The sequence below is a fragment of the Cucumis melo genome, chromosome 6 (genome assembly GCF_025177605.1).
Source record: "Cucumis melo cultivar AY chromosome 6, USDA_Cmelo_AY_1.0, whole genome shotgun sequence".
Taxonomy (NCBI): Eukaryota; Viridiplantae; Streptophyta; class Magnoliopsida; order Cucurbitales; family Cucurbitaceae; genus Cucumis; species Cucumis melo.
The window spans coordinates 6,687,507-6,828,396 of NC_066862.1; the positions used below are offsets into that span (position 1 = coordinate 6,687,507).

General features: G+C 31.6%; 21 protein-coding genes across 22 annotated transcripts; 11 read left to right on the top strand and 10 right to left on the bottom strand.

The window, feature by feature from the left end:
* Nucleotides 1-2,846: 2,846 nt before the first annotated feature.
* LOC103484000 (uncharacterized) lies at nt 2,847-4,345 on the bottom strand. The gene is made up of 2 exons (XM_008440888.3): nt 3,926-4,345; nt 2,847-3,736 (listed from the first exon to the last, which is right to left on the bottom strand). Exons 1-2 carry the CDS (start codon nt 3,980-3,982, stop codon nt 3,098-3,100), a joined length of 696 nt encoding a protein of 231 aa, XP_008439110.2. The 5' UTR covers nt 3,983-4,345; the 3' UTR covers nt 2,847-3,097.
* Nucleotides 4,346-13,266: 8,921 nt separating this feature from the next.
* LOC103484001 (hypersensitive-induced response protein 4) lies at nt 13,267-16,385 on the top strand. The gene is made up of 5 exons (XM_008440889.3): nt 13,267-13,583; nt 14,052-14,172; nt 14,281-14,372; nt 15,257-15,353; nt 15,653-16,385. Exons 1-5 carry the CDS (start codon nt 13,389-13,391, stop codon nt 16,054-16,056), a joined length of 909 nt encoding a protein of 302 aa, XP_008439111.1. The 5' UTR covers nt 13,267-13,388; the 3' UTR covers nt 16,057-16,385.
* Nucleotides 16,386-17,464: 1,079 nt separating this feature from the next.
* On the top strand, nt 17,465-23,074 carry LOC103484002 (peptidyl-prolyl cis-trans isomerase FKBP53). Its single transcript, XM_008440890.3, has 11 exons — nt 17,465-17,633; nt 17,980-18,053; nt 18,288-18,523; nt 18,669-18,814; nt 19,652-20,000; nt 20,309-20,473; nt 20,723-21,008; nt 21,366-21,450; nt 21,564-21,605; nt 21,690-21,738; nt 22,733-23,074. Exons 1-11 carry the CDS (start codon nt 17,621-17,623, stop codon nt 22,809-22,811), a joined length of 1,524 nt encoding a protein of 507 aa, XP_008439112.1. The 5' UTR covers nt 17,465-17,620; the 3' UTR covers nt 22,812-23,074.
* A 2,509-nt stretch (nt 23,075-25,583) lies between these two features.
* On the bottom strand, nt 25,584-30,238 carry LOC103484004 (AT-hook motif nuclear-localized protein 4). Its single transcript, XM_008440891.3, has 5 exons — nt 29,353-30,238; nt 27,935-28,002; nt 27,205-27,336; nt 26,491-26,652; nt 25,584-26,367 (listed from the first exon to the last, which is right to left on the bottom strand). Exons 1-5 carry the CDS (start codon nt 29,744-29,746, stop codon nt 26,071-26,073), a joined length of 1,053 nt encoding a protein of 350 aa, XP_008439113.1. The 5' UTR covers nt 29,747-30,238; the 3' UTR covers nt 25,584-26,070.
* An 829-nt stretch (nt 30,239-31,067) lies between these two features.
* Nucleotides 31,068-35,712, bottom strand: LOC103484005 (65-kDa microtubule-associated protein 3-like). Its single transcript, XM_008440892.2, has 13 exons — nt 35,439-35,712; nt 34,927-35,073; nt 34,570-34,776; nt 34,175-34,423; nt 33,862-34,071; nt 33,630-33,785; nt 33,350-33,509; nt 33,088-33,239; nt 32,851-32,938; nt 32,436-32,509; nt 32,260-32,334; nt 31,869-32,160; nt 31,068-31,674 (listed from the first exon to the last, which is right to left on the bottom strand). The coding sequence occupies exons 2-13, from the start codon at nt 34,996-34,998 to the stop codon at nt 31,214-31,216; spliced, it is 2,196 nt and encodes a 731-aa protein (XP_008439114.1). The 5' UTR covers nt 34,999-35,073; nt 35,439-35,712; the 3' UTR covers nt 31,068-31,213.
* Nucleotides 35,713-38,793: 3,081 nt separating this feature from the next.
* LOC103484006 (ATP-dependent Clp protease ATP-binding subunit CLPT1, chloroplastic) lies at nt 38,794-42,973 on the top strand. The gene is made up of 6 exons (XM_008440893.3): nt 38,794-39,164; nt 39,246-39,281; nt 39,851-39,960; nt 41,270-41,449; nt 42,311-42,435; nt 42,521-42,973. The coding sequence occupies exons 1-6, from the start codon at nt 38,944-38,946 to the stop codon at nt 42,551-42,553; spliced, it is 705 nt and encodes a 234-aa protein (XP_008439115.1). The 5' UTR covers nt 38,794-38,943; the 3' UTR covers nt 42,554-42,973.
* A 10,003-nt stretch (nt 42,974-52,976) lies between these two features.
* LOC103484007 (protein PSK SIMULATOR 1) lies at nt 52,977-54,926 on the top strand. The gene is made up of 2 exons (XM_008440895.3): nt 52,977-53,556; nt 53,663-54,926. Exons 1-2 carry the CDS (start codon nt 53,131-53,133, stop codon nt 54,650-54,652), a joined length of 1,416 nt encoding a protein of 471 aa, XP_008439117.2. The 5' UTR covers nt 52,977-53,130; the 3' UTR covers nt 54,653-54,926.
* Nucleotides 54,927-58,753: 3,827 nt separating this feature from the next.
* LOC103484207 (zinc finger A20 and AN1 domain-containing stress-associated protein 10-like) lies at nt 58,754-59,188 on the bottom strand. Its single transcript, XM_008441170.1, has one exon. It carries the CDS (start codon nt 59,186-59,188, stop codon nt 58,754-58,756), a length of 435 nt encoding a protein of 144 aa, XP_008439392.1.
* A 3,293-nt stretch (nt 59,189-62,481) lies between these two features.
* Nucleotides 62,482-62,913, bottom strand: LOC103484208 (zinc finger A20 and AN1 domain-containing stress-associated protein 10-like). The gene has a single exon (XM_008441171.1). The coding sequence runs from the start codon at nt 62,911-62,913 to the stop codon at nt 62,482-62,484; it is 432 nt and encodes a 143-aa protein (XP_008439393.1).
* A 4,963-nt stretch (nt 62,914-67,876) lies between these two features.
* LOC103484008 (pentatricopeptide repeat-containing protein At5g12100, mitochondrial) lies at nt 67,877-71,093 on the bottom strand. Its single transcript, XM_008440896.3, has one exon. It carries the CDS (start codon nt 70,971-70,973, stop codon nt 68,505-68,507), a length of 2,469 nt encoding a protein of 822 aa, XP_008439118.1. The 5' UTR covers nt 70,974-71,093; the 3' UTR covers nt 67,877-68,504.
* Nucleotides 71,094-72,691: 1,598 nt separating this feature from the next.
* Nucleotides 72,692-76,131, bottom strand: LOC103484009 (probable aminotransferase ACS12). Its single transcript, XM_008440897.3, has 4 exons — nt 75,492-76,131; nt 75,255-75,389; nt 74,421-74,581; nt 72,692-74,308 (listed from the first exon to the last, which is right to left on the bottom strand). Exons 1-4 carry the CDS (start codon nt 75,870-75,872, stop codon nt 73,453-73,455), a joined length of 1,533 nt encoding a protein of 510 aa, XP_008439119.1. The 5' UTR covers nt 75,873-76,131; the 3' UTR covers nt 72,692-73,452.
* A 3,442-nt stretch (nt 76,132-79,573) lies between these two features.
* LOC103484010 (uncharacterized) lies at nt 79,574-80,351 on the bottom strand. The gene is made up of 2 exons (XM_051086677.1): nt 79,849-80,351; nt 79,574-79,713 (listed from the first exon to the last, which is right to left on the bottom strand). Exons 1-2 carry the CDS (start codon nt 80,174-80,176, stop codon nt 79,709-79,711), a joined length of 333 nt encoding a protein of 110 aa, XP_050942634.1. The 5' UTR covers nt 80,177-80,351; the 3' UTR covers nt 79,574-79,708.
* Nucleotides 80,352-82,214: 1,863 nt separating this feature from the next.
* Nucleotides 82,215-90,089, bottom strand: LOC103484011 (K(+) efflux antiporter 5). The gene is made up of 20 exons (XM_008440899.3): nt 89,545-90,089; nt 88,183-88,226; nt 87,590-87,657; nt 87,380-87,464; nt 87,204-87,265; nt 87,031-87,106; nt 86,873-86,947; nt 86,226-86,297; nt 86,041-86,124; nt 85,877-85,945; nt 85,681-85,758; nt 85,470-85,558; nt 85,258-85,354; nt 85,121-85,174; nt 84,218-84,313; nt 83,677-83,865; nt 83,522-83,599; nt 83,056-83,100; nt 82,841-82,936; nt 82,215-82,652 (listed from the first exon to the last, which is right to left on the bottom strand). Exons 1-20 carry the CDS (start codon nt 89,780-89,782, stop codon nt 82,611-82,613), a joined length of 1,737 nt encoding a protein of 578 aa, XP_008439121.1. The 5' UTR covers nt 89,783-90,089; the 3' UTR covers nt 82,215-82,610.
* Nucleotides 90,090-93,558: 3,469 nt separating this feature from the next.
* LOC103484012 (xyloglucan galactosyltransferase XLT2-like) lies at nt 93,559-94,976 on the bottom strand. Its single transcript, XM_008440900.3, has one exon. It carries the CDS (start codon nt 94,974-94,976, stop codon nt 93,561-93,563), a length of 1,416 nt encoding a protein of 471 aa, XP_008439122.1. The 3' UTR covers nt 93,559-93,560.
* Nucleotides 94,977-106,068: 11,092 nt separating this feature from the next.
* On the top strand, nt 106,069-107,750 carry LOC103484013 (embryo-specific protein ATS3B-like). Its single transcript, XM_008440901.3, has 3 exons — nt 106,069-106,324; nt 106,428-106,535; nt 106,862-107,750. Exons 1-3 carry the CDS (start codon nt 106,184-106,186, stop codon nt 107,354-107,356), a joined length of 744 nt encoding a protein of 247 aa, XP_008439123.1. The 5' UTR covers nt 106,069-106,183; the 3' UTR covers nt 107,357-107,750.
* A 3,187-nt stretch (nt 107,751-110,937) lies between these two features.
* LOC103484014 (embryo-specific protein ATS3B-like) lies at nt 110,938-112,919 on the top strand. Of its 2 annotated transcripts, none has more exons than XM_008440902.3 (3): nt 110,938-111,206; nt 111,322-111,429; nt 112,375-112,919. In XM_008440902.3, exons 1-3 carry the CDS (start codon nt 111,063-111,065, stop codon nt 112,738-112,740), a joined length of 618 nt encoding a protein of 205 aa, XP_008439124.1. In that variant the 5' UTR covers nt 110,938-111,062; the 3' UTR covers nt 112,741-112,919. The 2 variants fall into 2 exon arrangements, with proteins under 2 accessions (XP_008439124.1, XP_008439125.1); XM_008440903.3 differs by having other exon boundaries at nt 112,492-112,919.
* Nucleotides 112,920-113,388: 469 nt separating this feature from the next.
* LOC103484016 (embryo-specific protein ATS3B-like) lies at nt 113,389-115,029 on the top strand. The gene is made up of 3 exons (XM_008440904.3): nt 113,389-113,599; nt 113,749-113,856; nt 114,457-115,029. The coding sequence occupies exons 1-3, from the start codon at nt 113,483-113,485 to the stop codon at nt 114,778-114,780; spliced, it is 549 nt and encodes a 182-aa protein (XP_008439126.1). The 5' UTR covers nt 113,389-113,482; the 3' UTR covers nt 114,781-115,029.
* A 1,914-nt stretch (nt 115,030-116,943) lies between these two features.
* On the top strand, nt 116,944-120,337 carry LOC103484017 (uncharacterized). The gene is made up of 3 exons (XM_008440905.3): nt 116,944-118,259; nt 118,960-119,108; nt 119,759-120,337. The coding sequence occupies exons 1-3, from the start codon at nt 117,336-117,338 to the stop codon at nt 120,006-120,008; spliced, it is 1,323 nt and encodes a 440-aa protein (XP_008439127.1). The 5' UTR covers nt 116,944-117,335; the 3' UTR covers nt 120,009-120,337.
* A 2,760-nt stretch (nt 120,338-123,097) lies between these two features.
* Nucleotides 123,098-124,934, top strand: LOC103484018 (3-ketoacyl-CoA synthase 5-like). The gene has a single exon (XM_008440907.3). The coding sequence runs from the start codon at nt 123,261-123,263 to the stop codon at nt 124,710-124,712; it is 1,452 nt and encodes a 483-aa protein (XP_008439129.2). The 5' UTR covers nt 123,098-123,260; the 3' UTR covers nt 124,713-124,934.
* A 5,559-nt stretch (nt 124,935-130,493) lies between these two features.
* Nucleotides 130,494-132,402, top strand: LOC103484019 (3-ketoacyl-CoA synthase 6-like). Its single transcript, XM_008440908.3, has one exon. The coding sequence runs from the start codon at nt 130,903-130,905 to the stop codon at nt 132,373-132,375; it is 1,473 nt and encodes a 490-aa protein (XP_008439130.1). The 5' UTR covers nt 130,494-130,902; the 3' UTR covers nt 132,376-132,402.
* Nucleotides 132,403-137,532: 5,130 nt separating this feature from the next.
* Nucleotides 137,533-139,564, top strand: LOC103484209 (3-ketoacyl-CoA synthase 5-like). Its single transcript, XM_008441172.3, has one exon. The coding sequence runs from the start codon at nt 138,068-138,070 to the stop codon at nt 139,487-139,489; it is 1,422 nt and encodes a 473-aa protein (XP_008439394.2). The 5' UTR covers nt 137,533-138,067; the 3' UTR covers nt 139,490-139,564.
* The last annotated feature ends 1,326 nt before the right edge of the window (nt 139,565-140,890 follow it).

Below are 140,890 nucleotides of genomic sequence, written 5' to 3' on the forward strand. Positions count from 1 at the left end.
TGCATTTATAGGATATTCAAAAATCAAGTCCACACAAATGAATCCTTAATTTTCTTAAAGTTTTTAGTGATTTTTAAGGTTATGTCTTGTTGGAAGGACAAGAAGTTGCACTAGATATGAAGTTTATCTATCTATTGAATTGTTGAAAAGTTAAAAAGTTACGTGATATTTTTATGACCGTAGAATGTGATGGGATTGTTAAAATATTGTTCAACCAATCGAATAGGGAGGATCTATGAGTTTCACATTTAAACAAACCAAGTGACTGTTTTGGTTAAAGTGATTTCTTATAGCCAGATAATCTGTCTATAAAAATAAAAATCTTAAATAAGATTGTCATTTTAGCCTCACAATTAACTGCCTTTCCTACTATATATTTCCTTAGAAGACGTAATATTGCAGTAAAATTGCCCATCTTGTATATGTCTGAAGAGGAATAGTAGGCTTATGCTTTATTTGTTTGTTCCCATGCTAAAGGCATATGGAATAAACTCTTTCATTGGTTTGTGGAATATTTATGAGTCTAAAAGACTCAGATGTATGAAAATTTGGGTGATCCACTAGTCACACATGGGTTAATGAGCGCGAAGTGATTGGGAATGTTGATTATTTTCGAGGAGTTTTATGTAGTGTCAAACATCAGAGAGAAAGTTGGATAGGCTTGATGAGAAATAGTTAGTTGTGGAGAACGCTCTGCGCTTACATTACCAAAGAAGACAAAGATTCCTATGTCTCGGGCGAGTTCCTGCTAACTGCAATTCTAGAAGAAGCGAAAGCTTTCCGAAGCCACAAAAGCCTAAACAAAGGCAAGACCCCCGAAAGGAGGGATGAGAGGAATCAACAAATCTATGCTAAATTGTGTGAATGTGACGATTTCCTTTCTTTATTCAGCAGGCTTGGACCATGTCTCCCGAACAATCTCAGTACATATATGGCGCAAGACGATTTCACATATCGAGGTCGGAATGGGATCAAGTGTTTTCACGTCTCACGGTAGTGCCCGCTTTGGGAGATGAATGAACAAGAAGGAAGAAGTGAGGCTCAAAGAATCTGAGATGAATAAGGGTTCGACTGAAAGGAGAGGACTTTGATTCTCATTCACAATAAAACCAAAATGAACTCAATTTTCATCGGTGACCAAAAAATGAAATTGAGAAATGTCAAGACAAAGTTGAAGATTTTATTTTGCGAAGTGAGAATCGCTAGGCTTGATCTTTTTATTGACTTATGGATATATATGGATTCTGATCATTTTGGTTTCAGTCATGGTGGGGTTCAAACTATATGGGTTAACTAGGAAATTGAAACTATTGGATCATTTTGGAAAATGTGTCCCTTATGATCATTCAATGAATGTTTTAAGTATTGTCATTCAATGAATGTTTTAAGTATTGTCTTTGTGGATGCAGTGTGTTCAAATGAGATTCATAAAAGTTGGTTTTGGTGGAAGTTGAAACTATTGGATCTACCACGATATCCAATTTTAAGGTATGCTACATGGGTTTAAGGGAAGATATATGTGCGGCAAGGTATGCGTTTAACATAAAGGTTAGGTCTTTCTTCAATAGGTATGTGAATTTAATTACCAAATTCTTTGACAATGGTTCAGATGCTTTGAGGGTTATTCACATGAGGCGGACATGTATATTGTAAATATTAGAAGGCCTATTCAGTTTTGTTTTCGATTCGACTTCTTTTCAATAATATGTCTTGTGAAGCGCACACACTTTGGTGCATTTGGATTTTTCAGGGTCATTGAGTGTTTTATGGCTTCACCACCTTTTTTTTTAAGCCATGATCATTCATTATAGGTCATTCGTCTCCTAAATTTTGTTGAGTTTGGCTTTGTATAAAAACAAATTAAAATATTTGTATATCTATATTATTGTATATTCAACTTAAAAAATTAAAACTCCAATGCATAGGAATCTATAGGATTATCATTTTGATTGTAGCAATATTATTATTAAAATAATAGTAGGGTAGACCATGGAAATAATATATATGATACGTCATTTTTCCTAAATAACTACTAAAACTCAATAATTTTGTTATACATTGGAAAAAAATATTTCCTCTCGATACGTTGCAATGCGTCGATACGTTGCAATGCGCATTAGATGTCTTCACAAGTCGGAACACCGCAACATTATATGTCGTTCGACTATTGTGTCTTTTTTGCTTCTTGTCATGAGGATTCTATTTTGTTTAGAAAGAAATGCATCTATTACATACCTAAAATGGCTAGAGATCTTGATTAAAAGAGAGAATTCATACACACGAATACTCAAATGCCACTAAAAGAATTTTGGTCTATGTCTAGAACAAGAAAACATTAACATGTCTTTTTTAAGATATGTCGTCCCTGAGATTAAAATTCTCGTAGTATGAGGAAGGAAAGAAAAAGAACTACTAAAAGCTCCTTCATGATTATAATTAGTTACATTGTATTTATTTTTACTTCTAACAACTAGTTTTTTGGTCAATTGGTGATTTAAGTAGTAACAAAACAGGTGGTTCATAAAATTTTATGGTGCAATTTTCTAGTGTAAATGCATCTATTACGTACTCAAAAATTTATAAAATGTGTTTATAAGTGTAAAAATTTGTTTCTAAACATTTTTTAATGTACAAATTGGTAGGGATGAGAGATCAAACTTCTCATCTATGGAATAAAAGTTGGAAGGTCACGTTAGTCGCTCTTGTTTAAGTAAGTTCATTCTTACTCATTAATTGTCGATTATAAATAAAAATGGTGAAATGCACAAACATATGTGTATCTAAAAAGGAAAAAAATCAACAATAAAAAAGACCTTAAACTTTTGAGTGGATATCAAATAATGAAATTTTCAAAAACATATAGTATACAAATTGACTTCTAATATGCTAAAAGAAATTAAAAATCAGTTAACTTCTAATATAAATTCTGCCCTGGTCCCTATATATACATTTTGGAGGATGGTTTTTACTACTACTCTCAATAAACCCTAACACTTCGGAAAAAAAATAAACTTTCTCCATCTCCATCTCCTTGGTTATGGCAGAAGGAGAGAGAAATTTCCTTGATCTAAAGAGAAAAAGTTAAAAATAAAAAAGATCAAGCTTGAATGACTTTCCCCTGCGGAAGCCTAACCCTAAAAACATGTTCTTCTCCAGTGCATTTATCCACCTTCACAACCCACTGGCTTTGCCCCCTCCTCCTCATCCTCCTCCCATCGTCCCCGGCTTTCGACACCTCTGCCCCAACTCTCGTCACCATCACCCCCTTCCCGATCGGCAAAAGATGGGTCGTCAATCCCTCCGACCACCCGGTGGCTCCTCCTTCACATCTTTTGCTCATGGCATTGAAACCCACCACCAGGGTGGCGCCTTGGTCGTTTTTCCTTCTCGATCTAACGGCCTCCAACACCGCCACGTGGCTATCCAGATTACAGTCTATTAGAACAAAATCTACTTCTGTATACTGTGTTTTTATTAGCTTCTCCGCTTCTCCCACTACGAACTCTATTCCGTGGTCATGTGATACCATTCCAAGAATTGCTTGTGATACATGAAGATCTTCTTGTCGTTGAATTATGCACACCACTCGTCCGCCCGTTTGCCCAGCAGCGGCAGCGAGTGCGAGGATCTTGTGATCGGCAGATCTTTCGTATGCCACCACCATTAGTTGGGCGTTGTTTCCAGCCGCCATGGCTGAAATGAACTCCCCTACGTCGGGTTCGTTTGCCTTTTGGCCCTGAAAAATAAGACGAAAATTATTGTTAGCCGATGGTTAAGGGTAAATTCCCCTCCCTTGCGGGTTTAAAGAACATGAAGAAGAGTGAAAAGCCAGTGGGAATGTATATTAATTAGGAAGAAAAGTAAAGACGTTTTTTTAAAAAAGAAAGGAAAAGTGGATTGGTTTATAGTTTATGTTCGTCGTTACCATTTTGAGGGTGTTGAGGAAGGCTTCAGTGGCGTTCTCAGCAGACCAGCTAGCCATTGAGTACTTTGTTTCTCACTATCTCAACCTTATTTTGTGTTTCTGTACCTCTTCCTGAAGTTGAAGTATTTTGTAAGAAGTAATAACAGTAATGGTTGTGGAAATATTCTGTTTTGAGAGATTATTGTATGAAGGTTTGTTTATATAGAGAGAGGAATCCAAAGAAGATTGGTAATAAAGGCAACTGTTATGCCACTCTGCCCAAATTCTTTTTTAGTTTTTTTTTTTTTTTTTTATATATATATTTGTAGATCCATCTGGCAAATGGTTAAAATAATAGTACTCATTAATCATTAATCGAATAATGAATAATATACTTGGTTACAATCTAGATACCACATATCTCTATACATTTTTTTAAAAATGTGTTAGGATTAAAATATCAATATCAAACCATAGATTTATATTTTATAGATATATCGAAAAAACATTAATAAATATTTTTAAATTAAGTGATAAATTTTTTTTTATCTTAGATTAATAATTAAGAGTGTTTTTACTTTAAAACTAAGTGATGTGTATAGTTATTAGTATTTTGTACTCTTTGTAAAAGATGCTAGAAATAACTAATTGATAATTTAATATCGATATCTAAGCTTTGAATTTAGATATATATTTCTGAGTATCTTAATTAATCCTACCTTTGTTGTTGAATACATTTTTCTTTTTCTTATGCATAATATTTTTAACTTCTTTAGTTTATCCAAATATATATTAATTTGTGGCCCCTCTCTTTTTAGAAATGGCTAGATCGTGTAGATCCATTGTATACGAAATGTGTGATACATTTTTTTTACCCCATTTGAGTAATGATATATGGATATATCTAAGCAATTTCCATGGTTGCTGCGTGGGAGTAACGTGGTCTTTCTTAGAAAGATTTTGGAATATATGTGCATATTATTTTTTTTAATAATAATACACATTGGAATTATTTGTTCATTGGATCATTAATTTGATCGTGCCAAATTATTATATTTGTCCATAGCCTTTTCAGGGAGATGTGTATGGGTCCTCAACAATTTCTTAAACTTTGGTTTTGACTTGGTTGGACAGTATTTGTAATTAAGTACTACCTACAACAATTTTGACCTAATCTGTATGTTAGCCATTTTTAAACTATCAACTTTGTAAAGTGTGAAGATATAACGTTGGTTACGTTATGGTTACCTAATAACGAAGACAATATAAAAATCACTTATCAATTGGCTACAATGTCAGTTTAAAACTAATACTAAATTCAATGTAAAAGACCACGTAAAATATCGAGGTTTTTTTTTTTTTTAGTCTTACGATGTTATATAGGATTATTTTTCATCAGGGTGATATCAAAGTCGAATCAATAAAAAAAAAAGTATGCTATATTTATTTAAATCATAAAATAAAATAATATTTTTAATAAAGAAAAACATATATAGAAATGGGATATATCTTACCTAGAAATATGATTGTTTAAGGTAGCTAGGAGGCTTCCTTTGCAACAACTTGAGAAGTCCTTCAAAAGAAGAAAATAAAAGAATAGTCATTCTTAGTAAAATTATTATTTAAGTTTGAACAAACACACTATGCCCCAAAAATTGATTAGTTACCTGTAAATGTCTTGATTCTAAGGGACAAAAGGAACTTTCATTTCAGACTGAAAATAAACTATTATGCCTAGAAATGTACTGTGTGACAATTAAGTTATTGTTTTTTTTCAATTATTTTTAGGGGCAGAATTAGACCCACCCCCATGTTAGCTGAGGCAGCAAAGTCTAAGGAAAAAACCAATTTCTCAATTTTCAAATATGTAAAACCTTGAGGATAAAAAGGTTTGAAGTATATATATATATATATATATATATATATATATATATATATATATATATATATATCTTTTAAGGTTAAATTAATAATGCAAAACTTTGTCCTAATATTTTAATGAAAATGATGTCCTGTTTTTGTACGGGTTGTCACGATCGACATTAGTACATATTTGCACATGATCATGATGTATAATTCAATAATTCTCGTATGGCATTAATCTTAATGCTTGATTTTTTTTAGTGATGCATATTATTGGTTTTTATATAGATGGATTAAATGTCAGATATATATATATATATATACATATATATATATTTGGTCAAATGTATCCTCATATAATTTAGATTATGCTAATAGTAACCTTAGGTCCTTTCATAATAATATAGCGGAAATATGTGATTTGAGAGAACATCACAAATTATTATCATGTATTCTTTAATAAAGCCGACTTAAACCAAACTTATTTGGATTAAGACATGTATATACCACGTTTATGTGTTTTTTCTTTTACTTAAAGATGTTTATATATATTGTATATGTACGTGAAAACATATTGTAAAAAAGGTTCAAATTTCATAAATTAAAGTTTTTGCTAGTTTTTTTAGAAGTAATAGACTTGATCAATATAAACTGATTATCCTTTAGTAGTTACAAAATTGAACATCAAATAATTTAATGGTCGAGCACAACCATGTAAGCATATTAATGGTTCACTTACCTCTCTTTACAGGTTTAGAAATCACGTGCACCCAGTTAAATAGATAGGTTACCTATTTCATTACAAGAAAGATGAATGAAATTGAAATTTATAATATGAATATGTGTGAATCACACTCACTCTCTTGTAATTTCCTTCAAAATAATTCCAATTTAAAAAATTTGCAATCTCTTATCCAAATATATATAAGCTTTTGCTAGTTTGTTCGACACACATACAATAGTATACACAAGGAGAATAAATAGTATTAAAATCTCTGGATTTTGCTCCAACCAAATGTGCCAAAGAGATTAATTAACTAGGGAGGATAAGAGGTACATAGTGACTAGTCCCTTCAAAATTATTATTATTAGTACCAGTTATCAAGCAACATACATGCACGTGTTTAAATAACTTCTAGGAACCGTTTGGGTTAAGAATTATGCAATATTATAATAACACTCTCTAGTTACGGTAAATACTATTTATAAATCATTGATTAGCTACTGTAAACACTATTTCTAAATCTTCCATTTGTTACGATATTTACTATTTGCTACGGTTTTTACTATTTGACATTCATCATCTTTTTACTATTGAATATTCATCTTCTTTTTTTTAATCTTTGTTACAATTTTACTATTTTATTTTCAAACTAAAATAATCTACGTATACCACAAACACATGCAATTAGAATTCAAACTAAAATAACTTACACAAGAAAAACACACAAACTATAATAATTTAAGACTACAATAACTCATTATTTACCTCAAACGTTTTGTTAGAGTTAGATGCCAAATTTACGTGAAAAGTAACACATATGTTGTATATCATGTAAATATATCAAACGCTCCTATTAATGTAATCTTACGAATTCATTCGTGAAAAAGTTAAACACTTTACCAATGCAAGGAGAAAGGAGAGATAAAGAAAAAACAAAAATAATATACAAGGAACGTGAAACGGCACATTATACTGGAGCTGTTAAAAATATGTGAATAGAAATTGAAGGAAATAAGTATTATTTAATTAATCTGTGTCCCCATGAAAGGGAGGCAATTAGATCTAGATCAGATCAGTTTGCTACCCATAGAAAAGACATGGTCCAAACAAAGCAGCCCCATAATATTAACCCTTTCCAGTTTTCTTGTCTCTTACTTCAATTACAAAAATGCCCCTACATGCCCCACCACACCACTGCTTGCTTGGAAGATGGTGCATATGCAGAAACGTAACAAGGCCATATAAATATTTTTTTTAAAAAAATGGGTATTTTAAAGTTTAATTTGAATATTGTGGTTTGAGTGGATATGGTGCTGGGGATTCCTTGAATCTGTGAAAGAAAATGGGAGTTTGAAAGTGATGGGAAATGGGAGAAGATATGGGTTAGAGATGAACAAGATGTGGGTCTTTCAAGATTGTTCTGTTTGGATATATAGTATGCAGATTCACTCTTAGAATATGACATCCATCCTCTATCTAATAAACCCACACATATGGAATTTAATGCAACTTTCCTTCTTATCCAAAATAAAAAAAAATAAATGGATATAGCTAGGAGAAAGAAGCATATATACATAGTATCCTACTCTAATTTATTTTCACTATAAAATTTTCTTCATATATATTAATATATGTTTGTGTGACACAGGATAGAGGAAGTAGTACAACAAATTTGTCCAACGTATCATTCTATAGTATAGAAGAAAAAAATATTCTTTTGTAATGGCTAATTTACAAAATTATTCGAACCTATGATAACTAATTTTATCAAAATTTTCCTTAGCTTCATTATTTTGATTCAACTATATATGTAAAACTAAATATTTATTGTTAAAAATATAGTTTTGTTGATTAAACTATGCTTATTTTCGTGTGTATGAGAGATCAACGAAGTTGCACCAACTATCGAGACATCCTAAACACTATCATCCTGGCTCGAGATCCAATTATAATACATTAATTCGATGATTCAAAGAATATACAAGAGACATATACACACATGAGCTCAAATATAACAAAGCAATCGAATAAAGCTCAATAAGAGTCATTCAATTTATAGCAACACACATATATATAACACTTTGGATTTTTACCGTGTCACTTTGACGGTGCAAATATTGTATAATAATAATTAAAAACATTTATAAGATAGATTGACTTGTCCTTATCTAGTTAGGTGCAATTTATCTTTAATTGTCCAATTAAAATTTGTCGTGACAGAGGTTGCACGCATAAAAATATTCTCAATATCTCACTTACATGTACCTCTTGAATTTACCTATCTTGATTGAATTTCAATTTCCTTTGAATGGACTATGATATCGTATTTGATAGCACATGTTTCCATATTAAAACTCATTGATAACAAGAGAAATAGTTCATTTATGTTTATAACGAGTATGAGTCTTTTTAGTTTTCCTAAATATAAAACTCTCAATGTCTTACAATATAATAAGTTGCATATTTCTTTAGTACAACGGTTGAATTATTAGAACTAAAAACAACAACTAGGTTTTAAAACTTTTTTTTTTTTTTTAGTTTTCAAAATTTGGGTTTGTTTTTCAAAACCAAGAGTTAAAAAAGAAAAAAAAAAGTAGATAATTAACACCATAGAGAAATTTGAACGTGAAAGTGAGATTTAATAGATTTGATGTTTTAAAAAAATCAAATAGTTAGGCAACAAAATCTTAGCAATTGTAACAACTTTTAATTATTTCTTTATCTGAATGTTTTTTCTTTCTTTAAACAGTTGAGACTAATCTTTCTAGTCCTACGCTTGCATCGACTGTTATTAAATGTTGCAATTGACTTTGTCATTAGCGTTTCAAAGATGCTACCACACTTGGTCAAATTATAAATTCCTATAACGAACATGTGTTTCTATTACTGCCTGGCTAAATAAGTGTATATAATTGTGAATAAATTAACATTTATAAGGTCTGTATGTATTCAGATACATAAACCAAACATTACAAACTTGTAAAGCAATTTGTTAAAAAAGAACTATCAAAATTTTATCCAACAATAATGTCCTATTGGAAAAATGTATAGACCAAAAAGTATTCCCATAGACAACGCTAGAATTGTTCATATTGATTAGATCGATTATTTTATGTATCCTCATAGTTATATCTAATAATTGTTTTCATTTAATTTGTTTAAATGAATTGTAATAAAATAATAATAATAAATTAAAAATTTTGAACCAAACCAATCATTTTAATCAAAGAAACAAAAAATCAAACGAATCGTATCTCTCCGGTGGCTCAATCATATAGCAAAAGGTTTTTCTTTTTTTTATTATTGAATTTTATTTTTATAATTTTAATTAATAGGAAGAGAAGAAATATAATTCAACGCCCACGTGCACGGCAGCAAGATAGCGTGGGATATGGAAATAATAGGCAGCAAAATTAATCAAAGTTTAATAGTAACGTTTTGATATTATTCAACAACAAATATTAAATATGAAAAAATAAAAGCAAGTGGGATGGTGCTTGTTTTTTTTTTTTTTTTTAATTATTATTATTGTAAACCTTACATTAGGTCATCTTTATCAAACGAGAGTAAAATTCAATATAAGAATGAGATTTCGTGGATGGATGAATGTAATAGGCCTAAAGTATAAACGCAATTGGATTATGAATATGTCGTATTTTATTTTTATAACAAAACAACAAAAGTAATTAGTTGAGGCCCACTTTTACATTGTTATTGATGAATTGTTTTTTAATCAGTGTAAAGAAGACCTGAATAAGTTGTTTTTAAAATTTATGATTGTAATGTTGTAGCTTTAAATTTTTAGAGGAGGTTTCTCCCCCCAATAAACATACCACCTAAATTATGTAACTAAAAATTGTCAAGTTGTTTGTCTCTAGAGATGAATATGTACACTTATTATATTTGATTGATGTTGTGGCACATAATGTGCATTTCTCCAGGTAAAAATGTTTACTAAATTGCAGTCGATGATAACAAAAACACACTCTCATGTAAATAGAATTATTGTTAAAATTAGCATAGTTCAACTATCATACAAATTTGTTAGTGATATATAGAAAAGTTTGTAGTTCGAATTTCTCTACTCATATTGTATTTTAAAAAGATAGAGTTGCAGAATGTATCCTAAATAACTAAGTTCAAATATCATCTTCTTTATAAAGTGACACTTGCCATATTTTAGGAGATGTTTGGGTTGTTTACTTAAAGTTGTTGAAGTGAACTGTAATCGAACTATAATGACCTACTATTTGGATGCTAATTGTAATAGTTGTTGTTTCAAACTATTTAATCTACAATTAACGATTAATGTTTACTATTTCATACACATCATCTCTTTTTGTTTTTTTATTACAAATATTAATATTTGTTTTATAATTATTATTAAGATGGTTTGTCGAGTGAAATTGAGTTGAATTTAAATTACAAACTACTAAACTAAAACTAATAAAACCTATACTTAATAAGTAAAAATAATTATATGTAATATTAGATTGGTCATATTATAAATATTTAATCTACACAATAAATTATTGAAGAAAAAATAAATATGTATACGATATTCAATTAGATCGTAGTTTTATGCAAAATAAATACAATTTGTATTTTATTATTTTAACTTTAAAAAATATGTTAATTTATCAAATTTGTTAATTAATGATCGTAAAAGTTACTCTCTCTCTAAAGCTAAATTTTATAATTTGTACTTTATTATTTAACCTTAAAAAGAAACATGTAAAGATAAATTTTATAATTTGTACTTTATTATTTAAACATAAAAAAAATGTATTTATTTATTATTGAAAATTCATATGTTCTATAGATTTTTAGCCATGTTAAATAACTGGTACCAATGAATTTTGTTTAAATTATTTTTTAAACATATTTAGTTCAAGTCATCAAATTAAAACAACGAAAAGTATAAGAAACGTAGTTTTATTGAAAAAACGAGGTACAATAATAATATAAATATCGAAAAAATATAATATTAAAATAAATAACATAAAATAAGAAATTCCTCCACAATTTCCAAATTCCTTTGCTTTCTTGAAATCCACTAAATACTTCTATTTATATGCAAAATGACAAGCAAGAAATGTGACTTCACTAACTTAATAATGTGTAAATATGAGACATACGGATAACATGTAGAGTAACGCATGCTCTACACGTGGTGATGAGAGTTCGAAAATTGTTGTCTTAGCTTGCATTTACATTACATCTAATTTAACATATTTATAATAAATTTTAATTTTTAGTTCACTAATATATTTGAAGAGTAAATACGAAAATGTTAAACTAATTTAAAATCGAATTGATCTCTTTTCTTCCGCTTGAATTATTTTTTTAAAAAATATTTTTTAAATGACTTATTTCAAAATTAAATTCGTAGAAAAATTAAATCGAATACTTTTGACATACACAAATTCAAGAATTCTAATCATGCATGTGGTTTGCGGAGTTCCTAAACCTATCCACACTTTAAATACGTCCAACTAAAAATTTCAAGTTGTCTAAGTCCCAATTAATTTTAAAGGTCCAAACATTTTCCAACTAAGAATTTTCAAGCATTAGTTTCAAATTACCGCTAAAACATACGAATTTAGAGAAGGGTCCAAAAAACATATATACAAAAAAAAAATAATAATAATAATAATAAGACCACCTAATATACAATATTACAAATCCAGGAAAGATTATAATTCATTTAATAAAATTTAAATCTCTATCATTTATGCATATTACAATTAAACTAATGCTCTTAACATCAAATCTGTCTATTAATCCAACGTGCTCTCCATGTTGAATGAAAGTCAATGTTCAATGCTTCGTCATATAAACTATATTTAAATTTCGATTTGATTCTAAACTACAAAAATTAAATTGAACTTTTCTCTTTCATTATTATTATATCCATAGAAATATCAAATTATTTATATCAATATGTTTGACATTCAACCTCCGTAAATGAATTTTATATTTCAAACGATGGTAGAATATCTAAAAGAATGTATCATAATTTATATCAATTATTTTTTAAAGAATATATATTTTGATCTCAATTTAAATTAAGTTCACTTTAGTATTTAAGATGATTTTTAGTTAATTAATTTTAAGATTAAAAAAAAAAAAGAATTTAGTAGGGATGAAAATTTAGTAAGTGTTATAGTTTTACAAATACAGATCTACCAAGTAAATTAAAATTGGTGCAGTTGGCCATGTTTGTGGCAGATGAGGTGGATCTTGAATTTTTTTTAAGGGATAGTTGCAAATGTAGCAATTATATTCAAAATAATTAAGTAAATATCAACATTTTAAAAAAATTGCAAATATAGCAAAAACCGTCAAAATCTATCGATGATAGGAGTCAATCACCGATAGACCATGTAGTAAATGTTAGTCTATCACTGATAAACCATAAGAGTCTATCAACGATAGAAGTATATCACTGATTGATTTTGCTATATTTGCAATTTTTTTAAAATATTGCTACATACTTAATAATTATTCTAAAAATTGCTACATACTATAATTATCCTTTTTTTAACAATATTACTAAAAAAGATCCACTACCCTATTTTTATCATTAAAAAAGAAAACTAAATTATTTTTTTGAATTAGCCACCACAAATCATCATTTATTTTTAAACAAGATCATACCATCTAAAATAAAGAACAAAACTACCTGTAATGCCACGTCGGACTGACACGCAAGCATACCACGTCGGCGATTAGCAAAAATAGAAACAGCGTGGAAAAGAAAATAAAATAACGATCTTGAAACTAAATTTCGTTTGAAGTTTGAGCGATCGTAATCTATCGTGCCGGAGTCACCGGGTTTTCAAGTCTACGGAAGTCAGCGGCGAGGTTTTGCGGAGAAGGCGGAGAGAGTTTCCGATGGGGAATACGAATTGTGTGTTGTTTGGGTGCGTGGAGCAATCAAGTGTTGGGGTGGTGGAAAGATGGGGAAGGTTTGAAAAATTGGCTCAGCCTGGGCTCCATTTCTTCAACCCATTCGCTGGCGAGTGCCTCGCCGGTACCCTCTCCACCAGAATTTCTTCCCTCGATGTTCGCATTGAGACCAAGACCAAGGTATTTCTCCCTTCGTCTTTCAAATTTATTCCTCTGTTGGTCGTAATTTCAAGTTTTATAGCCACGGATTTCTGGGGTTTTGTTTAATTCTCCAATGATCTTTGTTCTGCTGTCCTTCTGTTTTCTTTCATATTTTCTATGTGTGAAATTTTAGTTTTATGTTCTAATTTACTTTTAATTTAGAGTTTCTTTTACTATAATTAATGTTTCGAAACGGCTCGCAAGAATCAAGATCATGTAGATGACCTAGGGTGGAATTGAGTCTGTGGAGTATCATGTTGTATCTTGACGGTACTGTTAATACAGAAAGAGAGAAGATAGACCATACAACTAAAATTCAATATCTAAGTGAAAACTGAGGTTTGGATGATATTATGTGAGGAGGAACTGGTGGTTACTGAATAACAATGTTGTGCCCAATTTGAATAATCTGGTTCATGGTCGTGAATTCCGAATTTTTTACTGCAGGACAATGTCTTTGTGCAACTGCTGTGTTCTATTCAGTACCGAGTCGTCAAAGAAAATGCTGATGATGCATTTTATGAGTTGCAAAATCCTCAAGAACAAATTCAAGCTTACGTGTTTGATGGTATATGCACTGATCTCATAGTCACTATTTAGATCCATAATTCATTTTTGTATGTGTTTTCATGGTTTGCGTGTCAGTGACTAAAGCATTTTTGGTTTTTGATTGAAGTGGTTCGTGCTGTTGTTCCAAAAATGAATTTGGATGAACTATTTGAACAAAAGGGTGAAGTTGCTAAAGCTGTATCCGAGGAACTTGAGAAGGTGACTTGCGCTTTTATCATATTGCTCCTCACTTGAACTTCCCCCTCCAAACATAAAAACATTGTGGGTGTCTTTTAGCTTTGGATGCCATGCTATTCCATTTAACCCGTGTTTGAATTATTTCCATTCTTTGCTCCAAATCATGTGATTATTTATAAGGACTGCTTAGACTTTGCAGATAAATGAATTACAGAAGTTGAGATTATGTAGCCTATATTTACTTGGTAGATTTGTGATTTGTAAACTATGTGTAACTTGGAATGTATGCTACAAAAGCCTCGGTTTTGTAGCATGAATTTGCTTAGTCCATGCAGATCATAATGGGAAGAAGAATAAACACCATATCAAACAGTGGATTGAATGCCCCCACAGGGTTGTGTAGCCATGATTTTAGACCACCATTGCCTTCTTAACGTATTGAACATTTTTCTTTCCACACACATTATGTTTGTGTATATATATCTAAGAAGCCTTACTGTACGTTGTATCTAACATTCTTTGATTGGAGTCTAGAAAACTTTTATGGGGTGTTTATTGAAGTCTAGAAAATGGGAGTAGTGTTGGGATGTGTGTCGAATTGAGGGTGAAACAAAAGTGAATCATAAAAAGTGAAAACGATGGAAAATAAAATTTAATTGAAAACCGTCAGAACAAAATGAGTTTAATATTACAATTCGGGTTCAAAATAGTGAATCAAAGCATGAATTGTGGATTACAATAAAATGCATTTCAATCCCATTCGCGTCCAAACACCCCTAATGCTCTAATTTATTTTCGTCATCAAGTAAGAGACTATATTATATGGTGCATCTTAGATATAGAATTTGGTTGGAACTTTCTAAAATGACTGACAGATTTCAACACATATTCACCTCTTGAATCAGGTGATGGGAGATTATGGATACAGTATAGAGCACATTCTAATGGTCGATATAATACCAGATGCTTCTGTGCGCAGGGCAATGAATGAAATTAATGCAGGTAACGATCTTAGTCATTTTGCATGTCATATCATATAGGAAGGACTCTCTGTCCTTCTTCTCTATCACGTAGTTTGGTATAACTGTATTTTCTTGGTTCCACCATTAAACAGTCAGACGTGAAATGTTCACTATTTCCAGGTGAAGCACAGCAAACAGTCCATGCTCTCCTTCTGAATGGACTTTGCATGGATTCGTATAATTTTCTTTTCATTCTTCAAAATTTCAGATTCCTTCATATATTGTCCATTTCTGTATTATGAGATCCTCGGCCTTTACAATACTTCATTTCTTCTACAGCTCAAAGGCTTCAACTTGCTAGTGTGTACAAAGGCGAAGCAGAGAAGGTGCTCCTAGTGAAAAAGGCAGAAGCCGAAGCCGAAGCAAAATACCTGGGCGGTGTTGGTGTGGCTAGACAGAGGCAAGCGATCACAGATGGTTTGAGAGAAAACATCTTGAACTTCTCTCATAAGGTGGAAGGCACTTCAGCCAAAGAGGTCATGGATCTGATTTTAATCACTCAATATTTTGACACCATCAAAGACCTTGGAAATTCCTCAAAGAACACAACTGTATTCATACCTCACGGGCCAGGCCATGTTAGAGATATCAGTGGCCAAATACGCAACGGCATGATGGAGGCTGCTGCGAGCGCCCAGGCCAGGGTCACAAATGATGAGGTGAACATTGATTTACTTCAATGATTCATCAGACACCATGTATATGTGCTTCTTCTTCTCCACAACTTTGAAAAAAATTGTTCTTTATATGTGACGAGGGTGTATAAAAATATAACGATGTGCAAAGTCGATATACTTGTTTTGGTTTGTGTATAGAGGGTTCAATAAGCTGGAAAAATGTATCTCCTGATATAGAGATTTTTTATCACTACTTGATATTCCTATTTACAAATTAAAATGTTCTGTAATTGTCTTGTATTTCTTCGCACCATTATGCCTGAGACAAGAGTTTCATGGCCATGGCCATGGCCATGAATTTGATAAATAAAATTTTTGTATTAAGTCTTTTGTTATTATTGTTATTATTTAACTCCTTCAACACATCAACACACTGTAAAAGGGAATGTAAATGATAACCTTAAATTATTGTATATGATCAAATTAACCATTGGTAAAAAAAATTGAAAACATTGCCCTATCTACCAATACCAATTTATGTCTTAAGTCCTATAGAATTAAGATTAAATTAAGGTTAAATTACCATTTTTTTTACCTGGAGTTTGAGAATTTTGTAAATTGTTCAACTTTGAAATAGTCTACGAGACATTTGATTTTGTAAAAGAGTTATTGGATCGATTAAACGTTAATTTATCAAACTTCTGTATAATGGCTGACGTTTTAATTCTTTTTTCGTAGTTGTATATTCTCTATTTCTATCCAAAATGCTTTTATTGATAGAAAAACAAAAGTTTGAGTCATAATCTCGTTATATGTTGTCTTAGAGCTTTGGTCAACAAATGTGAAGTGAGACGGTAAGATGGACTCTGACAAACCACCACCAATGCAAGTGGTAAGACTATGCTTTGCATTTTCCATACAACAACTCAAAACCTTACAGTATGGTTAGACACAAAATTTTAAAAAACTGAACGGAACTTAAAATTTGTAATTAAACCAAAAATTAGTTACAATTTATAAAAGCACGACAAACAAATTGTTTTAAGCCATATCGGGTATTACTTACTCAATATTAGTATCAAACTAACTTAAATGTAATTGTTCCTGTTACACTATTTAATCACTGCAAAACTATTAGCCTAAAAATTTTGTCGACATGTTTGATTTGATTTTGCAGTTGATAAAATGAGTATAATGTGATTGATAATAAAAATAACGATAAAGATAAGAAAATGAAAGAAATAAATAAAGAGGATTTGTTATAGATAAAAAGAATAAATATTTATAAAATATAGGAAAATAACTAATAGAATTGGATGGTTTTGTTATAGTTCCAAAATAGTTTTAATTTCTTTGAAACGGTTGTATAACATAATTTAATAAAAAAAAATGAAAAGATTATTATACATTTTTTTTAATTAAGTCTATAATATATATTCTTTTAATTATTTTTAAAGCTAAACATAATTTATAGTATAAAATAAAATTGAATTCCGACAGCCCAGAACGTTCGTTGACGCCCAGCGACAGCAATAAACGGGACTGTTCAGGGTTTAAGGTAGCAGAGCAGCGTCGCCTAGGGTTTTACGGAAAGCTTCATTCTACTTCAACCAATATTCTCCCCTCTGAAATGGGTTTCTGGGGTACGTTTCCTTTTCAGTTCTATCTTTATTATCTCATGTTGTGCCTTGGAACCTGCAAATGAAGTTCAATGGTTTAACATCACCCCTTTCTCGAGTACCGGCATTAAGTGCTTGTTCGTCCGTGTTTTTTTAGCGATTTCTTAGAATCGAACAGCCGAGGGAGTACTTCATTATTTTTAGTGATTAGATAGATTTCACTTCTTCAAAGAGGAATTATGAATTTGGAGTATGCATAATGTCAAATTTTCTATTGTGATCTTTCTTATTTTTTGCTTGCATGTGTCTTTTTGTTTTAATTTTCAGTACTTACTCATGTCTATATCTTCTGTTGTTTTTATTGTCCTAGGCATTGAAGTGAAACCAGGCAAACCATACTCCTACCATTCTGATAATGTGACGGGAAAGCTTCGGATTACTCAGGTTTGTTGTGCGCTGGCATCTCTCTGGAGATGGAAAATTATTAGGATTGATGTTTTCGATTTCAATGTTATCGTATTTGTGTAATGGGCATATGACGATAACATTTTTCTAAATCTGGTAATATTACGGTGGTGTTATACCGTGAGCCAGTGAGTTATATTGCATTTTAATTTGTGTTGCTTCTAGTAGATTGCAATGGAATTTTCTTACTTTGTTACTTTTTTGATAAGTCAGGCAACTTTGGGACCTGGCTCATCGAAAGAAAGAAGCATCGTTCAGTGTTCTGTTGGCAACAAGAGTCCAATCTTTTTGTGCTCTTTAATACCAAATAAGATTGAATCATGCCCCTTGGATCTTGAGTTTGAGGAAGACGATTCGATAGCCTTCTCAGTTATTGGTCCACAAAGCATTCATCTTTCTGGTTATTTTGTAGCCAACGAGGGACATGTCATTGGTGATGACACCGAGTCGTATCCTTTTTATAATTTTTTACCCACGGTTATAGGTTTCTTATTCCTTGAGGAGAAGTAGTATTTTCAATAAGAAGTTGAGGATATTAACTGGTCTTATATTTTCAGCGTGATTCTTTTGTCATTTTCTTACTACAATGCAAAGTGATTCTTTTGGGGAGGACATTGCAGAAACAGATACTGAGGATTCATCAGAATATGATACCGGAGATGAATATGATGATGAGTTCATTGACGATGATGACGACTATCCTGGGATGTACTCAACTTCACCTGTTCCCAAAAGTGGAGGTAATTTGAAAATTCTGCGAACTTACTATTATACCAATCACTTGGCATTCTTTCCATGCTGTTTCATTTGTTTCTTGATACTTTTCAAGATAATATAGGCTGAAGCGATGTTTCTGTTCAATACCATGGGGCCATAAGAGAATTATAAAAAATTGAGCCTGATCTTTGTTACTATTCCTAAACCTATGTGTATTGTGAACTTTAAAGGATCAGTACTGGATAGTGAATACCATTTAATCCACTACAATTCTGCTCAGACTATTTGGGGAAGCTTGTGTATTTGTTTTGATAGTATGGGGCCATGGGCCATGCTGAAGTTAGGATTTCTTCGTGTTCCTTGGTTCTAGCTGTCATGGGAACTTTGGATTGAAAGAGAGGAACCGGGGAACCATTCTCAGTTTGATAATTTTTGCTGACTTGGCTGTCTTTTTCCGTGTTCTGAAGTTCTCCTCTAACTTTTTTTTTTTTACTTTGTGACTTCTGTTCTATCAAGTTTTGCTAAGTATGTTTACATGCAAAAAATAGAAAATTTATTTGTGGGAAGAGATTTATTTGGGCATATGTTGGATCATTGGATGCAAAGTGTATGATTTCATTTCAAAACCAATAAGGTACAGTAAATAATTTAGATTTCACATCTGAAATGCAGCCAGATGTGTGGACTTATATTACTTGTACTCCTTTCTTGCCATTGTTGCTATATCTTTTGGCTGCAGCCATGCTTAACTTACTTTTCTTTGCTTATCCTAAGTTTATTTTTAAGTTTTTGGCGTTTTGACCTTGATTTACTTCTAATGTATAATTTCAAGCGTTTATTTCCTTTCCCATGTTTTCTAGTTGTAATTGAGGAGATAGTTGATGATGAAAAATCCAACGATGCCAATGGTCAAGCTAAAAAAGTAAAGAAAAATAAGTCTAGTGACTCTGAGGACATTAGGAACTCTCAGCGTCAAATTGTGCTGAAAAGGAATGTGGAAACTGCTGTTTCAGAAAGTGAAGATGAAGATGGATTTCCAATTCCTACCAAAGGCAAGAGCAAAGCGAATATTCAGAAACTAGAATCAAAACAAGAGCAAAAAAGCCCGAGTACTGAGGATGTGAAGGAGACAAAGGCAAAAGATGGCAATGATGTTTCTAGCTTAAAAAGAAAAGTTGAAAACGATGAACAAGTTGATCATATGGAAAGGTGAGATGATTTAAGTAATCAGTTATACAGCTCATTTTTCATCGTTGGGCTTGCAGCATATTAAGAGGCCTGTGTTCAGTGAGGAAAAGTGGGGACCAAGGATAGAATTCCCATCAGCAGGTTATTTTTGTTAAATTTTGGGTTGGGTAGGGACAATAAATGTATTTTATCCCTGATCTTCAACCACAATGCTATTTAACAAAATAGTTTGATTATATTTCTTTTCCCATACTTTTTATTCAGTCACCTGGAAAGACTATAATCTTTTAATTTATTTCCTTATTTTGAATTTTCAATAATGATGTCAGGAAAAAGAAAAAGAAGCAGAAGAAAAAGGTAAAAGATGAAAAAGCTGAGGAAACTCGTAATGATGGTGATATGGGGAGTGAAAAGCAACAAGCAGAAGATGACAGTGCAGCTACTAATCTGATTTCTGATGGAGATGAGAAAGATAAAAAGATATCTGAACAGAGGTGAATACTTCACTCTCATTCTACTGTTTTTAATACTGTACCTGAATAAGTTTTTTTCTCATTTCTGTATTAGTTCTGTCTTGAATTCTTCACTCTCATACTCTAAATTATGAACTTACACTTTATTTCATAATTTTTGGATAAAGCTGAAACTCGACAAGAGTTCCATGCTACATCTAGCTTGTATTCCTCAGCGTTTGTCTCTCATTGTTACTAGGTAACTGAAACCTTTTTTGGCTATGTGAATAGGGATGCCTCAATTCACCCAAAGGTTGTGGATGGTGAAAATCACAAGGAAGATAAGCAAAAAAAGAAGACAAAGAAGAAGGGAAAGAAGAGCAAGGAGGCTGAAGCTGGATCAAAATCTGATGAGCTAACTAAAACAGCAGGTGATCGGATTGAATCAGCTTTGGGATCAAAAGAGAAGGAAAACGAATCCAAACCATCCCGCGTGAGAACCTTTGCTAATGGGTTGGTTATTGAGGATGTAGCGATGGGTAAACCAGATGGTAAAAGAGCTTCACCTGGAAACATGGTACTGTTCAAGTCTATTTACTTTTAAGTTCTATGAACAGTTGTTTCTCCAACGCTAATTGGAGAACGTTACATTTCCAATCCCCACTTTTAGGCATAGTCTTTTTCATCTTCAATCTTAGCTTAGAATGAGGTCCATCTGGAGATAAGCTGACATGCAATTCTGATTTCTGGCCTTTTTCGTTAGCTGTGGATGCTTCTTCATGCGCTATTACTGTACACTAATATTGAGCTTGGGTTTAGAGTTTAGCTTAAGATGCAAACCCGATAGATTAGGCGTATGTCAATTGAGTGGGTGGATGGATTGCGATGCGGCATTATTTCCTTGTATCAACAAAGATGATTTTTCTGATTTCAGGTTAGTGTTCACTACATTGGCAAGCTAAAGAACGGCAAAATATTTGATAGTAATATTGGAAGGGCACCATTCAAATTCCGCTTAGGTAATTTTGGGCTTATCACTTATGCAACGTATCTTGTCATCGAAAATGAAAGGAAAAATGTTTTATGCAAGATATGGAAGGTTTAAAGTTATAACTTATTTGGTGTTGTGCAGGTGTGGGACAGGTTATTAAGGGATGGGATGTCGGGGTTAATGGTAATTATTTGAATGGCCTTACCCCTCTTTTCTTATATGAGTTCGGATATTGTCTAAATATTGATTTTGCGGATCCTCTCTCAGGTATGCGAATCGGGGATAAAAGGAGATTGACAATCCCTCCATCAATGGGGTATGTAGTTCTCATGAGCTTTATTGCATTTGGAATTTCATTTATTTATGTTAGGTCATGTTGATAACTATTTCGTTTTTTGTTTTTTGTTTTTGTTCTTGAAAATTAAACCTATGAACACTACTTCTTTCTCTAACTTTTTTCCTTTGTATCTACTTTAACAATGGTTTAAAAATTCAAACCAAAAATTGAAAACTTAGGTAGCTAAAAGCTTGTTTTTGTTTTCGAAATTTGACAAATAATTTTACCATTGTACTTGGGGAGGATCCACATCATTATATGAAACAAGATGAAATAGATTTAATTAAAAAAAGAAAAGCGAAATGGTTACTGAATAGAGAGTGCTTTTTTTTTTTCTTTTTTTTTAAAAAATCAGCTCTTCTGCTTTGTCATCTAATTTCTATTAATGTTTTTTTAAAAAAACCAAATTTTTAGATTACCTTTTAGATTTTCTTGCTTTTTACCTGTGTTTTCAAAAACCAAGTCTGATTTTGAAACTAAAATATAGTTTTTGCTTTTAGAATTTTGCTGCTTTCCATTGTTAGAAAATGGTTAAAAATGAAATGGTTACCCAAAGCCGTACTTTGTATGAACTCTTTGGTTGGGGGTAGAAGTTGTATGAACAATGAGAAATTGAACGGAAAATTTGACCAAATTTTGATCAACAACAAAACCAAATAGTTATTTATCAAGATGGACTTAAACTCTCTCTCTCTGTCTATAGAAATTTATGATGGTTTTACTAACTTCGTCTATAGAAATTTATGATGTTTTTACTAACTTCTTTTTCCTTTTCTCTAACCCAACTTCATCACTATAATAACATCCTTTCAAAACCTCTCTCCAATATTTTCTATAACCATAATTACAATATTTTATTCTTATCATTGCAAAACGAGACTCTAAAACTTTCTTATTTTGTATCCCTCATCTGTGAGCGCACACATTCACACACAGTTAAGAAATAATAATTATATTGGTGGATGCAATGCAGCTATGGAGATGCAAAAATTGGGAGGATTCCGCAGAATTCATGGCTTACGTTTGATGTTGAATTGGTTGGGGTTCGCTGAATGCATCAATCTTCTACTCTTTCTTTCTTGGCTTACTTCTGATGTTGAATTGGTTGGGGTCCGCTGAATGCATCATCTTCTTCTACTCTTTCTGCCTCAAAAATTTTGCTCCTATACATCCACACACATATTTTCTAACTTCAATCTCAATTTTGTATTTTAAATTAATACGTGCACTTGATTTTTTTGAGTCAACGAACTGAATCATAACCTTCTGAACTTTTGTGTGCATTATTAATGTTGATCAGAAAATTACTGTGAAACTGTCCTTTCATTCATTCTCTCAAAAGTTGCAATGTTATTCAGATTTAAAATTAAATCATTAAATCAAAACGCCTTATTTTTGCATCTACCCTAAAAGAAGTATCCTTACTGAATATCCTTTAGATTTTCAGATTTTCCTAATATTGAGTAGACTTTTTAATTGATTTTTAATTTTCAATTTTCAATTTTATCCTTTCAGACTATAATTTATTCTACACATTTATCTATTTCTTGCCCAATCAAATTTATTTGCTAGTTTCATAAGTTGAATGGATCAATTTTTTAAATTCATCATTCTAGACCATACTTTTAAATTTTAAATTAGAAGAAAAAAAGGTAGGTTATAAGTTTATTTTAATTATTATATATAAATATAAGATGTTTCTGTGTTTTATTTAGCTAACCTATGTTTATTTCATCTCAAGATTTTATATTATTGTTCGCGTTTTTTTCAAATGTTTTGATTTGACTCTAAATCAAATCGTACAAACTTCTGTCATCTAAATGCTAGAGTGTTTCTCCAAAGGATGTAAACAGTATATTAACTGGAATTAATCAACTCAATTTAAACAAAAATATATACATCCAAATAAGCTATTTGAACAACAAAAACTACAATAAACCATGTTTAAGAAAAAGAAAATATACCTACAAAAAAATTCTTATAAAAGTGTCTCGTTCATTTTTTTTATCAACGAAACTAGAGAAAAGAAGTCGCTATCTCCCAATTCTTCATATTTCTTTCTTTTACCATAAGTATATAACAGTCATATTAACCAACCAAGGGGTTATCTGCTTAATGTCATGTTCATTCCCTCAATCGTATCATTATGCAGTAGGGCTCTTAAAATAGTTTTTACCATCACAATTCCATTGTTTTCACATTATCTTTTAAAGTAATTATCCATTTAGGTTATTAACTTTTGGACTTATTTTATTATCAACCATTGCTTTTCAAAATTGAAAGGTAGATCTTTGTTGGAGAGAAACACTCTATTGTTTTTTGGTTAGCCATTTAAATATCCATCTCCGCAAAAATTTCTCATGGAAAATTTGCAGGTTCGAATTATCTATGGATAAAAAATTCCATTTATTTGTTTAAAGTAATTTTTACCAAATAAAATTTCAATTTATTTTTAACACAACTTCAAAAAAGGTTATTTAAATAAACCATCATCATGTAAAAATATAATTAAAATTTTACTTTCCATAATATTTAAATATTTATAACGTATTTCACAAAAATGTATATCTTACCGTGACTTTTCTAAAAAACAAAAGTCCCATATACTTCTATTAAATAACAAAAACTCACAACAGTGCTATGTGAGTTTACTCATATATAGTTAACTCAGTGGGTTGTGATATATTTATATATATATAATTAAATAATTAATTAATTAAGCGACTGGAGACGGTAATTGAGGTGGGATGAAAAGGTTCCGCACCTATTTAGTTATTGGGGAAAAATCATTTCTGCTTCTTGTGAATCTGATCAAAGTCCTACATCGATTAAATAAAGAGACGATCTTCTATGTCTATTAGCATATTTGGGAGGTTTGTTGTCATAACACTTCCTCTCGTTTCCCTTCTAATCAAAGAACTCGCACTTTATTGGTCAAACACACAATTTTCATAACATTTGTGTTAAAGTACCTTTAATCCACATAACTTCCATTTAGAGTAAAGAACATTCATTGTTTTTTCACATATATGTCGTAACCTGCATGTTGTGCCATAAATCACTGACTTGAATTATCTACAGCCACCAACATATCCTTACCACTAACGTTGACAACTCTAACTTTCTTCCTTGATTACTAGACCACATTTTAAATTGGTAAAACTTTTCCACCATTCATAGAAAGTAAATTTGAGCTACCTCATCTTTGTTTACTTAAATAATTTGATTAATTTTTAAAAGATAACGATTAGATGCACCAACTCATAGTGTACCATTTTTCCAAGCCATGGAAGGAACAATTTTTCTCCTTTTCCAATGTCTTTCTTTTACCCTAGCAAATTTTTCTTTATCAAGAAGTTCACTAACCATAATATAATTCCATCATTATTAGATCGATCCATTTTAATTATAATGAATAAGCAAATGATAGAGAAATTTTTAAGATAACTTTTAAATATAACAAAAAAATAAACTATTTATGAAATATAATAAAATGTGTCAAATTCTCGGTAGACATTTAATTTCTTTTGCTATAGTTTTTTTTTTTTTTTTTTTTTTTTGCTATTCATAAGTTTTCTCTCTTTGTTTTTTAAATAAATGGAAAATAAATAAAATGTTTGGGAGGTAGAAATGAGAGAATGCCTACAATTTGTGGGTTTAATCGGATACAACTTGAAAGGCTTTGTAGGTTCATTGGTGAGGATTTAACAGAACTTTCTAAGCTTCCAAAAATTGGAGATACAAGTGAAGAAATTGAATTTCAATTATTTGTTGAAAACATATAAATTAGTTTCATAGTTTAAGGATAGTAATGAAAATTTAAATGGTACTACAAGAGTGCTAACGAAGTTGATATTGAAATGATTTTCACTCAAATACAACAATGTTCTCATACAAAAAACATATGGTAATGAAAGTGGAAAACAATGTTTCTCAAATCTTTTACACATCAAGAAGTTTTGTCGCTGCTAAAGTCGAGAGAGAAGTCTCTAAAACTGCTATAATGAGCTTCAAGACTCCACAACACTGCTCGACTTTATAGCTAGCCAGTGGCAACCGTGGAAATTCATTTGTTAAAGCTTGTAAAAAGACACTTGATAGCAAGAATCACAAAGAAGCCTAATGGACTCTAAGACACCTATTATCTGATGAAAAAAAGCACAAAAATTAAGTTAAACCAACACCACAATGAGAGGACTGAGGACCCTAATAATTTGTTGAACTTATCAGTTTTGAAAATGGGTCGACCTGAGTTAGGAACTATGAAACCTATTTTAAGAGGAGATGAATGAAAACTACAAAATGACATGATCAACAAGAAACCTCACAGTTTGATTGACTTTGTGTTTTTGGTTCTTGATCAGATAGAGGTAAGTTGTCAGTGGAGGAGATTTTGAAGCCTGTCACAGGGGTAGGGGACGGTGGATTATGTTGTTCTCGAAAGGACGGCGTCGTGAGAATAGGCTTGTTACCACCAGCATACATTGCCTTCATTTCTTCACCAGCAATGGTGTTGACGGGAGGGAAGAAAATGGTTGTGGACTCGTTTCTAGGTTTTTTTGGCTTTTGTTCTTGCTGGTGACCTGGAAGGAAACTGCCGACCACAATCTGGTGAAAAGTCAAGTGATTATATCATTTATCAGAACAATCCTTTTAAACACAAACCAACTGCTACAACCAAAATTCATTGATCTGTAAAAACACACTGAGAGAGATAGAGAGTTGTCTTACTTGCACAGGACCAGCAGCTACCAACAAACCTGCAAGTCCACCGCCAACAACTCGTCCATCTTGACCCGCTAGCGAGACACTCATCCCACCACATCTGCTCTTTGTAGCTCCATTCTGTGTGGGCATATACGATCCGGTTAATGCAAGTATTTCAAAACGACCCTGCCAAGACAAGTTGAAAGCCAGATCAATAGAAAGTTGTCAATAGTTTTATGACGACTGGAGTAAGTCATTTTGATCTTATGTTTCAAAAACAAGTCAATTTGGATTATATGAAGATCTTCGGATATTCAACTTCACTACTTAGACAGGACAATTAAACATTTAACAACATAGGCATATAATAAAAGAGAACCCTTTCATGTATATTAAATTTCTAATCTTAAATTAACAGACAAGATTATTGAAGGCATTAGGCAATCTGACATCAAAGAGTTCACCAACAAAATAATGAGAAAACCACCAAGAAGGGAAATTTTGTTGCATTGATTATTAATTCAGACTGAACCAGACCAAAGGAAAAAAGAAAAGGCTTTTGTACATGGACTCTGTAACCAAGTACAGAAACATCAGCAACCGACATTTGAACTAAGTGATCGAGAGATAATAAGAATCTCAAAGGTTCTAACGATATCAAAAGAAGCCCAAAACTCATGATGTTGTAGATAAGATATACGGGCATACAGAAATATATCCACAAGAATATGGTCATACCTCATATGTTAAGGTACCTCCAGAAGAAGTCGCCTGCCGAAGGGTAACGTTTGAAATTGTCCCATTTGCAGAAAGAATACAAATAGCTCGGGATTCTTGTTGAGAGAAAGACATAACCTTCATTGTAATGTCCTGATACGAAAGGATAAGGAATGCAGTAAACAGCTTAGTTGCGAGTGCATGAAATTTGTGTACCAAAGGATTGTAGGAATTCTAATTTTTGTATGTAGGTAACTGGAGAGATTTTTGGAACGCTTCATATATTTCTTCATCAATCAAAATTGTTACATAATACTTAAAAATGGGCAAAAGTAGTTCCAAGTAAAAAAGTATTCTCAAACTCAACGGAGGTCATTTCTTGTTCCCATCATCTCACGCCTCCTTCCCTCTCACCTCTACAGTGAAACATATTTATTTGTAGTCTCTGAATTTAGATACGTAGAGATGTCATAGAAGAATTAGAGGACCAAGCTTCTAGACATGGTTTGCTGTAACATATTTCTCAACCCACACCATTTTCACAATGACAATAGTTAAATTTTCCAAATTGGATAACTGTTACTATACCAATCCTCAAGCATGCAACGAATGACAATGGTGTCCAATCTCTGAACTTCTCAAACTATTCCCACAACAGAAAGAGAGACCAAAACCTAATCAAACCGTATTATAGTATTGACCCACTTGAAAAATAGATAAGGTTTTTGCTTTACAAATTCCTGAAGCATACCTCTCCAGCATTGACAGTGATGACATGGGGAGTAAAATTTGCACCAACAGAGTACGCAAGTCTCTGACCTGCAAAAAATGAGAAAAGCAATGTTATTTTGACACAAAATTCCCTAATCGCGAGCACCCAGATATTGCAGTCTAATTTTCATCTGAACTTTTGAAATGCTAACCCGGTAACTGTATCACATAATAAATGCAATTGAATGTACATAACACTATGAAACATGGACCTACAAGTTCGTGGCTACACCTATCATGCAGATGAAGTATTAAATTGGTGAAGAGTGAAGACAACAGTTTACTCGCTTTTAATACATATCTCTGAGTACATTAAGAAAGGACCAGTAAAATGGTTTACCCAAAGCATAAACGTTGTCTTAAAAGAAAAAAGAATCCCCAAATGTTTGCGTCTTGGTCTTCTTAGGGTTGAAGAAAAATAACTACGAAGCAAGTGGTGGAAGACTATCAGAAGTTTTGAATGAGCAATTAGTGAAACAAAAAGCATCTTCTTTTACGAAGAATAGTTTAGGATCTTTAAGGTCTGTATGGATAAACCAACTCTATACTTGCATTAAATATTTTAAGAAGTTGCACATGTTAATAATGTTTTAAGAGTTAAGCTTAGATCTTAATTAAACTTTTCATTTGCTTACTATTACAATACATTATTAATTACAAACATTTCCATGCACGCATTCCATGCATTATAATATTATACCGTACCTTCAAAAGAATGAGCAGTGCGGTACCAACCAGGTACACTTCCACATTTGATCACACGCAAAAACCATTCGCATTTATGCAAAAAGAATTACAGCACCAATATTATTACTGCCTACTAGCTAGAAGAAAACAAACATGCATTCCTTTTCCTAAAGATTGAAGATTCAAATCTTCAATTCTCGTAAATAGTTTTTCTTGTTTTTGAAGGCAGCTAGATAGGATAAGCAGCTAAAACTTCTCCAGTCTCACTATATTTAATTTTCACCATAATTTATGTCACCTCCCCATCGAAAACAGATAAAGAACTTATTGTTCTGATGGTTCACACTACAAAAATAATTGTCTATTCTACAGTAACTTTAACAGAACCTCATTTGCCTAGCAAGTACAAAAGAAAAACCAGTTTTGAGGCTAAAGGGTCCACTACCACACACACACACACATCAAAAACTGACAAACAACCCTTGAGTCAATGTCCACTGTGAAACCCAAACACTGCCAATTACAAGTTGCAATATAACACTTCCCCACCTTCCACTTCACTCATTTACCCTTGTACTTCACTCACATCACAATCACCAAAAATATTTTCCCTTAAATTTTTCAACACATTCAGCAGCCATACCAACAGATCTAAGCTCAAAGCACTACAGTAGAAAACTTGTAAAAGAAGCTTTAGAAAGATAAACTTACCAGGATTCTCAAACTCGAATCTCTGCGGCTTCTTCACTATCGCTTGAGAAATCTCGTTATCTCGTTTCCAATTTGGGAACTCTCCGGTCAGTGGAATCGACGACGATATCGGCATCGGAGACAACGCTAATGTCAGTGACCGCTTCCCATCCGGTCCGTACTTTCTCGGTCTCCCTCTCTTCTTCTTTGTTTCAGTACTAGACACCGCTACACTCGCCGGTGGTGTATCAGTGGCCGCTACAAACCCCGGTGGTGGAGCAGCTACCGCGACCTCCGTTACTTTAGACTCACTGGTTGATTTTGGGGCTTCTGTTCTTGGAGCTAACTGGAAGTTGTCTAGGGCTTCATCATTCATAACTGTAAACCTAGAAACTCCGGTTTCTTTCTCCTCCATAGCTACAGCTTGTAGAAACCAAGTGAAGTATACAGAAACTTAAAACCCTATAATTTAATATTTTTGAAATTTTTATTAAAAAAGAAAAAATTCCTAAAATGGATGATGAGCTTTGAAGTGGGAGATAGTAGAACCGCAAAGATACAGCAGAAATGGCTGCCTCAATTTCAAAAAAAAAAAAAAAAAACCCGAGAAATTCAACACTCAAGTTTTTGAAATGCTACAAGATGAACACGAGAAGAAGATTTGAGTTTGGAGTTTAGTGAACAAAATTCAGAAGCTTGACTTTCCGCCATTGAAGTCACTGCAACAGAGCTTCAACAGTGGAGCAAGAAATTCCAAAAAAATAAAATAAAATTATTTGCAAGAAATTGCAATAATTACGGAGAAATAATAAAAACAAAATCTTTGTGTTTGAAATTTGAATACAGAAAGAAATCATGAATTTTTGGGTTTGAAGGAAAAAGAAGAGAAATAAAGAAATAAATAAACCTGGAAAAAAAAGGGCAAAAAAAAAAAGTAAAATGGAAATATAAATTAATTAAATATGGTAAAATTTTTAAAAAAGATGGCAATTTTTTATTAGTATAAATTTTGGTTAATAAAATGGTTCACGTCCGTCTTGGAAATTTAACAAAGGCAAATTTTAATAAATGGCAAAGCAACCAAAATTGAAATGTTTAAAATGGAATTTAAAAAAAAAAAAAAAAAAGTTGTCCAAACCAAAAACCCTTTTTTTAATTTTAAGAAATTAAATTAACTAGTTCAAAGAAGAAAAAAATAATAATAATTCAAAGCTGTAAAGCTAAGATTGGAGCAATGGCATTTTCCCACCTACTGACAAGTTCTCTGTCTTTTCAGTTTTATTAAGGTTGACCATTTGAAATTTGGCAGTTAATCATCTTATATACTAGCCTTGCTACATGTCATTTTTACTGTTCATGCCACTGTTCTTCAACTTACCATTTTTTTAATTAATTATTATCATTAATAAACTTTTAAAATGATAATTACCAAGTAAAAAGCTATACACCTTATTATATAATTTGCATGTACTTATGGCTAAAACATATAGTCATGGACTGATTTTTTGCATTTTGTTATATGATAGACCTCAGACAAGACAAAGGACATGTATTTGTCAAAGATAGTGTTGTCCTGTCTCTTCATATTGACTCCTGGAAAGTTGAAAATCATACCACTGTCTTTTTCACACTTGGGACAAAGATCTCACAAATGAATGGATTTCAATTGAAACTGAAGACTAAAGTTTGAAAATTTAATGGTCAAATCAACGAAGTAAGGAGCAACAACAAGCACATTGAAAATCTTAACCCTTAAATCAAATTTGGGTTTATATGTACACACATCGGGTGAAAAGCCAATTAAATTTGACTTTGGAAAGAGAGAAACAATAAATTTTGATTCTTTGAAAGAGAAAAATGAGGTTAACTGGTTGGTATTGTATCAAACTTCTATCATTGCCTTCACGTGGAGCGCTTTGGGAAGTACTACAAATCCAGCTCTTCTTTCCTCGAATGAGTATTCAACGACTTCGGAAATATCTTCACTAATACGAGAAGTGAGATCAACAGGATGTGGAAGAGCTGGTGTCATGGCTGTCTGCATTGGAACCGACACGGTAGAAGGTGTGGATGGCACTGGCATAGGTATAATCTTTGGTGTCTTGATATTTTCCTCTGATATTGAAGTAGTCTTTATCGGAGTCTTGGAAGACATATTCAGTTTCTGCAGCTTCTCACTGAGATCATTCAATGAATTTGATGAATTTGTTGAGTTCGAGAAAAGTGCGGTAGGGGTAGGAATAGGAGCAAATGGCTTTCTAACCACCATTGGTGATTCTCCTTCACCACCATTGGCACCTAATGAATGCTTCTTTACAGGGAGACCATCCAAGCCTCTCTTACCTTTGAACGACACAGGAATTTAACCATTCAGAGACAAAATGTTAGGGAAACGGTGTTATCTTTAGGAAACAACCATTTTTTTAGCAAGTAGCCCCTCAGCAGGAAAAAAAAAAGTGATATAAAATTCAATAGAGAAGATAGTAAGCGTGAATGTTCACAACGGCTACTGCAATTTCACAAGTTATGAGTCATACCAGCTGATAAAGCTTCAACAAATCCCTCATCAAGCTGAAAAGCCTGGTTGTTTTGATGTCCTCTGTCACTTTTTCGGCCAGGTCGGAGGCCTTTATTAGGATCAGGCTTCGGAGTTTGAAGCAATGCTCCTCCAAGGGAAAATCTCCGACTGCCAGCACCGGCAACAGCACCGGCACCACCAGTAGACATTCTAGGACCCTTTTTCACACTCTGAGGCTTTGATGGGCTAGGTTTTGACCCATAAAGTGCCTCCTGTTCGGCAATTAGTTGCCCCTGGAGTTTCTTCTGGTCCTGAAGTGTACAGTTAAAATGAAAGCAATTGTGAAGGAGACATTTTAAACATGAAAATGTTGAAAAGCTGGTAAAAATTTGGAAAGTCAAAGTTGGTACCCGCTGTCTGCGTTGTTCTTGCTCTTTCTCTTGTCTTAAAATTGTGTATTCCTCAAGCATTGAGAGAAGACGAACCTAGAAAACATATGAGACAGTTAATAGCACTCGTATAAGTCAGGAATGGCAGTAAAAAACCATTTATTAACAAACCCACATGGATATCAAAATCTACTTACACCATCATAGGTGAATTCAATGCCTCTTTCTTTTTCCCATGACATGGTTTTTGAAGTCAAAGCACTAACCATTCCTGTAAGGATTTAATCAATTTACAACAAAAAATTGTCAAAATGGAGTCAACGGAAAAATATTGGTAGCTTTTGTTTATACAATTAAAGGAGTTACATTTACAAAGTAATACCTGATAATCAAATTTTTTACCCGACAATGACATTACATAATCATTCATGGAGCAAAAAGATGTTGTAAATTGGAATCATAATAACACTTATAGTCCTTTTGGTTTAAGTTTACAGCTCAAAACCTCACAACTCATCACTGTTTGAGAAATTTCACTTCCATGTCAAATAGCTCATAGAGAAGAAAAATTTATAAAACGGTTTTGTTATATTTGAGGCCAATAGTCTTTACCTGGAAGTTTATTAACCAATGCCCGAGCCTTTTCAGCACGTTTGAGTGTAAGATGAGCTCCTCTTCCCGCATTATAACGGTTTTCATCCTGAAGTTGGAAAATAATGAAAACTAAGAACAGCAATGTATTTAGCAATATGATGGTGTGAACGAGATAAATGCCTGTGTATGTGCGCTTGTACATGTGTAAACATTCTTTAGAGGAAATGATAAAATTATGAGAGTTTAGAGAGTAACCCTGTTATACTCCTCAAGCCAGCACTCCTCTTCACATGCACCCAGCCACCTCTCCACTTTCTCAAGAATTTCTTTCCTGTCAAATGCTTCTTCTTTGACCTTGTGAATTTGACTGTCAATTTGTTCAAGCACACAAGCAGGGTCCAAAGATCCTACAATGGAAATATAAATGCACAGGATAAGAATGAAACGCAAAAAAAAAAAAAAAAAAAAAAAATCATAAACAAATGTTAGCAGAATAGATTTGATGGTCGTGATCTACCATAATCTATAGCATCAATAACATATTCAATAGCAGAATCTTCTGCTGGTACTATATGCAGTTTCCTACACATTTCCTCTAGCTCTAATCTTTTCTTCAAAACAAGTTCTTTCATTCTGCTTGACTTTAACTCTTCCAATCTGGAGACTTCTGCTTCAACCTGCACAACATATTTTTACATCTTATTCAATTCCCCGTATATGCAGTGAAACCATGACGAATAGAAGCCAAAACAAAACAAAACTAACTACCAAAATTTTCATTATTCAGAACAACTCACATATGTGATAACATCAGTAGCTAGAGCATTAGGTTCAATTATTTCGTGTTCTGAAGCAGCGACGTTGCAAGTTATATTTTGAAACATCTGTTGTTCTTCATCTGGAGTATCCATTAATTCCCACAGGTCGAACATTGTACTTGCAAGATCTTGAAGCTGCACGAACAAAGGGTTATCACAGGTCCAGTTCAATGGCATCACTAAGCTTTAGAAGACCAAAAAAACATCTAACCTTCTGCATTCTTTGTAATTTGATATCTCGCAGTTTTTCAATCATGGCAGCCAACTGCTTGATAATGTGGATAGTTATATTTGTTGGTCCTTCAAAATCACCCAAAGATGGATGAACTTCAACGGCTATCTGCTTGGAATCCATGCCTAGGACTAAACAGAGTGAATCCAAAGTACGCACGTGGTTATGAACCAGCTTCATCCGATCGCTCTATAACAGAAGAAATAAGTACTTTTATGAATATGTGAGAGAAAGAGAGGGATCTGAACAGTCAAAAAAGAAAAGCACGTAAATTTGAACCCAAGTAACCAACCTTCTCCTGCTGAAGTGCATGCAGCTGTCTGGTCAATTCATCAAGCTTCTTCAATGATAAATCAGTTTCATCCAACGCTACCTTTGATGCTGAATGTTCACAACCATTTAACTCATCTGAAATTTTTTGTATCTCCTGTAGGACTTCAAGAAATTGATTGCTTCTCTCGGATTTCCGCTTCCTCATTTCATCCAGTAGTGGAACAATTTGCTTGAGTTCATCTTTCAAGCTAACAGCCTTTTGATCAGACTGAAAGGACAACAAATTGATTAACCAACAACTCCAGTGGTCGCATAAGTGAAATTGAAGTTATTTGAGGAAGGGAGGGGAGTGGGTTAGCAGCTTTGTTATAATGGTAAAAACTAAGGAAGATGCTACAGTGCTACTCCTCTCACCTGTCTTATTTGTACTGGCCGCTCTCCCATTGCAGAACAGATGGCAGCAAGTTGTGCTTCAGAATCTGCAATCGCCTGCCTCAGATGAGCTCTAGAATGGTTTGCTTGATCGACCTTTCTTCTGTAAACCTCTAAACACTCTTGTTCAAGCTCAAGCAACATTCTATCTCTTTCAGCTTCACCCTCACCAACTTCATCCCATATTATCTGATATTAAAAAATATTGTGTACAGAATGAGATCAGCCTCAAAAAAAGAGATTTAAATACAAATTCAACAGATCAGCCTAAAAAAAGGAGTTCTACATACAAGCTTCAACTATGTTTTATTAAGGGCGATATTGAAGCTCGAGACAAACCTGAAGTTCATAAAGAAGTGAACCACACGTGGTTTCCACTTGCAGGAGTGGATCATTTTGAGTGACAGACATTTTGAAGATATTTCACCCGGGAAAGAAACAATTTCCTCTCTGTTCTCCTCTAAGTTCTGGTGGGTTAGACCAAACCTACAATAATCAAAACTTAGAGAAGCATAGTAACAAAGAAATCAAATTTCGAAAATCCCTAATTGTCAACATCTAAAGAAGAAAATTCTTGAAGAACTTCCGCTAGACGAAACGATGATACCACCGTCACAAAACTCCATTTCCCAATCATATATCTACAGTGTGGTTAAATCTTTGCTAATAACCCAAATGGGAATCTTCAAATTCATCATAGACCAACAAAATTCCAGGCCAAAAATATGGGGGAAAAAATTATGTAGAAAGGAGCTCATAGTGTTCGAACTACGAAACAACATCATTGAAGCGAACTAACACAGTGGGTCATGCCAGATTATCAAGAAATTAAAAGATAAATCTAAACGAACCTGAAGTAGAATCAATCTGGTGAAGTTTGGGGTAAGAGAAATTGTTTGAGAGGGGAAGAAAGAAAGGATAGAATTTTCCTGGGAAAAAGTGGTTTTCTCGAAATGTGAACCTTGGAAGAAGGCGATGCGAGAGGGGAATTTGAAGGGAGAGAGAGACGTTAAAAGGAAAAGGGACCGTTGAAAGAGCGGATGTAAATGAAGCCATGGACCAACTGGAATTCGAATTCAAACTTTCGTAGAGGGAAGATTGTAGAGAGAGAAAAGATGGGGTTTCCAATCGCTTTCTTCCCTCCTCCTTCCACAAAATTTCAAATTAAATATTAAATTTGACATTTTAAATTTTTTTTTATAAAAAAAAGGGTTTTTATTTTATTTTAATATGTTTGTAGAGATACCAATCCTCTCCAGAGTAATTAAATAATTCCATGTACCATTTTAATAAGTAAGTTATATGTAATTAGATTTTTAAATAATACAACATTTTCATTAATGATTAATATCCAAATTAATAAAAATAATATTTAAAACAAGTGATTAAGATCAGTAAAAAAAAGATAGAAAGAAGTAGAAATGTTAGAAGATGAAATACTATAATTCAAAAAGTTTTGTTTGTTTGAATTTCTAAATATTAATTATATAATTAATGACTTTACATTTACTTATATTTAATAACTGAATTTTTAAGAGTTATGCAATCCTTCCCTCCCACTCTTAACTATATAAAGAGATGTTTTCTACTATTTTTTTCAAAAATCTTAATTTATTTTTCTTAATTTGTTTGTTGTGTATTTTTTCTCAATTCATTCTCTCAAAATTTTTTAAGAATGCATAACAATATTTTTGCATTAATAAGAGATGTATATAAGTTTTAACAAATGTTGTCGGACTAAGGTTTCAATCCTTTCGACTTCTAGAGGTATTTTCAAGTTATTTTATATAATGATCTTACACCAATAATAAAAGGTTATGTAATATTTTAACTCTTTCAACTATCTCTATATTTTTCAATACAACTTCTGACTATAACTATGTAAGGTTGACATTTCTTTTTATTCAAATTTTTTTTTAAGTTTTCTCATAGTTCACTTGTAGGGACTATTTGCGAAGGTTGTCAAATCATAAAGACTATATATAAAGTTTGATCAAACTATAAAATAAGCTATAACTTTCTTCGAACAATATGGATTAAATTTGTAATTTAACCAATTTTTTAAACATAAATTACATTAAAAAAATAAAATAATACTAACTTAAGGTATTTTTTTTTTAACTTTTAATCCATTAGAAGATATCTTTTAAAAAATATAATAAAGCGACAAAATATTTATACTGTATAGAACAAGTTTGAAAACAGAAAATGCCCATCGTGTAAAATACCAAAAATGCCCCGTCAACAATGCGTGCCTAATATATTTTCGATCGTTTAGAAATGAATACAATTTGTCTTTTCAATTTTATCGTTTAATTTCGTTACATGTTTAGATTTGATCGTTTAGATTTGAATTTTTTTTTCAAATTTTGGTAATTCTTTTGTTACACGATCGTTTAAATTTCTCTAAATAATAATTTATTTATTTTAATTACTTTTTTTAATCGTTTACATTTGGTTATACCAATCTAAATGACTTTTTTTTCTTCAAGATTCTTTATACACGATTTTTTATTTTTTCTAGATCGTTTACTTCCTTTATACGATCGTTTACTTTTTTTACACCATTGTTTACATTTGGCTACTTCAATCGATTTTTTTTCAATTTTATACACAATCTTTTATTTTTTTTACGCAATTGTTTACATTTTTTTTTTACATTTGGCTACTCTAATCTAAATAATTTTTTTCAAAATTATTTATACACAATATTTTAGATTTTGCTATTTTTGTATATGATTGTTGAATAAGGAATTTTAGAACCAATCACAATTGCCACATCATTTACTAAAATAATTATATTTGGGATTAACTAAAAATTGACATGTGTCCCAAATTAAATTTAAAGACAGATTGGACAATTCTAATGATGTCACGTGTATTAATTATTTTGGTTTAATTAAATATTATTTAGTTAGACTAAAATTCAATTGACAAAAAAATAAGCTTAATTTTGCCTAAAATAAAATATGACCCAAATCCATGTGATTGAACCCATGCGTATGTTCCATGGACCAGACTCAAGTCCATAAAAGCGGGATTTCTCTTCATTTGTGGGGTTGGAAATTTTTGACTCCAGAAGGTCTAGAGAAAATTCTCCCAAGAGATAGATCCAAGCTTTCTTCGAATACTCCAACTCCAAGAACATCTTCTTCAAATCAAGCGTAAGCATCCAGCCAAGAGAGAATCAGAGGATCAAATTTTAGAGATCGCTTCCTCAAATCAAGCGTAAGCATCCAGCCGAGAGAGAGAATCAGAGGATCAAATTATAGAGATCGGACCACATCCATCAAATCAACGTAAATACAACATCAACACAAGTTCAACTCCACGAATCAAATTTCTTCGAAAATCTCGTGTGAACAATGGTCATTTAGATTTGGTTACCCAAATTTAAATGAAGTAAAAAAAAAAAAGAAGAAATACGATGTAAAGATTAAACAACGTAATGAAAGAATAAAAAAAAAAAGAAAGACAGATGCTAAGAAATCGCAATAAAAAAAGAAAAAAGATGAGTAGATGAAAGTGGTGAGAAAGAGAAAAGATGGATGGGTAATATTAACTTTTGGGGGGCGTTTAAGGGAAGGGATGGGTTATGGGGGGTTAGGGTTATGTAATCCAACCCTCGGGGGAAGGGTTATGTAACCCTAGTTTTAGCCCCTTAACCCTTCCTCAAACCCTTATTCAACATTTCTTAACCCTTATTCAACTCTTTCTCAATCATTCTTCAACACTTCTCAACTCTTCTTCAACTTTTCCTTAACTCTTCTTCAACTCTTCCTTAATCTATCATAACCCTATCCACATAACCCTTTTCCCAAACACATCTTATCAAAATATTATCATAACACTTCCTTCATAACCCTTCCCCCAAACACATTTTATCATAACACTTCCCCCAAACACATCTTATCATAATCCTAGGTTTATCATAACACTAGGTTTATCATAATCCTAACCCTCCATAACCCAATCGTTCCCCCAAACGGCCCCTTGATGTTTCATTAGAAAGTTTTCCTATATTTTATACTATATTATTTAATTTTACTGTAATGATTTAAATGTGAAATAAATTGGGAGGAAATTCTGTTCAAATTAGGGAAAAGAAAAGGGAAAAGCAAGAGAGTCAACTCATATTTAACCATTATTTATTATTATTTTTTTTTTTTGTTTTTGTAATATACTTAATTCCTCAAATTATCCAACGCTTCAAAAGGACCCTAAGCTGCGCCCAATTCGGAGAGCAAGAAGCTCACGAAACGCCATAGCCATACCCAACCAAAACTATCTTCCTTCTCAGTAAATATCAACTCTGCTTTCATCCTCCTTCTAAATTGAGCTTTTCTTAGTCTTCTAATGGCTGCTACTCGCTTGAATTCTCTTTCGTTTTCCCAACTCCCATTATCCCTTCCTTCTCAATCTAATTGCTATTCTTTAGAACACAAACCTCTACTCTTTCCCCTCACCCCCCTAATCGAGCTGAAGCTCGCAATTAAGCGTTCTAATGCCACCCATCCCGTCTCGAAGTTCACTCGCCGTGCCACCGCTGCAACTGTATCGTTTAGCCTCCCGGCTTCGTAGGATACGACAACTCTCTTGCTTTAGTTGCCGTTTTTTTTCTCAAGCCCTCATACCTAATATTTTCTTTGATTTTGCAGGAAACCCGAGGGCGTTTCCCCCGAGAAACTTCCTAAGTAAGTTTACCCCACTAATGTTCCCTCTCTCAATTAGTGTTTTTCTGCTGCATAGCCACATAGGTTGTGCTTAAGCGTTGTAAGTTGGAGTTTTTTTTTTGTTGCATGTCTTCATAATTTGCGAATGTTATTTTCTAATGTAACCAATTATTTTGAAATTTAATGAGGGATGATGATTCTTTGGGTTGAACTGTAACTTTTATCCTTATCAATTTAGTTTTAAGACTTCAATTTAAGTCTTTAATTTCAGTGCCTGTCTGGGAGGTTTGGAATTAATTTTAAGGACTATGGTTGAAAGTACCATGTTGTGTGTTTGAAACTATTTGCTTATATGTTGAGCAACCATATTCTAACGTGGCAGATGTATGACCTCTTACTCGCTGCATATCATAGAACGGCTTGTTATTTATTTCTTTTGGGCCGTAGGACACTTACATATCTATGTAAATTGTCATGTTATCATAGATGTTGAATCATTTGTTATACGACTTCTCCTTTTTCGCATAGATTGGGAACTATTGCAGAACGTATAGTGATGTTAGTTGTTTGTTGAATTTGTGATGTATAAGATGGTCAGCAAGAGCAATAAAGTCATTTGCAATGGCAGAATTGGAAGCAAGGAAACTCAAATATCCAAATACTGGCACAGAAGCTTTGCTAATGGGAATTTTGATTGAGGGTTGGTATCCTTTCCAACTCTGAGGTTACACCAAATTCTTTTGTAATTATAGCCTTTCATGATTATTATCAATTGGAGGGGTCTTCTTGATTAGTTTTGTGGGAGGTTGTCTCCTCAACCCTCCGCCCGTAGGCTGTGATTCTTGCTCTTTTGTTGAATATATTTTCTGTTTCCTATAAACAAAGAAGGTTATTTCTTATTTACATTTAGGTTTAAACTTACATATTAATTTTGTTTAGTTGGCAGTTAAGTTACAGAACTATATTAATCATGGTCCTTTTATTTTATTTGAATGCCTTGAATTCATATGTGGCACTACAAATAACTAAGTACAGAGGTCTCGCTGAAACATAAACTCTCTAACCTATTGGTGCCATATTGTATATTGAAACATTATTTCTAATAATATTTGTTCTTTCTCTACCCGTGGACGTTGCTAACACATTGTTAGTGAACCACGTATATTTGTGTGTTGATCTTTACATTCTTCATATTGCTTAATTGTTGTTTTCGTAGCATTTATTTATTTTTAAAGTTAGTATTCTAAAATCAATAAGAAAAAATCAATATAATAAGAACCATATGACTCAGCCCCTTAGGAGTTAACATTTAAATCACTTTTAAAATCTGACTACTTTTTCCCACACCCCATTCCAGCATAATTTATGATCTCTTTCATTGTATCTGATTCCTCTCATATTAAACTATAGAATTGTTTTGAAAGACTTATTTATGTTTAAGGAATTCGACATTGAAACTTATATTCATGTCAGCTCCTGTCAGCCGATGATTATGAGTAACCTATCTTATGGCCCTAAGCTTGGGGCATTGCCCATATGCTTTTGGAATGTCCCTATGCTTAATTGCTAACAATATACATGGTGAAGTGAACCAACAATTTTCAACCTTGTTCAGAGAAAAGGTGATAGGAATATTATAGATAGCATGAATTATATTTAACAACAGCATTGGGGAAGGATTTAAGAGCTCCTCAATCCCTTTAATTTTCATAAGAGAACCCAAATACAAGTAACCCCAGTCACAATAAACAGCCACCTAAATACATTCCTTCTACTGCCCAATCTAACTAACACCTCCTTGGGCCCCACCTAAACATGTAAAAATTTACCCTTTATCTCTGTTCGCACACCTTCCTCCCTTCCAACATGTATACACCTTATTAATTGGGGCATATCACAATTAAAGAAAAAACAATAAGTTTGCATATTCCCTTTGATTGCAATCTTTTCATGCTTCATTTCTAGATAATTTTTATTTTCTTGAATATATATATTCACATTCTTTTCAGGAACGAGTACTGCTGCCAAATTCTTAAGGGCTAATGGAATTACACTTTTCAAAGTAAGGGAAGAAACTGTAAAGCTACTTGGAAAGTCTGACATGTATTTCTTCAGTTCAGAGCATCCTCCATTGACTGAGCCTGCCCAGAGGGCACTTGATTGGGCTGTTGCGGAGAAGCTAAAGTCAGGTGAGATATTCTTCCTAATCATCCAGCAAATGAAATTCTTATTTAGCCTGAAACTTGAAACTGAATGATGATACATGCACAATAGAAAAGAATGAGATGTTGGGATGACTAGTTTACTACTACTGGTTGAATCATATTTTTAGTATTTCCTATTTCTGTGAAGGGAGGTTGTGCGTATTTTTTTCACGCACTGACAGCTTGGATGGAAGGGTAATCAGATTATTCTTCCTTGGCTAGGATAGCGAATAAAGGATTTCTAAATCACCCTTACCACAATAGAAAAGTGAATAGATGATTTTAGAACCACCATAGGTTAGTCTAACGGTCAATAATAAAGGTATTAGCAGGAATGGGTTCAAGTTATAGTGGCTGCCTACATACATAGGATTTAATATCTTAGAGTTACTTTGACAACCAAATATAGTAGGGTTGGACAATTCTCTTTAGTCTTGTGACATTAGTCGTGGAGCACCGGTGTGCTTGAGCACTCATCAATATGTAGGAAAAAAAGAAGAGATTATTATGCACTGCAAGTTATTGGCTGCCACTTCTTTCAAATGGTTTACAAGTTGTGCTTGCTTGCAGGCAATTAAGACTTGGTTGTAAGCATTTATTTTCTCATGCAGCAAGAAACACTCACTTGCATGGGTTTTTGCCAACCTTTTTGGCCATTTTAGTGAAGAAGGATCTCAGTAAATCTTATCATCTAGTTATTCATAAAGGATGTAAAATTGTGCACACGTATGCATGGACGTCTTGATGGTAGATTTCAACTACAATGATTTATTACCTATGTGCATTTTGTTATGTAATTTTGCTTGTGGCAGTCTTCTGTAATTGAACCTAAGGTCCTGTATGCAGGCCAGTCTGGAGAAATAACTACAGGTCATTTGCTTCTTGGTATCTGGTCAGAGGAATCAGCAGGTCGCAAGATCTTGGCCACCCTTGGCTTTGACGATGAGAAGGCAAAAGAGATTGCAAAAACTGTAAGCATTAAGTTGTTTTTATCTAGTTACTAGCAGCCTCGGTACTTGATGATATACCGCACTAAAACGTCTTTATTGTTCACAGGTGGACAAGGATGCAACTTTCAGTTATAAGTAGATGGATCATGTAGGAAGATGTGATGCGATTTTCATATTTTTGCGGATGGAATCCTTAAAAAGGACCCCCCCAAATGAGATTCACATGATTTGGATCCTTGTGCATCCATTTGGTGATATAGTGATTTGCCTGTTTAATCAGCACCTGCCGTTCAACATTATCAGCTTCATTTTGAATTGACTATTGTTCGAACTTGTTGAGTGCTGGTATGGTACGCTACATTTCAGTGGTCTCAGGAGTGTTCCCCGGCTTTTCTTGGACAAGCAACCTAAGTTGAAAGGGAATAATTACCTCAATAATTAACACATCCCATTCTTAATTTAGTATTTGCAAGACATCCTCAATTACTTTTCAATTTGTTTAATATTTTATCTTTGTTTCTTTAATTCTTCTTAATATATGGGGTTTTGCTTGCCAAAATTCGAACATTCTTTACATTTTGATTCCTCCCACCTGTTGAAGCTTGTGTGCCCAGGTAAATTATTTTTGTGAATTTATAGATAATTTTGATTTATGTGGTTCAGATTCTAGCCAGTTAAATACGAAACATGCTCTACCTGTTGACCTTTTTTGGATAATGCTCTTAGTGGAACTTCATTGAGTATACTCTTTAGGATGTTCGAATTCTATTGCTATATATCTGTTTGAGACAATAATATAGCAAAAATAGTTGGTCGAAGGTTTAACAGTAATGGAAACTCTTAGCTTTATGTTAAATTTTATTTGATCAGCTGTGTGTTAGATATCCATTACAAAGAGGCACGGCAAATTTTCAATTTTTTAAGATTGAGTTATGGTTTGACTCGAGAGATTATTGTTAAGCTGGGCCCTTTAGCATTGTTCTAATAGTTTAGTACACTATCTAGTAAGTGGATGTAGATGTAATGATAATGAGTGCATTTTAGACATTTCTTAATAAACATGATCCTCATTAAAGTTTTCTACACTGCCTATATCTTTTTGTTCTCTTGTGTTTAACAGGTTGAATTGAACAGTTTAAACAGCGTTTTCCATTCTCTCAGAATCTCTTGATCCCAAATGGAGGTGAGAGATTTGAATTTAAGCAGAGAAATTTCTTCATTTCTATTCTTTTAGATGGAATTGGTATTAGTTGATATGATATGATATGATTGGCATGGTGTAAGGGACCAAGTTTAGTGGACCGACTTAGGAATAGATCCATGCATCAGAAACAACCATTTTTGTTCATTTCAAAGTTTCTAAAAGCATTCTGATTCAGCCATTTAACGAATCCATTGTCTCTGGTCACTTTCAATCCACTACCTAAAAAACTTGAACAGTACAAAGTTTTTCTGCTTGAGACTTTGCATCTAGTCCATTTGAATAGACTTTGGAGCATGAAGCAAACCCATCTTTTTGACTTCACAGGAGTGTTCTAGTGAAAGTTGATGCGTCTTCCTTTGTGAAATTGTCTCTCATTTCTTCTTTTCCCTCTCTGTTTTGCTCAAATTGTTTTTTTTTTCTTTGTTTGGGTGTATGCGCGCTTCTCATACTTGGTTTTGTTTATAGCCCTTTTTTTTGTCTTGTTTTAGTATAATTGTGGCAAGAGAATTCAAGTCACAAATCCTGCTGTTATTAACATCTTTGCATGTTAGTTAAGCTATGCTTGTTTTAGTTTTGTTTTAGTTGAGATGACATGGTTTTATTATGTATATTAAAAGCACATTTTCAACTTGATTATTGTACAGAGAGGGAAAATGAAAGATAAATATGCAATCTGATAATTTTTATTATTTTTGAAACTAACGATTAAATGTAGAAGTGCAATAAGCTACATGATGTCCTTAAGAAGGAAAAAAACAACAGGCAAATAAGAGAACTTTGCAAGTTAGGTAGGACCTCAAGCACGTGTATAGTACATGGAAGAGGGAATAACTGTGTGCTTAAAATGATGATGGCACACGTGCATATTAGGTCACTCTTATCAATGGAAAAAATAAATAAAAAAAGAAAAAAGAAAAAAAAATTAAGCACAATCTCATTGGGTATGTTCCTAAAGTGTTTCTTCTTTGGGGCCATTATCTTTATGGGGATGTCTTGTAAAAGTGAGGCAAAGCCTCCTCAAATTAAGTTCAATAAGGAGTAGTCCCCCCTTCTTCCTCTCCTCATCTTCCAAAACAATATGGAATTATGGAAATTGTATTTGTAATCTTAGGGTCTAAAGAAGTAGTGGGAATCTTAACATTCCACACTTAGGTCACTATCAAACCCAATAAGAGGCAAAATGAATGTTTAGTTTGACATGGAATCAAGATAAGTAATACCCCTTTTATTTTTCTCCCAAGTATTTCTCCAATTCATATTCACCCACAGAAATATAATGAAAGAAGGCAAAATTACAAGTTTCGTCCCCAACTTTGAATTAGCAAAGTTTTGATCTATCATGCTCTTTCCGACTTTCAATTTTGTATTAAATAGATAGTTGGAGAGTTTTAAAGTTAGTTGAAGCTTATATAAATAGCAAAGACATGGACTAAAAACACAGTTATTCGACATGGATTAAAAACACGATTATTCGACGGCAATGAAAGAATGTTTCCTATTTTTTTGTGGTTTAATTGAAATGGGTGAAGAAGATAAGAGAGGAGGCTTTGCATTAAATAAATGAGAGAATAATAGAGAGACGAGTGATATAGACATGGATGATTACTAGGGCATGCACCCATTATTTAAAATTGAAAAGAAAAGCAAAGGAAGAAGAAGAAGAAGGTATTGGGGAAAATTGGTTAATGATTTTGTTTGTGTTGTGGGTGTGGAGCCATGTTTCAATGTGTGTGCGTGCGTGCGTGGCCTGGCCCTTCCCAAGCCCTCATCCCGTCCGCACCATCCAGATCATTCCGCTCCGCATGCCCTTCAACCTCAATTATTCACATATAAAATTAAACCTTTCTTTTCTTTTTAAAAAAATTCTTAAACCTTGTCCCTTTTCTGTATTATTATTATTATTATTTTTTACAAGTGATTCAAGAAACTAACAAATCATTAAGCAAAGTAGAATCTGCCCTTGAAGGGTGACTTTTCGAGCCAGATTGTCGAAAAATGGAATTTTCGAATGTTGTTGCTAAGTTATGTGTGATTGGGTTATTCCTTATATTTGATCAGAACAAAGCCTTTAATTGAGCAAGAGAGAGAGAGATGGACAAAATTTTGAACCTTGTTTGCTTAGAGAGTTATGTCAATTAAGAGATATATAAATGACAGGAGAGAAATAAATTAATCTAACTTCAAAAACTTTGGACATAGACTATGATATAGGCAATACCTTCTTTTTAATACTTTATTTATTTTTCCTTGTTAATTCAATTCGTTAGTGATGAATATCTATATATCTATATACAAAGTAAAGAGACAGAAACCATTTTCTATGAGCTGTTTTCTCATTTTTGTGGGCGACTTTTATATATATATATATATATATATCCCTTTACTTCACTAATATTTGGGCTAATAGACAACATGACCCTACAAAACACACTGTTTTTATTGTCTTTGATATGTGGTCTCCATCATAATTTAATGTTTGTCCTTAAAACCTCACCCTCTCTTCTTTCAACTCCATTACTGTAGACCAACCCATAAGTAGTTAGGATGCAATTCAAGCAGCTCTTTTCTTAGAATTTTCATACGGATGACTCATTTTTAGGCACAAAATAAAATTTGATCCACTATTTAAATCAAGTAAAATTTGGACTTTTCATTGACACAAGCCTTGTTGTAAAATTATTGATTCAATCAATGAAACATGCTTGGTGGACCGAGGTGCGAGTATGGATCGGATGTTGTTTGGATATCGTTCTTTTTTTGTCATCAAATATGCCGTTTTTTCTTTGATTGTTCTGTTAGCGTTGTGCATGCTTCTTCTTCGATTTGATTGTTTTCCTTCGTTCTACACACATCTTCTTCTATTTGTTTCCACTTCGTTTTGTAAAGTCCTTTTTCTTTGTTTTGAAACTATTTTTCCCTCTCGCTTCTTGGTCTTGGTTTCACTCTTAATCTCTTTCTAATTCATATACCATCTTCCATTCCAAGGAGAGAGGAAGAGTTTGTAGAAGGAAGAACGAAACAAATTGAAGGCGACAACGACTTGCATGCAAAACAAAGGGGAAAATATCAAATAAAAAAGAAGGAGACTCAAACAAAATTACACATTTTGTCATTCTAGTCATTTCTCCCTATGCTAACATAAGCAAAAGACACAAAATAAAAACATATGTTTTTAAAAGTTAAGTCATATCTCATTTGAACTTAAAATAAATAAGTCACGGGTGCTATTTTCTCTTCACCTTCTTGCATGCAAGTTTAGGCTTGATCATCTAACTACGTAAAAAAATAAAGTAAAAAAATACTTTTAAAAAATTCGTCACAAGGCAAATTGTGATTGGACATTTGGACTATTAGATAAGCTGAACAAATTTCTAAGCTCACATTAACATATAGAGTGAAATATTGTGATCATAACTAATAGAATTTTGCTCAAAATTATATGCCGATTGTGCATGAATTTGCATGCACTACAAGTTTTAATTATAAACTATTAATTAGGTTCAAATCTTTTTCATCTCACCTAAATGGTAACACTTTTACAAAAAGATTTTAAACATTAAAAGTCGGTGAATGAATCATTTTAAAGAAAAGAGATATTCCCCTACAATTTTGTACACTGAATTCGTACAAAAAGACAAGTCAAAAACCATATTTTACCCACAAAATGTTATAAAATGTAATCTAACCAAAGTCCAAGAGCTTAGCAATTTGTTAAAAACTAGTCAACCATTCACCTCCATGAATTAATTGATTAAACATTGTTATATGAACCAATAAGGAACACAAAATCTCCCATACTTAGAATTTCAAGAGATTGCTTAAAACAATGTGTGTTTAATTTATTTAAATATGGGATCAATTTGCAATTACAATAACAAACCAACCGCAAATTGACAAGTGGCCAAGTTTGTAGGGTTTTGACAATTGAAACACATGGGCAAAGGCATGGGGATGGCCTTCCTTTGCCCACAATTCTTCTAAGCAATAATAATAATAATAATAATCTCTAGAGATGGATTATTTTCATATTCATCTCTTATATATATATATATATATATATATATATATATATATATATATATATATATATATATATATATATACACATATTGGGCATGTGCATTTCTTGGTTGTAATTCCCATTATATTGCCTATGGAGGATGGCTTCCCAATAAGATTTCTTTCCCATTTCCTAATTGTGAAAAAGATTTTTACTTATTAAAAAAAAAAATCTTAACTCATTTATCCAATTCTACCATATTATTAAACTTATATGCAATACATGTGATCATCCACAACATTCACATTGTTATGAATTGTGTCATGATATGTACAAATGTTTTTTAAAAAAATGAGGAAAAAAATTACTTTAGTTAATCTCTCAATAATTTTGAAGTAGTATCAATTAAACCATTAAATTAATGATAATTATATCAATTTAAACCTTAAAATTTAAAAAGAGAATCAATTTAAAGATTTTGTAAGAATTACTTTTATTTCATGCCCACATTATTTTGGTTATTGAATTTTCAAAAGTGTTGAGAAAAAAATTAAATGTCATTTTGGATAGGATAAATAAATTGACTCAAAAAAAGCAAAAAAATATTGTCAAGGTCAAATTTGGTTTATCAATAAATAAATAAAATGAAAAGTAACTTTTATGGGGTGAATTTCCAATCCATTACCCTATCAAGAATTATCCCTCAACTAATGATTGTCACAGTAAAATCACTACCCCCCCTCTTTTAATTATACATGTAAAAAAATAAATAAAGAGGCAAAAATAAATGATAAAAATTAACCCTTTCAAACAAACCCAAACCTTTTTTCCCCTAAGTTGATTACACACACTTTTTATCTTCATCATAAAAAAGAAAATTTTGAATAATAAAATCATCATTCCAAATAATATATCAATATATATAACACATCATCTCCGTCTGTCTCTCCCTCAACCACAAATCCAAAATTTCCTCAACCCATTTGCTTTTCAACATTCATTTATAATAAGATGGCATATGGGTAAAAGAATAAAATAATAGAAAGCAAATTGAACGAATAGTCAATTTCATGTTTAGGGTTAAGAGAGAGAAACAAAACATGAAGGGTAGAGAGAGAAAGAAGGGCACTTTTACCAAAAGGGGAAGTAAAGAGAGAGAGAGAGAGAGAGAGATAAGGAGAGAAGTTGAAGGAGGTTTTGCCTAATCATTTACCGACAACTCAACAGCCATATCTTCCACTGTTGTTCCATTGATACCCAAAAGCTCAACCATTGGTGAAAAAACAAATACCACACCACATATACAATCTTTAAATATATTTCCATTACTTAAGATATGTAGATGATGATTATGATAAATGATGAAAAAATTGAAAGAGGGATCATCTTTAATAATAATAAAAAATACATACATACATACATATATATATATATATATATATATATATATATATATATATAATACACATACAAAGTGCTTCCAACATAACCAGCCCTAAAGTGGTTAATTAATAACACTCTTCGGTCTAAGATTTTTATTTTTGTGAATTGGGTATTGTTTTTACAATTTAATATATATTTTTGGAAAAGAAATATTTAAATTTGCACTAAGGCCATGTGAGTATATGAATGAATAATTAAGAGCATGATGGTGCTGCCCATTTCTTTATTGTTTCTTTTTATGTTTGCATTATTCAATAATAATCCAAAAGAGAGAGAGAGAGAGAGAGTAAGCGTAAGGTTGCCGTAGTACTTACTATACCATATATACCCTCTTCACGTTCTCATATCTTCATTTTTAAATTATCATATCCATTCTCTATTCTCTAATATATATATATATATATATTATACCCAAATATATCTCAATTTTTTGAATCCTCTCTTTTTTTCTATTGTTAAACAATCATTTTAGCTTTATCAAGAAAAAATCCATAAATTTAATAAACCTTGCACTTGCATTATAGAGACAAATGACATATACATATAGTCAAAGCACACATGCAAACAAATTAAAAGAATGAGAAAAACAATTAGGTACAACTCATTGATCTCAATACTTTTTTAACTTCTTGTTGATGATAACTCTTTCCTTTTTAAAATTGAGTTTATAAATACTATCTAACTCTATGAATTTTCTTGCTTTTGATACCTACTTAAAAAAAAAATGTAATATTTATAAGTATATTTTTATCTTAGAAACTTGGCTAAAATTTTAGATTCTATTCAAAGACTTAGAAACAAGTCTAATTCAAAAAAAACTAATCATCATCGTAGTTATTATTATTATTATTTTTCAACTTTTTTTTAGTTTTCAAAATCAATTAAGAAATCTAATTTTCATCGTAGTTATTATTATTATTAACTACATATGTATATCAATAATCTTGTCTACTAATCGATATGGGGCTAATGAATATATATTTGCGTTTCAAATGTGTTTGTACCTATTCAAATCATCTTTAATATTCGTTGCAAAGATTTCTAGGGTTCTATTGACAAATGTAGGGTAAGCTAAGAGATAGCATAGTGGATCTAGATCATAGGTTTACTTGATTGAAAAAAAATACAAAAATCATATCGTTTAAAAGACATTTCATTGTTCACGTGTCATTATGAACATATAATCATACTCTTCGATCGACTATGCATAGTCCTAAACTAAAAAAGTAAAAACTCAAATCCTTATATTAAGAGAACCAACTATGCTATTATAATAATAGTCGTATAAAATCATATTAAAACAATTATAACTCGACAATAATGATATATTTTATTTAAAGGTTAAAATTTTTTCCAAATAATAAATATCCATATTAACTAAAGTTATATAGAGTATTTAGGTAAGTTGTGGAATCCTAAAATTTGTTACTTGTCATGATAGATTATGTCCAAGTGAAGATGTTTGAAGATAAACATCAAATTAGAATGGAGAGTAGGCGAATGTTTTAATTTAGAAGAATCTCTTTGTCTCAACCATTGCAACATATCTCATATGGTGTTGGGTCAATTAATTACAAATAACTATGCATGTGATCAACCAAATAGACAAAACGAAATTTCCTTATAAATTTATTTCAATTCAAAAGAATCATTAGTTAATAGTTTCAATGAATAATAACATTAGCTTTAAGTTTCTTTTGACATCATAGAGTGATAAATCAATATTATCATTTGAAGGTACAAAAATTTACGAAACACACAAATAAACATAAAAAATCATTAATAGAAATAATAGAAATATTTTCTTATTTGAAAATAATAAAATTTTTATTTATTAATTTAAATTTATTTTTAAATTCCTTTTTTAAAATTATTAATTAATAAAAAAAAACTTAAATTATTGGAGAGAGGATAAATTTAATATAATATCTAATAGATTTGTTGTTAACACTGTTACTTTACATTGAATTGATTACTCTAAAGATGATAATGACAATAACTATAAGAGGACTATATTGTCATCCTCAATCAAAATCTAAATATGTTGAATGGAATCTTTCTCTTGGATAAAAGAAAAATAGTGTTGATTGTTTTAGTATACTTTAGAGACTTAAAATTTAGTTATATACTAGTTTTATTAGGGTTCTCATCAAACTCTAATCAACAATCTAAAAATGAACTTCTACTTATTTAGTCCATATTCAATTAATAATCTAAAGATTTAATTAAATATATCCTACCACAGTAATCCATACTTGAAGTATTATTATTTAAATGTGTGTAAACAATTTTAAAAAATAAAGACCTCCAACATCAATATTTTAGACTTGGATTAGATTCCATATAAAATGTAGGAAAGGTAGCAATGAATTTGGGGGGGGGGGGGGGGGGAAGAAGTTAAAAATAGAAATAAAAAGAGGTTAAAGAGAGAAGAAGCAAAATTAAAATGGGTGACACATGAAAATTAACAAAAAGGAAGAAGGCAAACCAATAATGACAGGATGCCCTTGCTTTCATTTTACATTGAAACACCATCTGCAAAAGAAGAAGAAAAAAAGGTTAATGTTGCCGACTTGGAGATAACTATTCTTTATTATTTTTAATTTTATATATATATATATATATATATATATATATATAAAAAAAAAACATATCCCACTTAATAGTAAAAATAAAAAAGAAAAGAAAAGAAAAGAAAAGAAAAGAAGACAGATAAAAGAAAAAGAAAAAGGGAAAAAAGAAAAGAAGAAAGAGTGTGATATTATTGTTCCCCCCACGCTCGTCCCAAGCGTGTGTTGGGTTGAATCCACTACATGACAAAGTAGCCTTTATTTATATATTCTACACGCGCTACCCATCTCATTCTTTTTCTTTATTTTTTCTTTTACTCTCCACTCCCTAAATATAACCGGTAATTTCTCCTTACCAAAAAAATGACTACCACATTTTTCAAATATTACAAAATTTACCAAATTATTTCTTAATATAACAAAACATCACATAATAATTCATAGATTACGACAAACCTGCATAGTTGATAATGTGTGATATTATGTTATATTCGTTGCATAGATGTAAATAGTGGTAAATAAAATATGATATTATGTTTTATGTATAAATATTTTAAAGTAATTTTATTATTTAAAATAATTTTTCAAAATTTTTTACGGTACAATTTTAAGGATTTTTTTTCCAAACTTGTTTTAATTTAAAAATATATAGTGTAAAGGTATTAATTAAGATGGAAAAATTAAAACTTTGACTTCAAAATTGAGAGTCTACATGTTGAGATATGTCACTTGAGTTCATTTAAGAAGAATAATAAAAAAATATTTAAACTTTATGGAAAAAGTTTATTAAATAAAAAAAATCTTGCACAATTTTGCAAATATAAATATATTTTCAATTTTACTGTCATTTTTTACAAATTTTCTTAGTAAAATTACTAAGTAACCCAATAGAATTATAACTTTGAATTGACTAAATTAAAATTATTTTAGAGATATGATCCCCCCTTATCTTTATAATTTGTATTAAAATAAATAAGTAAATAATCGATGATGATTAACATGATAAGTATCTTTATAATTACGAGTATCTGAATATGAATTAACCAACCTAAATAATTTTATATGAATATAAAAGAATTCCCCCGCTTCCCTCAAATGTAATTTAATAAATCAAAAGTATGGAAGCTTTGCGAATGGGAAATTCCATAAAGTTTTTTTTGTCTATTTTATTCGTATTAATTAATAATACCTTCAATCCAATCGAAATCATCAACAATTTGAAAACAATTTTTTATTATTATTATTATTATTATTATTATTATTATTATTATTATTATTATTATTATTATATATAATATATAATATATTTATATTTATAAAAAAATACACACTCCGGTCTCCAACTGTCTATGTTTCCCTCTTTTCATTTTCTTATTACTGATAAATAAATATGCCATTCTCATCGCCATTCCCATTCCCATTCCCATTCCCATTCCCATTCCCATTCCCAGAGTTAGTGGAACCTCTCAAAACTCTTCAATCCTTCAAAATTCAAAACCATGGCTCTCGAAACCTGGCTAATCAAGGTAAAAAACGCCGTCTCTAACAAATTCGATGTCGTTCGAGCTTCTTCAACCACCCCCAATTTCAAGCCCACGTCCTCTAAGAAATCCCCCAACGTCGCCGTTTTATCCTTTGAAATCGCCGGCCTCATGTCCAAGCTTTTGCATCTATGGAACTCTCTCTCCGACCACAACATTACTCGTCTTCGTAATCAATCCATTTCTCTTGAAGGTGTCCATAAAATTGTCTCTAATGATGACGATTTCCTCCTTGCTCTTGCTTGTGCTGAAATCACTGAAAATCTTCGTCTCCTTGCTAACTCTGTTTCCCCTTTGTGCATCAAATGTGACCATCCTGATCTCCGGTCCTTCCATCGCTTGTTTCTTGAATTTGCTGACTCCGGTCGCGATCTTCACAATTGGGTATGTTTTATTTAAATAACCACTTAACTCAAAAGCTCGCTCTGTTTTTTTTTTATAATGTAAAACAGGAACGTTGGTGCTGATTTTTGGGTTTTTTGATTTACAGATATTGAGCGAGAAGGAAATGGAGTGTAGGAATAAGAGAATTGAGAGATTAGTTACAATGACGGCGAATCTTCATAGAGAAATGGATGAGCTTTCAATAATGGAAACTGGTTTGAGAAAAGCAGTTGCAAATTTACAGAGTTGTCAACAAGAACAGAACAATAGCTCTACTCCACCATTAGAGATTTCTCTTAAAGAGCAAAAGATCTTGGATCTACAACAGAAGATCTTATGGCAAAGACAAGAAGTAAAGTATTTGAAAGAAAAATCTCTTTGGAACAAAACATTCGACACAGTGATATCAATTCTAGCAAGGTCAATTTTCACAACACTAGCAAGAATTAAACTTGTTTTTGGTTTAGCACATCAATTCCCATCTTCTCTCCCTCGTAGCCTCTCCGCCTCCGCCGCCGTTCACCCGCTCAAGAACTTAAACGACAACGCCAAGGATTCTGATCCCACGACGACTAAAAACGGATTCTTCGAATCAAATTTGAAACTTTTAAAGCCGCCACCGACGACACTAGGAGCAGCGGGGTTGGCCTTGCATTATGCCAACTTGATCATAGTGATGGATAAAATGATTAAGTCGCCACAACTTGTGGGTGTGGACGCAAGAGACGATCTATACTCAATGCTACCGAATAGTGTAAGGACGTCGTTGAGAGCGCGGTTGAGAGGGGTTGGATTCACGGCTAGCGACGCGTCATTGGCAGGTGAATGGAGGGAGGCAATGGGGAGGATATTGGGGTGGATGTCGCCATTAGCACAAAACATGATAAAATGGCAAAGTGAAAGGAGTTTTGAGCAGCAAAATTACATGGCACCAAAGACTAATGTAATGCTTTTGCAAACGCTTTATTTTGCTAACAAAGACAAGACAGAAGCTGCCATTACAGAATTGCTTGTGGGGTTGAATTATATTTGGAGATTTGAAAGAGAAATGACTGCTAATGCCTTGTTTGCTTGCAACAATTTCATTGCCTCATGAAAATTGATATATAGATTCAATTTTTTTTGGTTTGGTAAATTCTGAATATCATTTGAAGTGGACAGTAGGGTTTGTTTTGGCTGATCTTAATTTAACTCTGCAAGATGTATATTGTAAACTTTTATCTTTGTAAATGAATATGATGGTAAGTTCTATTTTGTTTAGTTATCTAAAAAAAATTAATGTTATAATATTGAGTGACATATAGTAATAAATTTAGTTTAGTGATGATGTCAAAAATTATTCTACATGTAGAAAGTAATGCATTTTTTTTCTTTTAAGGTTTGGAGTGAGTAATTGAATTTTTTGGATGATCTATTTAGGGTGTCTTAAAGATCCTAATTTTGTAGAGTTTTTGAAAATGTTTAATAGGTGTCTAAACATGCTTCTAGATCATAACAAATTGAACTATTAGATGCTGCCTTGATTTTTCATGTTTAGTAGAACTTCAAATTTTTGTAGGTTGGTTGTTTAGTGTTGGATTTACGGTGAAAAGAAAAGTTATTGTAAATAATAAATCGTTGAAAATATTTACAAAATATAATAAAAAATGTAAATTCAATCATTAGTGGACACAATCATGTTCACTCTTATATTTGTAAATTTCTCTAGAATGACGTTGTATGTTTATATTATTTTTTCATTAAAATAAACAAACTTATAAACTTGGGATTAGTGTTCTAATATTTGAATTACATTTGAAGTAGCAATTTGATTAACTATATCACAATTTAGTAATTAATAAAAATTTTGGGGGAAAAAATAGCATCATTATGATAGAAGTAAATTAAATGAGAGTTGGTGATTTAATAGTAAACGTTATAAATTAACATTTGAAAAAGAAAAAAGGAGAAAGATTATTATTATTATTATTATTATTATTATTATTATTATTATTATTATTATTTTAAAAAAAGAAAATCATATGAGGATGAGCTGTAAAGAAAGAATAATGATAAATCTAAAGTGGCTTAGGTTGTTCAAATCTAAAACATTAGAAGTTTGTTAAAATGGGACCAAACTCATCCTCTTTCTAATGTTTACTATTAATTAGTTAATGGAAGCTTTAAAATCCATTAATCATCACTTAATTCCCCCTTTTTCTCTTATATATATATATATTTATATATATTCCTATTCTTTATTATTCTTTTTTTCTTCTTTTCACTTTTATTTTATGTTGTTTTTTTTTAAAAATCCTTAAACCTCACTTCATTGTTGAGAGCCCCCTAAAGTGATTGTGTGTCCACAACAATAGGTGATTCTTTTTTCTTTTTGACAAAGAGTGATTATGTGTCCTTTAATTTATAAGGAATAAAATATATATTAATCAATATTCATATATTTGCACCCTTTGTCATAAATATGAATATTGAATATTCTTTAATATATTATGTGTGTATATTCTTCCTTTCTTTGGAAGATCAACTACCTAATTTTCTGGGGGGTTTGCCTAATTGTTTATAGAGAATTAATACTATATGATGTTTAAATTTCTCTTAGTTTTATTGCCGATAAAAGTGAGCAAATGATATGTATTATCTTTTTTTTAGAGTAAAGGTTCAAATTCTTCTGTATAAATATTATATTTTCGAAAACTTAACTAAGATCTTAGATATATAATTTAAATTCTCAATCTATATTTGATATAATATATCGGATTATATATATAAAAAAAAGTACCCGAAAACAATAATAAATAATATAATAAAATGAGTAATTAATAAGTATTAGTTGTTATTCAATACCTTTGAAAATAAAAATAAATAAATAGTTAGTTGCTAACCACTTAAAATTCAACATAGGCATGAATAGAGAATAGCTTGTAATTGCTGGTATTTAATATTTTCAATTTACAACTTTTATGATTATTTTAACATATAACTTAGGTGTTGTTTTCAAATACACAAAAATTAAACAAAATATTTAATACTATAATAAAATATCATTGATAGATATGAATGGACCATAATTTTACTATTTTTAAATAGTTTTGTCATTTAAAAGAATTTTCGACTAGACTAAAATTTAATGAATATTTTTAAATATATACCAGTAAGTTCTAAATTATAATTTTGTAATTGCTAAATAAGGAATGTTTGCAAACATAAATTATCACATCAATATGAATTAAAAGTGTCGATAAGACTTAATTGAACACAGTTGGAAGATTAGAGTCTTTTGAAGATTGAAAAACTTTTATAAACTTCGATTTCAAGAACATTTACATGCTCCTCTTATAAGTGCAGTGTATATGTTCAAGAGAAAAAAAAAATAATAATAAAGAATATGACATAAAAATCTAACTATATCCATATAAAACAACATAATTTTAAATTCGACTCCACAAATTAATTTTTTTTACAATCTCGTGCGAACAATAGTAAACAATTGCACGATAAAATAAGATTGTTTGAAAATAGATGTGAATAATAGCTAAACAATCAATTTGATCAATAACTTATTGTCCTTTTTTAGAAAAACACAAAGGACAAAACCAACAAACACCATTTACTCTCTCAAGGCTAATAAACAAGAAAAAGAATACAATTTAGAAAAACATCTTTTCAAATCAAATAACAACTCCAAGAATACGTTAAAACTACAATAAAATGGACATAAAAATTGGAGAGATGAATATCATACAAAAATTGCTTTAGTTGGACTGAACATGATGTTAATATGGTACATTAAAGAAAAGAAAAAAAATAAATTCAATGGTATTTGTAAAGACATTGTTGAGATTAAGAAGGGATGAGCTACAGTGAGTAGAAGTTCCTAGGCCAAACCAAGTTGGCTCATTATCTGTGTATGGGCCTGGCCCATTATCTGTGTATGGGCCTGGCCCAGGCCTAAATATGATGGAAAATTAAAATTAAATTTCAAAACAAAATCAAATCACACACAAAAAAAGTTCTTTTTATATACAAAAACAAAAAAAAAAAAAAATAGAAAAAAAATCAAATATTGACTACAATAAAATTCTGGAAGAACTATGTTAAATAATTTTGAAATTAACTTAATTACTAATATAGTAAAACGTATTATAACTGTCTAATATTGATAAAATTTAAAATATAATTATATTTTAGAAGTATTTTTAAAACTATAGTCAGTTTCAATTTCTTGGGATTCTTTTTTCTCATTTAACAAATATCCTTAGAAAAAGCCAAAAGAATGGGAATATCAACAAAAGAAAATTGAAATTGGGCAAAAACAGGTACAAATATGTCTTTATTTATTTTTAAAAAATATGAAATAACTTATAAATCATTTAATCGGATTTTTAAATTAGAATGGTTATTATATACATGGTCTGTGATCTTATATTTTTATGAACTTTCTAGAACTTTGGATATTTTTATATTTTAATTTAAGATTTCATTAAATGGTTAGATTTAAATTTATTATCGATTAATTTGAAAATTATCAAGGAATCGTTTAAATCGACAGAAAAAAGTTAAATTTTTCTGAAAAACTTAAACCCAACCTAATTAAATTATAATCATTTGATTTAATTGACTAAAACTTTTGTTAACACTAATTCAAATAAACTTAACTTCTTTTTCAAAGTGTTTGCAAAATTATCAAAACTTAAACCAAATAACAAATAAGTTTCAAATTCAAACTTATAATTCAGCTTTAAGAAAAAAAACCACTAAAATTAAAAATACTCCTTTTAGTCCCTACAATTTTAAACTTTAATTTTTTTTACCCTACAGAGAAAATTTTTTTTACCCTACAATTTTAAACTTTCATAATCATTTGGTTTTGTTTTTTTTTTATTTCCAAGAGAAAACTCATTTCTCTCGATTTCTATCATAATTATAAAAATAAAAATGATTATAAACTAATTACTAATACAGATATAATTCATTGGTCAACAAACAAAAAAGAGTGCATTTAGATCCAACATAAAGCCTTGAAACAAAAACCTCTTAAAATTAGATTGAAAAATTATCCTCCAAAACTTATAGTCCTTCCTATTCATTCAAAGTATAGGAGAAGAGGGAAAGAAAATAATCCTTTTAAAATAATGAAAGAATATACCTTTATAACATTCTCAGCAAAGATAACAAAAAAATATCAAATAATTTCATATCAATCTTCCCTATACTCCAATTTATCGGCCTTGCATTCAACTATTTGTTTGGCCAAAATCGTCCGTCCAACCTCCTTGTAATCAAAGCCGCACGAATGCTTTTCAGGATACCTATGTTTGCCGCAAAAACAACCTCCACACCGGCAACTAAATCCAATGATTCCGACCTTCTTCCGACAAATTTCGCATCTACTTTTGGTTTTCGGTGGCGCTGGATCATTGTGATCACAAGTTTCAGAACTCTCCGATGCACCAGAAGAAGAAGATTGTCTCGTTTCAAGATTAATCTTACTTTTTGAGTTTATTTGTTGCTCAAAATATTTTACACCCGTTTCTTTGAGGAAAGCCATGTAACAAACGGAGCACAGGTTTCGATTGTTCGGATTTCCATAAAACCCACAGTTGTTTGCGCACGGAGTAGCGTCAGTTGCCATTCAATTTGTTTTTCGATCTTCTTGTTGTTGAACTCGAATCGATTTGAGTGACGAAGAGGATTCGCTTTGTATTTTGATGATGAGAATGAGTGAGCGCTCTCTCTTTCTATATATATAGAGATATTGATATGTGAATCCAATTAGGAAAATGATTAGATAAATTAAATCCCGAAAGAATTTGGAAAATCAAATATCTTTTCCACTTACCATATATTTTATTTTGTTTTCAATATTTAAATGTTTTTTTTATAAGATATTTCTTTTTTCCGAAGACCTTTTGAGATTAAAATTAACTTTCATCTTTTGACTAAACTAACTAATTCTAAATATTTTCCTCAATAAACAAATAATAATCATTGTAACTCTCTAATCATATATTATATAAGTTTTAAATTTTTAACTATATCTCTTAGAATATAGTTATAAAAATACCCCTAAACTTTGTGATATATACATGTAAAAAATATCTTTGAATTTTCAAAATTTAAAAAATGTTCTTAAATTTTAAAAAATGGTTCAACATACCTTAATCATCAGTTTTGGATTGAAATAATTAAAAATTTATTAAAAAAAAATACTTCAGAACTATTTAAAAGTTTCATAAATACCTTATACCTAAAAAAATTAAAAAAAAAAATACTCTCTCTCATTAATTTTTATACAAAAATAAAAACCAAAATTTTACGTTAAAACCATAGTTTTAAATTTCCATGAGTTGGATATAAATAGAAAGAATGAATCGATATTTCAATTGCATCATAAAAAAATTCACGAATCACAAAAGATAAATATCAAAATGACACTAATATAAATAATATACATGTTTACTTATTTGATGATAGTAAAAAATTTATTTACTCATTTAAATTTATTTTTTAAACTTTTTGTTTTTATAATTTTAAAAAAATTATCCATTGAAATCAATATATCCATTAACATCGATATTTTAAACCTTGATGGAAGCATAGAATTCCACAACATCTCATGAAGTTTTAAGAAAATTATCCTTCAAACATACTAAAACAAAAACTAGTCACATAAAAAAATTTATCATACCGATAAATCTAAGATTATCACTCTATATTAATAGTCAAACACATTATTTTATTTGACAATTAATTGTATGTTAATTACAACAATAACTATTAAGATCGATTGTTTTCGTAAACTATCATTTTGTGTTAATAATCATAAAAAAAATTAAAACTATGATTTTAACTTTTTTTTTTTTTGTCATTTTTAAAATAATTATACTAAAAAATGATTATATACCGTACACCCTAAACCCTATGGTATGACTCATGTTCCTTTTTTTACCTACGCGAAGTTTTAGTCCCATTTATAAATTAATAATATTATTTTTCTCTTTTCCTCTTAAATTTTAATCATAAACAATTTATTTTTTCCAAATTTATTGTCATTTTTTAAAATAAACTTATTTTTACCTTTTCCATACTAGAAACTGTTACGTGTGTTGTAATTATTTTTTTTCTAAAAACGGTTTCATGTGGTGAGTTTTTTTCCGTCTAGTTATCAACATATAAAAAAATTAATTAATAAGAATAATTTACGAACATAAGATAATAATAAAGATTAAAATTTTGACAGATAAAATAGTTTTGAAAAAAATAATAAAGATCAAAATTTTGACAGATAAAATAGTTCTGAAAAAAAATTCTCCTGTTAACCAATTTTCAAAATAAAATTGTGTTTTTTTCCGAGAAATGAGTAAATATAATCATATCGATTTAAATTTCAAATCAAATATTTTTCATCTTAATTGAAAATAACTTTTTTTTTTTATAAATATGACCATAAAGCGGGAAATATTTATTTTGAACGAAAAAAATAACAAAAAATAAATTTTCTTACTCTCTTACTATCGTTTTCTTACTCTCTTACATACAAAAATCAGTGCTTGTAATCATGTACTACAAACAAAAAAATAAAAGAACTACTTATTATCGGACTTTATTTCACAAAATTGATATTGCATCATTTTTTTTTCTCCCCTACATGCATATTTTAGGTGGGTGGGGAGGGCCCCCGAAAATCGGGGGAGGGGGGAAGTCAGAAACGGGGGATGATCGAAAAAAGGGGGTTTGGAAATCTGAAGCAACCATGAAAGGCTTTTCGGAGACAAAAAAATATAAATGAGGGGGAGTTTCGAGAAAAAGAAGGTGAAGGAAAAAAAACCAAGCGCTCGCCGAAGAAAAAAAGAAGGGGAAACTCACTGGCGGTGCCAGATGCTAGTGCGAACGACGTGCAAAATTGATGGAGTTTCCGGCTGGTACTATTTTTTGAAAAGAGAAGGGAGAGGAGAAGAGTTTGTAAGAGGGAGGGAGGGAAAAGAAAAATGAAAACTAGGTTTTTTTTAAAACTTCTGCTTACCTTATTTACATTGCCCCAAGTTTAAATTTTGCGCCGCCATAAATATGTATAGGAAAGCGGGTTTTTTTCATGTAAATTACGTCGCCAAATATTTATATTCTTTGCCCACACACGATATGTGGCCATAAATAAAAATAAACGTTGGTAAAAATCCAATTTAAAAACTTTTCTTTAAACTAGACACATTTTTGCCCACATATATATTTTTGTCGGCAAAAACGATGATGTGCCCACGCAATATACAACTTTCTACCCACGTATATATTTTCGTTGGCAAAAATGAAAATGTGTCCACGCAATGGAATTACGTCAGCACAACATATCTTTGTCCATGTTTTTTGTTCCATCGACAGAAAAAAATGTCGACAGAGCTCAAAATTCTTGTAGTGTTAAGTCATTCTTATACTAATGTTTTTTTTACTGTAGAACCAATTTTTTTGTTTGTTATAAACTAAATTGTTTCTATTAATGTTTCTCAAGGTTGGTTGATGAATATAGTTGCTAGAGTTGGTAGTTAAAAGTTTACTATAAAGTGATAGTACAAAATGTTGACTAATAGTGGACTCAATGGGTCACAGGAGTGTTGATTGGAAAAGATTGACTAATAGTGGGCTCAGTGGTCACCGAGGGAGGCAGGTGGAGTTGACTAATGACAATTACCAAAAGGGTGTCGGAAAGTTGGTAGTCAAATTTAATATTACTCGCTAATCAACGGAAAAAGAAAGGTGAGACAAACATCTTATAAAATCGAATCGACACATTCTCCGCAACATATGTTCATTCAAATTTGAATACTAGACGAGCGAGAGAAAATCCTTGGAAAGCAATGAAAGAATATATTTTGATTATCCAAGTAAATGTTATTACATTGTCAATAAAGAAAACAAAACTATATCGAATATCTAAGCCCTAAACTCCAATTTATCAGCCTTGCATTCAACAATTTGTTTGGCCAAAATCATCCGCCCATCCTCCTTGTGATCAAAGCCGCACGAATGCTCTTCAGGATACCTATGTTTGCCGCAAAAACAACCTCCACACCGGCAACTAAATCCAACGATTCCGACCCTCTTCCCGCAAATTTCGCATCTATTTTTGGTTTTCGACGGCTCTGGATCATTGTGAACACACGTTTCGGGACTCTCCAATGATCCAGAAGAAGAAGATTGTCTCGTTTCAAGATTAATTTTACTTTTTGAGCTTATTTGTTGCTCAAAATATTTTACGCCGGTTTCTTTGAGGAAAGCAATGTAACAAGCGGAGCACAAGTTTTGATTGTTCGGATTTCCATAAAACCCACAGTTGTTTGCGCACAGAGTAGCGTCAGTTGCCATTCAATTTCTTTTTTGATCTTTTCGTTGTTGAAATTGAAACTCGAATCGATTTGAGTGAGGAAGAGGATTTGCTTTGTATTTTGATGATGAGAACGAGTGAGCTCTATATATTATATATAGAGAGATATTGATATATGAATCCAATTAGGAAAATGTGTAGATAAATTAAATCCTTAAGGAATTTGGAAAACCAAATATCTTTCTTCTTACCATATATATATTTTCCAATATTTAAATGTTTATTTTTTTAACTTTCAACTTTTTACTAACTAATTCTAATTATTTTCTCAACAAATAAATAAATAATAATCACTATATAAGTCTAATGATATATTATATAACTTTTAAATTTTGAATGATATATTTATTCACACGAGATTTCCACAGAAATTTGATTCGTGGAGTTGAACTTGCATTGATGTTGTATTTACGTTGATCTGATGCGATGTGGTTTGATTTCTAAAATTTTATCCTCTGATTTTATCTCGTCTGGATGCTTATGCTTGAGTTGAGGAAGCGAAGTACGTGATATTCTTGAAGTTGGAGTCTCGGAAGAAAGCTTGTATCTTTAAAGGAGCTTTAATCTTTGAGGGTGTTCTTGAACTTAGAGTGTTGGAAGAAAGCTTATCTTCAGAGGAGCTTCTGTGACAAATGTTTGTTTTTTTTATATGAGATATTTCTTTTTTTCGAAAACCTTTATAGAGTAAAATTATCAAAAGTACAACGTTTGACAAAATAATTATATTTTAAAAATTAAGTGTAATGAATTTTATATTTTGATTGTTTTTGTTTTATAAAATGTAAATAATTTGTCGATTTTTTTATTTAAAAAAACCCTTAAAATTAACTTTCATCTTTTTACTAAACAAACTAATTCTAATTATTTTCCTCAATAAACAAATAATATAATAATCATCATAACTCTAATAATATATTATATAAGTTTTAACTTTTTAATTATATTCATTATTTATATAACTTATCGTTAACAATTTGTGATCGTAAATTCTCAAATCATTTTCCAAAAAAACAAAAAAGAAAAAAAAAACTTCTTTTACCTTTGTACATCTAAACTATCGGCCAAGATGAACACAAAGTTTGTACATAATTATCAAATCTTACATAGTCTTTATCAATTTATTTTCAAATTCTCAAGTCTCACACCTAATCTCTATTTCCATGATTATCGGTATTTACAAATGGATTTACTTATTATCCAAACAGTAAATCCAAAAAGAAAAATTGATAGTTTATATATGTACCAGACAAACAAGGTTAAATTTTCATTCAGCGGTGCTTGTTGCAATATACACGATAAATTATCAAAAATGATAAATTTGATAAAATATAGTAAAATTATCGACAAAAAAAAAAATGCTCATTTGTGTATTTTTATTTTATCATTCCATTCGGATATTTTGATAACATTTGCATGGTGGTTTACATTTTTAAATATAGTAAAATAAACTAAAACATTTACAACATTGTTCACACGATATTTTCGAAGAAATTTGATTCGTGGAGTTGAACTTGTGTTGATGTTGTATTTATGTTGATTTGATGTGATGTGGTTCGATATCTAAAATTTGATCATTTGATTCTCTCTCGACTAAATGCTTACGCTTGATTTGAGGAAGCGAAGCACGTGATGTTTTTGAAATTGGAGTCTTGGAAGAAAGCTTGTATCTTCGAAGGAGTTTCAATCTTTGAGAGTGTTGTTGAAGTTAGCTTGAAGTTAGAGTATTGGAAGAAAGCTTGTATCTTCAAAAGAGCTCGATCTTCGAGTGTGTTCGACTTCAGGAGTTGAAGAGTCTTCTATCTCTTGGAAGAATTCTCTCTAGACCTTCTAGCTTAAAAAATTTTCCTCCAAATGAAGAGAAGTCCTCTATTTACAGAGTTCTCTAGTAAGCTTTTATAGACTTGAGCCTGTTCTGATCCATGGACTATACCTTGGGCAAGGATTTTGGTCATATTTAATTTTGCCCTAAATTAAGCTTATTTTTTTTGCTTAATTAAATTTTAACCAAGTAAATAATATTTAATTGAACCAAAATAATTAATTTGATCCAATTGTCCAATTTGTCTTTAAATTTAATTTGAGACACATGCCAATTTTTACTTAATCTCAAATACAATTATTTTAGTAAATGACATGTCGATTTGTAATTGGTTACAAAATTTCTTATTCAACAATATTATAATTAGAAATTTTTTTATAAATATAACAAACCACTAAAATATTTACAGCCGCAAAACGAAGCCTATGAAGCTAGCTATTTTTTAAATATTCCAAGTTAGCCCTAAAATTTCTTCTATTGTCTTTTTTTTTTTTTTTGTCTACTACGATTTCTTTCCATCATTTTTCTTCTTTTCATCTTTTTTAACAATCGTATACAAAAAATAGTAAAATCTAAAACATCGTGTATAAAGAATCTTGAAAAAAATCTTTTAGAATACCCCAATCTAAATGATCGTGTAAAAAAGATAAATGATCGTGTAGACAAATTCAAACAATCATGTACCAAAAGAATTGAAAAAAATTATTTAGTCAAATTTAAACGATCGTGTATAAAGAATCTTGAAAAAACAAATGATCGTGTAAAAAAATCTACACACACGATCAAATCTAAACGATCGTGTACTAAACAATAGCTGAATATAACGATCGTATACCAAATATATTACCCATGTTGTTGACGGGACATTTTTTTTTATTTTATTGTGAGTGTAGGCTTTTTCCGTTTTCAGAATTGTTGTATATAGTGTAAGAAAAAAAATCTTTTGATCTAACATCCAAACTATATGATTTTGTTTTATTTTGACGATGAAAGTTTGACCAAGATGAACATTGTGTTAGATGTTAAGAGTCCCAAATAGAAAAAACCAAGAAGACTCACATTTCTTATAATTAAGATAGATCGACTACTCTTTTCATTGTCAATAGGTTTTGAGATGGAAAACCATACTATCAAACACACTAATTTTGAACATAATTATAAAAAATATCACACCTAATTTCTATTTCCAGTTATAATCATAGGTCATATGCATACAATTAATGTCATCCTCATTTTATATTGAAGTAGATACATTATGTTCCACAAAATCATTGTTCTTTGATCTCTTTATAAACCCCCTAACTCTAAAAAGTTTCATAACTATTATTCTCATTCATAATTTGACACATTATTAAATGATACATTAATTTGTTATTCATTTATTTGGTAAACACTTCAACATTCTTGAATCCTACTATTATGGCAAGCAATATTGAGGACTGAATAAGGGTAAGCACCACGTTCTTTGAAGTCTGAAGTTTAAAGACGAAGCTAGATTTTTTTATCACACATTTTTTTCCTTAAGTTTGGGTGAGTGATGTTGAGTGTCTTGGCGGAGGGTACATTTAAATCTTGTTGATACATTGATAGTATTTTTAATATGCTATGTTATTATGTTTAAATGGTTAAATGGTGATCGTTCCGTTGTTTTCCGTCTCTATTCTGTGGTTTTGTAAACTCATTGCAGATTAGTTCCACCTGAAAAACAAAACTAATTGATAAAGCTTATCAACATTTAGAAGCCTAAATAACTGGGAATATGATTTGTGTAGAAAAATTAACGGTGTTTCTAAGTGCATAAATTACTTTACTGCATGTAGAAACATTTTTATCTTTTTTAAGTCAATTCACACATATTTCAAGTAATTAAAGAGCAATTGAAAAATGGCAGAAGTAGAGTAGGTCCAATATTTCAAAGCAAAACAGCCTTCAGTCAATTTCATTTCATGACACTTTCGCTGCTCATATCTCTTAATACTCAAACTTCATATTCCAAATGTCTCAACCCAAAATGTAGGGTAGACAAAATGTAGGGTTGGGTTGGGTTAAACGGATGACAGGTTGGTTAAAAAGAAATTTGGATTGATCCAACCAAACTCGAATTACATATATATCGATAAAAATATATATATTCATTTTTCTTTATTCAAAGATTGACTAATTTTGATTGATATATTTGTGAATTTTTAATATATTTTTTTAGAATTGTTATGATGTTTGTCTTTAAAATGTATTAAATATCGTACATATTTGATATTTTAAAAACATTTTCAAATATTAAAAAATAAACTAAAATACTTATAAAATATAACAAAATTTTGAATTATATCAATAATAAACACGGATAAACTTTTATCATTGTCTATCAATGGTATTGACATGATAGAAACGTATCTGTGTCTATCAATGATTGATAGTATCTGAAATTTTTTTATATTTTGTATATATTTTGTAAAATTTTTCATTTTTGACAATTCCGCTATTTTATATTTGAATTTAATGAGTTTTTTTTATATTTTATTGATGAACTCAAATTTGAAATTAAAAAGAAAAAATAAGCTATAACCGGACAACCCAACCCAAATTTAAGGGTTGGGTTGGAGACTTTATTTAGGTATTTTGGGTTGTCAACATCCCGAATTTTTGGATTGGTCAAAAAAACATCCTCAACCCAGCCCCACCTAACCATGTACCCCTACCTTTATCCATTATCTAAATCCAAGTTTCTCACCATGCTCTTGCTCACAAGTAATCAACTTTAACTTCAAGACTATAATCTTTACGGTCAAGAAATCACTGTACTCCTTTTAAGATCAAACACTACAGCAAATCAAATTTTACTAAATGCTTGAAAGATGCTCCTCGAGTGAATGTTATTGTACTCTGTTGCAGCCACAACATTTTTTTATTGGAAAACATTTCTTTGATAAATGAAATAAGGGGGAAACTCCATTACCTAGATTACATCAAAGATATCCAATTTGAGATAAAAGGGATTTGACAAATAACCAGTGTTTTAAGATAGATGCATGATGGGTTAAAGGTATCACTAATCAATCTACGAGCTGGTTTTAAAGAATAAGGTAAATGAATTGAGAAATGACACAATACAGCACGGAACATCCTTTTGATGTAGAATGAACATGAATCAATTAGTAACCAAGCCATGTAACATAAGACATATGGCCTTACCCAAGCATACAGCAAGTAATATGTCAGAATTCTATACAGCTCATTTGTCTGAATCACAGAAAAAATAAATGATAAGGTTAATGAATCAGTACAAAAACAAAGCTAAGAAGAGGGACCCTGCTTACCAAGACACTCGGCAGCTGTGTCATCAGATATAAAACGTTGGACTGTGGGACTGGCCATGAACCATGGCACCATAATCCTGTAGAAACACATTTCAACGCAGTGATAGCCGTATGTGTTCACAGGTTCTTTAAAGCAAGGTTTCAACTACGTAGTGTTTGACCACCCATCATACATACATATGTGAGAAGGGGTAGTTCGGGGAATTCACCTAACTAGAATTAAGTAGGGTTGGGTGACGTGTACTGTGTTATATATTACTTTTGTGTTGTGGGACTTGTGTTTTTTGGTACGATATTTTGGTACTGCACTTGGAGAGAAACTCCATCCGGAAAGGAGCCCACTGTATTTTACCCAAGTAATCCAAGTGCTAACTCTCAGTTGAGAGTTGTTACACATAGTCATAGTCATAGATGCAGAAGGCTCATTACTCAAATTTCAGACATTCAGTCCCTTGACGTCTGTCTCAGACAAAATAAGTCGCGCTTCCTGAAACCTCCCCTCTCTTTTCAGACCATCAATGAGTTGATTGCAAACGGAGGAATTTAACAAAAATTTCTTTTCAGACATCTCTTTATACCACGCATGTGCCTCAATATAATCACCAAATTCACAAAATCCCTTAACTAAGATATTGTAAGTGTCAGTCTTAGGAGTCAACCCTCTAGCCTTCATATCCTCGACAAGTTTCCTTACTTCTGTAACCTTACCACCTCTGGAGCATCCTAAAATTAAGCTGTTATAAGTTATCTTGTCTAGTAGGACTCCTTCAACTATCATCTTATTGTACAAAACAAATGCCCTTTGAACATCTCCGTTTTCTACATAGCAAAAAATCAGTTCCTTATATACAACTCTATCTGGAGCAAGATCCGTGTGTAACATTTCATTGAACAGTTTCTCCATAGTATCTAGACCAACCTTGCTACATCCAGATATTAAAAGATGATAGGTTTTTAATGTAGGATTGATGCCTTGCTTTTTCATAGTTTCATATAACTCAAGCCCTTTTTGAGGGTTCCCAGAACTACAATAACCAGAGATAAGGGAGTTGTATGTGATCACATCAGGTGTAAGACCACTGTTTGTAATTTGGTTGGCTAACTCTTCTGCTTCAATCATCCTCCCTTTCTTGCACAATCCATTGATGAGTGAATTGTATGTTGCAAGGGTTGGGGTGATGTCCCTATCAATCATTTCATCAAAAGTCTTGAAAGCATCTTGCATCTTCCCTGATGTGCAATTACAATCAATCAGCATATTATAAATTTGAGCATTTGGAAAAACTCCTTTTCCATCCATATCAGCAAAAACTGCTTCAGCTTCAATAAATCTACCAACCTTGCAGAGACAATTAATGAGAGTTCCATAGCTTACAACATTTGGCTTTATCCCTTTACTTTCCATTTCTTCGAGAACTTGGAAACATCTATCAAAAAGATGCATCCGTCCATAACCATCAAGAAGGGTGTTATAGGTTTCAATGCTAGGGCAAACTTCCCTCTCTATCATCTTTCTCAACCATTCTTCTGCCTTGTCCATCTCTTTTATTTCACAAAATTTATGGATCAACGAATTAAAAGTGATGCAATTGGGTGTTAAGCCTTGATTTTCCATCCTTTGGATGATTGATATAGCACCATCAATATTTCCTTTTCGGCAGTACCCATCCACTAGTACATTAAAAATTATTTCATTCGGAACCAATCCATTCATCATTAACTTCGTCAAAATTTCCTCAGCTTTTTCTGTCTTACCATCTTTACATAACCCATTCAACAAAATACAAAAAGTGTATTCATTTATTCTCACCCCTTTTTTAACTGCTTCTTCAAACAGAACTACTGAGGCTTCACCGTCGCCAGACCTCAGATACCCATCAAAAAGTATGCTATAGGTAAATCCATCTGGTGCAAACCCATAAGTTTCCATCTCAAGCAATAACTTTTTGGCTTCCTCCATCTCCCTTGCCTTACAGAGCCCACTTAGCAAAGAGTTGTATGTTACAAGATTAGGTCCCAAATTTTCAAGCTTCATCCTCTCCTTCAAACTAAAAGCTTTATCCAGTTTTCCCGCCTTACAATATCCATTGATAATTGTATTATAAGTAACCAAATTCGGGGACATGTTTTTGGTGATCATTTCATCAAATATCTTCTGTGCATCCACCATTTTCTTCTCTTTGCAAAAGCCAGAAATTATCACATTATAAACAAAAAAAGTAGGATTAATCCCTTTCTTCTTCATGCAACACACCAGATGACATGCTTTATTCATCTTCCCTAGTTTTATCGCCGCCTCAACTGCCTTACCATACATGAACCTATCTGGTTGAATACCAGATTCAACAAGTTCAGAAAAGAAGTCAAGCGTTTTCTTAAACTCTTTTGAAGACATTAAAAGTTTAAATAAAAAATTAAGGGTACCCACGGCAGGAACAACACCATTTTTCTTCATTGAGGTGCATAATCTTATAGCATCATCAGTCATTTTGAGATCCAAAAACGCCATAAACAACGTCTTTGAAAAAACATGATTCAAGGATGGAGAATGGACAGAAAAAAGCGGAATGAGATCAGAAGGTGATGAAAAGGGAGATTTGGAGAGAATTACCGACTTAATAAGGCTCTCAGCAGCACAGGTACGCCCCTGTTGAAGTAAAACCCGAAGCTTTTGAACTAACTCAAGGCACAAAGGTTCTAAAGGGTTAGAATGTTGGTTGTTGGTGGTGCTCAATGTCACTTCCTGAAGACTAGAAACCTGTTCAACTTGATTGGGATTGTTCTGGTTCGGGGTAGAAGTAGAATCGGAGGAAAATGGTTGCGAGCTGGGAATAAAAATAAAAGGGTGTGTTCCGAATCGTCTAGTGATAGTAATTCTAGGTAAGTAATATCCATGGCTTCCCATTTTTAGCTAAAACTGAAGCAGTTGGTTTAAAAATTTTGCTAATGCGATAGTACCCAGTTTGCAAATGGAAGCATACTTACATATCTGCAGAAAAGAAGAAGGGAAAAAGAAGACTTACGTTGTGGTGGCGATGTGCAACTGTGAGTCCCCCGCTACAATGATGGGAGATCACGAAGTAGAGGAAATTAGAAAAAGAGTGAAGAACGAACGAATTAACGAAGGGTCAGTCCCTCTAGGTTACTTTTTCTTTTTAATGTAAACATAAATATATATAACTTTATAATAATTTTTTAGCACTTTCAAAACAAATATAATATTAATTGGAATTGAGTTCATATTAAAGTAATTAAATAAAAATCGTACATATTATCATTTTAGTTATTTTTAGAACGAAATTTTAAATAAAAAAACTCCAATACCAACTCAACCTTTGGATTGAATTTGATAAATATATTTATTATTTGGCAAATAAGGTGATAATAATTGCAAAAATGAAAATTTAGGCTAGTTTATTATTTGTCAAATTAAAAAACATGTCAAAAATATCTCTAAACTTTATCAAATGACTTTATATTTTAAAAAGATTAAAATATATTTGTTACTTTTTTATTTAAATAGTTAAATTTTTGTTTCAAAAATATCTCTAAACTATTGAAAAGTTTCATAAATACCCTTCAGTTTAAAAGAAGTCTAAAAAACAGGTTCAATAATCTAAAGTTTACACTAATTTCCCACCAACCAAATCTATTTTAAGTTAAAACTATAATTTTAAATCTATTTAACTACTAATACATGTGATAGATCACATATGCAATCAATCTCAATAGGTAATTGTTGTAATTAACTACTAAATAAAAAAACAAAAAAATGTATGTGATCATTTAGTATGATAGATTTATCGGTGTGAGTTTTTGTATATTTGACTATTTATTATTTTAGTATGTTTTAAGTAGAAAATTTTATTTTGGAATTATTTTGTGAGATTTTATTGAACTCTATGTTTTAATCAACGTTTAAAATATTAATGTGGATGGATTTATGAAAGATTAATTTTATAGAAATTTGGTTTCGATGGATATTTATGAAAAGTTATTGAAACATTATATTAAAAATTAAAATTAAGTCCATAAATAAATATTTTATTACTTTTAAATAAGTAAAACATGTATTACTTATATTATATTTACACGAGTGTTATTTCGATTTTCATTTTTTGTGATTTGTAGTGTGAAAATATCAATAGAAATATTTACATATATGTAAATTTGAACTATTGTTTTAACTTAAAATTTTAGTTTTTATTTTGAATGCTAAAAAATTTTGGTGTAAAGATTAAATTGATTAAAGTATTTTTTTTATAAAAAAAATTGAATGATATTTATGAATTTTTTTTTAACAAAACATTTTCCAACCAAAACTAACATATATTTGCTTCTGTTTGTTGATTGCAAAAGGTATGGTCTTTGGTGTGCATTTCTTTGGGTCGATGCAAGAAGGAGATCGGGCATGAAGGAGTAGAAGAAGATCGAGTGATAGGGTTATGTCATGCGAAAGATTAGCTTTCGAAAGAGTTTTGGAACTTTTTACCTGAGCTAAGAAGTTTTTTTTTTCTTGTTTTGAGAAAATGAACTTATTTATTGATTTATACGCAATCCAATCCTTTAACTTCAACCTGTTTTATGATTTATGAGCACACGTAATAATAGTTCAGGTCCCAATTTCATCTACCAATGAAATATTTATAAGAAAGAAACAAAGTTACAACTTGAAATAATTACAATACCATATGAATTATCCTACCCCCAGAACCCTACATTAGAAAGAATACATCATGGTTAAGAAAAAGAATAAAATTTGCAACTAAAAAAAGAGACTCAATCTGTCCATCCCAACTTACAACAAAACATTACGGCCAACTAACTAAGATTTCTGTAGTCTAACGGTGTTATAATCAAAATCAAACACAGATGTCCTATCCCCATGTTTAAACCAATTGGAAGAGAGCAGCAGCTTTTGTTCTTCAACGTTTCAACTCAGTTTCTGGCTTTCCTTATGGGAAGCTATGAAATGAAGCTTATTTGCTCCCATCAAAAGCGAAATAAAATCATGTCATTGGTAATTTCAAAAGGCATCTCAAGTATGTCATGGAAAACGAGCCTAGCAGGAAACTGTTGGAAGAAATGCAGAGGAGAACACAAGCCATGACTCAAAGATCAGGAAGAAAAGACATTTTATGGGTGTTTTTCACCTTACTCCGTTCAATCATGGAGGGTATGTCTCAACTTTCCAAGTTCTTGGCACTCAGCATTTCAAACAACATTGCAACTTCCACCGAACTAACATCATCAAACATTTCCTGGGCAAGAGAATTGGAATAAAAGACGCACAATATGAACAAATCAGTGATATTAGTTTAGGCTCTCGAAACGAAACCTGAAAGAAATTTGGTCCTTCAAACTTCTGCTTCCAAAATGAGAACTCAGCTGGGAGACTTGGAAGTAACAGCAATTTTTTTAATCCTTTCAATAACTATCAATAGATCTTCTCGAGAAAGCGTAGTAAAACAACATCTAAACCATCCGGGTTCTATGCAATGACAAGCAGATCCAGGAGTTGCATTAATTTTAGCTACATTGAGCAGCTTCTCCCATAATTCAAGCTCCCCTTTCTCACTATAAGAATTCATCAGTCCACTCATATCAGCCCAACAGAAGAAACCAGCACTGCTCTTTGCACACTTAATTCCCAACTGTTTCAGACCAGCCACAAAAAGAACATACATCTCACGAATTCGCTTTTTGCTTGTCTCCAAGTATTCATTGATAAAGGTTCTGTCCGAAAGCATCAAGGTTACAAGCCGCTGGGTTGGAGCGGAAATTGGGCAAAATCTTGTCATTTTCCTAGCAGCAGCCAAAACATTTTCATTTTGTGAATAGATAACACCAACTCTAAAGCCAGGAAGAGAGAGGTCTTTTGACAGGCCATACACAATATGAACCCTATTCTTGTCAATATCTTCCGAATCAATAATTTCAGCCATACTCACAAACTCATCATTTCCATAAACTGACCCTGCAAATATCTCATCAGATACAACATGGACGTTCTTCTCTTGAGCAAAATCCAAAATACTGTATAGCATTTCTCGGGGCAACATGTTGCCAACAGGATTTGCAGGATTAGATAGGAGAATTCCACGAACTTTGACTCCTCGTTTCCTGGCTTGGTTGAATGCCTGCTCGAGAACGGTGATGTTCAAATTAAAGTTGTCAGCACTGCGACAGTGAACCGGTATTAAATCCACTCCAGTTCTCCACTTCATATCTCTATCAAAGCTGCAGGTGACTTTTCTAATTAAACAATCACATACTTAGGTAGCTAGACTCCTTTTGTGATGCAACGTTTTCTTATAAAAAAAACTTGGATACTAAAATAGGAGATACTAACCCAGGATAATAAGGAGTTGGGACAAGAAATGCATTTCCAGGGTCCGCTAAGCAGAAACAGAGTACCTCAACTGCCGCAGTCGCACCAGATGTTAACAATAATTGTGATGGATCAAAAGAAACTCCACCACCCATTACCTGAGACATGAAACCTGCCATCGCCTACAATAATTGAATTGTTTGTTAGACAAGAGCCTGGATGGAACTGAATGCTAACTTGCTAAGAAGGTAATACAACAAAAGCAATATTCATATGCACACACACAAAATAACAAACAGAAAAAGGTAATTGAACATGTCTAAGGAATGGCAGACAGCAACGAGCAACCCACTTCTTGAATAAGGCAAAAAGACAAAAGAAACAAAGCGAAAACAGAAAAGTTGGATACATAAACAATCGTAAGAATAATTATCAATAAATCTTAGTTAAAAATAAGACGATTGATAAAGAAAGAAAGCAATATGGTTTAAGTTCAAAACTTTTATTAATCTCAGCCTAAAACACATCAGTTTAAACTTTCAACTTTCATTACATTGAGCCCTTCAAAGCCCTTTAAACAGCAATGCAGGTATATGAGGAAACAAAACATGAGATCGACAATATGAATAGCATGTATTGCATTTTACGGACGAGTTTTGGTTCATCAGCTTTAGATTAAACACAAACAGCGACATTATAATATAATTTTCAAAACACTTACGCAAGTCAAATTACATTCCCATTCACTCCTCAACCTAACAACCCAACATCACAGAACCAATAATTTAGAGGAAATATGTGTTTCCACCAAAAGAATGGATGGAAAAGAAAAACAAAATATTAAATATTAAGTACCATTTTAAGCTCCCACAATCCATCGAAAGGCTGATAAGTGGCTATCCCCGTAATATTCAACTCAACGCTATTGCCTCCATTTATGGAACCAGTATAATTCTCCGATATCCATTTCTCAAGTAAATCAAAGCACAACTTCACCCACAAGAAACAAAAATAACAGAGTGTTTTAGAAAAAGAAACAAATTCCGAATTGAAGAAATAAAAGAGTTAAAATCAGAAACACAAAAAGAGTACCCTGTTCTCGGACAAGCCAAGCTGAATAATCCCATTCGGATTATCCAACCTATCGTAAGGATCCTCCCGAACGCGATCCAATCCAATATAGTAGGGGGAGTTATTGGGTTTAGCAATGAAACTAGCTCGAGAAGAAAGGCGAGGCCGTCCAGTGGATCCACGAGCCAGTAAATTGGAGCGGGAGGAGGAGCGGTGGAGGTCGACGAGGTTAGGAGAAGAGTGAGAATGGGACGGAGGATTCGAGGAGGAATCGGAGTTGGGTGAACGGTTTCGCTTGAGATAAAGTTGGAGGAAGTAGAAGAGAGCACAGGGAATGAGAGAGCCTAATAGGAGACCTCCACGGCCTTGGACTACGCCTTGCAGAGGCACTACAAGCCTCATGGCGGTGGCTCCGCCGCAGGTTCAGGTTCGATGTTGAGAATAAGGAATCTGAGTTGGAGCTGTAGATGGTATATGGTTGGCCGGAGATGGATGTGGAGGACCGGCGAGGGAGGGAGTGGTGGAGCTTTCAATTTGGGGTATGGATTTGGCAGATGGCAATGGTGTGACCCAAAACTCAATTTTGCCTTCCGTCTTTGCTTTAATTTTTTTTTTTTTTTTTTTTTGTTTATTATGATTTTATAAATGTTGTTATTATTATTCTTTTTGAAGTGAATTGTAAGGCGAGAATGCGAGGGAACCTCTGAATATGGATCATGGGATGGGATCAAACTATATGACTGAAATACCCTTCTAATTTTCTTTCCTTTTCTTTTCTTTTCTTTTCTTTTCTTTCCTTTTCTTTTAACAAAAATACTTACCTACCACTTGACATTCTAATTCACCATAATTCAGATTCTAATGTATATGGGCTTACCACTTAATCACGGGAAAGGGCGCTTTTCTTTTCCCTTTTCCTTTTTTTGACTTTTATTTTGGTGATGGAAATAAAACACTCCTTGCACTATCCGAAAAATACATGCTTAAGCTATATATATATATACACACACACACACACACACACACACTAATAATAACAATAATATTCTTTACATAAACTAACAAAATAGTTATAAATTAATTCAATTGATTAGTTCAACTAAATTATGCCTACTGTACTATTTAATATTTTAATATATTAACAAAAGAAATCAAAGTATTCACAGAGTAGTTGAACCCAACAACAAAAGAATAATTTGGGAGAAACCCAGACATTGTCTTATCATCTACTTCACAAGCTATTATTCTTGCCTTTTCAAAAGAAAAAACATACATGGCCATTTATGTGATAATTTAAGACAATTCATTTCATACGAAACATGAAATTTAGGGGTTTTAACTCAAATAGCCTAATTTGGCTTTTGATTTTATACAATGGACCTAACTTGTCTATGAATTACACTAAGATTCTAATTGGACTAATATTTTACATAAAAGTATGGCCCAAACTACAACAGTATCCATATTGAATGATTTACGAATTATAAAAAAAAAAATGGTAAGTGATACGTTAATGACATGAAAATGGGGGGTTTTTGAACCACGTAAGGAAATTCTCAACGGGCAATTGCGCAGAAAAATTTCTTCAACCGATTGTTAGGGTTTTGTAAAGCTCCTTCATCTCTTCCGCAACATTCTTCCCTTCCGGTGAGTTTTTTTGTCTATTCTTATCTCGAACTAAAGGGGGTATATATGGCACAGTCTTTCGCTCATTAGCGTTTTCAATTAATCATTTTTCAGCAGACATTCAAGGTTCGGGAAACTATGTTTCAAAACTCTGTTTTGAAGCATTCCATTACAGTTCCGATGAGTATTCCATTACTGGGATCAAGGGGGTATATATGAGATATCTACTTATTTATTGAACAATTTTCCATTACTGTGATTAGAATGTTGAAGAAATTAGGGTATTTAAGTGAAGCTACTCTGTGTACACCACAAATTGCATGCTGTAAATATTTGTTCTTATAACACAAATCTGAATTTTATATTCTATATGACCTTAAAGTGTAGATACCCTGTGTAAAACATACATTTAGTAATGCATTTAGTATATATTTCTAGATTAAATCAGTATTTTGAAGTTTGTATATATATATTTAAGTGATTATATAGTTTTGAAACAACCAATTGTAAGTGCAGATACTCTATGTATACCACAAATTGCATGATGTACATATTTGGTGTTATACCACAAATTTGAATCTTATATTCTATATGACCTTACAATGTAGATACTCGGTTGAAAACATACATTTAGTAATTATAAGTGAAGATATTCTTTATATATTTAAGTGATTCTATAATTTTGAAACAACCAATTGTAAGTACAGATACTCTGTGTATACCAAAAATTGCTAGATGTACATATTTGTTGTTATACCAAAAATCTAAACTTTATATTGTATAATAATATGTAGGATAAGGTTGAAAAACAATGTTTCGTAGAAGCAAAAGATGCCTAGGATCGAGGCTGAACAAGGTTAAATCAAACGAGGATGATCCCATTGTGATCGATGATAATACAGAGGTATATTTGATATTTACTGAATTGAAAATCTATATTGTACATATAAAAAGAAATATAATCTGTGTATATATCGTAGGAGGAAATAAGAAATGAAGAACAAATGAAATTCCAACCACTACAAACAATTTATCTAGAAGATGATGATGAAGACTTAAGAGGGCCGACATGTTCACAGATTGTTGTATACCATGATCAGAAGTTTATGAAAACGGATGCGGTTTATGAAACTTCGATTGCCAAAATCCCAAAAAAGAATGATGTACCACTAAACTTCTCATCGGAGTTTGACGAAGTTTATTTATGAATTGTACATATTTCAAAAAAAATTATTATATTCAGTTTTATGTGTAAATAGAAACTAATGTTAATGATATTCGATTATCTGTAAGATAATGTACCAACAAAAAGCAAATTGTTCGAAAGTGTGTTCAAGGGGAAAGGGAAGGAAACTCAAACTGAAAATGTAGGTATATATGAAATGTAGGTATGTAAATAACTATCGTTAGATTAATATAAGGTTTTTATTGTTCATATGAAATGTAGGTATCTAAGAAGCGAAAGTTGGAGAAAGATGTGAAAGCAAGGGAACAGAAGGAGATCAAAAAAAAGTGATAAAAAAAAAAGAGGTAAAAAAAATACAAATGTGAAGAAAGGAACAAGAAAATCAAATACAAAGGTCTATAAAATATATGTATATAATATTGCAATTGATTAAAGCGCATTTAATTATCAATAACAAATGATGTTACTAATATTGATTTAGAAATCGAATAAAGATAAAAGAAGGAGAAAAAACAGCGAACATAAAGGAAGATTATGAGATATTCATGACTATGCTGAAATATACTTTAGGTATTGTTAGTATTTAGTATATATTAAGTACCAGCAATTTTCAAGTTACTGAAATTAAAAGCAATCTGATAATACACTTTTCAACTGAGATGATATATATTAAATAAAATAGTGTACATCAGTCAGGATACTATATATTAAAATTTGAAGTTAACTGAAATTAACAATATTAAATACAATATTGTAACGTACTGAACTGCAAAGTTTGACCTAAAAAACTAAGGCAAATAATGTATACATTAAAATGGAAAGAATATCATGTGGTTGAAAAATAATAAAATAATACAGAGTATATTTTCAATATTATGAAGTATATCGTACCATAAAAGTAAGGAAAAATTAGGAAACGTTTATAATTGAAATTAAAATTTTAACAACATTACCATATAAAAAATTTAATTATAAGTATAAAACATAATAAATGAATAATAATCTAGTTCAATGAGAAAAACTTGCATCTCTTGCGGTTATGACCAACACGTCCACAATTGTCACATTTAATACATCTCTTAAACTCTATTCTTGAAGGAATTCTAATCTTCTTCGGTCAACCAATAGCACGTTTTACATTGGGGGAAGGATGACAATGGACATAATATCATCAAGTATTTGTCATTGACGACGATCACCTAAGGGATTTATTAGTCCTCTATATATTGAACTCAAAGTGTTATTCAAGTAAAGGGGGGAGACATATGACTTAATTGATAAATGTTTCATGGTGAAAACAGCACATGCATGCGTACAAGGTATTTCCAATATATCTCACGTCTTACAACTACAAACCTTCGTAGGTAAGTAAATCACATATTGGGAAGTACCATCTATGACCTCGTATTTCATTTTATTAACCGGATTAACCTACAATGCAAAAATATAAGAGTCATATATAATGTATATATGAAATATGGAGATCTATATTAAATATATGTAAGAATAGTTAAAATGACTATATCTTCATTGATCGGCTACGTTCAATCTGATCCCTTAATATACCTTCAATGGTTTTGGTGAAATCAGTAACTTGATAATCAGCTACTTCTCTTCGTTCAAAAAACCATCTTTGCAACATTATTCGCAAAACCTCAAACATTGAACATATTGGTAACTCCCTAACCTTCAGCATAGCAGAATTCAGACTCTCAGATATATTAGTGGTCATGACATTATATCTCCTACGAACAAAGCACATGCAATGTAAAACGTTAAGAAATGCTACCTCTATAGCTTTGCATATACTTTTATGTCTATCAGATACTATAACAACCTCATTCCGACCACCTACAATTCTCTTCAATTGGTTGCAAGGTCCATGAGAAATCATTCTCAAAATCCACAACACAAAAGGCTAGTGGAAAAATTTGATCATTGGTATCAGGTGTTGAAGCAGATAACAAAGTACCACTATATATTTATTCTTCAGACTTGTTCCATCAATAGAAATGACTGGACGACAATGTTGCCAACCAGAAATGAAAGCATATAATGCCATGAAGAAGTAAAGAAATCTATCATCGACATCAACTTTGTATTTAACAACAGAACCTATCAACATACAAAAAATAAGAACATATGATGAAAACATGTTAAAGAAATAATGACGAAAAATTGTATAATAATATTTACATGTATATTATGAATATACCTAGGTTGTTGAATTCCAATATGTATGCAAATTTGGGTAACATCTTGTAGGAGTCCTTTGGAGATCCGTGAATATCATCTAGCCTCATGAACACATCATGCTTTTTGGTAGGATATATTTAAACCATGTTCAGCACGAATGAAATGAAATACATCTTTGGGAGTTGACAATTCAGAACCATTCAGAACCAGCTAAAGAAATTTTGTTCTTAGTTAAGTCTTTGATAACAATAAAGGTAGCCTGTATATGATGGATTAATGGAACATCTACCGAACATATATGTTCAGAATCAAACTTAGTAAGAACTCATAACGACCTATCCCCATGAATACAACAAGAAGCACGCAAGGATCATTTAAAATTTTCAATGACGCATTGCAAAATCCTAACTTCCTTGTTCGATTTCACAGTAACGTATTAAAAATTATCTCTAAGAGCAATGGCTTGTACGTATTGTTTGAACAAAGATTTGATTGAAAACATGTCCTGGACTTTCAGTGCAAAATTGGAATCTATCTTAGACAAATCTATGTTCTTAGAAAATCGACCCCCATCATCATGGATTTGAGTTTAAAAAGAACTTGACGACGATGAACCCAAACAAATATATAAAGGGTCAACAGAATAAACAATAAGTGCAATATGACGCTCAACATTTGATGTTACTATATGGTAAACCCATTTAACATCATTATCATTCGTTATAGTCAAATCTTTCCTAACGCATTCTATAGGATCTAGGCAAAGGTATATATCAATATTGTTAATATCAATAATACTGTCTAACTTGGATCTAAGGCCAAAATGTATGTATTATGGTAAATAATAAGGGGCATATATCCAAATTAATATACTGCAATACTAACCATCCGAACGACTGTATCTATTATGGTAAATATGAAGGGTATATATTTACAAAAACAGAGAAGATAAATAACTAGCGTATCAATGGATTCATCTAATACCTGAAATCCAGTAAAGCTCTAAACAGTGATATAATATAAAGATTCTGGTAGAGGATTTCCAATAGTGGATGAAATATCCGAGGGTAGATGAAACATCCGGCGGTGGAAAAAATATATTAAATTGGACTTTCAGGGATGAAGAATTTTAAAATTATTCCAACAAATTGGAAGAAGAAAGAAGAAACGTGAGCAGAAGACAACATTTGGTAAGAAAAAATTGGAAGAAGAAAGCAAAAGACGACGGAGGATATAATAAATTGCATTTACAAATATATATTTGAATAATTGAAATAATTAAAAAATATATTTTTGAATAATATTACCATATTAAAACATATATTATTTTATTATAAATAAATTGCATTTATACAAGAAAACATTTTTTAATTTATTTAATTATTTGATATTAATTAAAAATACAAATAAAAAAATTATAATGTATACAATTATGATAACAATAATGAAATTAAGGAAATAATTAAATCTTAAATTCGAATTTGAAATATATTAAATCTTAATCATAAGGGTAAAACGGTGCTAAAAACAAGTAAATTTCTCTTCACGTAAAAAATTAAATATTTAGGATATTTTCAAAATTTCTTACAAATCAGGCCATTCCTCTCAATCTTTCTAAAATTTATATACACGGTAAAACCCTTTACTTGTTGTCTATTCCACTAAGGTGAAGAAATTTGAAGCAGTCAAAGACATGTATAATCATTCGATATTTCTTCATGTTAAACAATTAGATATGTAAGATAAATAAGATATGGTTTTATGATCTGGGAAGGATTAAACATAAAATATGAATCGGGAGCCATGTACTACCGTACACTGATTATAGTATTCAACAGTGAGTACACTGTTCAGCTTGGGACATTCAAAGTTAACACCTCAAAAAGACATTTGAGAATCCTATAATTAATATTTCTATTTACAGCTGTCAGAGAATTCTACTTTCTGTTTTCACTCCCAAAAAAATTTATATGTACTTTTCTGTACATTAACCTAGCTGAATTAATGGTGAAACTAAAGCAACTTAGAAAAGAATCTCCAAAACCAAAATCAATTAAGGCTGAGAAATCGGCTCTGATATTCACAAACCTTACGGAGGAGGGGGAGACGACTATTCTACGTTTAATGTCGAGTCACAACATTCTGTTATGTGCTTCAATCATTGATACTTTCTCCTGCAGAAACAAAGTTGGAAAATGGAAGTAAATAAATCAATCACTTCCTGAAAAGATTGTGCTTGTTTGAAAAGAACTTTCAAAATCTAAAAATTGTTTTTCAAGCATTTTGAAAGTCATTCAAAACGATACTAAAAACAATGGTGTGGATTGCAATCTAAAGAGCTGGGAGAGAGAGAGAGAGAGACCTCGTTTTGTATGTTGTTTTCAGAAGGAAACCAATGCATGAGAACCCCTAAATTTAAAACGGCAGGAATCAATTTGAACAGAAGAGGGGTGGTCACCTGTGCATCGTAACATTTAGATTTTAAACACATTAGAAAGCATACAGACAGTTCCGCTTCCCCTCGCTCACCATAAGAGTAGGAAAGTGCATCACAGTACAAAGGCAATCATAACTCACCAGACTAAGTGCCGTTGTCCCAAGAAGAAGCAGATAAACCTTCCCCTGAGTAGAAGGAAAAGAAAGAGTATAAATTACTGCCACTATTGCTCAAGTAATGATTCGATTAAAATTTATAAGAAATCGTTCAGATGCATAAAGGAGAAAAATGAAGATGGCCTATTCGGGGGAAACTACATTCCTAAAAGTACTCAAGAGGAAGCGGTTAGGGGCAATATTTATTATTTTATCTTTGTACTTTATGTTCGCGTGGCCAACTATAACAATAAAATCTCCTGGTCTACTATTGCAAGAATATTATTTAAACGCCTAAGGCTGAGACTCATTACTACATGCAGAGTGCTGTTAACGCTTGAGACTTCACACTCGGACCTAAAAATGTGATATGACTAGGCCTGTCGTCATATTTTGTTTTCATGTCACATAAGATATGAGGAAGCTAGAGAGAGAGAGTGTGAGAGATAACCCCAATGAGGTGAAGATTTGAAGCACGGCTTAGGAGAACAAAAGCAAATTCTCCAATTTGAGCAAGCATGACCCCAACCTAAGAGTTAAGGTAAATAACAAGATTAGAAAGTCATGAAACTAAGCTCTTCATAAAAAATCAGTAAGCAAGCCTACCTGGAAAGAAGTCCTAATACCGTATCCAAATGCCTTTGCAACAATGGTAGCAACTGCAGTCTTGACAAACACAACCAGCATTACAGACGCTAGCAAAATGTCCAAATGGCTCCAAAGAAAATGTACATGAATGAGCATTCCAATACTTGAAAGGAACAAAGCTGCAAACAAATTGCGGATTGGTTCCACCTATAAAGAAAGAGACCGTAAAACTTTAACCTTCATACCAATTTAATAGCCCAATGTTAGAAGAAATATGCCGTGAGAAGATAAAATGACAATTGCAGTATGAAACCAAGCAAAAAAGTTGCAGCAACCCGATCACACCTTTCCTGACACTATAGTACACTTTATATTACTTAATATAATTTGAACCCGACTTCACAAGCATAAAATTACAGCTTGCCACTCTTACTTTTGGACAACCCAGAGTGACATGAAGATTTTCGGAAATATATACTAAAGATAGAAATCTTTGTCAATGAATCATCACAAAGCGCGCAAGTCAAGAAACTGGCAGCATGCATTGTCATTGGAATACCTGATCTAAAGTATGTTGACCAAACTCGGTGGTAGATACCATAACTCCAGCTACAAAGGAACCCAACTCAAGACTGAGGCCCAACTTATCACTGCACTGAAAAAAGTTTTAAAAAAATGCACAAGAATTAATTTGGTTTCAATATGCAAATACAAAGCAATATATTGCAGTTTATGTCATGCAATCCAGAAAGAATCCAACTTTTCAAAGAAAACCTATTATATAAATATATCAAAACCTTCAATATAAATACTAGTCGGGACCTTTCCAAACTCAATATCAAAACCTTCAAATGCAGATCTAATTATTCTAATGAAAAAGAAATTGAAAAAACACATATAGTACCAAGAAATATTAACATTGGACATTAGGTAGAGACAGTGAATGTAATAAAAGAACCAATTTCTTTCCCAGATTTTCTACCTTCTAGGCATGCATACCACTTATTCTTCCCCATATTCTCAATGTCTTCAGACCTCTCAACCCAATGTCCACTATCACAGACGTTGCATTTCCTTAATCCATTACCTAAATTCAAGTTTCTCACCAAACTCATAATGGATCAACTTAACTTCTAATCTTCAGTCTCTAGTGTTTACAGTCTCCATTTATAGTTGGTATATAAAATAGAAGTATAGAACAGATGATAAAAAGAATCAAATTTAACGATATCATGTACTCTTTGTTGCTACAATGAAGGGATTATCCACTAAAGAACATCTAGTGTCAAATCAATTTTAGAATGATGCATACTGGCTCAATGGCATCATCGATCAATCTAAAGCGAGCAGTAAACGAGGTAAAAAACAGATAAATAACTCAACAACAAACAAGAATCATCTATTAATGTCAGGTTGGATCAAAAAGTAGCCAGGGCATGCAAAATTAGACATGTGGCTTTACCCAAGCAGACAGCAAGCAGAATGCCACAGCAGCAAGCTGATACAACTCATTTGTCTGAATCACAGAAAAAGGAAATGATTAGCTTACCAGTCAGTTCAAAAACAACTCTAAAAAAAGAACCCAGCTAATTCACTCACTTGAGATGACAGCTGCATCATCAACTTAAGAAAGCGGGGAACAAATGACCATGACAAAATAGATGCGGCTGTGAGATATACTGACAACACCAGTAGCCTGTAAACAGGGCACATCATAAGCACTCAACATCTATAAGAAAGTTCAGGATCATCAAGCGAAGCAAGAAATATATAAAAAACCATTTGTGTTCAAGGAAAGGAGATTGACTTACAACTTTCCCATAGATATCATTCCTAAGATAAGACCATTGTGACCACCCAAAACTGGGAGCAAGGCAAACAACAAACCAACGGCACAATCCTGAATACATCAGAATAAATAAATAGAAAAAGATACAGTACAAACCAAGACCTCTATCGAATATAAAATGCTATTTCTGAGTATAAATGGTCCATAGTTGGAAAGACGGGGCAGAAAAATACCTGTAAGATGAGTGTTCCAATAGTAACTTGACCATGAAGTGTATTACTGCTGTTCCGTTCTACCAAGAACTTGACCACCTAATAAATGAATAAACAAATTAGAATGACACGTGCATGGTGTTCACTGTTCAGTGATTTAGTGTCAGCCAAGGCATAAGAGATGGTTCATGCAGTTAGAAAATGTTCTAAAATTTACCACTGCTGTAGATGACATTGATAGAAAAGAACCAACAAATACACCCTCGGATAATTTAGCTCCACTTAACTGCATAAATGGAAAATTTGAGATGGTAATGGACATCTTCACCAGGTGTTTAGCCTCACACATTCAGAAAAGAAACGTAGAGATTTAGATATTACCATGGCAACAATACCACACAAGAACATAAATATTATGATCTGTAGAAAACCTCCAAAAACAGCCACAGCTCCCACAACTTTTAACTGCAGAGAAAATTATCTATAAGTCTAGGTATTTAACACAGAAGGAAAAATTTAACACATTCATTGAGTAAAGAAATAAAACTGCCAATTAAAAAGTGTACCTTTGTCAAAGAAAACTCGAGTCCTAGAGCAAAAAGAAGAAATACAACACCAAATTGTGCCACTGTCTCAACCTGAGATAAAAACTATGCTTTTAAGCATTGATTGAATTTCAAGCATCTATTATTGGATACATTCAAATATACAAGAATGTAATTACAAGTTAGAAATGTTTTTGAATAAGATAGTCTTTATTTATATTTCAAATAAAACTACAGAAGAACATTAAGGAGCAAAAATGAGGAACATTAAAAAGTTTTGCAGGAATGAGGAAGAGGTAGGAGAAGGGTGGTAATTAATGAGTGGAAGAAGAGAGAGACAGAGACGAGACAGAGACAGAGAGAGAGCTGGAAGGGGTGGGAGCAGAAATAATCTTTTAATGTAGCGCAAAAGCATCAATTCATAAGCCCCATAAACAATTGAGAGTGAGATTCTCTACAAACAATTTTACTGAACAATAACATCAATTCTTAGGTCTGATATATAATTGTTTAACATATGCATTCAAACTATACCGTTTAAAATTGAATATTTAATTCATCACTAAATGACATAGTTTAAGCATGGCAGCAGGAGGATTTGGGGCGGATAGCATAAAGTCAGATAGATTTAGTCAAAGCATATCCAGTACTACATGTATGAAACGGACCTGCACCATTTCACTGATGAATTTTAGACCTCCTGGTCCAATGATTGATCCCGCAAGAAGATAGCCCACAATAACCTAATAAATAATCCAACAAGTTTGTAAAACTACGTTGCAGACAGAAGGCAGTGAAGTAATAAAAAAAATGTTCCGGTACTAACAGGTTGCCCTAAACAAGAAAAGATAATTCCTCCAATTGCGGCAGAAACAATAACCACCACCAAGTCTGAGATCAATCTGCAAGAATGGGATAAATGGAGCATGAATTATATCTCAACAACTTTACCATAAAATTCGTAGTGCAGGAAATTCAAAATGAGAGATAAAATCTAACCTCAAATCTACTTGAAGTACTGGATACTTTGACTTCTTGTTTGACATCACAAATACATTGTCCTACAATCATAAAAGGAAAAAAAAATACCATTTAAAAAGACAAGGAAATCATATATAGAATGTCAGTCGTAGTATCCATTCATTATCGAATACTAAAACATATTTCAAACTTACTTTTTTATCAATCAATGTTGTGACGTCATCAGATTCTTCATTTTCCAGAGAAAAAACATCCTGTAACTGGAATGCTCTTGTCCCACTGTCCAATAACAGAAGAGAGCAAGTGAGAAAGTTGTAATAATAACTCCAACGGATATATGTTCTCACTCAACTATAATAAAGCAATTCAGTACTGAGGACAAAAGCAACTTTATAGTTCCATACTTTGTCTTTTGACTATCATTTTTCTTGCCCTTCTCATGTGTGATTTTAGCTACTGTCTCCAGCTCTGCCTGTAGATATAAGAAGTAAGAATATCTGACATTTGAGTAGTCAAATAAATCTGTAATAATTTATCTCAGAGACAAATTACAATACGATTGGGAACTTATTCGCTAGCAAAGAAGCTTATCAAAATCTTAGGAGAGAGGAAGGGAACTTGACTGAAATGTAGTAACAGGTTTCCTAGTTTAACAAAGCCAAAATATATAATAGCAATTGCTATTCCACAATTTGCAGACCAGAATAAAATATCTTTCTGGATAAATGAACATAGCCATCGTCTCACATGCACTCCCCACACAACCCACATGAAAATATGAATGACCTTCCTAGCAAAATTAATCAATTAAAAGGTTCCCCCTTAGCATAGAGAATATATAAGATGTACCTTAGGAAAGATATACTTACGCAGCTGACTTAAACATCACACTCAACCAAAGAAATTCTTTGGAAAATGACAAAAGATGCCCAAAACCAACTTTAAAATGTCTCGACCAATTCTAAGCTTTAATTATTTCATGGGATATAAAACCAACCTCCTGATCAGCGACACTGCTATTAAAGCTGCTTCCACCAGAACCTAGTAAAAGTAGAAGGTACAATCAAATATTAATTGATTTCTTAAAAGGAAAATTATTGTTATTATTATTATTATTATTATTAATAATAATAAAAGAGATGTTAATTAGGCAGCTAAACTAAAGGATGAAGACAATAGAATAATTTCATCTTGTTCAACCATTATTCTTCTTCGTGCATAATCAATGGAATGATGGAAAAATATCCACAAATCACACTAAAAGTCCACCATATATGAGATCAGATGCTTGCTAAAAGTTGAAACATTAAAGAAAACAAGAAAAGCACCACTCTGTTGCTTGGTCTATATGCACTTGACGCCTTTGAATTGCAACAACACAGGTACTAGTTTCTTCCTAAACCCATTACAAGTCTATTAGTTAAAGGATATCTGCTTGTATTATATTTTTGGGCAATTTAACGTAAGGTTTCAAAAGGTTAGAAACAGGTATCTGTTTCATTGTCCTTGTCTTTCCGAAAATCATAGAACTAGAACTTAAAAAACTCTCCCTCTCACGGGACATGTCCAAAAGCATATTTGTCCTCACTTGCAATAATCTCTTGAATCTCTTCATATACCCTCTTGCTACTCTACTATTGACATGTAATCCTGTGCTTATCTTAAAATTCGAACATGTGAATCTCTTTATACACTTTCTTACAGCACATTCTTTCCCGATAACACACAACACACAATAAACACCATCTGCCCTAATCATAGCATGACCATTATACTTCTCATCCCACTATTTGATTGCAAAGTACTTCTGATTACTCTACCTCTATACAAAATCCTTTATTCTTGCTGTATACAACTTTAAACCGCCAAACACACAAAGTTTATGTCTAAAAGAATCAGTCACTGTATGTTTTCTTACTGTGTCGAATTGCATTCGCTGATAACTCTCACTTTCTATTCCAAACACACAGACTCCTTCTCAATAAACAAACAATGGCAACAAAATTGTAAGAATTGTATTTCTATTTCAAAATAAATAAAAATGGGCTAACAATTTACTTTTCAGTTGTTTCATTTTTCAACCAAAAGGGAAAGAAAGCAGGAAAGAAAAAAGATAGTAGTAAATGAGACAACAATAAACGTTTTCTTTTATAACAATGAAGATAAAAGGACACGAAGCAGCAAAATGAAAAAGGAAAAATCTCATAATCAAAATCAAACAGATCATCAAGACCATGAGTCCAAATTAACTTGGTCCAGTAGAAAGTAATGGATGTTTCTAAGTTCAAACAAAGCATTGAAAATCCCAATTCTCCTGTTCTTAGTCGGGAGAGAAGAAAAGAGAGCTGAAGTCCCAAACCTTCAGGCAGATCATTGTCTGAGAACTCCTTCTCAAGAACCTTATCGAACATTTGAGCAAAGCTACCGTCACCGGAAGTCGGAGCCGTCGAGTTTATCAAGTTCCCATAAAATCTCTCCCTAATTTCCTTATCCGATCTGGCTGTAACATGAATTTGCGAAGAAATTAAAACCACAACGATACAGAGGCACGATCCAATTGCACCATCTCTTCTCGCCATATGGAATCGAAAACCCATAACAAAAAGAAGAAAACGTAAGAAACAGAAAGAAAGTTCTCTCTCAAATTTGAAAATGCTTCAAGTCCATGAAGGAGCGAGAGAGACGAGAAAAGAGAATTGGGTTAATATCAAGTAATGTTGGATGAATTTGTGAGAAAAAAAGGGAATAAATTGATCGAAATTGATGGATTTCGAATAATTTGGTTAAATTGTTCTCGAATGGGATCTTTTTGATTGCTGATGATTGTGGAATGCGATTTGGATTGGCGGGATCGATGAAGCTGGTGGCTTCATTTAGACGAAGCTGTTGCGTCGCATCGTTAGGTATGCGGCATCACACCGGAAAACTCCCATCTCACGTCACACGCATTACTTTGCACGTGCGACGCACCTTGTCTTTTAAAAAAAATGGAAAAGATATATAAAAGATAAAAAGAATAAATTTTACCTTTTCTTTGTTTTTTTATCTTTTTCTTTATTACCGATTCCAAAAACTATACTTTTACTTTTTCTAGTAAGAGTTGTAACAGTCAAATTGGAACCCTAAATTTTTATAAGTAAAATTTAATAAGTTATTCAATAGTAAAAAATTGAAACAATTATATAAGTTTAAATTTTCAATTTTTATCATCTAAAATTATAATTCTTATCGTAAGCATATAAGATTTCTATTTCTGCGTAGCTCTATTGTTACTATAAGTGTCATTTTATATGGTCGTCTTTGTAATTTATCAATTTGTTTCTATAGTGATTGTTTACATTTTTTATTTTATTTTTTTACTTTTGACAAATTAGTCCAATTTTGATTCCATCTACAAAACCCCAAACATTTGTATGTTGAAACTCTTTTCTGAGGACACTAAGATGGAGAATCAATCTTAATGTTACCGATAGTATAGAATTTATTTAATTTTTTTCTTTCTTTTGACCAAAAATTTTATGAGTCTTTTAAAAAATATATATAAAAAAAAAAAAGCAAGTATTTACATGTTAGAACGAAGATGGAAAAAGCCCGAACGCCACCGTGTCCCATTTGCTAATGCGATTTGCTACACATCCTTTAAACACGTTTAATTAATTGGATAATCGTTTAGATTCGGCAGATTTAGCTCTTTAGATTTTGGTATTGTTTAGATTTGTGTAAACGATAGTTTAAACTATATTTGCCTACACGATTGTCTAAATTTTGATTACAATTTTTTAGATTTTTTATATAGAATGACGATTTTTTTCAATATTCTTTATACACAATCTCTTAGTTTTGATTATTCTAACCAATTTTTTCAACATTCTTTATACAAAGAAAAAGACAATCCAATGTATACAATGAAAAAGAAAAAAGAAACATGAATAAAAAGAAATAGATTTGATTACCCAAATCTAAAAAAAAGAAAGATGAAAGACATGAAGAGTACAAAAAAATACGACGGATAAAAAGTTAGGAAGGGAATGATGGAAACACAAATCTAAAATATTTAAATGACTAAATTTATGGAATTTATTAGTTTAAATATTTGAGTAGTTTATTATATTTAGGAAAAAATTTATGTTACTTGTTTTTTAAGAAATTTGTGTGCAAGTTGCTTGTGGAATTGTTGCCTTTGTAAACTAGTTTTCTTTTTTTAAAAAAAATAAACGCTCGAAAAATAAAACTCATATATTTAGATATTTTCTACGTGAAAATTTGTATGATAAATATTTTACTTCTCATTTGATAATAAATTTATTTTTAAAAACTGTTTGAATTTCTATTCTAAAAACAAAATCAATTTCTTACTTTAATTTTACTTTGAAAACATTATCAGAGTAGAAATAGTGTTTATAAATTTAATTTTAAAAAACAATAATTATTAAATGAGATTTGTAATACTTATTCGTGTTTCTAAAGTTTTCAATGTTCCAATTCTTTCATATATCTTTTTTCTAACACCAAACTACATTTTTTATGAAAATTTTGGCTCGCTCGAGTAGTTTGTGCTATGTTTAGACAATTTGATACCTAAGTCAATAGCATTTGATGACCAAGTTAAATTAAGAGTAAGGTAAGAGAGTATCTATATACTACATTAATAAAGATTGATCCAAAATTTATATGTTCATCGTCTACGTAAAGGAAAACTTCTGATATTAATACAGTATCATACTTCCTTTATTCACACTATAAATTTGTCTTCATATATGTAAGTGAACTCTACTTGCTCTCTCTATGTATATGACCTGAATTACAATGAATAGTGCTATGTGAAATATGAAATTTCAAAACGCATTCGTATTAATTTAAAAAAAATTATAAAAAACTCATTTTTATTTAAATTATTTGAGTGAAAATTATTTAAAATAGCTATTTTAAGTGGTTATTAAGCACCCTAATTTCTTAAAAAATAACTTATTTTTTAAATAAAATATTCAAAAATGTATTTCAAACAAATCACATTTAATCCTCAACATGTTAGCCGGTTGTTCTCCTCAACACTACCTCGTAGGCCAGTTGAGAGAAAAGTCTTTTGAGTTTCTAGGTGGGCTTTAGGTCTCCGGCTAATTACTTTAGAAATAGTTGTAAATATAGTAATTAAATTCAAAATATTAGCACATATAACAATATTTTTAAAAATTTGAAAATACAGTAAAATCTAACGATTTCTATTAATAAAAGAAGTTTATCACTAATAGTTCATGTTGTAAGTATTTATTTATTCGGATAGATTTTGCTATATTTACAATTTTTTTAAAATATTTTTATATACTTTATTACCATTCCTAAAATTATTACCTATTATAATTACTTCTTACTTTATCTAGTATATCTAATTTTAAAAGCTATGTACATATATAGTGTTTATTTTCTATAGGAAGTTTAACAATAACATAGCCCAGATTAATTAGATTGTGTTACTTAGTTAAGCTACGTTAACTTCCCCAAATTCTGAGTCCATTTTTTATTGGATTGTGTGGGTAAGTATTCATCCTAATATGTTTATGTGATATAAAAAATTTTGAATTTAAAAATCAGGAACACTTTGGTTATTCCCTAATAGCAAAATTCTAAAAAAAAAAAGGCTAATTTTGTGATCGAAGATGATGATGTAAGAACTACTTTTCTATTCAAGGTTTGAATACTCTGCAAGTTTGTAGATGAATTAATTTCACCTAAATGCTCAAACATGCAAATTTATATAAAAAAAACTACAAAAAGATGGTGATCAATATATGGTTCTCAAAAATTAAAAATCTAAAATTATCTCGTGCAACATATAATTACTGAATTTGACTACGTATTAGTGTCCTCATTCCCTCCCCTACGCTTCTATTGACCTAAAACTTCCATGCATTATTTGTCTATATGCATGCATCTTTAAGAAACTCGTCCAATGCAAAATATTAAGGAAAATAAGAACCTACATCCGTCTGCACATTTCATAAGAGAAAGTCCTATTCTCAATTTTCAGGTTGATTAGCTAAACTTCTAGAGTTTCGATCAAATGAGAAATAATTAAGTTAAATTCGTCACTAACATCCTAAAACCTTATACTCTCTCACCCGAGAAAGTATTATAACATAAATCCAAGCGGAAGTCGAAGGGATGACCTTATAATAGCCTCCTTATGATAGTCTAGAGAAGGTCAATAACTAATTCCAACGACAAACTCTAATAAACTCTCACCATGCTTAGATGAGCTTTTAGCGATAGCAGTTAGTAGGAATACTCTCTCATAGAATATGAACATCAAATTAAGATAAATTCAAATATATTCCATCATAAATTTAAAAAAAAAAAAAAGGAAAAATCAAATTCAATTCAACTCCCAGTTTTACTCACACTTTTATGCCGCCGATTAAATCTTTCGAAGATGCCATTAATTGCAATATCAAAAGCATCCTCAATACTTTGCAATCCTTCAGGAGCACTCGCATAAACAATTTTCGGTATCGTCTCGATCACTTTCTCTCTCATCATCCTCACTTTCTCTCTGCTGAATTTCTCCAACACTCCTTTAATGGACGCCGATCCATTCCTCACCCCCTTGTTATCTATAAAAACAGAGTAACTCCCCGGTTCACCCGGCAAGAACCATTCATATTGCCCGTATGCGGTTCTCTCCCAAAAAATAACCGGAATTGAACCGGCCAACATACAATCAAACACCGATTTTCTCGAATACGAATCGCCTTTCGGCTGTAAACAGAAATCCGAGTCCAAAAACGTTTCCAGAACCACCGAGTCACCACTCGCACACCGGTTCCCAGTGCACTTCACGGCTCGGCACGAACCGCCCGACTCGTTGGCGCAGTAACTCAGTAAAAAAGCTCTAAAGTCGTTTCTTATTTCATGACGTGTACCGCCAGCGAAGCAGAAGAGGTTTGTTCTGTTACGTTCACGAACGAAGCTTTGCCAATTTAACACGTCAGCGTCGGATCTAGGGTGGAATCCTGTGGGGAACGGCACCCCGATATCTAATGGATCGGACGGTTCTCTCTCGACGATTAACCTCGTTACGTTTTTCATCCCTTGCATGTATGCAAAGCTGGACCCCCATTGGTTGTTCCCCCATCGTTTAAAGTCCCATGTCAGCCGTCCTAATGTGATGAAATGATCTCCACCGTTGGATCTATTCCAATACGGCTGATTCTGGACCCACTTGATTAATTTCTCCGAGTCCCTATCGCGATCAGAAGTAGTGTAATTCAGCCATAAGAACCGTCCGATGGAGAGACCAGCGTAAAACGGTATGTAGAAGGCCGTAGCTGATTCCGGGTCTAACGTTCTACACTTGTAGTTAAGAATACGATTGTGTATAATCGGTTCCAACATGTACTGTTCAGACCAAAACCACGCCGGAGTTAGACCGTCGGGAACAACGCCGTTGAGCTCCGTTGCTTGCCGTCCGAACCCTCCGTTGGACACATCATCACAGCGGGAGGTCCATGGGTCTAAGGACTCACAATTTTGCAACAAGTCTTTGTTGAAAATGGGTGGGAGGTCGTAGACGAACACTCTGCCGGAGCTACATGGGTCTTCGGCGACGGTGATGGAGGATTGGTGGCCGTCGCTAGCAGCAGCGAGGGAGAGTGGAGCAGAGCAAGAAGTGGTGGTGAAGATGAGGTAAATTTGTAAGAAGATGATGGTTAAAATAAGGATCCAATATGAGGGATAATAATATCGTGTGAAGAAGACATTGGGCGAAAAGGCATTGAGATTATTCTTAGAATCCATTCTAATAATATCAATGGAATTGGGTTTAGAGAGATTAGAGAAATATGTGGAGTGGTGTGTCAAGGGAAATGTAACGCATGGTTTTTTATGGTTTACAGAGACAAAATTAAATACATAATGTATATGATTCGTAATTAATTAAGCATGTGTATGATTCCTTTCTTCTGTTGGGATAAAATTTCAATGTGCTTAAGTTGGAAAAAGAAAAAGGTTTCATTATTTGCATTTTATTAAAATTTAAAAAAAAAAAAAAAAAAAGGTTATTCAAAACAAAAAGAAGAGATTGAAATCCTTCTTTAATATCATAGCCGCTGTTTGAGCCCAAAAGTTTTGATTTTTCTTCTTAACCAAATAATCAATGTACATTAGCATCAATAAAGTACTCCACAAAATGTATTAGGCTAAATATAAAATTCTGGTAGTAAAATGTTATGTTTTATTAATAATATGAATTTGAAATTTGAGTACGATAATTTTGTTTAAAATAATAAAATAAAGTATGGATTAGAAATTGCAATGATTAAAAAGTAATGCATAGCGTAAGTATAATACAAAGTTTGAAGTCAAGTATTGAAGAAAACAAAAGAGGGTCTTAAGGATCCTGTTTGGCATGAATCAACATTCATCCATATGCTTTTTTCCCCCTCAAAATGTAAAGCCAATTTGGCAAAAGGGTCCAAAACTGCTGTGTATTCCAAGTAATTCACTTTCTTCAAAGTCAATGTTAACCAAAAGTGATTGCAATTTCGTTCCATCGACGAAAACCATTTTTTTTTCTTTCATAATTTTATTATCTTTACAGTTTTAATTCACTTTCTTCAAAGTCGTCTAATACATTAAGTTGGGCGTTAATTAAAAAGTGCTTTTTTCTCTGACCTTTTTTTTTTTTTAATTTAATTTATTTTATGTTTTAATCAATTGAGAGTGATAGAAAATTAGAAATTATATAACTTGGGAAAAAATTGGAGTTTGCCTTTAGCTTAGATTGTTAAGATTTAGTTGCTATACAATGGCGTTTACCTTATTAACAGTGTGTATAAGAATTAGGAGTCTCCCCAACGTGATTAAGGACACGTGGCTTCTTGGGATTAGTTGCTATAGTTTTGTATTATAGCGAGTGTGGGAACTTTGATTTACCTAGGGAAAATAGTTTATATGTTGTATACTATATAGTTGAATGGTTTGATCTACATATTTTATTTAATAAACATATTGTATAGTACTTTTGAACTATACTCATTGGTAATGGTATTTCTAGTATTTCTTAGATAAAAATTAAATAGAAAACGAATTTAATTTGTTACTATCTAGGTTTGAAATTCAACAGTTTGGTCTAATCCTTACCATGAGGTTTCTTTAAAACAATTTGAATGGATTTATAATATGCAATTTTAAAACAATTAAGAGGTTATTTAAACTAACTTTTTAATTGTCGCAAAATTTATACCATGCATGCATCTTTACTCTTTTTTTTTTTCATATATATTTTAGTACAAATGGCGGGGTGGAGATTTGAACTACAAACAATTTGATCCTAACACAAACAAACAAATGTAAGATCAGTTGAGTTAAGCTTATGTTGACACTTCGAAATTCTAACATTTGAAATATTTGTTTGAGTTTGTGAATCCTCAATATTAAAAAATAAAATCTTAATTGAGTCACACAAATACTTTTATTTAATAAACTCGACGATCTTTTTTTTTTTTTTTGTAGTAATGTGAATAGAATCATCTAAGAGTAAATATATATAATTTTCACAAACCATGATATATGTGTAGAACTAAACCAATGTTTTATGTTTCAAAAATTGAAACCAACGTGTGCCATCAAAACAAACAAATTTTCTACGTCATTTCGAAACTATCTATTCTTCATTTGTACAAGAATTTTTTTTTTAATCTAATAATACTTGTTTTGCTAATTTTATAATTCTTCTTACTATTTCTGAAGAAATTCTTTATTATTTTTTTATGGAGGGATTTATTGAAATTTAAGAAATCAATTTAGAATTTAGGAAAGAATGAAGAACATATCAGAAAGGTAAAAAAATAAATTTAAAGTAAAAATGAGAAAAAAAAAGTGAGCTTTTTTGTAAGGCTCTAAATATGGGCTTTGATATGGGCACAAAAGTGAAGCTCATTTGGTACAACCAACTTTCTGTCCATTAAATATCGTAAAAAAAAAAGTAAATATAATTATTAAATTCAAAATAATTAACTATACAATAATATTTTAATTTTTTTTTTGTAAATATCACAAATTTGTCAGTCTATCAATAATAAATTATGTTGCAAACATTGGTCTATCACTAATTGATAAATCATAATGGTCTATCACTAATTGATAAATCATAAAGGACTGTTTGGGGAAATAATTAGGGTTATAATAAACTTAGTGTTATGATAAACTTACGATTATGATAAAATGTTTTTGGGGAAGGGTGGAAGAAGTGTTCTGATAAGATGTGTTTTAGGGAAATGTTATGTGAGTAGGGTTTGATAGTGTTATGATAAGATGCGTTTGGGGGAAAGAGTTATGTAGGCAATATGAAATTTATTTTTCTTATATTTATTTCTAATTCATTATAAATCCAATACACAAATTCGTATGTTTAATTTACCAAATCGTCAAAGTTTTTGTAAAATAATTTGTCTTAATTTCTTTAAATACGACATTTATTTTCAACATTTTTTAAATAACATTATATACGAATAATTTTTTTTAATTCATATTCTAAATTAAATACACGAATTTCATATATTTAATTTATCAAATTGTCATAGTTTTTGTAAAACAATTTGTCTTAATTTATTTAACTATGACATTCATTTTCAACATTTCTTAAGGATTCATTACATTTCAATAAATTGGTTTTTATAAATGTGACACGCAACTCGTAAATATGTAAATAAGTGCAAATAACAATTGGAAATACGAGAAGTACCAGAAACAAAAAATAGCACCAACTTTAGTTTTTTTAGTGGAAAATTACAATCAATCTAGTTTTAGGTTTCTCTTCAGATTATTGTAGTCTACTTTTAAAATATAAACTTTAATTTTTATTCTTTTTAATAGTGATTTATATGCTTTCAAAATATCTATTCTAGTCATTCTACAATAATTATTGCGTGAAAAATTCATGAACCTACCATCTCTATTACAAAAGATTTGTTTGGTTAATTTAACCAAGCTTAATTTAATAATCAAAATAACATTATGAAAGTGGAAAAATATAGACAAACCATCTCTAATAAGTTTGTTGAAACTACAACCCCACTAATTTTAAATTTAATCAAATAGTCCTAGATAACTGTTGTAATCAATTTATGGTAGTTTATTAAAATTTTACCATTTCTTTTATTGGGTTGACATTCCTTAGATATTTAAGCTAATTAAGAAAATACAATGAGGTTAAGATTGATATCAAGGTTTTAATTTCACAAATATATTGATATGACTTCGAACATGAAATTGATTAAATTAAAAATTTAATTGTTGTATAATCACGATAAACTACCTAATTCAAGAATAAAGAAAGAAATTGAAATTTTAATAATGTAATTGTACTAAATTCACAACTTAAAAAATAAACCGTGTTTTTAAAATAAAAAAAATTTAGATTAACGGAACTCATAAATATAGAAATTATAAATGAGAAAAAGAATGAATTAAGGAAGAGTTGAGAAAGGGTTAAAGGAAGGGTTGAAAGGGTAAAACTAGTGTTATGATAACCTTTCTTTCAAACGAAGGTTGGGTTAGATAACCTAACCCTCCCCTTTATAATCCTTCCCTCAAACATGTTATAAGAGTCTATCAATTATAAAAATCTATAAGCGGTAGACTTTGCTATATTTGCAACTTTTTAAAAATGTTGATATATACTTAATTATTATTTCTAAAATTGATATTTTTGTAATTGTAAAAAAAAAAAAAAAGAATAGCAAAATGACGACTTTTAAGGTTTACTTTGAACAAATAGTAAAAATAAATTTTTATCGTTAATATGTCAAAATAATATATGAAATACAATTAAGAAATTGTAAAAAATGCTCTTATTCTAATAAAACTCAATTCATTTATGTTATAACAATTATAGAACCAATCGATAAACGATTACATTGTGTTTTAAGAATTCAATTATCTTATCCCTATACTTTGTTACATATAAAAACACAAGATACACTAAATTAAAATAAATCATTTTATGAAATAAACTGTATTTGAGAAAACTAAATCTTAGGGCAAAATAGAAGCATTCAAAAGGTCTAGGATGTGGGTTGACACACTTTATCAACCAACAAGGAAAAAAAAGAAAACTTATTTCCCAGATTTTTGCTGCCACCCCCGTTTTTTACATTTCTTTCTATGGATTTCAAGAAAAAAACAAACAAGAAGCTGTTATTATTTATTTTTTTTAAAAGTTTTCAACCCTCTTCAATTAAGCCACTCGTTTTGATTTTAGATGTGATCATTCATACACTACAAGAAATGTGGGTACTCCCGACGCACAAATACGTCGGCGAAAATTCAAAGAACGTCGGGAAAGGATATCCCGACGTACAAAACGACGTCGGGAAGAACGTCGGGGGGAAACGTGTCGGGAAAGGCTTTCCCGACGCCGAATTGGTACGGCGTCGGGAAAGGCTTTCCCGACGCCGTGGGATGCGTCGGCATAGACGGCGTCGGGAAAACCTTATTCCCGACGCCTTTTATGCCGACGCAGCTCACGGCGTCGGGAAAGCCTATTTTCCGACGTTTTTTTTCCCGACGTAATGAACGTCGGGAAATATTTTTTATATATTTTTTTAAATATTTTATTTTTACTTTTTTCCTTATAATATTTTGCTCAAACATTCACAATGATGTTCGGATTGCTCAAAAAAATTTGGTGACGTTTTGGATTAAATTAATAAATATACAAACACAAATTAAAAAATAGAATTAAAATTAATAATACGAATAAGTTGACTACAAGAAAATATAGTTTTCAATATACAAAAAACATAAACATAAGACCCAATCTTCCAACGAGGTGCGTATGCGCGTCATTCTACACCTTTGGTCCTAAAAATGGTATAAAAATAACTAAGTTTAATACATAATCATATATTGCAAAAACTTAAGAATAATAGAGACATATACGACGTACCGTACCGCAGGGCTAGGGATCATGTGGTGGTCCCTGTTGTGCACGAGTTAGGTCTTCAATCATCTTTTTCATAGCTTCCACTTGTCGCCCACAGATGACGACCCTCCCGCAATGTTATCTAAATCCTCCTCAAACTGGAGGAACATATCAAAAACAAACATTCAATAACCAAATACAAACACATAGCTAGAATCAAAATATATAAACTAGATATAAATATGTGCATACGTGGTTTAATTTGTCACTATAATTCCTCATCGCTTGCATGTGACAAGTGTTCATCCACATCGTCGATGAAGTCGTCAGTGACATGACGCACAACCGGTCTTTCAACGATTGTAAAAACATGTGACAAGTGTTCTTCATTAAATTGTGTACTACTAGTTCCTTCATTAAAAGGATTACTACTAGTTCCTTCCTCATAGCTAGACTCTCCATGATACACCCATTCTGTGTAGTAGGGGGATATTCCTATAGTCAGTAGATGTCTTTCCACACCCTCTAATGAGCTCCAATTTAAATTCAAACATCTCTTGCATGGACACCTCAATCGTCCGTAAGCATCAACGTGAAATTTGGCAAATTCTAAAAATTGGGTCACTCCATGTCTATACTCAAGGGATAACTTATTTCTAAGTTTCATCCAACCCTTATCCATAACTGCAGGATAGCCAACACAACCTAATTATTAACAACACAATACTTCAAAATATCTTCACATCCTACAAACCCCTCCAAACTACAAAGGCTACCATAACTGCAGGATAGCCAACACAACCTAATTATTAACAACAAAATACTTCAAGCTATCCTAACTACCACCCCTTGATACCAGCAAATTCAAAACAAAAAAGGCTACCATAACTGCAAGATAGCCATCCCAAACATAAACAAATTCAAAACAAAGAAGGCTACCATAACTGCAGGATAGCCTCCCTCCAATTCAATTTTAAATTTAACTATTAACTCCACCCCCCCCCCCCCCTCTCCAATTTCAATTTTCCATTCAACTATAAATTCCCCCCCCCCCCCCCAATCTCAATTTCAAATTTAACTTAAACCCCCTCCCTCTAATTCAATTTTAAATTTAACTATTAACTCCACTCCCCCCCCCCCTCTCCAATTTCAATTTTCCATTCAACTAAATTCCCCTCCCCCCCCCCCCCTCCAATTTCAATTTTCAATTTTCAATTTTCAATTCAAATATAAACCCCCCCTCCCAATTCAATTTTCAATTTAACAATAAACCTCTCCCCCAATTCAACCCCCATTCAATTTTATTCAATTTTCTAAAACAAAAATCCTAAACCATTCAAATTTCAAATTTCAATTCAACTACAAATTACACACACTCTATACAAAAATACATTTAACAAACAAAAATCTATTCCAAAAGAAAATCCTAAACTAATTTTCATAAAAAATAACCCTAAACTAATTTTTATCAAAAAAAACCCTAAAACATAAACTTAAATCAAATAAATTTACATATTTCACTTACCTAACGTGGCAGACAGCGACGAGGAACAACGGCGAGGGCGGTCGGCGACGGACGGCGGCGGAACAAAAGGAAACAACGGCGGCAAGGCGACTTCTTCTTCTTCTCCTTTCTTTTTCTCCTCTCCTCTCGGCTTCGGTTCTGTGAATACAGTACTGAAATGAATTTAAAGGGGATTTCCCGACGCAGTCACGAGGCGTCGGGAAATCCCCCAAAATGCGTCGGGAAAAGGGGAATTCCCGACGCTCATTAAACCCCTTTTCCCGACGTTTTACGTGGCGTCGGGAAAAACCCCTATTCCCGACGCCGCTCTCGACGCACTGTGTACGGCGTCGGGAAAAGTTCCTTTTCCCGACGTATTGTTGCCGACGCCTTCGTGGTGCGTCGGGAAAGATTGTTTTCCCGACGCATCTCCCGACGCGTTGTTGATGGCGTCGGGAAAACCCTTATTCCCGACGTTTTTTATGCCGACGTGATTTTCGGCGTCGGGAATGGGCCATTTTCTTGTAGTGATAACTTACCAAACACAATATCTAATATTTTATTAAAAAATATTGTAGAAATTTTGTCATATAAGAATTAAAAGGCACAAACAAATTATTTCTCCAAAATTTTTAAATTTTGAGTTTTTTTTCCTTGTCGCATACATTTTTATTATCATACCTATTCAAATACCTTATCGGATAAATGAACATCTTAAATGATATCATACCAAACATATAAGAGGTTACACGTCGAAACCTCTACAATATTCTTTTTGTTATATTTTGACACATTACTAGAAGTGAAGTTGTCACGGATGAAAAAAGTCAAGTGAAGCAATGGAAAATTCAAATTAAAACACAATAAAAATAGTCCATGCATATGGTTTTAAGTTGTATCGATTAGAAACACTTTTAAGCTGAGGTATGCTAACCTTATAAATTAACTTTTGTATTTTCTAGTTAGACAGTGAGATAAAAGCATGAGTAGTACAAAAACTTTAGACAATACTTTTACAATTTTGTTCAAAAGAGATAATTATTACGTGTGAGTGTGATAATTAATTTTTAACAGAGTAAATTTTTTTTTCTTATGTGGTCTTTTCTTGAATTCCTTTATATTATAATGCTTTTTTCAATGACTTTTTTTTTTTTTTTTTGAAACAATGACCTTAATAGCAAAATTTGTTTTTTTGTTTCTAACTCAAGAGGTTGTGTATACTAACGTAGATAATGTAAACAATTATGTTCCTAAATTTCACTGGATAAAATAGTGAGATTGTATAAAACCCTTGACTCAATTTATTAAATAAAACTTAAATGGATGAGTAAAAGTGGTTTAATAATATATGATATAACGACCGATGATGCTATGTAATTGAGGGTAGGAATTGGTTTCAAAATTGGATTAAAGTAAAAGTAAAACTCATTTACTACTACTACTACTACTACTATTATCTAATAATTAAGAATGAAGAAAAAGGGGAGTTGTTTGATTCAACCAAGCTTCCACGAGGGCTTTTATTATCCCTTTCGTACATTTCACGAGCTTCATCAAATAGTAGCTCTCAAAATTAATGCTTACTATTACTACATACCCTAATTAATTTTTGTTCCCCTTCTTATAATAAAATAGTAGGTTTGCCTGTCACATAACTCTGCTATCCTTTATTATTATTATTATTATTATAATTATTATTATTGTTATGTTATTAGGTAATATTTGTTTGTATTCTAATATAATCCATTTTCATTTTCCATATTTTACACTAAAAATAAAATATTTTAATAAATGAATAATGTTTATGGGATAAAATTATGATTAGTTCAAATATAAAGAGAGAGAGAGAGAGTAAAAAAAAAAAAGAAGATAAATAACATAATGGAATAATGTATTTATTTTTTCTGCTTTTGTTTGTTTGTTTAAGTTAGTTGAGGCCATTATTATTATTATTATTATTCATCAGGGTATTTTTAAAGCTTTAGAAAACTAGGTTCTTACTTCTTAGGTTAAACATATTAAAAAAAAAAAAAAAAAAAAAAACTCTTTCAGAATAGTTTGAGAGGGAGAATCATGATATGTCTATCTAAGAACTCTAGAGTTTTGTTAATTTCATTTGTGATCTTTCTTTAAAAACACTCCATGCATATACTTTGAACGTTCAACTCAGTTTTTCTTGAGATATTTGATAGAATTTTAACAAAATATTAAAAGTGTAGTTTATTGGACCGAATGGACATATATATATATATATATATATATATATAGTTTTAAGTTATAAACACTCTTAAACTTAGTGTGATAACTTTAATTAAATTCTTTTTTATATCTTTAGTTGGTGATATTTTTTCAAGTTGGGAATTTTCTCTTTTTGTATTTAGTTTTTTTTTTATTTCTTACTTTTAATTTCTATGTTATTCTCAGTTTATTTCCTTAGTTAGAGGGGGAAAGTTTTTCTCAAAAATATTTTCTTAAATTAAAAAAGAAAGAAAAAAAGAGATAAATACTTTAGGAATATATGCTGGAATTTACTGTTATAAAGTAATTAATGTTGCCTAAAGTTATAAATAAAAAAGATAAACTGATTAGCTATTAGAACTTTGTTGTGCTTAAAAAATATATGATATGAAATGCAACTACATTCAATTTCTTTAAATATGTTTCAATTAAATCTATAATTTTATTTTATAAAAAATGAAAATTACTTTTTTTTTTTTTTTTAATTTTGTAAAACTCATGTAAATAATCTCTATAGAGGAGGAGCTATTATGATTATTTTATGAAATTATAAGAAACACTTATAAGTTTTTTTTTTTTTTTTTAATCCAACTATAAAACAAAGAATAAATGTTAACTTCTGAATTTTTTATATTGACGAAATTTAGAATTCATAACTATATATTTGTAGGGTTAAGGAGGGAAGAAGAAGAAGCAGGTAAGGTAGTACGTGCAGCTTGTGCGTGTGCCACGAGATTCTCGTTTTCTAACCACAAACATACAAATCGCTTTTTGGGAAATTGAAAAACAAGCGCCAACTTTCAAATTTTACGACTCTACTACTATATTTGTCCAATTTGGACCCCGTTCTGCGTCACCCCTATCCGTGGCATCACCTCCGTCCTCTCATCTATTATGCCTTTTCCATTATTATTATTATCTCTTTTTCATTTTTATTATTTACCCCAAAAATTAACAGCCACAAACTACAACTAACTACTGCCTCAACATTAAAGTTAATCAGTTTTCATCATTAATAAATCTTCAAATTTAATGTTAATTTGTCATTTATTACTTTTTAAAAAAATTAAAATTGTTATATTTTAGCCACTTTTATTTGTATCTATAATACCTTTCTCAATTGTATAGGTTTTATGAAAACGTTTTGGAAAACTTTTTTTCTCATTATTACTATTATTGTTATTATTGTCATATTATCATATTGTTATTATTATCAAATTAAATTGTAAGGATAATATAATTGAAAAGGTATATTGAATCAATTTTTTGTGTAAATATATTAGCCCATTTCATATAAAATTTTATATACATCTAGCTTAAATAAATATATCTAAGTATATAATTGTCCACACAAAATAAATTATCCCTAACAAATGATGATTTATATCGTTAAATTATACAAATAACTTTTTTTTTTTTGAAAAATTATAATAGATAACAATTTTTAGAATAATTATTAAATATGTAGCAATATTTTTTAAAAATTATAAATATAGCAAAGTTTATCGATGATAGACTTATATGGTTGATAGACTCTTATAGTTTATCAGTGATAGACCAACATTTGCTACATGGTCTATCAGATGATAGACTTGTATCATTGATAGATTTTGACAGATTTTACTATATTTGCAATTTTTTTTAAAATGTTGCTACATACTTAATTATTTTGAATATAATTGCTACATTTGCAATTATCTTTTTTTTTGGTCAATAACAACTTTTATACTTGAATTAAAATAATTTCATTTTAATCCTTGAAAAAGTAAAACATTATTAAATGACATATATCGATATAGCTTATTAGAAGATATACATAATATTAAAGTAAAACCTAAATCGAACTATATAGATGTTCAAAATCATTGCCACCAACCATTCATACTTATATATCATTTAAAATTTTCACGTAAAATATTGACCAGTAGTTTAAGGTTTTAAAATTGATTCATAATATATATATATATATATATATATATATATATATATAGTTTATTTTATTTTGCAATCTATAGAAAGCACGAGTTTTATGTTTTGGATGCTTAATTATCGATGGTTAAAAGTAAAATTTGTATGCTTACTTTCTTCTTACCCACTGAAACATGAAAATTAAAATATAAATATGTATATATATTTTATAACAAATGTGCCACGTCAGGTACACCCAATTCTTTCTCTTTTTATTGTTTTGGAGAAGGTATAATAACACTTTCAGAAACGTTTCCCAAAAAGAGTCTGGAGGCTGTGCACGATCAGTTACCGCCATAACCTTATAAAAACCCACACATCATTTAATCCCCTCACCATCCTTCTCTTCTCCCTAACGCTCTTCTAAACATGGACACGCCTCCCTCGCCGTTCTTCTTGCTGCTGTTGCCTCTCTCTTTCCTCGCCGTCGTCTGCTCTGCTGTCTTGCCGGCTCCCATTACTTTGGACCCAGAAGTTGCTCCATCGTCCCTTCCCATCCACTACATCCAGGTCCGCGTTTCAACTCTCTTTCTATTCTCAAACCTCACTTTTCTAATTTTGTATTTCAACTTTTCTGTAATATTCTTCTCTTTGTTTCTTTCGTGTTGCGAAGGAAGTCGGAAGCTGCTCTTACTACGTCACCGTTGCAACAAGCTGTGCATCTCCTTCATCCATCGCTAGCGAAATCGGTGTTCTCTTTGGAGATACTTATGGAAATCAGGTTTTCTTTCTTTTCTATCTCTTTCAGTTTTTTCGGAGAGATGAAATTTCCGGCCGTTTAGGGATTAGAAATTATCGAATGTGAAATAGTAGGGTTTTAATTTATGAACTCCAGGGTTATTTTATTTCCCCAAATTAAGTCAAGGTCATGCGTTCTGTTTCTAGTCTCACTCCAGGATGATTTTCGCCCGAATTGAATATTAAACTTCAGATTATGATAATTTTTATTTTGTTTTGTTGATCAAACTCTGAATCTAAATAGATTGATCTTATTCCACGGGATTTTTGTTTTGTGTTTGATTGAATGATTTCACAAATTGATAATAGATAATCGAGAAGAAGTTGAGTAATGGAGACAAGGTGTTTGGTAGTTGTAAGACAGATAGCTTTGTTCTGAAGGATCGACCCTGCATTGTCCAAATCAGTTATATGTATATCTATAAGGATGGGGATGACGATTGGCTTCCCAACTCTGTTGAAATCTCTGGCTCTGGAATCAATCCCCTTCTGTTTATCTTCAAATCCTCCATCCCAACAAACACTTGGTTTGGCTTCGATTTGCGTCAATATACTTTCCCGCCGCCGCCACCCTCCGTCTTCCCTGCCCCACCTCTTCCCTGGTTGTCTCCTCCTCCTCCTCCCTATCCCACGGTACCACCGCCGGAGCCAGTTTTTCCACCACCGCCTCCTCCACCAAAGCCAGTTCTTCCCCCGCCGCCCCCGCCTGCTCATCCTACTCCTCCATCGTCCTCCAGCAAGATCTCAGGTCAGAAATCGGGTATGGTGTCTGTGATTTTGGGATTGTTGACTGCTCTTCTATGATTCTGCAGCAGCTGTTTGGTTTGTGTAGTAGGTAGATTTTGTAGCGGTGGGTGGGTGATGATGTTTTGTTGAAGTTTCTTCCCCCCATTTCATCATGTTGTAGGGAGTTCTGTGTAAGCTTTCAAAGCTCTAGTGAAACCTTTGTCTTTTTCAGCTGTATGGGACTGATGCAATTCTACAGCCACTGCTTGTTTTGTGGCTGTTGGTTGATAATGGTGGCTCTATGGTTGGGGATGATACTTTATTTTATGTTTCGTCCCATTTTCCACCATGCCTAAAGGTCTCTATGTAAGCTTCCAAAAAGCTTTTATGTTTTCATCTTTTCAGTTGTATGGGATATATGTTTTTTTCCATGACAGTGGGCTCAGTTATCTCAGTATTTCCATCTCTAAAATTGCCTAGCATTTTTTTTTCTTTTTCATTTTTTAAAAGAATTGTGATGGGTGTGATGGCGATATATATCATCTTTTTTTTTATTATTATTATTGTTGTTGTTGTTATTATCTTCTATGTAAATTTGAAGACATTGTTTAATGGACGTGTCGATGTTAAACTTCTTTATGATATTTTGATCTAACATGGCAAGCGGATCAATATTTAAAAGATTTACAGAAAAAAAAACCAAGTGGTGAATAGATATCAAAGAGCCTCTGTAGTGTAAAATGAGAAAAAGCAATGTTTCAAAAGTTATTTTAAATTTTCATGTTTTTGTTTGTTTTCTTTTTCCAAAAAACTTATTTTCTTAATTGAATACTTCGGAAATATATTTCTTTCAATATTATATATAATGAATATGTTAATTTATTTTATTTGATCTTTTTTTTTCTTCTGAATTTTTCGTTACTTGGGGACAAACATAGTCAACTATTCTAGGAAAGAAAATAAAGTAATTTTTAATAGACGGGTGTCTAAATTCTGTTTAGTTAGTCAAAATGTTCATTTGTTATGATATTTATATTTGTTATAGTTCTTACTATTTTATATTTATCATTTTTTTACTTTGTTATGTGTTATACATCAAATCAAATATATATTATAATTTATTTACAAACAGTACTTTTTATTATTTAAGATTGTAACAATTAACTTTTTTTTGCTCAAACCATAGAACTCTCTCTTCTAAAAACGCAAAAGAAAAAGGAAAATATTTTTGATTCTATGGACCCCTTAGACCTTCAATCAATGAGGTGAAGTCACATGCATGCGTGCACATCAACTTTATAAAAAGTGAGTTCCAAACCTGGGCGGCACTATGTAACTCAATACGATATGAGAGGGCGTTGGGTGGATTGTTTTTTACTCTATGTTTCTCAGGTTCTTCTGCTTGTGTTTATTCTATTTTTTTTTTTTTAAAGAAAACATATTCTTTTGTGTAGTATTAGTATTTTTTTCAGACTTCTGTTCAAATCTCTTTTCAGTTTCTATAACGATTAGATCAATCATAGAACAGAGAAGAGTTTCATAGGAGAGAGTGGCTCTCAAAGACTCGAATGACTGAAGCGGACTTCCTCATCACTGTTTTATAGATATGGATGATAAAAAGGTTCAAATAAACAAAGAAGGTTGAGAATTGTACCCGACTTTAGGGGCATATGATAGTCGTATTCAATGGACACGCATTAGATTAATCTAACATACAATACAATTTCCAAATCTTCTTTTCCAATAAAATAATAACAACAATAATAGGAAAAAAAAAAAAAAAAAAAAACAATCCTCTAGGGAGTCTTCATAATATTTAAATAGTATTTTAGTGATTTCTAATTTTCATCTTTTATATCTCATAATAATTGTTGAATGTGAAATTTTTGACTATCACAATTTATTATGTCATTTATCAAATTGATGACAGAAATACAAAAAATTGAATTTGGGACTAGTTAAGAGTTAACTTATGTCCCAAATGCAAATTGAAGATATAAATTGACGAATCTTGGTGACGTCACGTACTTTCATCATGACCGTTAGATCAAGTTAATTTGTAAGACTCAATTAAATGTTCTATATCTGATTCAAAATTCAATTGAGTCCAAAAATAGGTTTAATTTATGTCAAAAGCTAAATAAGGTCCAGATTCACATGGTTGAGCTCATGGGTCCGATACATGGATTAACAAGCCCAAGCGCATAAACTCCACTGACAACTCTATAAATAGAGGAGTTGTCTTCATTTGTGGGCTTATAATTTTTTACCTATTGAAGACATGTTTTGCTTGTTGAAGCTCAAGTTCTTTGGAGATGCAAATCTTTCTCCAAGGCTCTGACTTTAAAGACATCAAGTGCTTCACTTCCATACAACTTCCATACATAGTACACATTCAATGGAGAAAATCAAAAGATCAAGTACTAGAGTCCGTACCACATCACATCAACACAAACACATCATAAGTTCAATTTCATGGAAAACGTTTTTGATGAAAAAACGTTTCTCCTGATAATCTTGTGTGAGTAGTAAGAATAAGTTAAATTAATCCCCTATTCTTAAACCTTTAAATATATTTTGGAATATTCCTAAAATTATTACCTATTCGGTTTGAAAGATAAAAATATTTTAAAATATATTTGATAGTACGTGACATTGTCTACTTTAAATTTTTAAATAAATTCTTCTTATCAATAAAGATGGTTCTTATTTAAATAATAATAATGATAAATTTTCTATTAGCTAATGTAGAATTTTTCCTGTACTTTCGACACAAAGCTAAACTCACTTTTTATGGTTTAGATCGATATAAATGGAGTGTGACATAGTGTTCTGTCAATTTTAATTGGTGTCGATGTTGATTATGATGCAATATAATTTATCCTCTAATATTTGATCCCTTAACTTTCTTTTTATTGAAAATCTATGTTTGATTTGAAGAAGTAAAACACATTATGTTCTTGAAGTTGTAGTTTTGAAAAAAAGGTTGCATCTTTAAAAGAAACTTTAACCTTTGAAGGTGATCGGCTTAGGAGGTATTCGAATTATTAGAAGATTTCTCTCTAAATTTTATGAACTACATATTTATAAAGTCCTCCGATGAACTTTGTGAGCTTTGTTGGTCTATGAATCAGACCTATGATTCAATCGTAAAAAACAGTCGACATTATCTTATGTTTTTAGTTTTAATTTGGGATACAAATAAATTTACAAATAACGATTTATGATTGGTCCAAAATTACTATATTTGAAAGCATGAAAAATGATATTAACATGTGAAACTAATATCCAATAATAGTTATGCAGAAGCATGCCCAAGTAATCCACAGTTAGGATCTAAAATAGCTTAACAACATATTTAAGAAACATAAAACATAGATTCCTAACCAAAGAGTTTACATACGCTCCAAAACTAATATGACACTTTCATAATTTCTCATATTTAAGAATTCCAATACAACACTTTTCTAATTTCCTATTATTAACTCACAACATCCAAAATAAAATAGTTTGATTCTCATATTCTCAAATTATGGAGAATGGTGTGACAATGATGCGAAACACTTCCAACTTTACAATTGTCAATTAGTTTTATTGGTTACAAAAGTTTGGGGATCACTTGCATTTTGCATTTGGTATAAGAACCTTTGTTTCTTTTACTTCTCGACTTCCCCGCAGTGTAAAACCTACCTCCTCCCTCCTCCCTCCTCCCTCCTCCATACTCCAATCACAAATTCCACACCATAAATTTCATTCAAACCAAATTTTCCCTACTCCCATTTCAATGAAGCAAAAATCAAGCTCTCTAAATATGGCGACGCCTCTACTTCCTTTCTTCATCTTCTCCTTATTCTCCATTTCCGCCTCTCAGTCAACCGGTTCTCTGCCTCAACCTGCTTCTAAATCCTTATCCATTGCCTATATTCGGGTTCCCTTTATCATTCTACTCTACCTCTCTTCTTTCTTCAATTTTTTCTTTCACCCCTCCATTCGTGTTCTTATCTCACTCTCTTCTCTTCTTCTTTTTCTATTTTCTCCTGAAGGAAGCGGGAGATTGCAATTACAGAGTCAATATAACAACAAGCTGCTCATCCCCTTTCTATATTAGTTCCGAAATCGGCGTTCTGTTTGGGGACGCTCATGGGAATCAGGTTCGTTTTAATCTTCCGAGATTTTGCTTTTAAATTACTTTGCAATTACTTCATCTCTCGAAGCCTCTAGACTTAGAGAATGAAATTAAAATAGTTCGTGGTGCTGAAGTTTTATTTAATATGGCTGTTTTGCCAATCTGCTTGGTTAAGGTTTATTTTTGAATATTCGAGTTTTGAATTGCAAGAAAAGAACAAATTACTGCTTTAGAACATGTGGGCTTTCCTTTTCCTTTTTTGAAATTGAAGTTTGAGGAAATATATTCATTAAGATTCTTGAGAGTCCTTCATCAATTTGGGATTCTCTTACACTTTCTTATATTTTATTGAATGAATGGAAAATTGATATTAGAAACTTATAATCTGTTTTGAAAGATGTCTGTTATTACATGCAATGTATTATGTGATGGTTCGCTGTTAATATTATATATCTATCACTTAAAAACAGTTTTGAAACTAAAATCAAATTTTTGTTTACAGAAAGGGTAGTAGCACTGTTAGTCATTCAAATCAACTTAAAATTTATATTTCGTCATTACCGTTATCTATCATCTAACAAGAACCTAAGCACAGTCGTAAACTCGATATTTAAACTATCACTTAGTGGCTTTAAACAATTGGAAACGTAGATGTTCATTGAATAGATAAAATGAACAAATTATGTACCATCTGTGGTTGGTTTTTATTCAATAATATAATAAAAATGAAGATAAAGACAAAAGAACTTTGTTTTATGTAGTAGGTTTGGTTTTGAACGTATTCTTTCTTAATTTTTTTTTATAGTGGTTTGGATCTTCCTTTTAAGTAAAATGGTTGAATTGTAGATTCTAAAACTGTCTTGCCGAGACATTTAAAGAAGAAAAGAGAAAAAGGAAAAGAAAGCTCTGTTTGACCAACCTTTATAGTTATATGAAGGTTTATGTTACTGATTTAGAATTTGAAAAGCAGATATATGAGCCAAAGCTAGAAGTTGAAAGCGGCAATGCATTTGGGAAATGCAGAAAAGACATATTTGAACTGATAGGACCATGCACTGACCAGATATGTTTCTTTTATCTTTACAAGAACGGCTCAGACGATTGGATTCCAGAGACTGTAGAAATCTCCAGCCCTGATATTGACACTGTTAAATACACATACAACTCCTCAATCCCGAATGACACATGGTATGGCTTTGATGACTGCCAATACTTTCCGTCACCATCACCGCCACCACCACCGCCTCCATCAGTCCCTTCCACAGCCGGCTGTCTGCCAAGGTGGAAATGGCTTGCTTCTCTGATCCCTGTGCTTTTCAGCAGCTTTTTGCTATGAATGTTATTGTCAGTCTGTATTATGGGTTTTGGCTTGGTGGGCTAGATATATTTTTTGTTTCTATTTTGATCCACCGCTGTGTCTGTATTTGTACTGTATTTTCGAATTTGATGATCATATGAAGAGCTGTGTAATTCAACTTTGATATATGTAGAAACGGATTTGATGGAGTTGTGTTATGATTGTTGAATATGGAGGAGTATCTGTTACTATCATAATTTCCATATGTTGCATATCTTAGCACTTGAATATCCAAGGAGAATGTGTTTTGGGAAAAATGGAAGGCTACAAAAGGTGAACTACATAAAAAATACACAAGCAAATAGAATTGCGCATGTTAAGTAGATTTACTGTATTTACGATCTTTTAAGAATATTGTTATATATTTGATTATTGTTTTTAAAATTATTATTCTAAATACAAATTTAAATTATCATATTATTAAGTTAGCTTTAAAATTATCTTGAAGAAGGAAAGAAATTAAACCAACTTGGGTATAAAAATGTCTTTTTTTTGGTTGACACAAAACAAACGCATAAATAAGTTAAGCTATGCTCAAAAGTCATTCAAAATTTAAACATATGAATCTATAAAATTTAATAATTAAAACCGAGAACGGATGTGGAAATTTGTGTACCGTTCAACGGTTCAAATAAATATGATGGCTCTTTGTAGGATGCATCATACTCGGTAATTTTTCGTACTCTTCTTCTCCAAAGGCTCCTCCACGCACCCAGAAAAAATGGACATTAAAGGGGTGCTCTGTCTTCTCCTTACCTCCGCCATTCTTTTCCCTTCCTTAGAAGCCACCGAATTGCTGCCCAAACCTGCCGAATCCTTTAATTTAACCTATATTCAGGTATCTCCGTTTTGTATCGCTGATTTCCATTTCTCTTTCCATTTCCATTTCCATTTCCATTTTGCTGATTTTCAATCTGTTGTATTCCTTGGATGTATCTGACAACGATTTAATTTTGTGTTTTTGTTTGCAACTTTCTGATGTTGAAGCAACTTGGGAGTTGTTCTTATTCGGTTGTTATATCAACGAGTTGTTTGTCACCTACATACACAAGGGATCAGATCAGTCTCTCATTCGGCGATGCTTATGGAAACCAGGTTTTCTTTGTTTAAACCTTCATTTTCCCAATGATTGTATCGGAATAGAAAGGCCTAGGTTTCTCGATCGTCTACGATTTGAACTAATTTTAGATATTGTTATGGTTGATGAATAAAATCGGAGTTCAATTTTGCAATTGATTAGGGATACAAACGCTTACGAACTTCTCCTTAGGTTATGGTAATATATTGGTTTTACACTTTATCTTTCGATACAAAATGAAATTGAAATCTACTCGGGTTTCTATTTCTCGAATCAGGATTATGATGGGATGATAGTCTGTTGATTTATATGTTCTTCAAATCAGTTATGCATTTATTGATAAATTAACATATCTTAGAAATCATCCATAGTAATTAGCCAGTTGAGTAATATCTCATATATAGCTCATTAACATGTCTAGAACTTCCAAAACATCGGCAGATCACAGTGTTGATAGAAGAATTTGAAAGAACACCTATACCATATTATAGTTCAAAAGCAATCTCAGTTACGTCTTTTACTTTCAGATAAATTTGGGAAAAATTGAACATTTTATAATTAATCATTGAAGAAGTTTGTTTTGTATAACGAGTGGTGAGTTTTAACTTGTGTATCAGATTTATGTGCCAAGGCTCGATGACCCATCTAGAAGGATATTTGAAAGATGTTCTTCTGATACATTTGGCATTAATGGACCTTGTGCTTACCAAATTTGCTATGTTTATCTTTATCGCACCGGACCGGATGCCTGGATCCCAACAACAGTGACAATCTCTGGTCATAATTCTAGACCCGTCACATTTAACTACAACACTGCCATACCGAGCGATGTATGGTTCGGGTTTAACTTGTGTGGTCATCCTTCGTCCTCAAACCATATTTCAGGTTGCATAGGGTGCTTCTATGTCATTTTAGTGTCTATTCTTCTACTTCTCTTGTAACTTTGTGTTATGTGAGGATGGTTGTTCATGTTCTATCCCTTGATAAGAATATACTTTACATGTAGCACTTTTAGTATAGGGGACTAGTGCAGAGTTGTACAACAGGCTGAGGGAGTTGTTGGTGATCGAGACTCCCGACTTGGGATAAGCTTTTGAAGATCTTATTTTGGAATTGGGAAATAGAGAAATTTCTGGTTTTGTTTATTTCTTGATATGTAAAATGAAAAGAGATACGAAAATTTTTGTTTATTTATTTGCTTCAAGTGGGATTCTTCCTTTAACGCTTTATCCTATAAAAACTCTGTTATACCTCAGCCATGTAAAGGCATGCCCTCAAAGATGTACATTTAACCCCTAATAAGATGGGGAATTCTCAAATACACGAGAAATGAGGGAAGGAGTGGAGATGATTATTTCCATTGACATTTTAGGATCGGGGACGGAAAATACATTCCCCGACCCCAATCCCGATCCCGGCCTCGCTCCAAAAGAAAAGAATGTATATATATATCAAAAACAAAAAACAAAAAACAAAAGTGGGTATATTTCTCCATGGGAACTCAATTTGCGTGGAATTCTATCCCGTCCCATGGAAAAATTCCCGCTCCGTGGACATCTCTACCTCAAACACTATTATGTTGGAGGTTGGGATTTTATTTTTATTTTATTATTTTTTAGAAATGATCCCATGTTTGAGAGTGATTGTTCAAATTTTCAAAATTATAAACATGTTTTTAATTTTTCAAATTTAATTTTAATGGTATAAAAATTTAAAAGAGTAAAATATAATATTAAGTCAATTTTGAGTGATTAAAATTATGTTTTAAAGTAATTTCAAACTCAAAAAAGTGATTTTGTTGATTTTGGATATCACTCTCAAGTATGTACTTAGATTGTTCTAAGTGTGGTTGTTGAAATTATGGTTGTGTTCTGGGTCAATATCTCATTATTATTGTTTCATTACGATAAATGTGGATAGAGAGGATTTAAAGTTTTAACTTTTCGACAAAAAAGAAAAGTAGATATCTTAACTATCTAATCTCTGTTCTTGAGAATAATAAAATGAGTCATATGATAGTATAGTGTATAAAAGTTTCAAACTTATTTAGGTTTATGTTTTCGAGCCGTACTTGGAATGGTAATTTTAGAAGAATAAATTTATAACCATTGATTTTGTAAAAGTGATTTTACCATCAAATTCTTGTTTGGTTCCAAACTTTTAAAAGGGATTTTTAAATACTTAAAAGTAATTTTGAATTATTATATGTTTGGTTCAAAAAGCGTAAAAATTACCAAATTATATTTTATATTTGAAAATTATTTAACCAATTAACTATAATAATATATAATTTTTTATTAATTTAGTTTTACTTTTATTGTTGAAATGTTTTTATTAAAATGTTGGCCATAATAGTTGTTGAAAAATTGTCATGAGAGATGGTGGTCGATGCTAGTACTGAAAAATGGTGATTAGAGATTGACATAAGTGGTTGCTGAAATTGTCAATAATGGTCACTAAAACAAGATCGTCGACAGTTGGACAAAAACGGTTGTCGAGAATATGGTTTCTTGAGGCTTTAATAAATATATAACTATATTAATTTTTTTAAAATAAATATCTAATTTATTGGAAGTTGTTCGACGTTAGTTGCTGAAATGCAATCGAGTAAAATTGATCGGTGCTAGAAACATTGATCTAAGGTTGGCGGCAATGATTTCATGAAGTTATTCAAAGTTGTCATAGACTATAATTGTTGAAAATTTATCATAAAAAAGCGGTCATAAATTTCTTTTATAAATATTTTAGTTCATTTTAATATGTCTATTAAATAAGTATATATAAAAAAAGACTTTTTGAAGTTTCTTTTCTAATCCATCCTAACATAGACAAATTTAATTTTAAAACAAGAAGAATTTTAAGAAAATATTTGAAGGTACAGTTAGTTTTTTATTTTTATTTTATCATATACTGAATCAAGATATGTCTCTTTCTAATTACTAGAATTGTTGCATAATTAAATCATTTGATCCACGGAGTAAGTAATTTTAGTTTCTACTACTCTCATAAAGTTTTTGGAAATTTTTATGGATGGCATTTTCATAAAAACCAAAACTTGATATTTACATTTACAAAAGTTTAATGTAACATTGGGGATAAGATGAGGAACAAAGAATGAAAAGGTATTATTTTTTGTTGGGAACTTGAGTAGAAGATTCTCGACTTGAAACCTACCTAATGTATTAAGATGCTGAGCTACTCATGCGGTGGGTTTTTGCCACCGCTACCATCACCCCCCGCAGTCGCCACCGTAGGCTTCTTACTACCAAAAACTTCCAGATAAATCTGGATCAACCCATATTGCTTCCCTTCTTCAAGCCTCAATCGGGTATTCAAGGTTACAATTTTCTATTACTTTTCAACCCCCTCTTCTCTTGTTTCTTTTCTCCCATTTTCATTTTACTTTTCACGGAAATGAATACAAATATTCATGAGAGAACTAGTTTCTGATTCAATCTGGTTTATTGGACTTCCACATGTGTTTTAATCTAGAGATATGAATTGCTCTAGAAAATCGAAGTTTGTATTCGATGCATTTCGGAATTTGTCTTCAAAGATTTTTCCCAAAGATTTAATTCAAGGTTCTAGATCAAGAATTTCCCATACTGGGTATTCGTTTCCATCTGGGAAAACTTCTAATTCTCATGGGTTTCAATCGGTTTCTCCAATTGTACAAAGATTTGGGGAGATCAGGAGACGATACAATCCCTTCTTCGGTGATTCGAAGAGATTTTACTATGTCGATCGCTACCGTGTCCAGCATTTTAAGCCAAGAGGACCTCGGCGATGGTTTCAAGATCCAAGAACTTTATTGATTGTTGTGGTGGCGGGTTCGGGAGTTTTTATCACTGTGTATTACGGGAATTTAGAGACCATACCTTATACGAAACGAAGGCATTTTGTGCTGTTGTCCAAACCAATGGAGAGGAAGATTGGAGAGTCTGAATTTGAGCAAATGAAAGCAGCTTTCAAGGGTAAAATATTGCCTGCTATACACCCAGAAAGTGTGAGAATAAGATTGATTGCTAAGGATATTATTGAGGCATTACAAAGAGGGTTGAGGCAAGAGAATGTGTGGAGTGATTTAGGCTATGCATCAGAGGCTGTGATTGGAGCTCCTGAAGGGAGTGGCCATGAGACATTGATTGCGCTTAGAGATTCTGGGAATGAGAAGTTGGAAGGTAAATGGTACCGTGAAGATGAGATTCTGGATGACAAATGGGTTGAGCACAGTCGAAAGAAGGGTCAGGGGTCCCAACCAAATACCTCGCATTTGGATGGATTGAATTGGGAGGTTTTGGTGGTGAATGAGCCAGTTGTTAATGCATTTTGCTTGCCTGGTGGGAAAATTGTTGTTTTCACTGGCTTGCTTGAGCACTTCACAAATGATGCAGAAATTGCTACTATTATTGGTCATGAGGTATGTTATATGGTATCATAAATCAAATGCAACAATCACAACGAAAGCTACACATTTTTCTTCCATAATCATTATCTATATGATTGAGTTGTTTCTTGGAAATAATGCATCTATGAAAAATTATATGAATGTTTTTACGATAAATTTTGATATGGTGAGTTCGAATCGCCATCGTTTTCTCTTATTCTTCATCTTATTGAGTCATCGACCACATATTCTATTGACATCAATATCAATATTTTTGTTCTTTAACTTGCAAGCTTTCACTTAGCTCTACCTTTATAATCATGCTTTAATGTTTTTTGTTGCAATAGAGCGGAATAGTTTTCTGGGCTTAAGTGCAAGGTGTTTGTGTGGCACGCTATATATAAAAGTACTACGTTAAGAAAGAAACATACCTCACGTGGAAATACGAAAATAAGCCCCTAAATACAAGAAATTTAGCATTTTAGTTTCGTAAATTTGATTTTTTGTAGTGAATTAAGATTTGTAGTGAATTAAGATGGAAAAATTCTAATTGTTACTATTTTTATAAAAAAAAAGTAATGAAATGCCCTAAGGCCCAAGGTTTGCGCCTTGAGGCTTCACACAAGGCACGTGTCTGAGGTCTGCCTTATTTTGTGAGTCTTGCCTTTTCAAGGTAAAGTGCCAGACCTGTACCTTCAGGCTATTACCTTTAGATCTTGTTTTCATTAATTAGGTGGCCCATGCTGTGGCTCGACATGCTGCAGAGGGTATCACGAAGAACCTGGGATTTGCCGTTCTGCAAATTATCCTTTATCAGTTCGTCATGCCTGATATTGTCAACACTATGTCAACTCTGTTCTTGAGGCTTCCTTTCTCTAGAAGGTCAGTTCAGAGTTCTTTTCTTTATATCTTTATTTGTTATGTTGATTTAGTATAGTTCATGGTAGGTTTACTTGTTTGCTTGATTTTAATAGATGTGTATGTACGCGCAAACATGTTATTTTGTCAACTTCATGCTATCTTTGTTTGTTCTATGTATTTCTGTTCTTCACGACATGGAAAAAAATGGTTGTAGAAGGTAAATCTTCATTTGATGAACAAAGGCTTGATGGGAATGGCTGTCAACAATTATCTAGCATTACCACAGCTATAAAAGTTTCTTTTTTTGGTTACTTGCAAGTTAATCTCGAGACATTAAATTACCAGGCATTGGTCATCTGTAGAGAAATTTAAAGGCCAAGTACATTCCTCCTTTCGGCTTTGCTTTCTTAATCAAAAGTCTTATAAGAAATTCTAGTTCAAGCATCTAAAAATACTTGAAGGGCGTTCACAATGATTCTTGATGAGGTGGATTCTGGATTTGTTTAGAGTAGTACTATTTTTTCCTTCAGATGCCCAACCATTATCAAGTGAAAAATGTCGTTTGCGTATTTATTATTAAAACAAAACAATTGAATTCCTGAAGTACTCTATCCATCTACCGATGGGCTGAGTTTGCAGTCTAATATTTTCAAACATTTCTATGGATTCAGGATGGAAATGGAAGCAGATTACATTGGTCTGCTCTTGATGGCCTCTGCTGGATACGACCCTCGGGTTGCGCCCAGGGTATATGAGAGGTTGGGTAAGGTGACGGGTGAGTCTGCCCTGAGAGATTATCTATCAACTCACCCATCTGGAAAGAAAAGAGCTCAGTTACTTGCTCAAGCAAAGGTTATGGAGGAAGCTCTTTCTATTTACAGAGAAGTGAGAGCCGGACATGGGGTTCAAGGCTTCCTATAAACAACTCCCAGTTCGGAGTTGATACTGATTGGCAAGAGAATGGTGTCTCCTTCCCGTATTTTTGTACTAAGAACTAAAGCATGATCAAATGTTATATCTGATTAATTTGGTAGTGTAATTCGTTTGATTTTGGCTTTCCCCTTGTAAACCCATGTTTCATGAGAGTGATGAACCATTCTTTGGTGGTTTTTCATTTTTGGTTGACATGGCTTATTCTGTTTCGCATCAGGAATTTTCATGGTGGAGGGCATTGATATCATGAACAACTTTGGGTCCAACATTGTAACTGTAACCTTATTTTGTAAATATCAGGTCTGCCATTGCTAATACAGGTTTATGTTCTTGTTTTTCTTTCAAAACAACGAATTTGTTATAGAAATTTGAATTACATATTCCTAAGTATCTTTACTATTATTTCTTTTATATTTTTATCTTTAAATGATATCAAAAGTCTATAGATCTTTTTATATCTTTATCTTTTTTCTCTATATCAAGATCATCTGGACACGTTTGTAATATACAATAGGATACATAATACATGCATCCTCAAGTTTCTCTACTCTTTACTTTCTTCTCGTTCTTCTTGGTTTTTTAGATATTTAATATTAAATTTTGTTTTGTTCAAATAACTCAACCTAAGGATTAGGTTGGTTTCGACTTTTCATATAATTTTATTTATTGGAGGAGAAAATTCTCCTTGCTCCCCTCCCCATTTCCTATCTAATAGGAGAATTTGAACCTTGTACTACAGGGCAGGTCTCTTTGGGGCATAGCTTCAGTCCCATAGGAAAAACGTACATCAGCCCAATTTTTTCTCTTTAAAGTGGAAAGTTGTAAACTCTACTCCTTGTTTTATCTAAGGTGTTTAGAAATAGAGAGTTGTGAACTCTACTTCTTGGCCTAAAAGATTTGTGGGTTAGTTTTGAGTTTACCTAATCTTTTTACTATAAAATTTGGACAATATATTCACATGTTTTATTTTTAATATGAAAAATATTATTATTATCAAATTAATATTGGTAAAAATTGATTTTAACAAACTAAATTTAAGAATACAATGATTAAAATTAGACAATAAAAAATATATGAACTAAAATTAAACAAACTTTATTAATATGAATACTAAAATGATATTCAAATCTTTGATTTTTTTTTTTTTTATTTGGGTTAGTTTAGTTCTTTAAGAATTGAAATTTGAGAGTTAGTTTTGAGTTTTAAGTGTGTATTTGGTTTAATAAGAACAAAATTTTGAATATAATATGTTTGACAATCTTTCAAAAATAGCTTTTTAAAGTTTAATCTTGATTAATCAGAATTAAATAAAAATAATTTTCTTTTAAAAAATTATGTCTTTTGTTGATGTAAATGCGTCTTGATCTTTTTGGTTAGTTGACCTTGCTTGAAATAATAGTTAGGACTTTCATCTCGAACTCCATACAAAAAATAACAAGCATTAAAGGATATGTTCGGGATGATTGAATGAAAACTACCTTAGGATTGATCATTTTGGACTTGGTTTTGTAAGCTAAACTTATTTTCTGTCCAAAGTTTTCAAAGTACCCTTTTTTCTATTGTTCTAACAATTCACATTCTCATTTTCGTTCTCCTCGATTTTACATGCAATTTAACATCGTTTCAAATTCTTAATTATCCTAATTGCATTTCTAACCTATAAAGGCAACCTCTAATTGAAAGCTAAAAGGTCAAAATGATAAATATTTCCATGTTGAATCAAATTAAATTTTTTTCACCCATCAATTTTGATTTTTGAAGAAAATTAAGGGTCTTTTTGAATTGATTAAGTAAAAAAAATCACTATTATTTAAATATTTTTGATAAAATCTAGTTCAAATACATTTTAAAAATTATTTTTAGTAGATGCCAAACCCTCCAAGTTTTTTGAAATGACTTATTTTCAAAATTAAAAATTTGAAAAATTGATCCAAACATACTTAAAAGAGAATTTAGATTATTTCCATCAAGTATACACTATATATTAGCTTAGTATATGGGTGAGCATGTGCTTTTTAAGTCTTTTCTTTTACTGGAAGAGTTTTAATTGATTAAATGTTACTAATGTCAACTTATTCATTAAATATATTAATTGAAAGTAACCAAAGGAAATAGTACCTATTTCTTTACTTCTATGGGGTTTATAAATCATATTACCTTTATCAATCAACACATTCCATACTTTAAACATTGGAAGATGGGCAAGATCTCTCTTGGACTTTTATTTTATTTCATTGTAAATGAATAATCCCAATCAATCAATTTTAATCCTAAAGTTGAAAAGAAAAAGATGAAATTTTCATCTAATTCAAGATATGTTTTTAATTTATTGGTAATTAATCGATTTTTTAAGAAAACTCTGGCCGTATGTACTCTAGTTTTTCAAAAGATTAACTGGTGATAGTATGAATTTGGATTGTGATAGGAGCAGGGTGAAGAAATTAAAAAAATGGATTTGAATAGGGTTTGGTAAACTAAAACAAGTATAAATTAATTACTATTAACTGAGAATTCAATTGTATGCCAACCTCTCAACACCCACAGCTTCAAACCAGACTTAAAAGTGGCATTCTTAAACCTAAAATATTCTTGGATTTTATTGCTCTTTCTTCCGAAACAAGAATTCTTAGATGAGTACTTAATGAAAAGATTTGAAAAATGGTATAGAGCATATACACATTTAATATAACTTTCACATCCACTTTTATGACCATAAGGAGAACTTTTTTATTTATACGACCATTTCATTAAATATTTGATAATAATTTAGTTTTTGAGTTTTTGACTTTGAAAATTAAGTTTATTGAGTTCGTTTTCATCTCTAAATTTCTTTTTGTATTACTAGTGGTTCAAAAAACGATTTCTTTTAAAAACTAAGACAATAACTTTAAAAAATTGTGTTTGGTTTTCTAAATTTGGTTAAAAATTAAACTATTGTACCTTTCTTAAATGAGGTGAAAAGACACTCAAATGTTTTTAACAAAGAAGATGTAACTTCATCCCTCTTCCTACCCTATCCTAGTGCGTGCCCCCTCTGTGACCAATACCTAAGGAAGGACTATCCATATATCTACTCCGAAAGGTACTAAATTTAATTTTTATAAAGAAACAACCGAAAATAAAATGGATAGTTTTTTCTATATATATATATATAGCACATTGGTTGTATCTATATGAGCTCAATACACAACGGAAAAATCAGTATTAAACCAAGTTGTGTACTTTTCCTCTCCATAAGAAATGGAATCTGCTCCCGAGGTCAGCCATGGTGACACTGTCCTCTCTTCCACTCAATTGTTCAGTCACCTTCACTTGATTTTCCTTCAACTTCAGAATTTATTCTTTCTCATTCTCATACTTTTCTTGGAAACATATATGTTTTTAAAAGGATGGACTCCCATTCTCCATATCTTCCTCTTACTTTCTAGTTACGTCATCTTCATCATCATCATCAAACCTTCACCTTCGGTCTATTTAGTTGACTTCTCATGCCTCAAACCACCCACCTCCTGCACAGTTCTTTTCTCAACTTTCCTTCAAAATGCAATGTTGCTTGATACCTTCAATAAGGATAGCCTCTGTTTCATGGAGAAAACTCTCAGATCTTCTGGACTAAGTGAACAAACATGTCTTCCTCCAGCCTTACACTTCATTCCACACAAAACCCATCAACAGGAATCCATCAATGAAGTTCATATGGTTCTATTTCCTGTCATGGATGACCTTTTAACCAAAACCCATCTCTCTTCTTCTGATATCGATATTCTTATTGTCAATTGCAGTGGCTTTTGCCCTTCTCCTTCTCTGTCATCCATAGTTATCAACAAATATTCCATGAGAAGTGATATTAAGAGCTATAATCTCTCTGGGATGGGGTGCAGTGCAAGTGCAATAGCTATTCAATTAGCTGAAAATCTTCTTCAAGTTCATCAAAACTCATATGCAGTCGTGCTTAGTACAGAAATTTTGTCGACCGGTTGGTATGCAGGAAATGAACGCTCTAAATTGGCCATTAATTGCCTATTCCGAATGGGCAGTGCAGCTATTCTGCTCTCTAACAAAACACGAGCGAAAGAATCTTCAAAATATAAACTAATTAAAACGCTTAGAACACAGAGAGCTTTCGATGACAAATGTCACCTTTCAGCCATACGCGAAGAGGACAAGGACGGAAATCTTGGCGTCACTCTGACAAAGGGTGTAGTTCAGGTCTCCGGAGAAACTCTCAGATCAAACATAACGATTCTGGGTGCTTCAATTTTGCCGTTGTCGGAGAAACTACGACATGGGGTTTCGAGGCTAAGAAAGCGATTCTTGGACAAATGGCAAGAAATTTACATTCCGAATTTTAAGACGGCGATTCAGCATTTTTGCTTGCCGGTGTCGGGGGGTGCAGTGATAAGGGAGATCGGAAAAGTGCTGAAGCTTAACGATAAGGATGTGGAAGCGGCATTGACGACTCTTCATAGATTCGGGAACCAATCGTCTTCTTCGTTGTGGTATGAACTTGCTTATTTGGAAGCTAAAGAAAGAGTTGAAAAAGGAGATAGAGTGTGGCAAATTGGAATGGGCACTGGGCCCAAATGTGTTAGCTTGATTTGGGAGTGTATTCGGCCCATTTCTGGAGAGTCCAATAATGAACCATGGGCCGATGTAATTGATCGGTATCCAATTCTAGGCCCATCAGCCTAACACTACAAATCTCTCGACCGTCGCACTTAACATGAAGTATGGTATTGAGATATTTATTCAACAAATATGGGATTTTGAAAATCTTTAGCAGTAGGCTAATGTGACCATAAATAATTAAATTGAGATATAGAGCATAGAAAATTTTCATATTGTTGTGTGATCGGAAATTCTTGCAGCTATGGAGTAACCAAAAATGGAAATGAGTATATGTGTTAATGTATGATTTAGACTCATGTGGCTGAACTCATAGAATATAAGGAAATCATCTTTAATGTTTTTGAGTCAATAGGTTGATATAGAACATCAAGTTAAACTCTGATATGAATGGAAATATCATGGAGGATAGATCCCTTCTTTCTTTTTATTTATTTATTAGATTAAACATTGAATACAGATAATAATGGTTAACGGTTTTCAAAAAAAAAAAGTCTTAAAAGACAAAAGAAAATCTATCCCTAATGTTTCTATTTTGTCACATATTATTATCTTTATAGAGGAAAAAATAACCGCCACAAGGAATATTAGCGAATCATAGTTGCTAAAGACTTTTTGCAAAAAAATTTACAATATGACATATTTATACATTTGCCGCTTTCTATGATGAATGTAAAAACGTCGTAGTTTGCGAAGTAGGGAGTGAAAGTTGTATTATGCAACATTTATAATAACGTCGTAGGTTGCGACCAAATGTTAAAACTCCACATAATGCATCGACAGTAACTTTGCAACATTTTTGTCGTTTTGTCACATGATCAATGTGCCGATTTTTGTTTTCGTCGCAATATTTTTCAATTGTTTCTTTTAGAAAAACTTTATTCGTTTTAGTACTTTTATTTTCTTCTGTCTTGACTAAAACAAAAAATTTATATAGTAAAACATCATACATGACATGCTAATATTTGGTATTGATTTAATCAATCCAAACTTCAAAGTTTACAAGGTCACATGTATGTTCAAAAAAAATTTAAAAGTTACCAAACATAAAAATTGAATTATTTCCAAACATATGATATATCTTTCAAACAAAGGTGTGCACACAAAATATTTCACCAAAAAATCTATCCATCCTAAAAAGACACGTGGTTGATTCATTATTGTTGGGGTGGCATGTGGTTGATTCATTGTTGTGTCTGGCCACCAATAATGAATATATTCTTGAAAAAGCAAGATTGAAAGTTTTACGATTGTTGATGTCAAATTTTGACGAAGGAAAATACACATAATCTTTATGTGACAACATCATTGAATTTGTATTTTAAGAAAAGAGAAAACCTGCAAAACAAAGAAAAATGGCTTGACACCTAAGGCAACAAGTGAATTATAGTATTGAAGTCAAATCAAAACTTTTCGGTTACCTATTTATGTACTCAGATTGTCCCTTTTATAGAGTTTCCACGCCCCTAATCCTTCTCCCAATAGGAGGACATGGTCATTTCTTATATAGCCTCAGCTTTAGAATGGGCTCGCCTCCACTATGTTGTACCATATGGAATCTTTGAGTTTGTAGACCCGAGCCGACTTGCTACTACTTTGTTTGGGCTTAACCTTTGCTGGGCTGAGCCTTGGTTGGAAAGCACCCCTTTGGGCTTTTATCTTGCCTTGACCATTGAGGCTCGACCTCGGTCTGTGAGAGCCCAATCGTGTGGTGCAAGCCGAGCCTAGTTCTCTTGCTTACTGATTTGTTTCCAATTTTTTTCATTTTGCACTTCGATCCAGAATACCCCATAACAATTATAATTATGTAAATTTTGAATGGGAGAATGTGAACAAAGAGTGAAGTTGCAAAATTTCGATCATCTTTGAAGTTTAAGAAATTGTGAGGTTGCGAATGAACTAATAAGTCGTAAAATTAATGTTTTTTTAAATTATGAGACTCATGAACTCCTTGAGCGAATAATGACTAGAATTCACAATTACTACTTTCCAATTTATTGGTCTAAACACTCATAATATGTTTATTTAGATACATACCTTGTGCATTATTACTTCAAATACAAATATTAATTTATACTCAAACTTTGTTGGTTATATCAATTCAAACCTAAAATTAATAATTTTACCACATGTCTACAATAAATAAGCTTTCAAGTTGAGGGACACAGACCTTTTACCCTTACTAGATAAGTCTCTATTTATTAGAAATAATAACTTATCCATAAATATAAGAAAATGATACTAGTCAACCACAAACTAAACTAATCAAACATATTTTAAATATGACATTTACAAATATAACAAAATGAACCATTAATAGAATAGAAAATTTTGTTATATTTTATAAATATTTCCACAATTTTAAGAATTTTCAATAATTTACTTTCTAATTAAAAACTTAGTTAAAATTTATTTAGTGGAAAACAATAAAAGATATGAAATGGTACGATGGAATTCCTTATTTTGAACATAAAAATATATAGAAGTGTTTGACCACCTCATTGAATACTGCCCATCCTACCCTGTTCTACACATACATTTGCAATAACATCACCTCATATTATTTTTTTATTTGAGAAAAAAATACATATTTTTATTTTTATTAGTATTTTATGAGAGAGTTCATTTTTTTTATTGGTTTATGTGATGTCAGAAATTAATTGAAAATTTCTTATTTGGTGGGAAAAATAAAGTTCTCACTTTCCCAACTATCCATTGTACGACTAACCAATCCGCAATAGAAAAAAAAATATATTATTGTTGTGGACAATTTTAATGCCTAAAGGGCCGTTTCCCAAATTTGAATTAAAATTATGTGTATTGTAACGTCTAGGTTTGGAGCATTGCATTTATTTTCTATTAGTGCATAACTTGTTTTTCTAAATTGAATTTATAATGTTTAAAAAATGATGTTTCATATTTATTAATTTAGTATTGTTTTTATTCTCAGTTTACTGTATATATATTATATTTCAATTGTAAATGTTTTTTTTAAGAAATTGTAAATGATGTTTTATTTAGAATAAATTAAGATTTAATTTAAGAAGGAAAAAATGTATATTTAGTTGAATGTATATTCATGTTCAAGGGAAGGTAATGTTAAAAATCTATGTATACCTTCTGTTTTACTGGATAATATCCAAAATTTCTTAAACTTATATGTTTGACATCTTTTGATATCCAACTATCTTCAAATAAAAAAGAAATCTTAGGACCTGGATATATTGGATAGTATTCAATTCTCCTCTAAATAACTTAAATAAACTTTGCAATTAGCCATGCAACTAAATTCATATATATGAATCACATAAATTTGACACTTTATCCTATATATATCACATAGGTCTTTTGTAGATGTAGTTCACATATAAGTTTAATTAGTTCTCATTTAAAGTACATTTTATTTCCATCGAAAATAAACAGAGTTGGATTGAATCTTAATGCAACAAGATGTTGCCATTGCAAACACTTAACGTTGAATTGAAGGAGGACTTAGACTAAATTAATCAAATATTAGTGTTGAATGGATGTGTTTGCACACCAATTGATAAAGTACAATTGGTTGTTTGATAGAGCTCGACCAAAAATCATGTTATGAAATACATAAGTTGTCGACTACGTACTCTTTGTGACACTCAACAATTGTTTCCTCCAATCACTTTTGTTTGATTTTTGAAGTTTACTGATATGACTAAATCAAAAGGCATGATTCCTAAAACAATGGTGAGAACAAAATATATATATATATATATATATATATATATATATATATATATATATATTCTCCAACCATGAAGGAAGGGCATTGACTTAGGGGGTAGGGACTGTTGGGGGGAGTGATCAGAGAGTAGATGGATATATAGATCAGAGAGCATTAACTATAAATAAAGAGATGAGAGAATGGGTGGGTGAATTGGGGAGGGGGTTGTCCCTTCATTATTTCAATTACTCATTTTAAAAAATTGTTTACAACTTGCATATATATATATATATATATATATATATATATATATATATATATATATATATATATATATATATATATATATATATTATTTAAATGATTTGCCTCATACTAACATTTATGTATTATCCTCGTAATAAAAAATATTGGATATTTATAGTGAAAAAAAAGTCAAACTTCGATAATTACTTTGAAATTCTTTAAAAAATAGATCGAATTGCGTAGATTATCATCCCTTCAATAAATAGAAAGCTTTTGAAAATACACTTAGAGCTGTTTTAAATGGTCGTTGAATACTCTGTTTTTTCAAAATGACTTATTTTTTAAATTAAACACCTAAAAGTATTTTTCAAACCCACCATAAATTAACAGTGAGAAACTTTCACATCCGATTGAAAGCAAATGAAAAATGATGTTTCATGATAGTTTCTTCAATTTGAATGTGCTGTATTTGATTTTGATAAAAAGAAAAAAAAAACCAACAACTCAATTGAATTAAATTTGACTAATATTTCAACCTTTTTTTGTTTGATTTGATTTGTGTTTTGGAGAGCTACTAACTAGCCTAAATAATGAAGCAACTTGGTTCTTCATTTGTAGTATCTCATTTCAAATTGAAGAACTCTGTGATTTTTTTTCTCTTTCATTTGTTCTTTGATATGAGATGGGAACAAGTATCCAGAGTCTTGGTTAGATCTGATTAGTTTGAGGTTGCAATTATATAAAAGTTAGTTGTTGTATCCTGCTGAGACGATCACTTAATTTGTAGTCTGTTTGCGGTCCATACAAAATTAATAATTATCTTCAAGTAAAGCTTATCAGAAACATGTCTAGACTACATTTTGAGTTAATAAAGGTTTTGACTTTTAAGATTCTTTTAATTCTTTGATTATTTCCATATCTAAACTTTTTTACATCATACATGATCATTTGGTTTAATCAAGTTGAATGTACTCGTCAGTTTGCTAAATACACTTGAAAAAACCTAAAAGAATTAGAAAATGTGGAACAGAAAGAGATACACAATTCTATAACAACTTATCAAAATATTAGATTTGAGTTATACAAACCCTTAATTAAATAAAATAAGCTTTAGGGAAATGGTGCCAAAATGAGAAATACATATGTGCGTATTAATAATAATAATAATAAAAGTTTAAAGAGAATAGTTTGATGATCTTAAACAAAGAAATTTTTTAGTACTATAGTAGAATAAAAATATTTCCAACTACCTTCATTCATTGTTTGCTACAAAATAAATACATTATTTGATGACATGTTAAGTAAAAATAAAATTAACAAGAATGTAGGACTAATTTGTCGTGTCATCACCTATTTCAATACATCTCACTAAATTATCTAATTGTAATTTGTCACGTGTCAAATTTAGTTTCTTCTTATTTTAAAAATATTTTTATATTTTTATATGAAATAATGAGAATGGATCTCCCATAAATCCAATATTTTTAAAACATAATGAATGACAAGGTTGACTTGACATTATCTTTTCCTTTTTTCAATATCACCCTTACTCTCACTTCTTAATGGTTCCTTCCATATTAAATAGTACTAGAGGTTTATATATATATATATATGTATATATTTTTATTTTTACATTTTTAAATATTACAAAACAAACTAGTATTTACTAAAGAAAATATTGATTGTTTTTCAATTTGTATCTATAATGATAAAATTTTGAACCAATAAACTCAATTTGTCCTGAGTTTTTAGAATGTGCCTTTTAAATTCTTCTTCCTCCATTTTTCATTTGTAGTTAACACAATAGTTTAATAAAGATTTAAAAAACTTGCCTACTTATGGCTTAATTAGTAGATATAATAGGAAGATTAAAAATGTAAAATTATAAAAACTAGGTTTAACTAGATACAAAACCCAAATGTAGAAACCAACTTGATATAGAATGCAAATCTATAAAAAAAAATAGAGAAGAATCAAATAGCATTACTTTTCTGTCAAATATTGGCTACCTCAATAACATTGTACTAGACTGGTAACCACAACCCTTGTGATTCAAAAGTTTGAATCGCCAACCCTCGACAGTGTATATATAAATATGTTATCTTCCCCATTTTCTTTGAACACTACTCTCTGATCGAGTATTTAACACATCCCTTCCCTTGAGTAACTCATTCAATTATTTGTCTCTTCATTCTCTACCTACCTTTATATTTCAACTATCGGTGTTGCCTTCTTCGCTAAAACCTGAAGTCCATACCTACATCGGATTCCAATTTCTCCATTCCAACACAAATCTCTCTTCCATAACCAATGGAATCTGCTCCAAAGCTCAAGCAAAACCATGGCTGCACTTCCCTCCATTCCACTCAATTGTTGATACGCATTCTCTCGTCTTTCTTCCAACTTCAAAACTTCTTCATTCTCATTCTCCTCGTTTTCATGGAAGCGTATATTTTCTTAAATGGATGGAATCCCATTTTCTATTTCTTCCTCCTATTGTCTTCTTATACTTTCTGCAAATACATCATTAAGCTTCCCATTCTGAGTGCTCCTCGTCCTGTCTATTTAGTTGACTTCTCATGCCTCAAACCACCAAGCTTCTGCAGGGTTCCCTTCTCTCTTTTCCTCGAAAATGCAACGTTGATGAATACTTTCGACAAAAACAGCCTCAGTTTCATGGCCAAAACTCTCAAATCTTCTGGACAGAGTGAACAAACATGCCTCCCTCCAGCCCTGCATTTCATACCACCCAAAACCCATCAACAAGAATCCATTCATGAAGTCCATATGGTACTATTTCCTGTAATGGACGATCTTTTAACCAAAACCCATCTCTCTCCTTGCGACATTGATATTCTTATTGTTAATTGCAGTGGCTTTTGCCCTTCTCCTTCTCTGTCATCCATAGTCGTCAACAAATATTCCATGAGAAGTGATATTAAAAGCTATAACCTCTCTGGAATGGGGTGCAGTGCAAGTGCTGTTGCCATTCATTTAGCTGAAAATCTTCTTCAAGTACACGAAAACTCAAATGCTGTTGTACTTAGTACAGAAATTTTATCAAACGGTTGGTATGCAGGAAAGGAACACTCCAGACTAATCCTCAATTGCTACTTCCGTATGGGCGGTGCGGCTATTTTACTCACCAACAGAAAAGAGGCGAAATTATTTTCAAAATATAAACTATTTAAAACCCTTAGAACACAGACATCCTACGATGATAGAAGTTACTTTTCAGCCATACGCGAAGAGGACATGGAAGGAAAACTCGGCGTCTCTGTAACAAGAGATACACTTCAGGTTTTCCCCGAAACACTCCGGATCAACATAACCCTTCTGGGTTCTTCAATATTGCCGCTGTCTGAGAAACTCCGGCACGTCGTTTCGAGGCTACGAAAGCGATTCGTGGACAAATCGCAAGAAATTTACATACCCAATTTCAAGAGGGTGATTCAACATTTTTGCTTGCCGGTGTCGGGGGGTGCGGTGATAAGGGCGATAGGAAAAGTGCTGAAGCTGAACGATAAGGAAGTGGAAGCGGCATTGATGACTCTGCATAGATTTGGGAATCAGTCGTCATCGGCGCTGTGGTATGAACTTGCGTACTTGGAAGCTAAAGAAAGAGTTGAAAAAGGAGATAAAGTTTGGCAGATTGGGATGGGTACTGGGCCCAAATGTGTTAGTTTGATTTGGGAGTGTATTCGGCCCATTTTAGGAGAGTCCAGTAACGATCCATGGGCCGATGTGATCGATCAGTATCCCATCTTAGGCCCATCAACTTAGATCTTAATGGCATTATTAATCTACTTTTATCTTCTTCTTCTTCTTCTCTTCTTTTTTTTTTTTTTTGCTTATTTTAATAAAGAAAAAAATTGGAACATAAATTCTTTATAGTTTATATTTATTTAAATTTAGTTATTACGTTGAGTTAATATTTATTAATAAATATATGGTTAATGTTTATTAATAAAGATATTCAGTTGGTTGTGGTTGTTACTGTATATTCTCTCAAGTTGGTTAATATTTATTAATAAATTTATGAGATTGGTTTTGGTTTTTGGTTGCTGTGTGATATAGATGTGATTAGAAGACAGAAAGTCTTGTACGAAGTACTCAGTTTGTGTGGTATTGAACACTTTGTTTGTGGCATTGTGAGTCACTTGTTTGAAAAGCATAAAACATATAATCTAGGGAGAGTTTAGATTGAATTCCTTATTCACACATCAAGTGGTTTAGGGGAAGTCTAAACATTTATCTTGTAAAAGTTATATAATTCAAGATAGTTGATTTTTGATAAGTTATATACTTGTGTGATTCTCTTCAATTTGATGTTTGGATAGCGAGCTGGATTACCAATTGTCTTTTCGGTTATTCATATTGTTACTTCAATTATTAATTTGAATATTAACTTAAGGCGTCAAGTAATTAATTGTAACTTATTTTTCTCATAACCGTTTCAAAGGTATTACTTTCATTTTAATGCCTTTGTGATGGAAATCGAATTGAATTTCCCTAATTAGATATTAGGAAACAAATCACTTTTAGCCATGTCCAACATTTTTACTATAACATTTTTTTTTTGTTGGTTTTGCCATAAAAATGACAATTATCATTGTGAGTTCAATGGTAATAGAATGGTTCAAGGGGTCCATGAATTAACAAGTGTGGAAATAAGTGACCAACGAGATACTTAATTAAAATTAAATATAGTGAAACGACATTCTGAATTATCATTGTTAACAAACTAGATATATTTTTTTTTATATCTATGAGGTTTGTCGTTTGTATCAAATGAGTTTATAGGTTTTAATAAATGATCAAAGACTCTATTTAACATTTAGGAGATGATGAACTTGTGTCACTCATGCAACATGTCTCTTTCCTTTTTTCCCTTTTCCTATCTTTCATTGATCGCCCTGTTGTTGTCAATAATTTTCTTCTCTTCCTTTCATTCAAGTCTTAAAAAAATGTGAACGGCAAGGAATGTTATGATCATTCTAAGATTGGGACGAGGAAAGATTATTTCTCACCATCATCACTCGATAATCTGGAACAACAAAACCACTCTCATGAACTAAGAAAGAGAGGTTACTCAAGTTAATTAGAGATAATTTTTTGAAGCAAAGTTAGATTATTAGGATAATGATAAGGTGCATTTAAGGTTGCAACTAATTTATCTATTTCATTTTATACATAATAAAACTAAATCAATTCTGAAAAATGTCACATGATCATTTTTATTCTGTTTATTTGGATTAAATAAATATGAGTGTTTTAAGCTTTCCTCAACTAATTTGTTTAGAATATACCCAAAAGTTAAACTTAATTTGCTTGTTTCCAATGGAAAGAAGGCTATTTAAAAAAAAAAAAAAAAAAAAAAAAAAAAAAAAAAAAAAAAGGAAACTTTGAAGGTCAAGATAAAAGGAAAATGGTTAAAATATCATTTTTGTTCTTCTATTTTAAAATTTGTTCATTCTACCTTGGAATGTTTAATTGTAATTCTTGTATTTTTATTAAATCTTAAACTTAGTCCATCCAAATTAACTTTTATCAAAATTGACTAAATAATCATAAAAATTCTCATACAAAAAACACAATATGTAAATATATTTTTAAAAATTTATAATCAAAATGTTAATAAAAAATCTATTACAAAATAGTATTAGAGAATAAATATAAAGTTAATTCAACGTTGAAGAATTAGAACTGAACATCTAAAAATAGATGAACTAAAATTAAACAAAGTTGAAAGTATAAAAATAAAAATTATATGTGATTTTTTTTTTTAAAAAAAAAAGTGTTTGACTTGAAAAAGAAAAGATATAAAAGTGTTTGAGTGAGAAGATTCAAACATCTCATCAATACCCTTCCAACCCATAATGTTGGGGAGGAGAGTAGACATTCTTAATAACTCTGCCTTCCGATTGGCCAATTTGAATCCTCACTAATCTATTCATCATTTCTCATTTAATGTCAAAAATAAATTTGCTACTTCCCAACCATATATTCAACACTTAATATATATATATATATACACACACACCTTTTTCTCATACCTTTTGTGTTATTGTAATTCAACCTAGGAGGAAATGTTCTCATTTTGATTTGGGTTAAACTTCTAGATAAAGTATTATGATGGTTGATTATGTAAGTTTGAGAATTCAATTTTTATAATTATTGTAAATTTGATGGTCTAATTTTAAACATTTTTAAAAGTTTAAAGATCCAAATTTTTTTATTGAAAGTTTGATGATGTAATTACAACTACGACTCAACTTTAGAGATGATTTTGTTACAATTTGTCCTTAATAATTAAAATACAAAAGATACCAAAGATTAAATTGCCATTTCTCCTTTAATGTCCTTATTTCTCCTTTTCCCTTCTCTCCCATTTAGTTAAGGGTTGCTTTTCTATATATCTCTTTTCCATCTTTTACCCTTTTTCAAACTTACCAAGATTGTCAAAAAAAAAAAAAAAAAAAAAAAAAAAGGAAATTTTGAAGTAATAATACTTAAAATTATTTTATCAACTTAAGTTAAGTGGTAATTGACGGGACGTTTTATTCTAAAGCTGAAAGATTCAACTCTCATTTTTATAATTGTTTTACTAAAAAATTATTTTATGCTTGGGATGTTTCGTAGGCTTAAAATAAATTTGGTCTAAAAAGAATGAGAATATTATTGTTACTTTTTTTTTTTTTCCGTTTGATCAGATATACTCAAGAATTATGTTAAATTGATGCCATGATTGATATAAATGACAGAAAAATATCCTAAAATATATAAAGTTAATTGAAATGTTATACCTGAACGGACATTTTATAAAATCGAAAAACTAAACCATTGGATTGATTTTGTAGTATAATTTTAGACTTATTGAATTGTATCTACACAAAACCAAAAACTATTGTTTGATCAAATCAATTTTGAATTTAAAAAACTAATTAAAACTGAATCGAACCAATGATACGTATAACTTGAAAATAAACTTTAATATTTGATATCTTTTAATATTTTAATGCATAAAGTGTGTGTATTTGTGTGTGTATATGTTCTTTAGATGGAAAATATTTACTAGTTAGGTTTTTTATTTGATAAAATGCTACAAACTAATTATAATAGGTAGCATTTTAGGAAAAACAATCAAGTATATAACAATATTTTTAAAAAATTGTAAATGTACCAAAATCTATCATTGATAGATTCTTATCACTTATCATTGATTCTTATCACTTATCATTGATAAACCAATATTTTCAACATGGTATAGGTTTTATATCATTGATAGAATTTGACAAATTTTGCTATATTTACAATTTGTTTAAAGTATTGTTGTATATATTCTAATATTTTAAATCTAATTAATATATTTGCAACTGTCCCAAATTTTAATGTATAAAAATAAGTCCTATTAGCAAAAATAAGTTTGTTCAAAACAAAAGTGAAAATGAAAACAAGAATTTGGAGAAAGAAGAAAAAATATCAAAAAAATTGAAAATCAAATAACAAACGTAACCAAACAAAAATCAATCCATTGATTTCGTTTCATTCTTGGTTGGTCACAAAACTAACGGGACTAAAATGGTTTGCTTATGTACATAGTAAACTAGACAAAAAAAAAAAATGTAAACATAGCAGAATCAGTTTTTCAAATCTCAAAATTTACTAAATTGCTCTCCCACTAAATAACCTAATTAAAAAATGATATATAGATATTAAAAAGGAATATTTGGAGTTAGTCCCTACTGTATCTATCTATGTGTAGCTTGTCAAATATCTAATTACAAACTACCATATGACAATAAAATTTGATTTGAAAATTTAATGATTATCTTATTGTCAAGTGATAAATGAAGAGGTTACAAAAGATAGTCTTCTCAAATCTATATCTAATCATTGTCTAAAAAACCACCCACGTTTCACTTCAAGATATAAAAAATATTGACTTGCGGTTTGAAATCTTTCTTCTCCTCCTTCTCTAAACTGCTCTTATTTTTTCTCGATCTCATTCACTATTTCACCATTTTCACGTTCTTTTGTTCCAACACGTCAACGTCATCTTCCATTTTCTTCTTTTATTTATCGCTTTTTGCACTGCCCATCTTAGAGACCTTAATTGTCGGTCTGACTTCCAACACTTGTTTGCCTGACGTTTGTAATTTCTTGCTTGAATCTTCATTTTGAACCTTTCTCCAACTCGTCGTAGATCAATTGTATCATCGTTTTCTGTTTGTTTTCAAGCTTTTGTGATATCGTCGACATAATGATATCAGTAATATCTCCTTATTTTTTTTTATCATTTATATCACTAATATCTTCCTAAAAACTATCTAGATTCTATCATCAATATCATGAACTAAACAATATCATTAATGCCACAAATATCTACCTAATTATACTAATATTTACCTAAGCTCTATCACTACCTAACATGGTCTAATATTATCACTAATATTTACTTAAGTGTAGTCTTTGATTGATTACGGTTTCTTTAAGAGAATGATTATAAGTTAATTGGTCGATCTGCATGAAAGTAAAAAAAAAAAAAAAAAAAAAAAAAACCAATCAACCGTTTCGGACTCTATCAGTTCTTTGCTCTCCATCCTTCACAAAACTAACTACTTGAAAAAGAGAAACCTAATCTACTAAAATATTTTTTGTTGGTTCACTGCCGTACATAGTAATTTGCACTCCATTTTACACCTCTAGTTGAAACTTGATCCTTTTCTAACAACATTGAAATTAGGTTCCTATGCAAGACATGACTCTAGAGAACTAGGATTCAATTAAAAAGAGAAACTAGGAAAATTTTCCAAGTCCTTACCAAAAAGAAAAAAATTCAAAGAGCGCGAAGAAGGTTGTATCATATGTTTAATTGGGTATATGTCTTTTTCAATTACATCTCTAACATTTTGACATGAGGAATTTATTTGGTAACAAAAATAAAATCATAAATACTTATGATTAAAAATAACGTGCCATTGTGAAAATATATGGAAAGTAAATGGTCTTTAAGAGTCGTTCTCAAAGCTATATCAATAGAATCATCATCGGGTGTTTGAACAAAAAGTGATAACCTTCCAAAAAATAATATGATTGAAGGTTGAGCTCTCTTGAACAGGTGGTGTGCTCCAACGACAATGCGTTGACCAGAATAAAAGTTAGACGAATATCAAGGGACGCTTTAGTGGTCTCTTCTTCAAGGGACACAAAACTAAAATTTTCATCCTATTAGATAAAAAAAACCTCAAAATTGATAGTTGTTTTTTTGTTCTTTTAACTCACTGTCAATAGTAATTACGTCCGGGTGAAGCATCGCATCAAATTTAAAGTTCCCACCTGTTAACTGCCAGCGGCACATCGAGCAAAGCAAATTAGCAAACTTGGAGAGCCCATTTCGACCTTCATTTAACATCCACTTTCATTTCTTCACCACGATTCAAATTCCAGTTCCTCCATTGCCATCTCTTCCCCAATGGATTCTTCTCCCGACCATTTCCTCCTCCGTTATTCCACTCAATTACTTCATACCCCTTTCATTATTCTCATCCCCATACTAACTTCCATTGAAGCCTATCTGTACTTCTCACATGCATGGCATCCCTTTTTCCATATCTTCCCACTGTCTTTCCTTGTCGTCTCCATCATCTTCAATCTTGCTTCTCCTAATTCAGTGTACTTAGTTGACTTCTCATGCCTCAAACCACCAAGCTTCTTCAGGGTCCCCTTCTCTACTTTCCTTGAAAATGCCACTTTAATGGATATTTTTGACAGTGAGAGTATCAGTTTCATGGCCAGAACTCTCATGTCTTCTGGACAGAGTGAACAAACTTGTCTCCCTCCAGCCCTGCATTTCATACCACCCAAAACCCATCTACAGGAATCCATTAATGAAGTCCATATCGTACTGTTTCCTGTCATGGATGACCTTTTAACCAAAACCCATCTCTCTCCTTCCGACATTGATATTCTTATTGTTAATTGCAGTGGCTTTTGCCCTTCTCCTTCTCTGTCATCCATAGTCATCAACAAATATTCTATGAGAAATGACATTAAGAGCTTTAATCTCTCTGGAATGGGGTGTAGTGCAAGTGCTATTGCCATTCACTTAGCTGAAAATCTCCTTCAAGTTCACAAAAACTCAAATGCAGTCGTGCTTAGTACAGAAATTTTGTCGAACGGTTGGTATGCAGGAAAAGAACGCTCTAAATTGATCCTTAATTGCCTCTTCCGAATGGGAAGTGCAGCTATTCTGCTCTCTAACAAAACACAAGCGAAAGAATCTTCAAAATATAAACTGATTAAAACGCTCAGAACACAGAGAGCTTTTGATGACAAAAGTTACCTATCAGGCCTGCGGGAAGAGGACACGGACGGAAAACTCGGCGTCACTCTGACAAGGGATTTACTCCATGTCGCCGGAGAAACGCTCCGATCAAACATAACGATTCTGGGTGCTTCAATTTTGCCGTTGTCGGAGAAACTACGGCATGGCTTTTCGAGGCTGAGAAAGCGATTCTTGGACAAATCGCAAGATATTTACATTCCGAATTTCAAAACGGTGATTCAGCATTTTTGCTTGCCGGTGTCGGGGGGTGCGGTGATAAGGGAGATAGGAAAGGTGCTGAAGCTTAACGATAAGGATGTGGAAGCGGCATTGACGACTCTTCATAGATTCGGGAACCAGTCGTCTTCTTCGTTGTGGTATGAACTTGCTTATTTGGAAGCTAAAGAAAGAGTTGAGAAAGGAGATAGAGTGTGGCAAATTGGAATGGGCACTGGGCCCAAATGTGTGAGCTTGATTTGGGAGTGTATTCGGCCCATTTCTGGAGAGTCTAATAATGAACCATGGGCTGATGTAATTGATCGGTATCCAATTCTAGGCCCACCAACCTAGCTCTTCAAATCTCTCTTTTATCCCTGTGGTTTTGCACCTAATGGCATAACCAACTAATAAAATTCCTCTCTTTTTTTCCTCCTTGATTTTATTGTTTTTCTATTTATGAAATACTATTTTGGTTTTTAACTCTTAATTAAGTTTATTTCATTTCAGTCCAAAAATTTTCAAACCTTCATTTTGGTCATTTGAGTTTTGTTCCATTTTTATTTCTAAGCTTTGGAAATGCATATTTTAGTCTTAATTGTCTTTTTCGGAAAAATCAATTTGGTAGTTGCTATGTTACTTTTCTATCTAGTATTACTTTCCAAAAGCTTGTCTCTAAACTATATAGCTTAAGATCATGCTCCTATTTTAGCACATGTGAACACATGATGACCAAAATTCTCATTTTAATGGGCTGAAATAAAATAAATGTAAGAACTAAAACAATAATTATTGAAGAGTTTTAAGATTAGAAAGAAATTTTAAAATACCATGAATCAAAATAGTACTAATTCAAATTTGAAGAAGGAAAGTTCAGAGACATAAAAGGGAATCTAACTTAAGAGCATGTTAGTAACAATCACACACATCTCAAAAGCATGTTAGTAACTACTGCATGCACACACTTACAAAAGACACCGGCAAGGACAAAAAGAAGTTTAACTTCTACCTATCGTCTACCTTTGGCATAATCGACTTTTATGTTTTTTTTTTTTTTTTTTTAAAAAAAAAACTACCTAAAAAATCCTCATACCAATGGAATTAATTATCTGGATGGTGTTATTGTTTTCAGATTTAATTAAATATTGTGTAATGTACTGAAGAAGAAGAAAAAGTAGAGTTTCAAAAGTTGTTTTGCCCTAGTGTGTGAGGCTAAAGTTTTAGACTTTATGAAAAGAAAATGTTTAGTAGAAGTAAGAGGTACAATATAAAAGTTGGATGGAGATGCATGAGATAAAATAGAATGAATAATGAGAATGTGAAGGGAGAGAATATAAGTAGGGTTGTATACCTAATTTCTTCAAAATTAAAATTCTATAATTGCGTTATTTAATTCTGCCCATCTACAAAACAAAGTACCTTCAACTCTGCCGTATCCACAGAATCTAATTCCAACCAAACAATTATCTCAGATTGAAATAATTCAAAGGGAGAAAAAGTTCATAAAATTACAAATCAACTAAATTTTTACTTCTCAAATTCTAATATATATATATATATATATGCTTCTCAATAATATTCAACAAAATATCTTTGAATTTTCTTAGTTGCTACATAAATGTCGGTAAGTTCTACTCTATTCTTAAAAATATATCCACATGACATGAAGTGAAATTTTTTAGATCTGAAGTTGCAATAACTTTTTTTTTATTATTATTATTGTAATTGTTAAAGTTTATTAATTATATAATTAGT

Excerpts from the sequence above, each read along its gene's own strand:
- LOC103484000 (XM_008440888.3), bottom strand. The coding sequence starts at position 3,982 with ATGGCTAGCTGGTCTGCTGAGAACGCCACTGAAGCCTTCCTCAACACC. Across the intron at positions 3,737-3,925 it reads TCCTCAACACCCTCAAAATG|GGCCAAAAGGCAAACGAACC; the intron begins GTAACGACGAAC and ends CTTATTTTTCAG.
- LOC103484001 (XM_008440889.3), top strand. The coding sequence starts at position 13,389 with ATGGGGAATACGAATTGTGTGTTGTTTGGGTGCGTGGAGCAATCAAGT. Across the intron at positions 13,584-14,051 it reads GCATTGAGACCAAGACCAAG|GACAATGTCTTTGTGCAACT; the intron begins GTATTTCTCCCT and ends TTTTTACTGCAG. Across the intron at positions 14,373-15,256 it reads TATCCGAGGAACTTGAGAAG|GTGATGGGAGATTATGGATA; the intron begins GTGACTTGCGCT and ends CTCTTGAATCAG.
- LOC103484002 (XM_008440890.3), top strand. Across the intron at positions 18,054-18,287 it reads GAAAGCTTCGGATTACTCAG|GCAACTTTGGGACCTGGCTC; the intron begins GTTTGTTGTGCG and ends TTGATAAGTCAG. Across the intron at positions 21,451-21,563 it reads ACCATTCAAATTCCGCTTAG|GTGTGGGACAGGTTATTAAG; the intron begins GTAATTTTGGGC and ends GGTGTTGTGCAG.
- LOC103484004 (XM_008440891.3), bottom strand. The coding sequence starts at position 29,746 with ATGGAGGAGAAAGAAACCGGAGTTTCTAGGTTTACAGTTATGAATGAT. Across the intron at positions 28,003-29,352 it reads ATTCGAGTTTGAGAATCCTG|GTCAGAGACTTGCGTACTCT; the intron begins GTAAGTTTATCT and ends CATTTTTTGCAG. Across the intron at positions 26,368-26,490 it reads TAGCTGCTGGTCCTGTGCAA|ATTGTGGTCGGCAGTTTCCT; the intron begins GTAAGACAACTC and ends ACTTTTCACCAG.
- LOC103484005 (XM_008440892.2), bottom strand. The coding sequence starts at position 34,998 with ATGTCTGTCACTCAAAATGATCCACTCCTGCAAGTGGAAACCACGTGT. Across the intron at positions 32,939-33,087 it reads GGCTTGAGGAGTATAACAGG|GATGAAAACCGTTATAATGC; the intron begins GTTACTCTCTAA and ends TTCCAACTTCAG. Across the intron at positions 32,335-32,435 it reads TTGAATTCACCTATGATGGT|GTTCGTCTTCTCTCAATGCT; the intron begins GTAAGTAGATTT and ends TATGTTTTCTAG.
- LOC103484006 (XM_008440893.3), top strand. The coding sequence starts at position 38,944 with ATGGCTGCTACTCGCTTGAATTCTCTTTCGTTTTCCCAACTCCCATTA. Across the intron at positions 39,282-39,850 it reads TCCCCCGAGAAACTTCCTAA|ATGGTCAGCAAGAGCAATAA; the intron begins GTAAGTTTACCC and ends GTGATGTATAAG. Across the intron at positions 42,436-42,520 it reads CAAAAGAGATTGCAAAAACT|GTGGACAAGGATGCAACTTT; the intron begins GTAAGCATTAAG and ends TATTGTTCACAG.
- LOC103484007 (XM_008440895.3), top strand. The coding sequence starts at position 53,131 with ATGGCTCTCGAAACCTGGCTAATCAAGGTAAAAAACGCCGTCTCTAAC. Across the intron at positions 53,557-53,662 it reads GTCGCGATCTTCACAATTGG|ATATTGAGCGAGAAGGAAAT; the intron begins GTATGTTTTATT and ends TTTGATTTACAG.
- LOC103484207 (XM_008441170.1), bottom strand. The coding sequence starts at position 59,188 with ATGGCAACTGACGCTACTCCGTGCGCAAACAACTGTGGGTTTTATGGA.
- LOC103484208 (XM_008441171.1), bottom strand. The coding sequence starts at position 62,913 with ATGGCAACTGACGCTACTCTGTGCGCAAACAACTGTGGGTTTTATGGA.
- LOC103484008 (XM_008440896.3), bottom strand. The coding sequence starts at position 70,973 with ATGGGAAGCCATGGATATTACTTACCTAGAATTACTATCACTAGACGA.
- LOC103484009 (XM_008440897.3), bottom strand. The coding sequence starts at position 75,872 with ATGAGGCTTGTAGTGCCTCTGCAAGGCGTAGTCCAAGGCCGTGGAGGT. Across the intron at positions 75,390-75,491 it reads TTGGCTTGTCCGAGAACAGG|TTGTGCTTTGATTTACTTGA; the intron begins GTACTCTTTTTG and ends TTGTGGGTGAAG. Across the intron at positions 74,309-74,420 it reads CCAACTCCTTATTATCCTGG|CTTTGATAGAGATATGAAGT; the intron begins GTTAGTATCTCC and ends AGTCACCTGCAG.
- LOC103484010 (XM_051086677.1), bottom strand. The coding sequence starts at position 80,176 with ATGATTTCTCATGGACCTTGCAACCAATTGAAGAGAATTGTAGGTGGT.
- LOC103484011 (XM_008440899.3), bottom strand. The coding sequence starts at position 89,782 with ATGGGTTTTCGATTCCATATGGCGAGAAGAGATGGTGCAATTGGATCG. Across the intron at positions 86,298-86,872 it reads TCATCAGTGAAATGGTGCAG|GTTGAGACAGTGGCACAATT; the intron begins GTCCGTTTCATA and ends TTTTTATCTCAG. Across the intron at positions 85,759-85,876 it reads CAATGTCATCTACAGCAGTG|GTGGTCAAGTTCTTGGTAGA; the intron begins GTAAATTTTAGA and ends TTCATTTATTAG.
- LOC103484012 (XM_008440900.3), bottom strand. The coding sequence starts at position 94,976 with ATGGATTCTAAGAATAATCTCAATGCCTTTTCGCCCAATGTCTTCTTC.
- LOC103484013 (XM_008440901.3), top strand. The coding sequence starts at position 106,184 with ATGGACACGCCTCCCTCGCCGTTCTTCTTGCTGCTGTTGCCTCTCTCT. Across the intron at positions 106,325-106,427 it reads TTCCCATCCACTACATCCAG|GAAGTCGGAAGCTGCTCTTA; the intron begins GTCCGCGTTTCA and ends CGTGTTGCGAAG. Across the intron at positions 106,536-106,861 it reads GAGATACTTATGGAAATCAG|ATAATCGAGAAGAAGTTGAG; the intron begins GTTTTCTTTCTT and ends AATTGATAATAG.
- LOC103484014 (XM_008440902.3), top strand. The coding sequence starts at position 111,063 with ATGAAGCAAAAATCAAGCTCTCTAAATATGGCGACGCCTCTACTTCCT. Across the intron at positions 111,207-111,321 it reads TATCCATTGCCTATATTCGG|GAAGCGGGAGATTGCAATTA; the intron begins GTTCCCTTTATC and ends TTTCTCCTGAAG. Across the intron at positions 111,430-112,374 it reads GGGACGCTCATGGGAATCAG|ATATATGAGCCAAAGCTAGA; the intron begins GTTCGTTTTAAT and ends TTTGAAAAGCAG.
- LOC103484016 (XM_008440904.3), top strand. The coding sequence starts at position 113,483 with ATGGACATTAAAGGGGTGCTCTGTCTTCTCCTTACCTCCGCCATTCTT. Across the intron at positions 113,600-113,748 it reads TTAATTTAACCTATATTCAG|CAACTTGGGAGTTGTTCTTA; the intron begins GTATCTCCGTTT and ends CTGATGTTGAAG. Across the intron at positions 113,857-114,456 it reads GCGATGCTTATGGAAACCAG|ATTTATGTGCCAAGGCTCGA; the intron begins GTTTTCTTTGTT and ends CTTGTGTATCAG.
- LOC103484017 (XM_008440905.3), top strand. The coding sequence starts at position 117,336 with ATGAATTGCTCTAGAAAATCGAAGTTTGTATTCGATGCATTTCGGAAT. Across the intron at positions 118,260-118,959 it reads CTACTATTATTGGTCATGAG|GTGGCCCATGCTGTGGCTCG; the intron begins GTATGTTATATG and ends TTCATTAATTAG. Across the intron at positions 119,109-119,758 it reads AGGCTTCCTTTCTCTAGAAG|GATGGAAATGGAAGCAGATT; the intron begins GTCAGTTCAGAG and ends CTATGGATTCAG.
- LOC103484018 (XM_008440907.3), top strand. The coding sequence starts at position 123,261 with ATGGAATCTGCTCCCGAGGTCAGCCATGGTGACACTGTCCTCTCTTCC.
- LOC103484019 (XM_008440908.3), top strand. The coding sequence starts at position 130,903 with ATGGAATCTGCTCCAAAGCTCAAGCAAAACCATGGCTGCACTTCCCTC.
- LOC103484209 (XM_008441172.3), top strand. The coding sequence starts at position 138,068 with ATGGATTCTTCTCCCGACCATTTCCTCCTCCGTTATTCCACTCAATTA.